This window comes from Pipra filicauda, unplaced genomic scaffold (genome assembly GCF_003945595.2).
Source record: "Pipra filicauda isolate LSUMZ 115617 unplaced genomic scaffold, ASM394559v2 scaffold124_size2119055_pilon, whole genome shotgun sequence".
NCBI classification, from domain to species: Eukaryota; Metazoa; Chordata; class Aves; order Passeriformes; family Pipridae; genus Pipra; species Pipra filicauda.
Window position 1 is genome coordinate 1,812,521 of NW_024103707.1, and position 144,179 is coordinate 1,956,699.

General features: G+C 37.9%; 1 protein-coding gene and 1 long non-coding RNA gene across 2 annotated transcripts; one reads left to right on the forward strand and one right to left on the reverse strand.

Moving 5' to 3' along the window:
• Nucleotides 1-12,627: 12,627 nt before the first annotated feature.
• UFM1 (ubiquitin fold modifier 1) lies at nucleotides 12,628-20,325 on the reverse strand. Its single transcript, XM_027729238.2, has 6 exons — nucleotides 20,185-20,325; nucleotides 20,044-20,100; nucleotides 19,261-19,318; nucleotides 16,615-16,654; nucleotides 16,179-16,211; nucleotides 12,628-13,991 (listed from the first exon to the last, which is right to left on the reverse strand). Coding segments are annotated over exons 1-6 (258 nt in total). The 5' UTR covers nucleotides 20,187-20,325; the 3' UTR covers nucleotides 12,628-13,923.
• Nucleotides 20,326-20,328: 3 nt separating this feature from the next.
• LOC120324825 lies at nucleotides 20,329-88,070 on the forward strand. Its single transcript, XR_005566474.1, has 3 exons — nucleotides 20,329-20,452; nucleotides 40,950-41,027; nucleotides 81,837-88,070. It is a non-coding gene; the product is annotated as an uncharacterized LOC120324825 (long non-coding RNA).
• Nucleotides 88,071-144,179: the final 56,109 nt, after the last annotated feature.

Consider the following 144,179-nt stretch of genomic DNA (forward strand, 5'->3'; position numbering starts at 1 on the left):
TTACTGTAGTTATGTATTAGAAATTAGGAAGGGGTATTAATTTAAATCCCTTACTCTTAATACCTTAAATTACAAATCAGCGGCCAGACCTAAGACTTAGGTCAAGTCAACAGGACTTTATAGCAGGGTAGACTAATTTAAGTAAGATTTTTTTTTCAATAATATTTTACAGAAGTGTCAGTCACTTTCAATGTGGAGTACATTCAATCCCATGCAGGTTTTGTCAACCTTAAATCACAAATAAAATTCCATTCTGTGAAGGAACTGGTTGTCAGAGTAAGGCATAAAAGTCTATGGGGCAGGAACCATACTTTAAGAAAAACAGTCCACAAAAACTAGCTCCCAAGAGACATGCAAGGTACATCCTTCCACACATGTCACAGGGACTGAACAACCCCTTCTTTAATGATGGACAGGAGCAGACGTGCATCAGACTGCACAGAAACACAGGACAGACAAAGCTGTACTGGTGAAAACTGAGCCTCAAGCAAACTTTTGTGAAACTTTAAGGACCAGAAGAAGGTTTTAAGGCTTCATCTTGAAGAGTTTATCTTCAAAAAATACTTTCTGTCTGGAAGATCAAAGCATCCTATCACCTCCACTGCCTACACACACGACATTTCATCTGCATGAAGTTAGTCAAAATATATATATAGTTATATATATATAGTTGAGATTAACATAGTAAAATCGAAGTAGGGAATGTCAGAAGTAACACTGCCTATGCAACTGTTTTCTGCTCACAGTCATGAAATAGTCCATACAGGAAGGGAAGTCATCTCCCTCACATATCTCTGTTTCATTTCATGCATGGGCAAGGGATTCAGATTACTGAAAGTCATCCTTAAATTGAATGGGTGTTCAGACAGAAACATACTCTATCCCAGTTACAGGAGAGCACTTAATTAACAAGCAAAACATTTATAACAGTTGCTTATAATGGTCAGGACTGATTACAGATGTCAATAGGTACCTTCTGCACCTTCAGCATTTATTCAGGAACATGGGAAAGAATCTGCTTCCCTTCTTACTGCCACATTCAGAACTGCAGCGGACAGAGATCTCCAGCATCAGCATGCCCACTTTTCTGCTTTCCCAGACAGCCATGTTTAAATTTTTCACATCATAAATGCTCAGACTCTAAATTACAAAGGTACTTTATTTTAACTTTTTTCAGAGGTATAGTTATCGCAGTTATGTCTTTCCAGAGGAATGTTATGTTCCTTTAAACACTGTCTGAAAACCTAGAAGGGAAAGCTTGCACCTTCCCAGGAGACATACTGCTTGGGTCAGAGGAGGTGTTCCAGCATGGGAGAAGCAAGAGTTGGGAAATTACAATGAGGAAGATAGCAGGTCTATCCCAGAAAGAAATAAAAAGCTTCCCTGAAACTAGAGGGATGGAGCAGACAATTGTCCAACTCAGAATACCATTGAGCCGTCTCGAAAGGAAGACCTGCTCCACTATAGTACAGCAGACAAACAAGAATCATTCCTATTCCTTACTCCTGTTCTTCATCCTAAACATTTGCCCTCCTGGATGACATCCCATCACAAACGGAAGACATGTTCTTTTCCTCGCTTTCTCTATTTTTGTCTCCCCACCATTCATCTAGGAGAGATCGATTTGACTAAGGCAGTTCCTCAGAAGGGAAGGGTAGCAGGGAGGGTCTCATGGCCTGCATGAATGTATCACGTAACCTAGCAAACGTAAGACAAGTTTGCTTATCTCACAAAGCAGGCACAGAAAATGAGGCCTTTGGCAAACAATGATGCCACCCTGTTGCCATGGGTGCTGGCAGAGTTCCCTCCATAGTTTTAGGAAAATTCTTTTCAATGTTTAATGTTTCTGCCACCAAGAGCCTGTTGCGATCCCTGTGTTTTTAAGACCTTGAAGAATTAATTTCTCTAAACAGGAATTTATTCTGAATTTTTAGATCAAAATCAAATTTCCCAGGCAGCTCTAACCAATAATACTGTATCAGAAAGTTTTGCCTGGTCCTTAAATATACACATTTTGTTTTTCTTGCTATGGCTGTCTTGCTTAGAGCTGTCATTTTACATAGTGCCAAAATGTACAATTTATGCTTTTTAAGAGACAAAAAAAGCAGCAGAGGTATACTGAGTTTGTAGTCATTTAAGACACTTTCCTTCACAGAAAGCTACACCATGGAGCATTAATTTAAACTCTCACCTGCCCTCTGCTACATGAAAAGCTGTATTCAGAAAGCAGCCTTAATAAAGCAACAAAGTTTGATTAATTAAATTCTTCTGCCTTGCTTTTTCTTAGGAACATAGCAAATACACTTTTATCTCCTTCTGAAGTCACAGATCTGTATAAATAAATCCTAATTTTTTCAGAGAAATAAAATAAGGTTTTTCATCTTTCAATAACATATCATGCCTTCCACACACAGGAGTGCAGACACACCAGTTTTTGTCATTTGAATCTTTTCATTCTGTGGGGCAATTTTATTCCCATCCCCTCCCCCTCTCCCCATCCCTGAGATTTTAAGAAAAAAGTCTTTCCATTTCATCAACTTTGTGCTTTTTCTGATGAAAAAACCAAGTCTGCTCACAAATCTTACACTAAAAACATATGACCCAACAAGAAGTGCTCATGGAGGAATTAGAAACTCATTATTATTGCAGTCTTGTTGACTGATGTACATAGTACACCAGAAAGGCAATTTACATTGGGTTCATTCATATACTGTTCTGCTTGTTTTCTCACCTGTATATGAAATACATCTATGGTTCCAGCATTGCAGGGTCTCCTACTGCATATCATTATCTATTTTCTGCAATTATAACTCCCAATATAAAACTTCCTGAGGTTTCCACTGCTGGCAATAGCCATTTTGCCAAAGTAATCTAGGATTACTTTAAAATAATTTCTAGAACAAAAGTACCTGGCTGTAGCTCAGTTCAGCCCTTGAAGAAAACAGGACAAGAAAGAAAAACAAAACTCTTATCTTTGGAGTCAGAGAGTCCTTATATTACATTTATACCCTTTTCTGGGGGAGCACATATTCTCTTATGGGTGGAGTTCTACAGTTTACAGTCCTTCCTCTGTGATGCGCAGAAGGGACCTGCATTGGGAATGTTAGAGATGAAAGAGTTGGAAAAGGACCAGCTCTAATATCTTCCTTCTCTCTCTTATTCCACCTCATTCACGTTGGTTTATGCAAGAGACAAGGGCAGGTATTCCAAGTGCTGTGGATGGAAAGCAACCGTAACTAAAGAGGAGACTTTGTATCAATTTACTTGCCTGTAAATTAGAGTTAAATGTTAAGTTAGCATTTCTTAGTGGCAGACAGTTTAATTGCTATAGAGTTTTCTGCAACAAATCAGTCACTCCGAGCTAGTCAGCCACAAAGTTGAAAGTTAACACTGTCAGAGGTTGCTTTCCACAATTCACTAATAACAGGAATGCTGCTATTCAACACACCACAGAGCTTTGCAAAGTGCTTTGTTTAAGAAGTAAGTGTGCTGCAAAGCGGCAAGATCAAGCATAGTAAGAATCCAGCAATTTGTGCACCCCTGCAAGGCACATACTGGATGAAATGCATGGGCTGTACCCTCCAACAATACAAACCCTGTATTAGCTTCCTCAGTTCTGAGAGGAAGGCAGATTTGCACTATATTTGAGGTGGGGTGGTACCAATCTGCCAGATTCTGCTTCCCTTATTTGAGATCAGCAGACCTTCGCTCAGCAGTGAGTAGATGGAGATGCTAGTTAGCAGGAGGAAAGGCAGTGTATGGGGATGGGGACACAGTACCAAGAATGTCAGGACTTGCTGCGCACATGTTCAGAGACACCAGTATCCTATTTCAAGATATGCACACATTTGGATGATGACCTCCATTGTGTTTTCCCCTCCTTCTTTTTCCTAGGTCAGTTCATTTTACCCAGCCCATGTCTCATTTACAATTGAAAACATTTATGTGAGGTTCCTTCCCTCCTTGGAAGAGGATAGTTCTGCGCAGCTCCTTCAGTGCTTGAGCAGGGCTTTTTTTTTCATAGCCTCCATTAACATAAAAATCCTATGTTACTTAATTGAGTAAAACACAATTTTTATAGTCTCTTGCTGCAGCTAGGATTATTTTAAAATGCCCAAATCAGTTTTTCATGCTCTGTTTATTGTGTTTTTCATCACTCTGTGTGAGTGCTAGCCTTATTGATGATCAGCTACTGTAGTTAGGAGGGAAATAATAGTGTATGGTGGATTTGTAGGATAATGGGATTAAACTATGCTTTAGAACCATTCAAGAAGAGAAAAAAGTGAGAGAGAATAAAGGGAAGATTACCAGACCAAAAACTTAAAACCAAAGAATAAAAAGAAAATAACAGAGGAAAAATAAGTGTAGTGGTTTGGACCTTGTTTTCCCCAGAGGCTAAGAGAAGTGGTAGACCCCAAGGGGTGGGAACCCCTGGAAGTTTTGAAATTCTGCCCAATGGACGCTCCTGCAGAAATGTAAACATACCACAACCAGACCGGAAAAGGAGAGTTGTAGTTTGGTTGTTGTAGGAGAGGTGGCCATGTTGTAGAGCCACGAGGTAGGGGCTCTGAGCCCCTTGGGGCCTCTGGCCCCCTCCCAGCCCCTGGCTGGGGGGCTGCAGGGACCTGGAACAGCATAAAGCTGGGCTAGGTGCCTGTAGTTATGCCGGGAGATGTTTTCTCCATGGGCACAGAGCAGCAGCCGACACTGACCAGAGAAACGGTGGCAGAGAGCCAGAGATAAGGACCTGAACTGGAGGAGCAGCAGAAGCAACATGCAGCACTACAGAGGAGACTCCTGAAAGGAGAGCCGAGGAAAGAAGAGCCAAGAGACAGAGTTCTTGGGGGTAAGACTGTACCACACTCCCCCAAAACTCCCTTGAGACCCCTCTTGGAGAAGAGGGACATGGACTCCTATTTTGGAGAGCAGTTTTAGACATGCAGCACCGAAGAGAGAGGAGCTGAGAAGCTCAGAGCGTCCTGGAGCTGGACCGGGACGGCCAGATGGAATGCGGGGGGAGTTGACCTTGGCTCCCCCCTCGCACTGCTGCCACGGTGGCAGCCTGAGAGACAGGGCACAGAGGCCCTGCAAGAGATACCAGACCGTCACGAAGACCCCCCTGTGTCTTCGTGATATGACGTGGTGATACGACCTTGTCTGGGGTTACGAAGGCCACGGAAGACCCCTCGGTTGTGAGGCGATGGGGCCGAGAGAGAGGCTTGGATACCTCCCTCGTGAGTGCTGGCAGAAATCCAGCTATCAGCTGCTGCATGCATGAGATGAGAAGAAACCTGCTGCCTCAGAAGATGCTGCTGCTTAAGGACTGGAAGGGATCTGTCCTTTCCCTCCTGGACTTTTATTTGGAGGGGAGAAGAGATCTGATCCATTGTAAATACTATATGTCATGGTAGAGATAGTTATGATCATGTGTATAATGTGATATGGTATTTATTTGTACAGTCATTGTAATATATTTCCCTTTCCCCCACTTTGAGTCTGGTGTGTTTTGTCTGGAAAAACCCATCTCACATTCGGTTGAGATGTGGGAGGGGGAATGGAGCTAGGGAATTGGATTTTGGGACTATCTCAAACCATGACAATAAGGCACAAAAGCAGTTCACAGCTTGCTCAAAGTAGTTAAAAAGCAGATAGAAGGAATAAAAAATTCTTGAATGACCTGAGTGTTGGTGCTCTGGCCAAAAGAGTTTTCTCTCTGTCAACTATCTGCTGCACTCTTGCCTATACCGTATAAATGCCTGATTCAAAGCTCATCCAGCTCAGCAATAGAGTTTGTCCTTGGACTTTCATAAGCAGTAAACAGATGTAGCTGAAAATATATCTATCTTTCAGAAAAATGAAGTATAGTGCATTAAAGATGTGAAAAAAACTAGCGTTTAGAAGAATACACATTTCCCAAACCTCTGGTGTAAGATGAGCAGCAGGTAATCAATGACCTGAAACAACAGTATGCTCAAGAAAACAAGCACTAAACCATCCTGCAATGGGATAGAAAGCTCACTTTGGGTTAAGCTGTTCGCTCGGTACTTGAGGGGAAGCTCTTCCACCTCCAACTACTTTCCTACCCCACACAACTGCCTTTTAGCTCTCAATCTTTTGAATAACACAAAGTTAGTTCTACTGAAGCAATGTGGAGAATATGAAAAAAAAGCAGCAAGCATTAAAGGAAAAGGACAAAACTAATTTCATGTTTGAGTTGTCTAGAGTCATATATTATGTTTCCAGAACACTGGCATCTGTGTTCTGCATGCCAGATTTATTTATTTATTATTTTTTTTTTGGTGAACCTATATTGGGTGTAGAGGAGACTTTTTCAGCTATATACACTAATATTCTAGCACCTCCTCACACACCAAATTAACCCTGGAGCCAGGAAGAAAAAGAAAATATATAGCCAGGGTATCAGCTAGAGTGGGGATTAAGAAAGCAGAACAGGCAGGAGGGTTGTTCAGGAATTCAGAACAAGACAGCAACGTGGACTACTTTAATTGTTCTACATTAAGTAACAGAAATTGAGGCTGTGGAAAGGTCTCAGGAAAAGAAGGGAAAAGTGGAATTCGAAGAGCTGTGATGGAACAAGGCTCAACCTAATGACAGACAATCTGAATTGGATTAAAACAAAGGAAGACGAAAATTATAAAAGAGTAGATAGGAAGAGAACTCTAATTTAAAAAAAAACATTTGGCACTCAAACAGGCTTTCCAGGGAAGTGGTCATAGAACTAAGCCTGATAGAGTTCAAGAAGTGTTTGGGCAATGTTCTCAGGCACGTGGTGTGGTTCTTTGGTCTGTCCAGTGCAGGGCCAGGAGCTGGACTTGGTGATCCTTGTGGGTCCCTTCCAACTCAGAATATTCTGTGATTCTGTGATAAAAGTGTGAAAATAGCAGCATTACCTAAGAGAAAAAAATCACCTTAGGGAAAAAAGATTAACATCTTTAAATGTATGATGCAAGAAACTAATTGAATTGACAGAGCTGTTTAGAAGACTTTAAATTCATTTATTGCCTGAATACCTCTGACAGGAGTTTAATTAAAGGAAAACCTACAGGGGTTTTTTTAGCTTAGTTTCAAACAGATTCTTAAGCTCCTGTGTTTATGACCAGTAATACTGTGGGAAGCTAGGAAGCTAATAAAACCCATGATCTGCAGGGAACATGAAGCATCATCTTCCCCATCTGTGCTGATTCGTGCTTGTTTTCTGTAAAAGCCTTCCTGACTGGAATTCGTCTCACCTGTGCTAGCAGTTCACTTAGCCTAAACTTGCTGATGAGGCTTCTCCTATACTCTGTAGAAATAGGCACCTGCAGGAATTGGTCCCATCAGTTGTCCCAGATATACACAGGGAAAGGAAGAAGAAGCAGTCTTAATTTTCACAAATTAAAATGGAATTTGGGGAAAACTGTAAATATAAGTGTAGTAAAACACTTGACTAGAAAACTTCCTGAGACTGAGAGTACTTTTTAAAGAATCACATCAGTAGAAATACTTTCTAGGACAGACAGACTTATTCTTGCCTTATTCTTTAACTATTGCAGGACCAATCAACTTCAGATCCCTACCAATTTTCCAGAATACTTGAAGATCCCTTTAGAAATTCTACATATACAGAATGCATATAATTCATGCAAGCCAACAATAGAAATAGTTGAAAAATTATTGTATTAGAGAAATCATAATTCTTTGTACTTAGTCTTCTGCATTAAATCAAATGGGATGGTGCTGAAATTTTTCTTGGCACCCAAAAAGAAGCAGAAACAGTGCATTTCAGTTGCAAATCTTCCTCATCCTTATAACAGTATTTAATTTTTTCATACTAAAAGTTCCCATGAACTTAAGTAGATGATCATACATATTATTAATATCATAACTACTTATTTGCCACCTCACAGTTCATTGTTCTTTCTCTTTTTTTTGAACAAAATTGATGCTTCAGTCCACCATCACTAGATAATGGAAATAATTATTCGTCTTCCTTTAGCTTTTACACTGAAGCATGAATTGCAGTATGATGCTGAAGATAAGACTTATACCAGGGAAGCATTACTAAAGCTAATATTTGACCAGTAATAAGAGGGAATATGTTTTGCATTATACGTCATCAAATGTCAAATCTTCAGACAAAAGCTGCAAGAGTTTCATTAAAATAATTTCCACTAACCAGACAAACCCTGAGTTAAAACATCTTTCCAAACATCTTAATTTTGTGATGAACACTAGATGCTGTTACAGCCTTTCCTTGCCATTCTCATTTGAGGTCATTAATTAATGCAATCATATCACAGCAGCAATTTAATTGACTTCATTTTCCAGGTGATCTCACTGTTCAAACCGAAAATAAAATTTGCATTTAAGGTACAATATGAAAAGAGAACACATACTTTGATAGCTGCCACTTTCAGTTACAGGTTTGCTTTTAATTTTATTTCAGAGAGCTAAAAACACCTGATAACTTTACCTTTTTTTAGAGTAAGGGATACTTTATGTATTTGCTATGTTTCCTTAGGTGTGAGGACTTTCCCAGTGTAAACTGCATTACTTTAATCATTTAGAGATAAAATAGCCTACACTACTCTGATGCCAAAAGACATGAGGTCTCTAACAGAAGTATAATGGATATCAGATGGCTGTCCTGAATCGTCAGAACTGAAAGTAGTAGAATGTTTCTTGAGATATGCCCAGAGATGAGTTGCCTCCTCAGTTTGTAACTGGAAGTGTTTGGAATCGGGGCAATAGAATTACCACAGGGCAGTGGTCACCAATGAAAATTTTGAAAGAACAAAACAGGATGTCAGGTTTCATCAGCCCCTGCAGTACCCAACTACTCTCATTTTTAAGATCCTCTAGATTTCTTTTTTTACCCCCCCTTAACATCTTCTGTGGCTGCAAAATTTTCCGACGTTATTAAGTTCCTCTGGCAAGTCAGTAGGACAGAAGAAATTTAGAAGTCACAGGCTAATTCACAAAAGCACATGGTTAAAATTGCTTTCCTGTCATTTGCAGATGTTTAGATATGGCGCTTAAATTTTCAGCAATCCCTGACCCTAAAGGCTGAAAATCAATGGAAGATCTCCACCTTAAATTTCCACGGCCACAGGATGACAAATATAAATGAGATGTGTAAACTTCAGACCAACTTTTAAATGACAGATTCCTGGATGTGAGGCCATAATGAACTGACTGTCCTGCAACCCCACTTCGGAACACATCCATCTTGGAGAGAGTTGGAGCTGTCCAAAACAGTCATGAAATAAGAACGATCCCTACCTGAGCTCACTCCGGACACACATACTTTGTGCTACACACGTATTCGTCTGGAACAGCATTTAGTCAAGAAGTGGGAATTAAATGAACCTGACATAAATAATAGGACCGTTTGAATTCCGTTGTCATTAATAATGGATCACATTGACTAGTGTACTGTTGGCAAGATGTGTCGTGCCCTTGTCCCTGTACTAATAAGCTGCTCTGCAAGGGTGGTGCTTACTGACACCAAGTGCTTGCACAAACTTTCACTATTCGTGCTGGTGGTAAAGATGCCTGGCTACTGTTACTGTTAGCCAGTATTATTTGCACACTATTCAAGAGCCCACAGCAATAGAACAGAACCCTGCCACAAATTAATGGGTCTCTACTGCTAAATCTCTACTGCTGACAGGAAACGTCAATGTAAAAATGAATTTAAAGATGGTCATTTTTCAAGCAACATGAATCTTCTGAAGGAACTTTATTACAGTAGCAATGTTATTTATTCCCTCCACTGCCCATGCAAAGAGAATGTGGTTTACAAAGCTACTGCAATAAACATTAGCTGATTAGCTACATCCAACATTGTCTTTTTGTTTTCAAGGTAAACATAAAAAATGTAACTTACAAAATGGCTGAGAGCAGCCTGGCTAGTGGAAGGTGTTCCTGCCCATGGCAGGAGAGTTGGAACTAAATGATCTTTAAGGTCCCTTCCAACCCAAACCAAAAGTTTTTCATCAGAGAGCAATGAATTTTTGTCACAGCCAAGTCTTCTGAAGATAAAGATGCTGCATTTCACTTTAGAGACGGAACTGCACAGGGACAAACCCAGAATCTTTTTTTAATGGCCAGACTGTTCCAGACTTACTTCTTGTCAAATCTCATGAGCATTGAAAGAGATTGTGGACAGTGATCTCACTTTCATCAAATACTTTCAAGGTCTGTAAACAGAACCTGATTGTAGGACAAACTTATCTATTGTTCAAAGCACGATTTTCTCCATTAAAATGACAAAAAGCCCCTAAGGTTGTTGGTATAGTTCTTACACACCACATCTGATATTTCTCAGCAGTGAAAGACACTGACAGCTCCCACTGACAGCCTCAGGATTTTCTTCACAGTAGTAAACAGGAACACCTGCACCTGGTCCTTCTATTAATGGCTATTTGTATGCATTCCAAACTCTTTAAAATCTGCTTTCCAGGAACATTTAACCACTTCAGAGAGATAAAGGAGACCAAATCTATACTCTGAAAAGATGAAGTAGCAGAATCTTCTGTTTTCTTCTTCAGTACACACATTCTCTTCTTTGTTTGTAAACAGAACTAATTTTAACCTGGCAAAGCTTTCTGTAAAGAACTACGAGTCTTCTTCACATTACCACCAAGGGTGCTGAACCTACTGTAAAAGGAAAAAAAATTGCATGCAACTAATTATATTACATCAAAAAGCAGTTTTGTTTTCATGCAAAAAAGTTCTTGTAATTTTGAACAAGTCCCTGGGAACTTTGTATCATGTGTTAAACATCAAGCTAAAACAATGGCAAGTAAGGTACATAACATAATATTGAAGGAAGGGGGAAGTACCTGTTGGGGAAGGTATTCACAAGGCTTAACATTAGCCCCTGCAGACTAACTCCTCAGTGGCTCTCTAGTCAATAGAGATAAAGGCTTCGCCAGAAAGCGATTCAGAACAGAAGATTCATTTAGCTCCTCTGAATCTCTCTGGAGGACTGTCACTTCTGTTAACTTCAGGAACAGCCTGCAGAGCTTAGCCTCAAAAAGATCACTCTTGCCTTTGTGAATACTCCCCAGTATTTGCCTTCCATCAGTGGATGAAACTCACTACTGAGATGTGCCATTGAGTATACTGTATTCAACTCCGAACACTGTGTATTGCACGGGCTGAATTTTACCCCGCTGGAGCTTTGCACTCCTGCTAGAATCACTGAAATGGTACCCCTACAGCTAGGATGACTGCAGGATTTCGTCTTTTCCACTGCCCCATTAAAATGCTCTGTTTGAAGGCCACCCGCACGCTGCCATACAAAGGACTGCTGTGCCCCAGCACTCTCAGAATTCACTCAAATCGTGCAGTCCCACTGGCACAGCTCCTTCTCTTGCTCTGACTGCTCCTTGTATCACTGGAGCAGCAGCAGCAGGAGCTGGGTTTTCACCATCAAACTAAACATGAAGAATAAAAATCCTCAACTTTTGAGACCTGCTGTCAACAATTTTTATGATTATTATTAAGTAGCAATAAGAAAGGAAAATGGCCTTTTCATCTCAAACACGGAATAAAGGTGGATTTTGTGACAAGAACACAAGGAAGAAAGCATTTTACTGACAGAACTATTATCAGGGCCATTTCCTAACTTCTCCAGTGCTTCTATACTTCATCAGATCATTGTGCTTCCCTTCCTGAAAAATTTCCATATCTTCAAATTCTATCAAAATAAAACTTCTATGTTTTAGTCCTGCATTTAACACCAGTCAAGTTATAACCAGAGCCAGACAATACAAACTCCAGGTAGAGCTGATTTCCAAAGTTTGCCATAAAGTATGGTAAGACAAACCAGTACAAGTCTGAAAGCATAGCATTTTACACAATCTTCTAACAACTCCCAAGCCCTACAAAGTCTGGTTCTTAACCTAAAGTTCCCTATACAACCATGTCAGACATGACTTAACAAAGTGAACTTGCACAGGTTAAATCAACTTGCAGATATCTGCTGTATATGTTTTAGCACTGGAATCAAGTCTCTTTACCAAACAGAGAAGCCACATTCAGAGTTAAGAAACCATATTATGACAAAAGTGTTGTGAACAGAGTACTAAAGAGACCAGTTATTTTTCCAAATGAACAAATCCTTAGCATGTTATATAAGCAGACTTGCAATGCAGCATGTCAAATACTTTATGCTGTGTTATGAGCTAAGTAACAGTGGTAAGAAATGTTAGCCAGCAACTGAAATAATTTTCATATAACCCTCAATTATATAAACATCAGAACATCTTATGTTCAAAATGCATTTAACCATGATGATCTTTGAAAAACTACATTGCATCTTTAGACAGAAAAAAAAGATTCCTGTTTGTTATATTCCAGTACCAGGTGCTTTTCAGGCATTCAGTCGAGATATTTGTAGCCAAAAATTACAAGCAATTAATTTGGCTCATCCTAATTACATTGTGGCATTAAATTAACATAAAGTATGTATTCTGCCTTTCAGGGGTGGCATTCTGTAGAATTCTGCATAATAGTCTTTTGGCTTGAAATGAATCTCACAGCACGTTGATCAGAATGTTAAAGGGAAGAGTTTTTAATTATTGTCAAAATCTAATTAAGAATATGAGAGAAGCAATGTTTGCATTTGTTTCATATAATTGTTTATTAAAATAAAAATACAGAATTTTACAATTTCTCTTGATTTGGAAGAAGTTTATAGTCAAATATTTATTTCTGAAGAGTTTTTCTCTATATACTCAGTTTACACCCACTCAGAAGGTCATTTTGTACTTCTGGTTTTTTTGACACATTGTCTGAACATCTTTCCAGAGCACGATTATTGAACAGGACAGTTGTATTTGTGACAGTACTCATTTAAGCAAGCACTACATTGCCCATTGCAATTTCTGTTCCACTCAGTAGAGAAACAAAAATGCAATATGGTAAGATTTTGCCAAATACATTAAAACATAGGGTAGATAACTAGTTTGAGAAAAGCAGCAATTTCTCTACTTAAAATATATAACTGATAGTTTACACCTGACGATTTATAATCCGAACACAAACATTTCAGTGAATTCTATGCTGTTTCCCATGTAACAGCCAGTAACAAAACGAGACTTGTGGAAACAATCAGTATTAGTTTACTGAAAAAGGAATGTGATGACATATTTGACCAGCACAAATGCCCAAATTACACTGCAATCCTTCTCAGCTGATGGCACTTCATGTGAGGAGACCAGGTCTCATAAATTCTCTGAAACTGTGTTTAATTTTACTTCACAGTACATCAAATGACATCAAATGTTTTAAGACACAGAAACATCTGTTTTCTCCTTTATCCAAAATACTTTTAGCAATTAAATCTTAAAATTACTTTGGAACATTTGGCAGCTATTTACTTATTTGAGTAATAAACTCCTGAAATTTCCCTTCTACTGGAGCTTAATACTTGAACCAGGTGAAAGCTGTTCCTCTAAACATGGAAGTAAATTTAGAAAAAAAATACAGGAAAAAAAAACTTTTAGCACTCAGTAGGAATAATTTCTTTGTAGCAAAATCATTTCCCCCTTCACAGAGTAGGCTCAACAATATCCAGTATTTTAGATATCAATTGATGGTGGCTGTGATTTACCCTTGTGGTGTCAGTAACACCTACAGTCAAGTCCATCTTTCTTACAGCAACAAAACATGAAATCAGCCCATTCTTCTACTAGTCAGGGAAGAATCAGCACATAAGTTAATAAAATTTAATAAGAAAATGAAACTTTATATCTGTTTCAAAAAAAACCCAAACAAAACCAAACCAAGTCCTAGGAAGTCATTTTTGCTAGCTTTAGAAAAGTTCAATTCACTAGTTGCATTTTGGAGTTCCAAAATAAATAGACCTCTGCCACACAGAAATGTCACTTATTGCACAGCTTTCAGGAGATGTTATGAACTCCCAACTCGATCCCTGGGAATAAGCCGTAGATCTGACCCATGCTTTAGAAATACATTTCCTAAACAAACACAGAAAACAGAACTTGTTACTAACCTAGAAAACACAACCTTACCTCAAAAAGCATACACATTTAAAGGATAACAATGTTAGGTCAGTGTTTAACATCTTCAAAGTAATTCCTCTAATATAGCAAAAATAAATTTCTCATATTTCCATAGAATTTTGTCTTGTGCTTCTTACTCCAAAGAACTTCTTACTTTTAAGTAAAAATGCCAGACCTTGCAAGGTGCAGCCTTTCAAACTTTGCACATCCACACCTGAATGTCTGTTTTCACTTATATGCCATAATAATTTCAAGACCAGAAAATGAAGTTGTACTCCTCCATTATTTTTTCATCTTGAAGTCAGTCATGCATTCATTCATTTTTACTTCTGTCCTTGGTTCAGTCCGTAATGGATTTTAGCTTCAGAACTTCAACCATACTTTACTTTTAGGAAGGCTCTCCAAATATCCAAGCATAAGTCAGTCTCATTTTAGCACTAACACCCCTTGAATTTCATATTTATTATGGCATTTTCTTAATCATATTAGTCTTATCAAGAAGACATAATATGAAAATTAGAAGTGTTTAATACTTAGATGCCTAGAATATTTTCTGCACGTATTCAGGACTCTAATTCAGGTTGCTGTTTTCTTCTATTAAATGTAACACTTGAAAATGAAGTCACATTGCTAAAAGCGATGCATTATTTAATTACTATATGGAACATTTTTTTTACTTCATACTGCTACTGCAAAAAATAGACTATATGTCATTCTACAATATCAGGTTTTAACAATATCTACCTATTCTTGTTCAACTTTGGATTAACTTGTAAAAACAGAATAATTTTATTTCTCTCCTAAGCACCCCACTCCAGGGATGTAGAGTGCTCTCGTAAATAAGACTAAGACATTTGACACCTGTTCAAGTTGTTTGTATATTAAAACAAAGCTACCCTTTTTCAACCTCAGGACCATGACCATTCTTTATATTCAACATAACGAGAATTTGAAAATCATTTCAAAAGAACGTGTTATCAGAAGACAATCTGTTTTTAGAGATCTGCCAAGACCATTTCTATAAATCTGCCAAGACCAAGATCTATGAAACCCACTGAATACAAACCTGTCCCACCAGCAAACCAGAGAACTGCTTAATAATCTTCATACTGTAGATGAAAAGCATCTGTATTACAATGGCCATCATAAAACTCTCAGCACTTTACAACAGGCTGCAGCTGCATCTCCTGAAGACAGTTCACCCACCTCTCAGTCTGTTTTCATTATTAATATCATGGTGGTTTTATTAATTAAAGTTATGGCATACTATTCCCTGAACTATCAAGGATTTAAAATTGAAATCAATACAGGAATTAAGCGCTAAGCCCAGCCTTTTCAGCTTTCATTTCCTCTGCTCCATGAAATCATGTAGGAAGAATGAAAGTCATAGTTGAGCACTTTATTCAAAAACGCGGGGAGACAGTGGAACAGTACAAAACTTCTGAAAGTAATCCCCAAGGATTACTATAATTTTATTCCTGCATACCTTATTTTGGGAAGTTTCTGAAGACTAAAGTAACTGTTTAATATACAAGAACTTTAAAAGATGAAAAAAATAAAAGAAGGAAAACAAAGGTATGTTTTATTCTGAGATGCCAATTAATATGGCTGAACATAAGATTCTATGTAAATTATATATGTTTATTTGTAAACTGAGTAGGAATTGGGTCTTGGATTTAGTGTAGGCTGTTTTTTGGTTGGTTTGTTTGGGGGGTTTTTTTGCCTTGATTTTGTTGTGGGATGTTTCTTTTTTTTCCAGTTAAAGGCAATATCACACAGCATTGTCAGGGCAATAGCATTGTCTATGTTAAAAAAAAATAATCCATGTGCCTAATTTTAGATTTGCAAATTAAGACTGTGATGACAACATTTTGCTTCTAGATGCTTTAGATTTACCTGCTCCTTGGTTATGAGATGCTGTCTTATACTACTACTGAATAATTCCTCAGCATTTTTAGAGCTTAGGAGAGGTAAAGCAAATCAACTGGAGATGTGAATTAAATATGCACAGCTGTAAGAATGATGAATTACCATATAGATGCTTTCATTCAGGAGTCCAGTAATCCTAAATACATTTACTTTGCAGGATTAAGCTACAACTAATTTGAACTACATAATACTGAGATTCATACACAGTATTACCTGCTGTCTGTGCAGGGTTTATTCCTATACCATCTAGAAAAAAAAAAAAAGAAAAAAAAGGAGAAGATGAAACAGATAAACATATTACAATTTACTACATTAAACTTGTAGCTCAAAAAATACACCAACAAGATATAACTATTACATTAAGTCTTCATGCAGCTATTTCCTACAATCAAAACCAGTCTTTTCATGGGAGCTAACAAAAAACCTTCAGCACAGAAAAATCCAAACTATATATTTGGACAAAACTGAATTAGTGGTTTAGTATCTTCATCCCATGCATAAGAAATTTAAATAATGCTAAAATATTATTATATTCAATTTGCAGTCTGTAGAGGTTGTGAAATATGAGACACTATTGCTTTTATCAATATCTTTTCACTGAAATTTCAATACAAATACCATTAAAAAAATATATAAACTATATTCTTACCGTTTGTTATAATGGCACTTGTCGCTGCAGGAACTTTGAACTAAAGGAAATAAGAGTAGGACAAAATAGCATAAGAGACATAGCTAAGGCAGAAAGTATATAGGGAATATCAAACTATAATTTTAGCTGGTTCAGGTACAAAAAATGAGAAAAGAGTTCCTTCAGATTTATAGATACAGCTAACTTTGTTTAATGGAAATGGATGACTATTTTAGTAATAATTCCACAAACGTAATGGAGTTTTTTTAATAAGTGTTGTGCAAATGTACACGTGAGACATGTACCAAGTAGCCTTAACAAATGAAGGAAAAAAACCCCAATAGAGACCTCACATTGTAAATGAGAACATTAACACTGTCACAATAAACTGTGATAACCCTGTAAAGGACTATACATAAATAAAGACTTAAAACAACGTTTCTAATATTCTACATTTCAATTTATGTTTTTTATATATAGTCTGTAGGACAAACAGAAAATAAAAACTAAGGAAAAAGTTCAATTTGCATTATCCAATTTCTCACTGCCAAATGTATATTGTGGGAATGGCTAGTCTGGTACAAATGACTGTGTGTCCCCATTTAATGATCCATTTTTCTTTCACTTTTAGCTCTGCCAATCCTGAATGGTGTACCATGAACTTCCACATGTTATATAATGTACTAGAAATGACATAAAAAACCCCTGTTCTGTGATTCAGTTATTTCCAAGAAACAAAAAGTGAAGGAACATGTTTTGTACAATGAAAGTAATTCAGAAATTTTTACTTGGAAAAACTAACCTTTGACAAAGCACTGTGACTGACACTTGATATATAAGATGATCCTTCTACATCACAGCTACAGTTCTACTGTTCCAGGGATATTCTGGTTTTGATCTGGCCAAACTTTAGCACTATGAAAGATGTCTCAGCAGAAACTTGGAAGGCTTATTAGCCAGAATGTAAATCCTTCTCTGCCCTAAGAGCTTTAGTCACTGAGAGGATAACGCACTTCCCCTGGAGATCAACAATTTTGCTCACATTTTGATCTTTTCCACATATGTTTCATACAAGGTACTGTGAAACTGGTACCTGAGTCACAACAACCTGCATAAGTTTTTGAATTGTTTACACAATTCAAGGCAAAAAAACCCCATTCATATAACACGAAAATGATCTCATTTTTTTCAATGCTGATTCACAAAGGAACTTCATTCCTGGGGAAGGGCCTAGACAGTCTTTTTTACTCTCTGTTTAAAAAGCACTTTGTTTTGCCTGGCCTCATAGAGATGCAAAAAGCTTCAGTGCCAATCCAGAGTGGCCTGAGGTCAAACAGCAAAACTCCCATGAATACTCAGAATACTCACAACAATTAAAATAATGGTTTGCTAAATGTGAATATTTAACTAAATAATCCTTCTCTAAATCCATTTCTCAGATAACCCTAGGACCAACTAACATTGTGGTTCCACAAGTAGGTAATGCTAACAGGTTCAATGGCATCTTTCCCACCAAAAGTGGACTCTCCCTCTCAGTATGTCTGACTACTCAGTTCCAATCCCAATTGTTCCAGGTCCCTCATACTCGTTTATTAGACTTTTCAGTCTAGGTCTCTGTGTATGGATTGTGCAGGCACAGTTGTATTAGTTCAGAATAAAAATAACTGGGGAAAAGAAAGCAAGTTAAATGATCAAATATCTTTAACAGCATGTAATATTCTGTATAACGTTCTCTTCAAGTAAATTCACAACAAAAACAATCCACAACCTACCCTCACAAGCTGTCGTATAGCAGTATAACAGTAACAGCATAAGGAGACTCACGACATGGAGTCCATTACCCTTCCTAACTATTTTATTACAATTCCAGTGCTTAAACAGATGAAGTTTTCAATAACCCAAGATTTCTCAGGTTTTCTTAAAAAGACAGAAGGGGAATTCCAAGAACAGACTCTCAGCTGAATCTTTTGCTGATTAGATGAAGAGAACCCATCATGCTTTTGAGCACTCGATTTTACTGTTTACACCCAGTGAATGTCTCCTAATCTTCACATGCTGAATCTGAAACAACATGATGCATCTCTTCAAATATGTTACATGGGCAATTTACACACCTAATGGTTTAGGATTCCATGTGAAAGATCTAACACCCAGAAGCCAAAGAACATGTTATTCCCTTAGGTGAGTTTTTTGAATCTAGCCCATATCTAATCTCAATATTTTCTACAATCAAGCACCGTATGTCATCCAAAGTCAGAGGTTACTGGAACTGAATGTGAAAAGAGTGTAAGAATTTCCTGAATAATTCCAAAGAATTTCATGGATATTCTACATAAGCAATTTTTAGTATTAAGTATTCAATAGCAGTATTTTTTAATTCTCTTCACTGTCCTGAATTTTTACATCACTGATATAAAACAGTTTAATTTAATTGCAAAGAAGAACAGGAAGCGTGTCAATGTCTGCTGCTGAAGTGTAAATTGCGAAGAATCACTGAGCTTAGGATTCTGAAAACTTTGGCAAGCCCCCAGAGGCCAGGAAAGCTTGTGCCCATCCATAACCAACTGCAGTGTTTTTTGTGCTGAATTAACCATTGTATTTTGCCACTAAAAAGGCTTGTTTCAAGAATTTTCAAAATGTTAAAAAACATCATTGCTCTCTACTTACTTCTTCTGCAGCGAACTTCAGGACGGCAGTGAAAGGCGTGCTTTCAGGCACACTTAACCTGAAATTGCAATGCAAGTAAATACATGACTGCCCAGACAAAACAAAAGGCAATTTTATCTGCTATTAAACTGCTAATTGCAACTTCACTTTTACCAGTGGCTGTGCTCTTGCCAAAGCTGTGCAAGCACTATTTAAGTGGAGAAGAGGACCCTGGTGGGTGTGAGATGCTTCAAAAGAAGCATTTTTAGCAGAAAGTGGGAAAACGTAGGAGTTTCAGCAGCTGTGGGAGCTCTCAGGAGGTGCAGCATTAAGCTCCGTAGCAATGTCCTCTCCAGGACGAGAAGACATGGCCTCAAGGTCTGCCAGGGGAGGTTCAGGTTGGACATCGAGAAGAATTTCTTCACGCAAAGAGCTGTCAGGCATTGGAACAGGCTGCCCAGGGAGGTGGTGGAGTCACCGTCCCTGAAGATGTTTAAGGAGAGTTTGGACGTCTTAGTGCAATGGTCTAGTTGACATGATGGTGATCGGTCATAGGTTGGACACGATGATCTCAGAGGTCTTTTCCAACCTCAATGATTCTGTGACTGAGACAAAGCGGGACAGCCCTGAAAGGCGAGTTAACCACGGGACAGCACCCGTCCTTCCATACGGAGGGAGACAAACGCCGTTCCCGCCGGCGGAATGCCCTGCCGGGATGGTCATTAGAAGCCGTCTACGTTCGCGCTGCCCCCCGTTTTCACCTCCCCCTCGCCCGCAGCGGCACCGGCCCGGCCCAGCACTCACACTTTGTAGGGTAGCCGGGGGTCCGAGGTGAGCGTCACTTTAAAGGTAACCTTCGACCTGTGAAGAAAGCAGGGTTTAGGGATGTGTGAGGGGGCTCGGGACCCGCGCTGGCTCCCCCCTGTTCCCCCGTCCCTCACTCACATGGCGCTCCCGGCACCGCCGCCGCTCCACCGACACGTCAGCGCCGCTCCGGGGCCTACGCTCACCCTGGGCTGCCCGCAGCACGCCTGATCATAAAAGGAAGGCAAACATGCCCCGCCGACCCTCTACGGCGCAGGAGGCGGAGGTGTTCTGCCTCGCCGCCTCACTGGAAACGGGAGAGGGAGAGGCTGAGGGGCGGGCGAGGAGCGCCGGTGAGAGGCGGGGAAGATTTCTAATGAGGCATTGGCTCCGGCTGTCCGCGGCCGAGGTAGGACCCAGGCGCCGGTTCCCGGGCGTTTCCGTGGGTGTGTGCAGGGACGGCCGGGGGCAGAGGGGGCGGGAGAGAGAGGGACGGGGCGGGTGGGAGTGGGGGCAATTACGGGCTTGGCGGCTCTGGCTGCACGTGTCTGTATGTAATGGGGGTGAGGGGAATGGTTCTCCGTCGGGTTTGGTTACCAGAGGCCACATCTGGGGGGTTGTGTCCAGATCCAGACTCCTCAGTACACGAGAGACACGGAGCTCTTGGAGAGGGTCCCGCGGAGGATAACAAAAATGATGAGGGGTTTGAAGCATCTCCCATATGAGGAGAAACTGCGGAGCTGGGCCTGTGTAGTCTAGAGATGACTGAGAGGGGATCTCATTAACGCATATAAGTTATGGTGGCTGCCAAGAGAATGGTTCCACACTCTTCACTGATACCCAGCGACAGGACGAGGAGCAATGGCCATGAACTAAAACACAAAAAGTTCCACCTCAACATGAGGAAGAACTCCTTTACATTGAGGGTAGCAAAGCACTGGAACAGGCTGCACAGGGAGGTCACAGATTCGCCCTCTCTGGAGACATTCAAAACCCACCTGGATGTGTTCCTGTGTCACCTGCTCTAGGTGACTCTGCCCCTTGGTAGAGGGGTTGGACTGGATGATCTCCAGGGATCCCTTCCAACCATAATGATTCTGTATTGCTCTCAAACCAAAATGTTCTGTGGGTGCTCGTTGAAGTTATGCAAGGCAAGATGGATGCAAACACTAATTCTCACCCCATTAATGTTTAACACCGTTTGTATCTTCCGCAGAAAACCAGCCCATTCCTGTTTTGTTTGTCCCTGACTTTTGACAAGCCAATTTCTCTTAAACTCTAATAAAAAAGTGGCATGGAACTGCAAAGTAATTTTTGTCTTTAAAGCTTTTTCATCCCTTAAGACAGATGATGACCAAGTTTCCAGCTATGGGTATGTCAGTATTAGCACTGTAGAAAATACTTTGCCAGACTGCTTTCATATCTTCTCCAGTCTCTCCTGTCCACAGGAAGGACAGCTTTCACTACAGACTGAGGTGCTTATTATCACATACTGCTTGACAGACTGGTCATGGCAAAGCGTTTTGAATGTTTGCTTTGTAATTTTTTACCTAAGGACTGGCTTGGTGCCCAGGCATGAAATCCAGCTTTTCACCCTTGTGCTGTTCTTATCTGACCATAGACAAAACTGAAAAAATATCAAAAAAGAACAAGGAGAAGAAATTCACTAGCAGCTTGTACAATGGCATTAATATTTCCCTATATCTCCTACATTTATGTTACTGTGTCTGCCTTTCATAATTGTATCAAATTGGTGGCTCATGCACATTTTGTAATCCGTTAGTGATCTCACAGCTTTTTCATCCTCCAGCCTCTAAGAGATCACACATGTAATTAGGACTAATTAATAGATGTCTCTAGCATTTAACTTTGCATTTTGTGTAGCTAAGTGCCATCCCATACTTGTTCTTGCCCTTTTCAAAATCAGTTGGCTTTGTATGTAGGTACCATGTTTATGTCTTTGATTTATATAGCTCGTCATCTGCAGCTTTCATTAATGCATTGCTGTTTTCTGTTCCAAGGTCGTGAATGCAGATGTGAAATAAAAGACTAATCCTTTTAGAACTTAATTTCTTGCCTCTCACTCTTAGGTACTTCCCCTCTGAGGAAATAAGCAGACACAAATCTTCATGTTGTTGAAGCTGGACTGCATTTAGTACCCAGATTTACTTTGTTAAATCCAGATTAAACATATGTGTACTATAATGCTGACAATAGTCTAAATCCAGGCCTGAGTAGTTGTGCGTTCTGGCCACATGGTCTTGTCCTCTGTCAAGCAGAGGAACCAACATTTGTGATGTGGTAACAAATCAGTTCAGGAAATTCATTTGGCAAAAAAAACCCCAAATTTTCCTTTTAAATGGTTTTTATCTGGTTATCTTCTGAAACCAGCAACAAAAAAGGACATTAGAGAGAACGTCTGATTGTTGGTGAGACTGCACTGCATCTTAGGTCAGCTTAAGGTGCTGTGGAGCTGTATCTTAAGCAGGCATCAAGAATTTGATGGTACTGTCAGGGGCTGACCCTGGCTGGGCAACAAACGCCCACCAAATCTGCACTATCATTCTCCCTCTCAGCTGGGCAGGGGAAAAAAACATAATGAAAGGCTGGTGGGCCGAGATAAGGACAGGAAGAGATCACTCACCAATTACTATCACAGGCAAGACAGACTTGACTTGGGGAAATTAGTTTATTATCAAATCAGAGTATGGTAATGAGAAATAAACCCAAATCTTAAAAATACACCCCCCCCCCTCCATTCCCTTCCCTTTGGGACTGAAATTCACTACCTCTTCCTTACACAAGGAAAGGACTGCTTACACTCTTCCCCTGCTCAAGCATGGGTCCCTCACACAGGGTTACAAGTCCTGCCAACAAACCTGCTTTGATGCCTGGATCGCCTTCTCTCCCTCCTTCTCCACTGACCTTGGTGTCTGCAGAGTGTATATTCTCAGTCCTCTCTGCTGTTCTTCTGTAGGTTTGGGGGTTTTTTTACCCCTTCTTACATCTGTTATCCTAGAGGTGCTACCACTGTCACTGCTGGGCTCAGCCTTGGCCAGCAGCAGGTTCGTCTTGAAGCTGGCTGGCATTGGCTCTGTTGGACATGGGGGAAGCTTTTGGCAGCTTCTCACAGAAACCACCCCTGTAGTCCCCTCCCACCACTACCAAAACCTTGCCAAGCAAACCCAATACACAGGATCAGGATCTTCTGATGTAAATTCAGGAATCTAAGTGATTTCATAGCTCTCCAGTGCTGCAAATTTAGAATTTTACTATGCTGTCTAAACCTGTTTAGAAGGCTAGCAGGGTTGATTTTTTTTCACTGAGAATTTACAATGAATAAAGGAACAAGAATGTGCATGATTTTTCTTTCGACTGAGAACTTGACGTCCTGCCTTGCAAACAAGCCAGGGATGGTGTAGAGGACTGTATTTCAGTGATGAGTTTATACACAACAACATTCTCCTCAACTCCAGAAAAACTAATTTATTTCCAAAAGAAGTCTGCTATCCTTTCCCTGTGAGTAAAACCAGAGAAAAAAAATAGAATTCTTTATACAATTTGTTTTCCCTACAGCTCTTAATTACCCAGACTTAAATATCTTGTGTGATAGCAATGAGACCTAAGTTTGACTTTTCTAGCTCTGTAGATGACAGAAGGAATGACAGTTTCAACAACTGAGATATCTGGCAATGTATTGCATTTGTGCAACGGAAAGCTTTTAAGGAAAATGTAAAAAAAAAAAATTCAAATGAGAAAATAACAAAAAAACGTCCCCCTGGATCCTGTGGATGTGACTGAGGTGAACTAAAATACCTCTTACAACTCTTTGGAGAAGTCCTTCTAGTTAATATCATAGCAAGAGAGAAAACAACTGCAGTACATAGGAGCTATGCATCCCACATGTCTGTATTCCACCTGTCTGGACCTAGTTTGAGTTGAGAGAGAAAATAAAAAACAAATAAACAAAAAGTGAAATTTAAAAAGTACCAAAAAAATTACCTTGTCAAGATCTACTGATTGGTATTTAGCTGCCTGAGCAAGATGGTCACTTTTCAAAGAGTAAAATTGTTCTAGAAGGTGCATCTGTTTCTTGAAATTACATGGAACATGTAAAATTACATTAGGGGAGTAGAGGGAGCTGTTTGTTTCTTGAGTAGCTGCATTACTGATGGAGGCATGTTCTTACTAGACACTTTAGCCCGAATACAATTTCCCAACATTTTCTGAGTTGCCATGATAAATTACCAAGATTATTTTGCTTATATGCATCACAGGGAAAAAAAGTTCCTTGACAGCGTTTTTGAACCACAACATAGAGTACAAAGTGCTGGAGAACTGTGTTTAAAGGAATGTTATTTAGCCTGCTTTAATTCCTCCTGCTCTGTTTCCTATTCTCCCCTCCTGTAGTCCATGTGAGATACAATATATTGCAGAGTATTCAATTAGAGCTGCCCTGTGATACAAAACAGGGACTTATAATTTTCCACTTATCCAACAACAGGTAAACATGACCACAGTTTGGAGTCTGGCCATAAAATTACGTTTAAGTGTTTGTATCTTTGGAAGATTTCTCCTCTGCTTCTGAAGCACACAGTGTCACTTAAAATCTTTTAACTATCATTATATTTCTACATTCATGAGTACATGTGCCGTTTGAAGAACACCAATTTTTATGCTCCCAAACAAGTGCCCGTGTGGATGAAGAGGTTATTATACAAGCATCTGTGGAAGTATCAAATCTGAAATGTTAAGAAAGGCAGTAAAATGTCTCCCACCTGCAAAACATGCTTTTAGCCTTGGCAGTTTTGGACTCAATGAGGAATGTTTGACTTCCAGGAATTTTTGCTGAAAAAGCACTGAATTAAGCCTTTTAGCAGCTACCCAGAAAATTAAATCTTGGCACCAGCATGCTTTTCTTCTATGCTCACAAACAATGAATTAAACAAATGAGCATTGCCAAGCAATGTGTTACAGGAGGAAGAGGGAGGCAGAAGGCTCAGTGTTTCTCCAACCAACCACTTCCATACTGAGCACATAGATAACAGTGTGATCCTTTCTGCTCTTAGTGAGGCTGTGATTTCACCAGGTGTATCTAGCAGTGCTTACTCCCATGAATAAGGAGAGGTCCTGTTTTTCAGCCCCACTTCTGCCTCACTATCTGGCCTTCTGCCTGCTGGCTGCTCCTTGCCCTGTGATCTGTGCTTAGTGAACCTACAGTGAGTCAAATCAGGAGAGGCATAGATGTTTCTCTGCTGGTTCAGAGCCTTGAGTCAGGGAAAGGGCTGAGCAGACACAGCAGAGTAAGCAAAATCTTCCTCTTTTGTTAGTAGGGAATCACAGAATCATAGAATTCTTTAGGTTGGAAAAGACCTTTAATATCATTGAGTCAATCATTAACATGTTTTGACTTGCTGATCTTAAAGATCTTAGGGATAAGGTTTCTTCTCGATACCATTTCCTATAGTCAGAGGGCTGGGATCCTTCTTTGATCCCCCTTAGCTCTCCTTTGGCTCAGCATGGTGGCATGTGTTTTGGCTCCCCTGATTTCTCTCAAGCTCATCAGTGATAACCCTGTGACCCATCCCAGTGGGTAGAGACATCTCCTTGACTGCAGAATCTTGCTATGTAAGCAAGAGTCAGCTGTCTTTCTCAAATAGAGTCTGATTAGACCTTTCTGTAGGAAATTCAGCCCTCCAGAAAGGAAGGAATAGCACTGCATGATCTCTAAGTTGTTTTTGTTGCAGATTGTTATTCTGCAACGATTACAGATTCTATGTTTTCTCTTCTTTTTTTTTTTTTAAGAATTATAGTGTAACGTAAATTTAACCTGCTTAAACTAGCCTGTTGTTATCCACCAGTGAGAAAACTTTAACCTCCTTTAAACAGGAAGTTTCCACTTTCTTGAGCCTACAGCCCAAATGAGACAGGAGCAGTTTTCTATTCCAGACTGTATCACTGCATTTCTGTGTAAAATATTGACATACACAGGGTTTTTAAAAAGCATTGTTTAGCCAAAGGTAGAGGAAGATTATAAGACTTTAGAAATGCCATGCAAAGTTAATAATCAGAAAATTTGACACACCTTCATAATCTTCCTTTAACAAAATAATAATTAAAACCTATTACAGTTCTCTTATGTCACAAACATTTTACAAAAATAATTTGTCATAACGAGATGATTGCATAGAAATGTCATATTAGTCATATGGAAATCATAGTGCTAGGTCTCTATGCTACAGAAGGTTTATTTTATGTGTGTGTGTGTAGTTAAATAGTACAGATAACCACATATCAAACCAAGGATTAGTCTTCTGAAGTATCAGCACTGGATTTTTTTTTCTCAATTGCTTTGAAAAAGTGATTGTTAAGAAATCTTTAAAACAAAATGAAAATCCAAGCATCAAGCAATAGGACAATAGGAAATACTCCTAAGTTGCACCAGGGGAGGTTTATATTGGATATTAGGAAAAATTTCTTCACTCAAAAGGTTGTCAAGCATTAGAACAGGCAGCTCAGGGAAGTGGTTTAGTCACCACCCCTGGAGATATTTAAAAGAGGTGTAGATGTGGCGGTTCGGGACATGGTTCAGTGGTGGACTTGGCAGGGTTAGGTTAATGATTGGACTTGATGATCTTAAAGGTCTTTTCCAACATAAATGATTTGGTGATTCTATGGTAATAAGCATTTATCAGAAAAAAGTGTCTGGAAGAACAAAAATTAAATATTCTTTCTTCTATCTGACATTATTTTGTCAGGGAATTTGATTTATGTAATAGGGGGATGACACCATTCCACATGTGTACTGTGTCCTGTTTTGTAGAATTTATTTGAAATCACCTTAAATAGTTTTCCAGATGAATAATTTTTTGGGTGTCCTATTAATCTTAAAAGTAGTTTGATTTATCTCTTTTGTCATGATGATAATGATGAAATTTTTTTTGAGGGATAGCAATGCTTTTGGGATACTTCATTTTTATATGTATGAAGTACTTCTAAAATATTTTCCATAAAATTCATATCCATGTTTTAATTGGGCACTGAGAAATAGAATTCCATCTTTTGATTTGAGACTGCCTAATAAACTGTAGTTGTACAAATCTAGAGGGAGGTTGCCCATCCTTCTGGTGAGGAAAGGAAGGCATTTTGGGGAAGATATGGATATAAAGAAAGCATGTCCAAATCTACAGATTTAATCTTTTTGCTACAATTGTTAACTGTATCAAAATGCTTTTTTCTTGGTTATAAAGTGAGCACAGGTTTTATAGAAGATTTTATTAACTCTGTGTTGGAGAATTGTGAGAAGATAATATTTTGTCAGCTAGTCACCAGTCTCAGAAAATACATGTACGTGTATTACCTGCCTGCTGCAAGCAGCAAATTCTGTGATCTGAGCATGCTGCTCTGAAATGGCCTAGTATGTATTTCACCTAGTTGTGCAGATTCTTTTCTCCAGTAAGCTTTCCTCTGTGTTGATTTTCTTTTGTCCATTATCAGACTGGGCAGTTCTGTAATTTATTTTTACTTCCACTTTGTACTGCAGTGGGTTGGCTTGCTACTGGAGATAAAACCACCTTATTTATGAGATGATTGAGCGAAACGGACAATATATGCAAACGTATTGCAGACTCTGATAGTGAGTTACGCATAAGAGTGTACTGAGGCATCAATTCAGGCTAAGAATGTTTTTATTGTAGTATCCTTTTCTTCTGTAGAGAATAAATACCAATCAAACCAAGGTGCTTTTGCAAAACTACTGGGGTAGTTTTCTTATGTGCTGTTTCATTTAGTAAGCAAGTTAGAATTTACGTGCAGATTTAAATTGTTTCTAAGTCCGTGAAAATTCACTGAGAGACCAAAACTTCATCCTTTATGTGCAGCCATGATAAAAGAAAAAAACAGCAAGAATTCTGATTCAGCTCCTACTGCAATTTAATTATTCATGAAGTGCCTAGCCTATCAGATTTTTTTAATGAAGGATACTTTTTCTTAAACTGTAAATAAGTCAGGTTGTTCTAGTCTCTTCACAGTTAACATTTAACTGAAAAGAACTCCACAGATCCTTCCTGAAGTGAAGCAATAAATTAGGCCAAATTGTCTTTCCCTTTTTGAAAGTAAAGACTGGCAAAGAGAAGGGGACTAAAGAAGAAATTAATTTGAGGTCCAGGAAGTTGTGATTCCGACAGACTTAGTACAAGATTTCAACTGTGATATCCCTCACAGTTCTCTAAACAAGGTCATCTTGTATGTATTCTCTTTATTCAGTCATTTGTTATGAAGATACCTCTCGTATTTTTCTTTTCCTTTTTGTTCTCTTTGGTGGCATGCCCAGAAGAGAGTTTATAAAATCTGCAAGTATTACTGCAAGAGGACAGTTCTCTCTGACATGGAGCTGAGCTTACACAGATCACTATTTTAGCATTTGAAGGGATTAGAAGAGAGATTTACTGAGATGGCAGAAGGTGGTGCATCTCTGTGGAAATGAAAGAGGGGTGAGAAACCTGTGTTACGTCTGCAAAGTCTGGACTTTTAAATTGCTAAATCTTCTTTTGGCAAAAAGATAAACATGACCTTTAATTTTCTTCATCTAGAACAGGCCTTTCTAACCTGCTGTGGTTCAGGACAGCAGCCTTCAAATCATGACTGTTAATCAGGCTTTGCATTCTAATTTCTTTGAGTACAAAGCCAAGTATTTCTTTGCATGTCGCCTTCCTGTGGGCTTCTTAATTGGTCAGAGGTTTAACTGGAATGTTCCGACCTGGGAAATATGCCTCCTCGTGTGGTGCTTGCTGTAGCACAATGCTGGAGATTTGTCGGAACATTTAAGATGCTTTTGTGTTAGACATGGTAAGAAATTTCTTGTTTCTGGATCATTACCCATAAAACAAAATTAATTCTAGGAAGTGCAAAATTATATTGGCATAAGGGATTTTTAAGCTTTGAAGTGTAACACTGTTTAGAAATAATGGAGAAACAAGCAGAGAATAGAAAATGCCCCTTTACTAGCAAATGAAGACAAGTCACAATTTCTCGTGCCAAATGAGTTTCTGAGGAATGTGTAATTCCTTTCAATAACTTTATGTTTGCTTTCCGTTGCAGGTTTTTTTCATATAGCGTATTATCATGTTAGTGTATCTTTATGCTGTCTCCTAAACTCTACTGCTTAACAAGGCTTAAGAAAACATATTAATACCTTTAAATCTTCTGATTGCAATAAATTTTAACTATGGATCCAACACTACCAACAGAAGTGGTAGGGGTCAGCTGACCAAGTGCTGGTGCCAACTTTGTAAATATCTATACTTAAGGTAGTTCCCTTCTGTTCCCTTTATATTCAAAGCAAAGAAGGTACTTCTAGTGCACAGTTTGTATAATTCTGAAGTAGTCATCCAAAAAAATGAGCTATTTTCTCAAAGTGCCAATTTCTTCCCCGGCAACACGGAAAGGCTAGGCTGAGTAGGTCTCACGTTGACATCTACTTTAGATAAACGACAGGATTTGGTGAGGTGAATCCCACACCGTGTTCATCCTAGGTTGTTCTGGAGCTTCATTATTCAGAACCCTGCTCCACTGTTCCTCTTGTGTAACTTCAGGCACCTGGTTGAACTCATCTTGATTTTTTATGGTTCTCTCAATTAGAATATGAGGAGATAAAGCATAAGAGATTATATCAATCTTTAAAAAAAACCAACAAATCTCAGTTAACAATGACTTACATGAAAGTATAATCACATTAAGATTAGAAGAAGAAGAAAGTTCAAATAGGATTTCAATGGATAAATACAGTAATGGTTACCATTCTCATGCAAGAGCAAAAGAATAACCACATTTCACATTTCAGGAGCAACTTCAGTTGAGGCTAATGTGATGCCTTCACAGAAGAGGGCATCTTTCATCTGCAGAATTAAGGTTTTCCTCCTATGAAAAGAGAAAAAAAAGTGTTTTAATGATGATTTAAATGTTCCCTTATCCTTCATGCCCTCTATCCTGCAAACTTCACTTGTACTGAGATCAGTTTTCCCGCCCCATGGAGTCAGTTTAGGCTATTATATTTCTAACTTTAGCAGAGAATTCTCTTTTTCTGAAAGCTCCATTGAACCTTTTCCCTTCAGCAATTGCTTTGGTAACACTCCCAAAGGTAAATCAGGACTGTTGTTTTTAGAAGGGCAGAGTAGTATACAGAGAATATAAAACAAAGTAATAAGTTGTGGCATAGAACGGAATAAAAGAAATTAAATGGAAAAAAATGGAAAAGGAAGAGTGAATAAACTCATTGGAAAGCAGATGTCACAGAATCTCAGAATAGCTGAGGTGGGAAGGGACTTCTGGAAGTCATTTGGTCCAATCACCCTGCTCAAGCAGGGCTACCTGGAGTAGGTGGCTGAGGACCATGTGCAGATGGCTCCCGACTATCTTCAAGGATGAAGACTCCATTGTTTCCCTGGACAACTGTGCCAGTGTTCTGTTACGTTCACTATGAAAAAGTGTTTCTTGATGTTCAGAAAGAACTTCCTGTGTTTCAGTTTGAGCCCATTGCCTCTAGTCCTAGTTCAATACACGAATTCAAAGGAAATGAGCTATACAGAAAGGTGTTGGCAGAAGAAAGAAATACAAATTAGATTGGAAAAGAATGGAGAAAATTAGTGGGTATTACCTGTCTACTGCCCAGAAGGGTGGAACCAAAATGGTAAAACCACAAGGATTATTATTGAAGTAATAAGGTCATTGAAACTACATACAATGGGAAAATTAAATGGGCAAGTATGGGATGACATCAAACACATAGTTAACTTGTAAAATCTATCCAAAACTCAAATGATAGAGGAAAAAATTCTCTGAATTTGCATGTTTTTCATAGTTTCATTATTGATTACATCTGTACGGTCTCCATTTGGACACTTTTTTTGTTTAGTCTGCAAAAAACAGATGGCAACATACTATTGTGCATGTTTCTTCCTCTTTTATATCAAATTAATTTTTTTATCCTGCATAATTCTAACATTATTTACTTTTTCTCTTTGTTTTCTGCTTTCTTTTGTTGATCCCTACTTTATTTATATTTTTTCCCTTGTCTCTCTGTCTTCCCCATGCTGTACTCTCTGTACTCAATTGTATTTGTATTGCAAAAATTACCAGTTCTTCAGGAGTTCTCACCTTCCATCTGTTTTTCCTTAATATGTAAGCAAAGAGATGGCTGCTGCAAGGCTTTTATTTAAGCTTAAATTCATAGTATTATCTATTACATTAAAATGTGCTGTCTGATGTAGATAATAAGCTCCTGGATCTGGTTTGTTTTTCCATACAGAGTAATCAGTGATACAGATTCAAACAGTGTATTCCAAATGAATAACCTATTTGAAGGAGAAAATGTAAATGTTGCCTAAAAAGAGAATTAATGTCTTTCCTCTCTATTACATCATATTCCACCTACTGTAAAAACAGCAGATTTCCAAACACAGGAGACCTATTCTATAAATTAAAAAATACTGCATGAAAAAGCTATACATTGCATAATAAAATGTATCATTAACATATATAATGAAATAAACATGTATCATATTAGCAATTTTCCTTATTTCTGTATGATTCACAATTAAGCATGTTGTTTTTGAAGGAACTTCAGGAACTAAAATGCAACATTCATTTTGACATAATGACCAATCTTGATACACAAGTTGTAACAGAATTGAGAGTTCCATAGTTTGTAGGTTCCAAAATCGTAGTAAGTAAATTCACAACTAAAGACAAAGACCCTCAGAAATAATTTAAACTACTTTCTTAGACTTACTACTTTTACTAGATCTGTACTATGGCTTTTAATCCATATTCTTTCTATCTGTATCACAAATAAGCTGCTCATCTTCAATAAAACTATTGTGGAAAAGCTTCTGTAAAGGAAAAAGTGTTGTTATTTCAAGGAAATCCTCTCTACTCAAAAGTTCCTGCAACTTGTAATTTTTCTAGGAAATTATTGTTTAGGTGGTTTAGGGGATGTGGGAAGTTTATATTTTATTTTATTTTGTTTTTTAATTATAGGTATTTACTTTGAAAGGGAGAACGTCAGAGACGTATTAGCTAAGTTTAGATTTTTGAGAATTATTTGTAGGTGCTAAGTGAAGTCCGTGCACTATTCTACAAATTCAGATTAGCCAAAACCCCCAAGATCATATCAGAGTGCATTTTCTCTGCTTTGCCTGTTATTTTCTTGTACAGTCTATGCTGAAATAATGCATGAAGTAGAACATGTCTATTTTAGGTAAAGCTCCTATTGACTCCCTAGATAGGCAAACAAGTGTGGAAACTAATGGTCTTCTGAAGTAGAATGATTGAGTTTGTTCAGTGACTTGGTGCCACATACAAAATGATCTTGGTTGCTATTGATATTTTGTCAGACTGAGAAAAAAGTAGTCTTTTTCGCTTCAAAGAGATTCTTATTAACTCTGTTTCAAAGCCCATGAAGGCATGTTTTATCAAAGGCTTTATCAGCACTGTGGAAGTTGATTTTCTAAGAAACACTATTGACTTCTTTAGTCAATTATTCTTTTAAAGCTGCTTGTATGATTTTCAGAACATGGATGTTATAGGAAAGAGGTAATCTTGCTATTTTCTGGCATGCTGAAGGTTTTTACGTTGTTGCCTACATTATTCTTTACAGACTTGTGGAATATTTGAGGCTGTAAGGCACTGCTGAAGATGGTCTACTTTACCTCTCCTCCTCAAAGCGGTGTCACCTAAAGCTGATTGCCCACCTCCTTTTCTAGTTGGGTTTTGAATATCTCCAAGGATGAAGACTCCACAGACTTTCTGGGCAACCTACACCAGTGTTTGACTACCCTTACAGTAAAAGGATCACCTTCTTTGACTTGATGCTCTGATGCTCTGAATGCAGCCCAGGAGGCAATTGGTCTTCTGTGCCTCTAGGCACATTGATGGCTTGTGGTCAGCTTGCTGTCCACCAGGTCCCTGAGTCTTTTTTTGCAAAACTGCATTCCATCCAGCCAGTCCAGTGCAGGAATGAGCAGGATCAGTGTTTATATCCTGAAATGATGTGAAGAAAAATGGATTAAACATTTAATTGTCTGACAGATGTTACATCTAGAGGAACAAAATACTCTGAGAGTGTTTTGCTGGCTGAAGGCAGCAGTAAAATCCATTACCTTAGTCTTCTCTGCTTATGTCTGAATAAACCCATGTTTGAATAAACCAGGCCTTTCCTTGTTCCCTTGTATGTTGTGTGCCTGAAGTTGACTTGTTCAATTTATCAAAATCTTCCTTGTATTAGGGATCCCAAAACTGCCCGTCCGCTTTGGCTCTGCTTCAGTGCTGAGCCTTCCCTCCCTTCTCTAGTTGTTAGAGGGAAACAGCCCCCTCCACAGTCTGGCTGCAAAGGGAGGGGGGAAGAAGAGGGTCTGGCCGCAAGGCCTGCCTCTCTCTCTCTCCCACTTACCAGTTGTTTTGTGAGTCGTGTCCCTCACAAACACATGTTTTCTAAATATGTACTTCACTAGTCACATTTACTGATCTGTAAGACATGCTTCTACAAACCCTTAGAAAAGGAAAGGATTAGTTTTAATCCACATGAAATAGTGCATTAAGCTGAAAAGACAGATATGATTATGCTAGAGCAACTAGGCTCTTAATACAGTCTATTTAATAGAAACTGAAAATGAACACATCCTACTTTTAATATTTGCAGATTTCTTAGTTGCAGAGAGTTATTTTTGCTGTTGGCAACAGTTTAGGTAGGATCTGGGTTTTTTTTAAATTTTAGTGCTGCAAAATGTATTTAGAACTGATGTGTTAAAATTTGCTTTGCTTATTCAAATAATGCTTGTTTTACACTGTATGAAGTCGTCTGAACAACCTAGAGAATTTTTTCACACTGTGCCCCAATATAACAAAAACTCATAACAATTGTGTGACTTTTTTATCAACATTTCTTTAGGAAGCAATAGCTCCTACCTTGTTACCTGGCTTGGAGTAACTAGGCAAGGAGAGTGAGACAAAGAACTTTTTATCGTGCAGTCATATGGCATGTTCCATTTTCATGCCATCTCATGTCACATGGACTTCCTTCTTGTGGATCTTGAGTATGTCCAATCAGTCAGTCTAAAACTCATGCTGAAGATCCTGCTTGGAAAGCCAAATTCCTTAGCAATGGTGTGTCTTATGGAAGTGGCTCCAGACCTTTTCCAGAATATCAAAGAATTCCTCAGAATAGTCCAGCACACACACTTCTTTCCCACTGTAAAAAAGGCTGTGAAAATCACTGAAACATCTGATTTTTGCTACTCTCTCATTTGCTCATGTAATTAGATTATTGTGGGCCACTGGGTAGGGCAGGATTCAGTTTTGTAGAAGTATTTTTCCTAGTGCCATTTGAAACACTCTTTTTTGATCTAAGCTCACTACATGGGGCTGGCAAAGATGCCAATTCAGAGACATTCTTACTTCTCAATGTGATATCCAAGATAGCCAGTGGGAGGGACAATGTCCCTAGCTGCCATCATTGCACATCTAAATCCTGTATCGAGTGGTTGGACATCTGTACTGCTCTGTAGTCTCTGATATAGTGTCTGCATGTCTAGAGAGTACAATAGTTTAACCACCTAGAATTTGGTGGTTGTTACCTCTGACTGGATCTCACTCTGGTTGCCTTGACTCCCGTTAAAGGCAACTCTTCTAAAGCAAGATTCATCTGCACTATTTGATATGTTTGTCTGGTGGGTTGACCTTGGCTGGATGCCAGGTGCCCACCCAGCTGCTCTGTCACTCCCCTTCCCAGCCCGACAGGGAAGGTGGAAAAACAACTCCTGTACTGGGATAAGACAGTTTATTTAAAGCAAAAGCAAGAGTTTGTGCTTGCAAAAGCGAAGCAAAGTGAAAGATAGCAGGGTTTATTCTCTCCTTCCCATGAGCAGCAATGGTTGGCCACTTCCAAGAAACAGGGCTTCAGCACATGTGATGATTCCTTAGCAGGCAGCCACTGGAGACAAAGAACGCCTGCCTTCCTGCTCCTTGCCTTAGCTTTTATATCTGAGCTGTCATATGGTCTGGAATATCCCTTTGGTCACTTCGTGTCAGCTGGCCTACTTGGGTCCCCTCCCAGGATCTTGCCCTTGACTGGGGAAGGAATGTTACAGTTCTGATGCTGTGCTCAGCTGTAGCCAAAATACCGGTGTGTTATCAACACCCTTCTAGCTACCGATGCAAAGCACAGCACTGTGAGGGCTACTATGGGGAAATGAACTCCAGCTCAGCCAGACCCAATACAGTTTATTTTCAGATAATTTTCATCCTTAAAATGTCTGTTTCTTGTTAGTCATTATTGAGGGGATGCCAGATGCATGTCTCTGATTTTTGTGTATTCCAGCCCATTTGTGTTTGGTGGCTCAGCAGTGCAGCTTAACAATGCAGATTGGTTTGACACAGAATGTATTGAATCTTGTTGTCAACAAGATGCATGATAAATCCAAATAATGAGCAAAAGAGAGTCTGTCATAACCTACCTGCATTTTTTGTAGATTAAAAAGCCTTCCAATTATTTTTGGTAACAATTTGCTATTATTACTTATCATACCTTAATTATGGCTACTTGTATTGCTTTTTCTGTCTCTTCAGTCATTTACCATGTATTATTCTTCCCTAGGTATTATTGATACTGTACAGCCTAATGATTAAGTAAATATGGATGTTTCAGTAAATTAGCCCTTCCCTCTAGCTACAGACAACTGAAAAAGAAGTAAAGAAGAATAGAAATTAAAAAGTTATTGCTCAAACACCAAACATTAGGAACCTGTTAAATTTCTGGCTCAAGAGAACTGGATGTAATATACCTGCTTTCAGAAACTAAAACCACCTTAATAATTAGAGGAGTGCGAGGAGTAAATTTCCCAACTTCTCTTATTCTTTATAATATATATATATTAAATATCTAGATGTACTACGTACACCAGTTTTATTTGGGATTTGTATGTTTCCTAATGTGCAAAAGGTTTCTGAGATATATACATATATATAGCTGCTGTAGTTTTTGTTCAGTGTAGTAATCCTACTCTGATCTAAAAGCTTTTTCTTTTATTAATACGGACTTACATTCTCCGTGTGGAAAACCTGAGAAAGATATTGCTTGTCATTAACTTGATTTTATATTAAACCAAGTTATATTAATCACCTTACAGATATTCTCAGGATGTGGAAAAGTAACTAAAATAAGTAGATACCTTGTGATGTGAAGTTTATGCACAGATTTTGATTTAGCAGCTTTACCAGTAGTCAAAAGAACAGAACAGCAGTACAAAGCTGAAGAAGAAAACACTGTATGAAGAAACACACCCTACTCTATTAGAAATGGAAAACAAGTAAGAATGAAGACAGAAAACACAGATTTGCATTTAGGCCTACCTAATTTCCCTAGCCCATTTCCAAAACCAGTCTCTCACCACTTATCAGTGCTAAGGATTCTTTAACCAATGCGTGTTTAAACACTCAGACCACTGAAATCAGTTAGCATAGCAAGTTTTTGGCATAATCCTGTTTGAACACTGTATATTCTTTTTTCCTTAAAATTTCTAATGCATAGCACTACTTTATCTAAATAAAATTAGAACAAAACAGGCTCTATATCTGCTTTGAAAATGGAAGAGTCTCATCCACAATTTTGTGTAGGAGTGGAAAGTGATACAGTGCGATTATTCTTTAAGAAAATAAGCAAAACCCCACAACAAGCATTTTAAAAGTGTGATCAGGCTTTTTGTTGTAAGCTACAGTGGGGAACATGTAACAAAGGAGCTCTGCTGCTACCTTCTTATTCTTTAGTTGGAATTGTGAAAGTCTCTCCCTCTCTCAAGGCCCTGTTTCACTGGCTGCTTTCCCAAGGACTCACTGACCTTGGCGAGAATGAGACGCAGTATTTCTGTAACTGCAAAGGAATGGGACATCAGTTTGTCGGAGCCACACACACATGGTTTATTTTACTGTTGACATCTAAAGTAACTAAGAGTCTAAAGATCAAACCTAAAATTCTGATTTACAACGAAAGATTGAAAAGCATACATATAAAATGGTTTCATGTTTTCCGTCTGAAAATCAGCAGCCTGAGTTGGTTCTGTTGGGAGTGACAAAGTGCTCTTCATGGAGAAACTGGATGCTCTAATTGTAACACAACTGGAAGCATCAGAGATGCAAATTCCATTTTGTTGCGCCCTCAAAGGCAAGCTGAACACAGATGGGAAAAACGTGTTCTCTGGCTCTGACTTTTGTTTGATCATGCTACCAGCAAAGAAACCCAAGTGAATGTTTGGACCATAGATAGGTAACAGCCTTCACTTCTATGTGTTTCTTCAAATTGTCAGATAACTCTATCTTGTACATACTGTAGATAATAAGCAGTTGGTTTTACCTGTATCACAAGTTTTTGGAAATCTCTGTGTGGACGACCCAGGTAAGAAGAGAGAAAGCATGAAATCTTATTTGTTATAGTTGTATGACCAGACTTGCCTTCTCTTTTACTACATCTTGAATTGTAAGAGAGAAAAATATTTTGAGTATCCATAGACGCCCTTAGAAGATAAGAACATTTTCCTCAACATTGAGGTTTTTTATTTCATTTACAAAGGTACAGTAACTCTGCCTTGGCTGTCCCATTTGCTCTCACTAAGGCTCCCCACCATTATGGGCTGCTTACTTTGTGTCCCACCTGTTGGCCTTTGAGAAATCCAGTACCAGCTCATATTCTTTCCTTGCACACAGAAAGTTAAATAGCTGTCTTTTTTGCCTTAACAACTTATTGATCAAGAAAATGTCAAAACAGAGAGCAGGATATGACATTTTAGTACAACACAATTCAATAATCCTTTTTTGTGATATTTCCCCGAGCTGGAGAATACTAAAACAGAATGGAGGTGGAGGACAGAAACTGACATGTATGAGTGGAGTTAACTGATCCACAGGAAGGGCTCAATTTTACTTAAATTCATTTATTATTTTATATCTGCAGTCATTCTAAGCAACGTCACCTAAGGAATAAAATTGACGCAAACACAATAGATGCTCATTATGAATCAGAAAGTTATTCTGAGCCAAGACAGATTTGTTTCAGAAGTCCGAGACTGGCAATCCTGAAAGTAGTAGTTCTGTATAGTCTTTTAAGAAAACATTTCTTTTGTAATGGCAGACAAAGGTGAAACACCTTTGAATTCAACTTTTTGTCCAGTTTGAGTAGAAATCAACTCCCCTGCCCTTGGCTGGGAATCTGTGACAGGAAGACAAAAGGAGAACTACTAATACTAAGAAATACTAATGGGTTCAAAGATAAGACCTTCCCAACATATGTCCTATTGCCCTATCTTAACCTAGATGCTTTAAGCACAGATAGTTTGTTAGGAACACTCTGGCTGAATGGTACATTATTCTCTGCTGAGCTTGTTGTTTCCTGTGGTAGAGTGTAGGAGAGATGGCCCCAGATTTCGCAGAAGAGCATGGCTGCAGGACAGAAGAAAATAGCCACAAGTTGCAACAAGGGAAATTCTGACCAGATAGTAGAAAAAAAAATTCTGTGAGGGTGATTGGACACTGGCACAGATTATCCAGAGGCTGAGAAATCTTCATTGTTGAAGATGCTCAGACCTGAAGATGCAAGGCCCTGTGCATGCTGAGCTAGTTGACCCTGCTCTGAGTAGGCTTTGTATCAGATGACCTGCAGGATCCTGTCCAGCCTCTGTTGTTCTGCAATTCTGTGGATCCAAGGCTAAGATAAAGCTATAAGCTTTTCCTTACCTGATTTTCTGCCCTATCTTTTTATCCTGTTCTCTTTGCTTTTACAGTCTAGTCAAAAGAAGATACCTGAAAGTTATACATAACTCTTGGGCTTTTTTTCCAGCCTTAAATTCAATCTTCTTGTCTCCATTGTTAAACATCTCCAAAGTATTATCCTGTTTATATCATCATCTCTGTCAAGAATTAATGTGTTCCAGTTCTCTCTGACCTGATCCACTAGGTTTATCCCACATAAAGTACAACTGAAAAAATTAAAATCTCTCTGTTCAAAGAAACGAAGGGCTGTTTCTTTTATTTCAGAGAAAGCCTTTGATCTAATGAACTGAACTCTTTGAAAAAGTTTGCATAGGGTCAAAACTTCCAAGCAGGAGTGAAATGGTTTTGTTTTATTGTAACTGAACAAGTCATCATAAAGAAATGGCAATAGAGAGATCCACAATGGGTGATTTTGCCACTCGTAATAACAACAAAAGGAACTAACTATGGCAGTAATAGAATAGGAGCATTTTCTCTATGACCATAGACAACCTTTTCTAAAAATTAAGTAAATCTAGCAGATCTTTGTAAAATGTGAGATTCATTGTCATAAATTAACAATGCTGCATATTGAATCAAAATACCATAGAACATAATATGCAGACTGGAAGTACAGCTGAGTGGCAAAAGGGAATAAAATACTTGGGAACTAGAGTGAATAAGGAAGAAAATAAAAGTGCCTGTGCAGCAAAATAGGTTCTTTAGATTCTTTCTGGCTTCCTGGAAACTACTGCAGTAAGGGAGAGCAGCTTGAGTGTGTGTTCAGACAGACATATCTTAGCAACCATGATTTTTAGGGAAGAAACGTTAAACTGGATCAAAGGTACAGTGAGTTTTCAATACTTCAAAGACTATTTTTCATGACACAAGCTTTAAATCACTTGTTTCGAAAAGCAGACCATAGTGAGACAGTTTGTGAATGACTCCATCAATAAAAAGAAGAGTGTTTTGTTAAAATGCCATCGTCCTAAACAAGCTGCTGCAAGTAGGGTGGGCAAACCTATTAACGACTGAGGGAACACATCAAAAGTCATATTTCAAGGGACAGTAAATTTCCTCACTTGCCTGTTATTCTTGCTGTGTGCTGCTAACACCTGGGAAGGCACTTAGTCCCTTTGAATATATTTTATGCTTAAGTAACAGACATTAGAGTTGTTTATCCCAGTAAAACTGAAAATATGTGAGGTAGCCAGGTTTAAGAATAAGAAAAACAACACCCAGAATGATTATTATAAAATTTCTGTTTATTGTGCAATAAAGATTGCATATAAAGGTAATCATTTTGTATAAGGAAAATGGTTTTGTTTTCTGGAAGATCATTACATTAGAGGTGTTTTATGTGAAAAAAAAACAACAGGAGAATAATCAGTAGTAGTTAGTGGGGGGAAAGTAGCTCTAATATTCAAATGCTATCTGGAATTTCAGCAGACCTCTCTTTAACAGCTCAGCATATTGAAAAATCCTGGTAGGTTCCATAGTACTAGAAATCATAACGAGAAAGGTCACCTAAATACACATATAGGTTATCCTAGCACACTAAGCTAAGTTAAGAATTTCCTTAGAGAGTACAAAACTCTTCCTGCGTTCAAGCCTTGAAAATAATTTTTTCCCCCATTTTCATCACTCTCCATTTTTACAGTCCTGTATGGAGTCACTGACAGTGTCTTTACTTAAGTGATTTAGTGTCCAGCTTTCCTGCTGCTGTTAAATATGATAGTGAAATTTCAAATAGCAATTAATTAGTCAGCGTCTAATTCAAGTGCAAGTGGAGTGTGATTTATTAAGCTATTTTTAGTGGTCAGTTCAATATCTACCCTATATACAGATACCCATGTTCAAAACTTTCCAACTGCATTTTATTCCTTTGCAAGAGATTGTGTGGAGAAGAAGAGAGGGGAACTATATAAGACATTATCTACAATTTCATATCTGTTCAGGATTTTCTTTCTAGAACCTCATAAAGATACTGCTTCCAGTCTTTTGAAAATTCCCACCTCCCAGATTCGAAGATTGTCAGGGTGTTTACTGAAACCATTCTGACATGCTGTTGTTCACAAACTTTTCATAATTAAATGTATCTTTTTTCACTACAGTGTGAAAACTTCCAACTCTGTGATTTTGCAAGAGCAGAATACTTCGGGGCAAATAAACTGGCAAAACTCAGGAAGGAGGTGAGTATGTGGTAAGCATTATATTTGAGATGCTCTTCTGTTGAAATAATTTTGCCCATTTTCAGATCTGATCAGAAGTTCCCAGTACATAATGGCCCTCTGAAAAAGCTTGCATTTATAAAGGAGTTTGTCCAGGACACTGTCAGGCTGTTTCATCATTGGGTGGTTGTCTGAGAAGGATAAGTTACTGAAGAAGGCAACAATTCACTGAGAAGCATTTTAGTGATGATCGGTTTTAACTATGTTTTGAAAGACAAATATGGTGTTTGTCAATCTGTTCAAAGTGCTTCCCAGGGAGAAGTTTAATGTGTTTGTGGGAATTGAGTTTCTGTTTTCGTAAGTAAACACTGTAAATCATGGACACAAAGCCACAGAAAATGAGAAACAAATAGGTACATTATACTTCAAGGTATGGGGTTGAAGTTTCCACATCACTTAGAAAATAATAATTTTATTTAATGGGCATATTACTGAAGATACATAAAGATTGTTTTATTGTAGAGTTGCTTCTTCTGTCATTGGTATGTATGAACACTGAAAGTGTCTTTCAAATGTTAATCTTTCTGCTTTCCTTCAGACAAATTCTACTGGCCATTTCAAGGTGTAGTAAGGGTAAACTATTGAATCTTAAATTTCCTAGACAGTCTTTTAAAATTATATATTCTCTGTAGTTTATATCTTCAGCTACCTCCTCAAAAAAGACTCCTCAGTAGCATTGGGTCTCAACCTACATAGGACAACTTGCACAATATTGTGTAGCTGCTTTGGAAGAAATTATTTCACTTGACAATAGGTCCAGCAACAGGATCTGGGGAGGCTGTATGCATTGCGACTGGTGTGCTAGTCTTCCAGAGAAGGATTTCTGTGTCTTTCTCTGTAATTTCCTAGTTTTTAAATACTGCCTATTCCCTCCTGGGTTTCCTCAGAAATCATTCTGGCTTCTTTGGCTTTTTCCTGCATCTCTGCTAAGAAATGTGAGCAAACCAGAGAGAGGAAGATTTGTTCCTCTGTGTTTTCAGTAGAGGGGAAGCTGTAGATTATTATTTATCTCCCTATCCAGAGAGACCAAAAAAAGGGGGCCCAAACTCTTTCATACTTCTGTGTTTAGCCAGCTCGGTGATACAGGCTCTTTGGGAAGGAAAGAGGGTTAGGTGTAGGAGGTAGGAGAAGGGCAAACGTGCTGTTGAGTAGGTTGGGCTGTTTCACAGCTAGAGCCACAGCTTTTTTCAACAGGAGAGAGCTCAAAATGCATTAGTGAGCCATTTGGTTCAGAGAAAATAAAAAATGTGAGGAAATAAAAGAGAAAAAGCACCCCCCTTCTTTCACATTTGAACACTGGATTTTCATTATAATCCATTAACCTACACATAGCCTTTCATTAGAGCCCTTGGGAGACTGGAATATTTTTAGCAATGTACTGTTATGATAAATACAAGTTAAAAACCCACATAACTGCTCCCTTCCAAGAAACTGAAGGGGTCATAGAGAAATTTAAATCTTTTTTTCTGAGCCCACCAAGAATTGTGTGAAATTGCATGAACATCAGATATGTTTCACTCCATATTTGCATGATTTTTGTGAAGAATAACTCCACTCCCCCATAACTTACAATTATTTGTCTCCTTGGTATTCAGTACATAAGGCACACATAAAGTCTTTTAAATACGTGCAATTAAGAAAAAAATACTTACAGGTTGGGAGAAATAATGCAGTTTTAGTTTAGAAGGCAAAAAATAGGCAGAACTAAAAACTGTTTGAACTAGTAAATTTTTCTGGTTATCACAGAATTATTTCCCTTAGTTGCATTGAAGGCACCTGTAGTATAAAGCGAGAGCTTGCTGGTCTTTCTTGTTTATGTGGTAGCACATTATTTTCCACGTTCAGACTGAGTCACTGCTATGATGCTTTATATAATTTACCTTAGTGTCTTTTAAAGGACCTTCAAGGTGCCCGTTTAATTACCTTAGCTACTATCTTCTTAACTACTGTCTGGGATGACACCAAAGGTGACTGTGATTAACTGTGGGACAAACAGTACAATCCATATTAGTTAAAAAACTAAGTAGTTTTTTGAACAGGTTTTGAAATACAAAGTTCTAGAGTCTCAGATCAAAACCTCTTTAAAAAGTAGGTAGTAATTTTCCCTGCATTTTTGCCAGACTTCTCAAAATGTCATCATTATCCCATAGACCTTTTAAGAAATTATATTCCAATTTCTGTGCATTACTCTAAGCAAAGACATTTTTTTAAATAAAATTCTCCCTTCCAGAAACCTGTTTGAAGGCCATACAATTGACTTGGAGAAGGTGCTGCAAATTTGTGGAGAAATTAAATCTGGAAACACTTTCAATTTTATATGTAATAGGTGAGATTTTACCTCTGCTGAAATAGTTGTGATCTCTTTTGCAGAAACTGGATTTTCTAAACGTAATACTGAGAGCTTGAATTGTTTAACATATGTAAACCAGGGATGTTAAGTGTTTTTTTCCCTGTAAATTATGTTTACAGCAGGAGAGCTGTAAAATATTAATAACAGATATCTGAATGACATTAGAACACTGGTACCATAATTATGTTTTTAAAGTATGGTATTCAAAGCTTTCCTTTTGCTTGAAAGCCACCTCTTATTAACTAAATTAACAAATTGTACTCTGTAGTCATTGGGTAAAACTCTTTCAGCCCTGAAAAGTTTTGGTCACATTCAGAGAAATCCGTAGTGAAAATATGCTGGTAGGAAGCCTCGGGCAGAAATATGTCATATGTTTTCCATTCAGTTATTTGTTGTAGGTGAGAGATGATATACAAATGAATTACCAGAACCTATATCTTGTTGCAGCAATATTTTATTCTTCTTTATAATATTTATTTTTATAGCTATAAAACTTCCAACAGTTCTTTGTGAGTTCAGAATTTTGATTATCAGCTGGTCGATAAGAAAATTTCATTGATTTTCCACAAGGTGGCATGTAAAAAACAGTCTGACTGTAGCTTAATTAATATAATGCAGTTAATATACACTTTTTAAATGTCAAAAGCATATGCATACCCAATGAGGAGGGAATACATTCACAGTGCAGAGTGTACTGTAAATGGCTATTTAAATACAGCATAGAAAGTATTACTGATCTATCAGTAGCTGAATTCTAGAGTTGATTACTATTGTATAATTTACAGAATAACTTATCAAAATAAAATCTAACCTAGGCACATAACAGGTATTTGTATCATGAAATTAGATTAAAATCTGACCGACAGAATGAGATTCTGTGGAATTGTCCAGTTAACTTAGGAGAGATTATTTATTCATGATTCAATATTATTTATTAATGCTTACATTTTATGAAAGACAAACATTAATATCAATATGTTCCTGTAATGTAGATGAATAATTTTTAAAGGGAGCATTTAGGTATTATTAAAAACAGTGATTTAATTTGTGAGTTAATGTGCAGTTTCTGTGCTAGAGAACTTCCTACTCAAACCAAGAAATAGTTCCCACCTAAGTTGCCATCTAAGCAGAATCTAGTCATGATTTTGCGTATCTAACGGTGTAAAGCCAATGAGTTGCTTCTGCCAGTGCTGGAGATCTCCACATTCCCTAAATTTCCTAGTATTGCAGTAAAAGAAATAAAATGTTTTGATCTACCACCGAAAAGTTGCTACTATAGTAGTTTTCCCATCTGATTTAGAAGCTGAGTGGACAATAAATCTGAGAAACACTGTACTTATAATGAATTTTGAGGAAAAGAGACTTTTGGCATCCAAAAAACAGACATTGATCTATGCAGTGAATAGTAAACTGTAGGCCCAGATGAATCCTACAATGAAAGAAAATTGCGTTTTAACCAGACTGCAAACCAAACACCTTACAAAAGACATCTAATTTTGCAATCACTCTGCAGCAGATCTCTGTCTCTTTCTACAAATGTGAAATAGAATCTAGCAGTACATAGCAGTGTTGTCAAGTCCATATCAAAGACATCTTATTGCCATCTGCTATGAAAAGTTCCCCAAAAAATATGTTGCCTTTTTAATTTTATTACTCAGAAAGATTATTTTCCCATGGGTGGTGGAAGAGCAACGTGATTTTAAGTGGACAGGGGACATCTATATCATATCTATGCCAAATGTGGCTTAGAGAAATATTTACAAGGGATGAGAAGGAAGGAAAAAACCACGAACCAACATGTGTTTGACAACCAAATTCTAAATTCAGAGACATTATCATAAGTAACAGAGTAAATTAGCAATGTGTCTGAAACACCTAATGTTCTTAACCCAGGAAAATTTCAATAATGAATTCATGAACTTGATCCTTGATCTGAGATTGATCATCTCTGGAACTGATCATCACTGATCACTAAAATTCTCAGAAGGCCACAGAGGTGTCTCTGTACTTCAGGCCCTGAAGGCAAGGACTTTCCAAGTTTGCTGTTGGCATTTTCACAACATTTCTATACAGAAAAAAAATAACACTGGAAGTTCCCTCGTGCTATCATTTTAGGAAAAATACTTTTCAGGCAATGTACAGGAGAAGACAGAAGATGATAAGCAAATAACTAAGAACTGTAATGAGCTCAGGCATCATGCACAGAGTTCTACATCCACATAGAGCGACGGTTGATAGTCTTGTGCATAGTGCACCTGCTGATCTGCTGGCATTAGTGATCTAAAGACACTTGACTCCTTACCCAAGCACATCATATTGACAGCTGAAGGACAGTTAGAAGTATTGGTGGCAGAAGAATTTATAATTTTATGCCTGCGATGACTGATGCTTGCCATTTTCCACTAAAATTGCTCCCTTAAGCTGTGATACAGAATTTGAACATTGGTTAATTTTTTTCTTCTCAAAGAACTTCTGCCCCAACCACTGCCAGGTGCCTACTTGCACTTCTGGAGGTTAAGGGTTACTGGATTTGTTTCTGTTGACAGAAAACTCCATTTGATTTCTGTTTTGAGGAACCAGCTCATTCACAAGCTTTCTCAAGATGCTTGCAACTTAAAAAAAGCGAAGGGGTATCAGGGGGTTGTGGTTTTAACCTCTTCTTTCCTCACTTTCCCTGTGCGCAACAACCTGAAGCTGGAACAGCAGAGTTGTGAAATACCGCAGAGCATGAACTGGCTGTTTTTAAAGCTCTTTCTCCAGAGGTTGCATGTGCCTCCTTAGAATGTTTTTACTGCAATGTCTTTGACCTTCCTTGAATCACAGGAAGAGTTACTTTCCTGTTACTATTGCTAAAACACTTGCAAACAACTGCAGCCCCAAAAGGATTGGCTAGTGTGCAAAGCAGCTGGCTAGCTTTCTGAGAAATTGCAATTATAAGTAATTAAGTAAATAAGACAACCATATGACGTTCTTACACCTCCTGAGTTGCTCCATGATAGGTTTTGTAACTTTATCAACACTGCTTTTCAATCTATGAAGGATTTCCATTCACTTAATGTTTATTACAAAGTAATTTCACCTAGAATTATACTACCAAATAGAGAAGTCTAGCTACTGTAATTCCTTGAAAATCTTATAACATTCTTATGGTAGTATCAAAATATTTTAAATAATATTATCCATTTTTATGCTGAAAAAGAAACCCAGGATTGCAGTTTAACTGACTATTTGTAATTAAATAGAAGTAAAATGTGCTGAATAAAATTTAGGTGACAAATATTTAGGTGACTAAAATGTTTTTGAATTTTCTGTCTCTGTGGAAAAAGGAAAATTTTTTATTCTTAATAAGAGTTGTCATTCAGAGAATATATAGTAAGAATGTAAAAAGCTGACTACTTTGTACTTTATTATTGCTGCAAATGTGGCCCCAAAGCAAAACAAATGTTGTTGACAAACTCCCCTGAGCTTATTCATTAAACAAGCTGACTTGTTTTTTCTGCTTTGAAGAGACAGATATCAACAGACAAACATCAGGCCCTCAAACATAGTGCATATAGACAATATTGGTGATGTCAAAGTGTTATGTTACTGCTAACCCATCAAAACATAAGTAGAACAGTGAGATTTCAGTAAAATCAATTTTGTTTCTGCCTTTTCAGTAGCGATAGTCCTATTTGTACCTTTATAATTTATTTTAAAGGTCATGAAGCCCATACCTCTACGGAAATGCCTCCCAAATCAGATTTACCTTTCTTGATGTGAAAAAGGCAAAGTTAGAATGTTTATTCTTAATAAGACAGTTTTCTGTTGACATACAGACTGGTTTTAAAGAAGCTGTAAATTTCTGTCTTCACACTGCTAGTGGCTTTCCTCTGTGGTCTATCTCAAAATGTCTTCACCTTTCTTAACATTTCATCGACCTTCAGCAAGTAGCTGGAATAAGAATTCTGTGAATCTTCCTTTTACTGCATTTGCTACATCTGTATTTGATCTTTATTTGCCTCTCTAATGCCAAGATACCAGAATGGAGGCCACTTTGTGAGGTCCATCTTCTCTCATTCTCACAGTGTCACCCTGGAAACAATTGCTTAGGTCTAAGTAAGTCTAAAACTAAAATAAGATTTTAGTAAAATTGTATTAGGTTAAACCACATTTTTGAATTTAAGAATTCATGTTCCTGATCACTTAGACAAGGAAATTAAATTAAAGTAATATAATGCCTCCCTTGGTATCAGGAATCTAAAGCTGGTTGTTCTCTATTGATTAAATAGTTTCTAGGAGTTCCAGGTTATGCATTTACTGAATACATTTATTGAGTTTTTAATAAAGTTCAGTGTGTTCCTAATGGCAGAGGCAGTACGGCCAGTCTTCACGAGCGAAGATTTGGGAAAGGTCATTAACCAACCCTTCGAGCCTGCGCAGTGGATTTTTTTAGGTGAGACAGAGTGTGCGCTGAACTGAGCCCACCCTTTAATCCTGAGGTTCAACTGCTGGGGCTGAGCAAGCTTGGACAGTGGCAGTGAGGTCCTCTGGACATAGGTTTGCTTAGAGTGACCTTCTCTTAGATGGATGGCCTTACAGGGCTGACGAGCTCCATCTGCCCGGGGGAGTTTTTCCCTGGTCGGAATCAAACCCGGGTTGCAGTGGTGGGAGTGCTGCAACCTAACCACTAGGCCACCAGGGCTCCCCAATGGCAGAGGCAGTAAAACTCATATATTGAGCCAAACCTTATTTTCGTGGACTGTCTATAGAGATTACTAGAAGTACAGCTATCTTTTTTTTCCAGCCAGTACTACAAAATCAACAACATAGAAATTCTCCACATCAGTGACTGCACATTTCTGCTTAGTGTTAGTAGACTCAGTTTTATTTTTCCTGGCTTTGTACACATTTGCATGATGGTCAGTGGAAGTAACCTGTCACATCAACCTTTAGATTTTAACTAGAAGAAAATGTGTATATTAGAAAAAGAAGATTCTCAGAATAAAGGGTTCTCACTGCAGGTTTTTTTTTCAAATTCTCTCTTTATCGTATTTGTGTCTGAGTCCATATAAACCCTCAAATGCTGAGCTCTCTCCTCCTTTGGCTTCAGTGATTCTTTTCACTCAGACTTGGGACAGCATTTATCTCAGCCAGTCAAGTCTACAGACAACGTCTGAGCTACTATCTCAGATTCCAAGCATTGTCAAAGGAGAATAATAACAACTTTCTAAGCCAAATCTGACCTGTTTCAGAAGGTCATATTAGTAAGAAATAAAGTATGCCATTAAAAAGCTTATGTCTCTCCCTTGTCTATAAGAGGGAGTATTATTATTGTTATCTGTTAGTATATTAGTATTATATTATCTATAAGAGGGGTATCATTATTAATGATGCTTCAGATGATGGAAGTCTACTGGATAGTCTCATTCTTTGTGTAAATAGCCTACAGCTATACCTTTACTGTTTAAAGAAAGAGAATTGGACAAAGTTTTTGAGAATTGTAGACCACTGACTTACCTGACAGTTATACTTGATGAGTTCATCATTTATATATGGGCCAAGATCAAATCCCTCAACACTGCACTGCAAAGGCTGATAGCAGATGCTCCATCCGAGGTGCTGCAGCTTGCTGGCCTAGACTGTCTCTTTGGGAGAGCTCTCATGTATATCAGTGCTCTAAGGCTGAACAGCTTCAGTGGGTTTTGTCTTGCCTAAATGTGGATGCTATGTCTGAACCAGGTATCCTTATTATCACAGGAGAAAAAACAGGCATTGTCAGGACAGGATTCATCAGATCTAGTTATGTTTCTACCTTAGGACGAGACAAATTCCTCAGAGATGTCTGTGTCTCTCCACATATAAAAGATATCTCAATAAGTAGTTCAGCTGTGAAGACCTACATTCCAGGTGTCTGTAGGCAGGTGAGATGAATTCTTCTTATGCAATCCATGGAATATAGGGAGACAGATCTATAGATTCTTTTACTACATTTTTGCTTTGCCTTATATATACCCTATGAGTCTTGACTCCCTGACATTACTTTCTCCAAGAATTCCTAAATTCATACAGGCCATAAAAATGTACTTACTCCATTAACGAGCTGCTGTCTCTGACAATGTAATCTTTTGAAATGACTCTACAATCCCCTTACTGGACAGACCAAGTCAGATTCTTACCAGCCTTGGTTGCTGGTAAGAAAGGAACACAAAAGGTGACTTCTCATGAAAATGTTAAGCAAGGACAAAAAAAATCATCTGAACTGTTACAGGTGTTTTACTTTAGTGCATAATCTTTTAATCAATGTACATCATGAACAATCAGTTATAAGTTCCATATTGTTTAAGGAATGAAACTTACTACTAATTTTAGAAGAATTTCGAATTGGCAATATATTTGGATTTAATAGTACCCATATCTCAGTGGAGTACATGTGGGGACACATCTCTCATGAGTAAGTTGAATCTTTTTTAAGGTAGAAGCAGCCAACTGATAATACACATTTGCACTGAGTCTCTAAGTACTGCATCAAAGAATGTCTAGGCCAGATACTCTTGATCATTTCTAAGCTCACATGTTGTTCCTCACCAATCCCGTTCTTTAGCTGAAAGCTTTGAAAATAAATCAATCATAAGAGCATAGGTATGGTTTATTTCTCAGGGATGGTTACTCTATATACGCAAGTAAGATATTTATTTTTGAGCTTACCAGTAACATCAGTTATGGCAAATATTCATTAGAGCTGAATATACCAATGTTGTAATATTTTTCTTCGATTTAATGTGTTAAAACTAAGGCATTAATATCTGTGCAATCCATTTTGAATGATGATGACTCTTTCTATAAAGACAAATAGCCTTGAAAAACATGTTTTAGAAATTCCATCATGACAAGAAAGATCTGTATTGATACTGGGGTAATTACATTTCTTAATGCTTTTCCATTCCAGTATCAATTAGGAATATTGTGGCTTTCTTTCACTATCTCATAACACTTACCCAGTAGATGGTTTGTCTTTTTAATGCTTTCTGCTGTGGAGTTGTGCATTTGTGATTACAAACCTGAGTGATTAAGTTGTGAGAATTATCTGGACTCCCTTGACTACTTGAAAACAAACATAGTAATATGCTGAACTGTAGAGACTGTGATCCATTGTAGCTTCCATCTTACCATTTGTAATTTTCAAGGGTTAAACTTGTAGTATGTGAACTTTGCAAAATTCATTTTTTCTAAACAAAAATATGACTGCATTTGCAGAATTAGCTTCTCTTGTTAACAGAGAAAACTGAATTGCCTACCATACAAATTGTCATAGAAAGGAAGTCTTTCATAGTGTAGGAAACACAAACACGTATGCAAGCACTTCTATGGGTCATAAACCCTGAATCCTTATGGTGAAGTTCTGTGGTAAACTTTATCCTTAGATTATACAGAATTGGAATAATGTCTGATTACCACCAAAAGTCATCAGATCTGCATTCATGATGGAGAACCCCAAAGCAGGCCCAGATACACTGTTATGTTGCATAGAATATGTATGTATACCTTTTGTTAAGCCCATGAACCGGCAATAGTAGTATTTTGATTTTCAAAGGTATTATTTATGCTTTTGCAAGGACAGATGTTGCCTCTGTGACCCATATACTACCAGATAGCTCTGTTCTTGGTTGATTTATAGTAGTAGCCTCTAGGAGTAGTTCAAAATAAGAGCCTGGACGAGCTACCATCAGCATCAAGAGTAGAGCGATGGGTGTACGACCTTGCTATAGCAGTAACACCTCTGATTTTCAAAACCAAAGAGACACCCATGCACTTTAGTATCAATGTTGGTTTCTAGATGAATTGTGAATTTTGACAAGGCTGTTACAGCATTGCAGGAGATAAAGGTATCTAGAGCAGGTGCCCCTACCCAGCAGGTCAAATGTCACTGAGGCAGCTGTAAACACTTGGGGTGGGATCACTAAGTTAAGCAACAACCAGGGATTTAAGGAGGTATGAAGTGTGGCAAAGGGACACCATTCCTGATTTTTAACAGCAATCCTTCCAAACTCTGAAAAAGACGTAAGGAGGACAAACTATAAGAATATATTGAGAATTAAGACATTAATAGAAAACGTATGGAGGCCTCTTGCAACAGATCAAAAGGTCAGACAGATGGAGAAATGCTGATGTGAGGCAGGAAATCCTCATTTTCCATAATGTGAAGAAATAAGCTTAGCAAAAAAGGCTATTAGAACACCATACTTTAAATTAGCAGAGATTCATCAGAGCAGGAGCATGGTTTCACATGTGTGTTGTCTTTTTGTAGCCAAATATTATTTCTTGATTAGTTTTCACCCATATATTTAAGTAGGTCACTAGTCATTATCTATTTATGTTATGCCAGTTCAGAATAAATCACTACTACATTTCCCTGATAGAACTGTAAGCTTCAAATACTCCAGAGTTAGATACATGAAAGTACTTATTTATTTAGGGAAGTAAATGTCTAATTGAAATGTCAAATGTAAAATAGATCACAATTCTGACTGATCTAATTTCTTTAAATACCCTTCTGTTCTTAAAGGTGTAAATCCTATCTTTTTTACTGTCTGTATGTGTACACTTAAGCTTTTCTGGGAGGCAAGTCTAGTGTTTGGTGGCTCGATGTTGATCAGAAGCCTAGTCTGGAGCCTTCACGTGCTTGCAAACCCAGGTTCAAATGCCCCCTCAGTCAGAGTTTAAAACTTGTAATCCCTACTGTGAGGTGAGCTTGGTAGCTGAGTCTACCTACGTTTGACATGTAAAGCAAGCGCCAATGAGGTAACCAAAGGCTACTTTATATCAGATGCCCATGTTCTGGGACCCTTAGGGCTTCTTTGGCTGTGAATTTTCTCAGCTCTTCTGCTTACATATGTAAAGGCGATACCTGTTTCTCAGCCTCCTCTCACTCACCTACCACCTCACAAGCTGTCAAATGCTAAAATACGAATACAAATTTGACATAATTAAGTTAAACTTAGAGCAATTGTTTTTCTCTTATTTTTGTCTTGGAATTTGCTTCTTGTGCATGAAGCCTGATGACAGTTCTTGCTTATCTGAAAGCTAATCTGTTTATCTCCTGATATAACTCAGTGTAATAAAAGACAATATTTTTTCCTACAACACATACACTGCTTAAGAGCAATTGCAGAGAGTTTTATTTAAAGTGTTAGCAGGTACCTGAATGTTAGTGATCACACGGTTATCTGCAGCTGTGAAACAGATGATGAAAGTTAGTATTTACCTGACTATTCTCACAGACTATTTAGGAGGTTTGCTAGCTGCCCATAATTTTACTGCTTTTGGTGGGATTGTCTGCATGCTCTCTCTAGACTGAGAGAGCTGTCTGCTTGCATAGCAGATAGCTGAAGGGCACAGATAGGCAACAAAAATGAACAGCACCTTAAGAGCTTTCTTTAAATATATACATTTGTAATATTTAAAATTAAGTGAGTTGAATAGCACCCAGATAAAGTGCGATTATGTCACTTTTTGACTTTCTTTCATGAAAACCTAAAAAGGGACAAAGTGTCCCTGCAGGACACTAGGCTAGTTTGTGTGAGGTATTCTCTACAGTTATGGCAATCAACAAGAGCATTAAGAAGTTCAAGTACTTATAACAAAACCACAAGAGGCATGTAGTAAGCTTCATTTCTCATCCCTTTAAAAGTTTAGTCATTCAGTTATACAAAAATTCCTGAAGTCATATCTGACGTTGATGCCTTAAGGTCCATCTAGTTTTTTGATTTTTCTAATTTTTATAAGCTTTATAAGTAGTTATATAGCAGCAGTAGGTTTAGAAGCAGCAGCCCTTATTCCCTTACCCTTAGCACAGAAACAACATAGATTTTCAGCGTTATTACCCCGTTCCATGCTCCCCATATCAATTCTACCCCCTGAATTCTAGTAGAAATGTTTAGTCTCTGTTTAAGATAGGCCTGTTCTGTTTGGAGAATGCTTGTACCTTGGCCTAAACTGCAAAAGTACAGTCAAGAACTGGGTGAATATATGCCCCCTGTACCCCAAAGGAGATGAAGATTGATGAAAAAAGGGTCTCGAAAAGCCCTCAGCCCCAATTCCCCAGGGGCGGAATGGGGGTGGATCAGGGCAAAAGCCACAGGGTGGGAAAACCTCATATTGGACAAGCAGTATTATAAATTGTAACATCTGAGACATGGGGGTGCGTGCGTCTTGTAACCTTATGCCTAGGCACAAATTAAAACCCTTTCCTTATCTCACCTTCGAAACTAAATTGTCTCGGAGTTTTTTTCTCCCTGAATTTTCTTTTAGGCATCACCTGAACAGATTTATTTTGTGTCAGAAATGTTGGACACTCTGCTGCTGGTTTTGCTGTTCATAATATTGCATCTATAGAGCAATATTTTGTGTTCTTCAGCTTTTAAAAGCAGGCAATTGCAAGATGCATTACCTTAGAGTAAGTAGCAGATCTGGATTTCTTCGTATTTAAACATTATGAGCTCTTTTTATACCCATGTGAAAAAATGTAATTTCATGGATGTTTCGAGAATGCCCATCAGTTTATGTCAGAAGGCTGAGGAAGCTTCTGATCTTTCCTGAAAATTAATGAACTATTGAACAGAAAAAGAAGCGAGAAAAAAAAGTCACCCTCATTTTTCCTCTGCAAATAGAATTATTTCCCAGGAAGAAAAATAAGTTTATGTGGTGAATTGATACAGCAGATTTATATCCTTACCAGAAAATTCAAAGCTGATAAACATGGTGTAAAACACAACAAATGGAGACCAGGTGAACTCAGAGGAAGGGGAGCTGGGACCAGCTTTGCCACATCAAATGTTATAATGCTGTTACACATTTCCTTAGCAATACCATAGTCAACTTTTTCAATTTTTTTTCTCAGATTAACACTAAACAAGATCTCTGCCTTACCTTGAAGCAAAAACATGTCAAGGGTGTAACTTCTTGCTCTTTTTCTGAATACATTATAGAGGATTCCTTTTCTTCCATAAGATTTTGGGTGAAGATAAATGTATATATATAGTGTGTTTCATGTTTTCGAAACCAAAACTGACTTTTTAGAAAACTTCAGAAAAACCCAGGTCAGGCCTTGGTTCATTTTCTAATGAAATATTGTAAGTTAGCTCATGAAATTACTGAGCTAGAACTAGTCTGACTATTTTCTTCACCAAAGGCATACAAAGCAGGGCAGGACTGTTTTCAGACCTAACAGCCTTCCTCTCCTCCATTACAGTGAATCGGGTCAGCTGGAGAAGTATTTATTTGGGACTTAATTGGGCTAGTCATGGACTTTCAGTTTTAAATGTGAAGCAGCCTATTGAGCTGGAACCATTTTGCTCCTCACTGAAGTAATCAGTTTAGCACTTATATAGTCATTGAGCATTCAACTCTAATTTTTAGTTAGGCTTTGCCCAATAGTGTTCTTCCTCTGTCTTTCACATTGGAGAAAAGCTGACATGGATTTTGGAAATCTTTAAGCCTACTTGCTCCCAGGCCTTCTCCTGGGAGAGGACACTAGGAAAGGCACTCAGTCTGCCTAGTCTTTAAGTGCCTTCCTCACTGTCCTAATTAGAATAGCTGGGACCAGTTCATCACTGTGTGGCTGTAACCCAAACTGTGTATTCTATACCCCCTATGTAATTTCCCGGGAACTGTTAACAATAGACCATTTGCAGCAGCTGCCCAGAGCACACCTGGCCCCCGCAGGCTATACGCTGGGTGTTAAGAGGCCAGTGAGATAGGAGGATGCTCCTGTCCTCACACCCACGACTCACAATCACCCATTGTGGAACTCCCCGCCCTGGTGGAGGTACTGGGCATTCCTGCCTGAACCTGAATGTATATAATCTTGGGGTCTTGGGACTTTTGGTACCACTCGTGGGATCCAGAGCAGGATCAGAACCTCAACTGGACTGCAACCACCACTTCCAACCGGACTGTGACCACCACTCTCGACTGGACTGCAGACATCACTCACACCAACAGGTTTTTCCTCTCCTTTTACTTTTGGACTCAGGGGACCACGTGGGGCTCAGCACGGGGGCCAACGAACCCTGGTCATGCCCCAGGGTGCTGAGTTATACACCTGGGTTTTGTAGGTTAAAACCAATTGTTTGTCTATATAATTGTATTTATTGTATTATTTTTATTAAATTGTAGTTCTGATTTATAATCTCTTTCAAGTTGAGTTCATTTCTCCTGCCAGTTTACCTTTAAACCAGCACACTCACCCTGCCCTCTGAAGGGGGTAAATAATGTGTCTTTTACTTTTACCTGCTGTTTACAGGTAAGCTTGGAGGCCAGAAAGTCACTGTGATATATCCAGGGGCCTATGCTCGGCATTGCAGAGCAGACACCAGTGTTAAATGACAGAGAATAAGTCCAGAGGGATGATGCCCAGGTACAATGTTGCTTCTAGGTAATACTAGAGTTTGAGCTGTTCAACATCAATCCAAATCTTGTATTTTAACTGAAGTGCTGATATAGTTAGATTTTTTTACTCTGGTGGCATAGTCCCAGTAGTCAAAGAATATAAGGCAGATGCCACTTTTTAGATGATCATAATAGCAGACTAGAAAAAGTTAAGAAGAGCTCCATATAAAATGTTTCTGTGTCCAAACCCTACCTGTTTTCACCCAGCCTTTCTCATTATCATCTCAATATTAAAACATATTCGTCACTCTGCAACTTTTAAGTAATATATATGTTTGATGCCTTGTCAGTTAAATCAGTGGAACATTGAAAAGAACATTGAAATTATTTTTTTTCTTTTGCAAAACCCAAAACTCTTTAAAAAATCTTGGGGTAAATAAAATGATTGACAGTTATAAGATACTTTTTGAGTTGAACACATGAGAATCTCTGAAGCTCAAGCGAAAGAAAAGCAGAAGACAAGAAGATCAAACAATGGTTGTGTTCAAGAAGAAGTGATAACTTTGGGATAGGTAGCTCAGCCTTAATTTTGCAAGAGATTTTTTCCCCTTTAAGTTGTACACAGAACAGTTTCTAGAACTCCTCTTTTTTTCTGTGCAGCATTAGTTATCTCTATATATGTACAGTAAGAATACTGAGCCCTACAAGAGAGGCTCAGGTCAAAAAAAGGACAGGCTTAAGCATTTACCTCCTGTCAAACCCACTTATATTTATGACAAATATGAGAATTTTCCATATGTAGTACAGCCCTGGGATACTAAGTGCTTAATGCATTGCCTTCATACACTAGTCTTGGGTGTATTGGCTTTATTTAATTGCAGCCTAAGGCTTGGGAAGAAAAAAAAGCCTTTTAAAATACATTAAAAATGACACACGTACCATCTGTGAGATATCAGGCATGTTAGGGGCATCTGGATCTACTATAAGAAAGGAAATAAATCTGCTTTGATAATTTTCAGCATTGTTCAACACTGGATCCTTCAGGGGAACAACACTCAACTGCTAATAGCAATTGTACTAAGTAGGTCAGATAAGCAGACTCTAGGTCTCACAGCAGCATCAGTTTCTACTCTGAAGTACTTAAAAGATTTTAAAAGGCACATGGTAGAAGAAACAAGAAGATGAAAAAGTTATAACAAGAAATCCAGAGGCAGTGTGATTAGGCCATGCCACTTGAAAGGATTGATTTAATTGGCTGGTTAAATGGTCAAACCAAAAACTGTGGAAGATGAGATGGAATTATCATTAATTCAGGGAAGGTACTTGTTCAGCTGGACTTCCTTTCTTTATTGAGGGCATAACCTTTGAGGATTTGTAGTCTGCTCTGGTCTGTGGGATGGTGGAATCGTAGGCCAGCAGTAACACTGGATCCTCACTAACAATCATTTCTCATTTTGGAAACCTATGACAGCCTTCTAACAAAGTGTTAGCACTTAGATTAGAATACAGCAATAATGGGGAAGAAAATTTAACAATAAACAATCTTCCAGTCTTTGGACATGTTGCCTTGGAAAAAAATTACTGAGCAAATAGTGCTAATCCACATCATTATTGGGAGGACCGAATTAGACCCCAGAGTCACTCTGAGTTCATGTGGAGACTGCCTGGAAGGCCAGGAATTTGCGGACTTCAAGAGAAGTATTTATTTTCATATGTAATTCTTCATGGAACCATTTCTGATGGACCTTTCTCTTTTAGAAGGTATTGGATAATCTCTAGCTAGAGATGGATGTCTTGTGGGAGATTCCTTAAAACTTATATACTGTGGGGACCTTTATCTCCTTGATTCTGCAACCCATCACACTTCAGACACAGTCCTTGTAGTTCAGAGAGAAGTATGACCTAAAAATATGCAACAATTATAAAGACATGGGCTGTTATTTTACAGCATTATTTTTATAAAGTTTCTCCACTGTTTTGAGATCTTTTCAAGACGGATTAGATTAAACCACCACTGAGGTGACTTAAACCATAACTAAACTTTAACACTTACCCATCATACTCCACTAGAGGAAAAAAGTGCACCCCAGTAGTAACCAGTCCAGCTGTGTAGATGATGCATAAAACTGTAGCTCTTTAGTGTATGACACTTTTTGTAGAGTCACATTTCAAAGGAGATAAATGAATTCCACCTAGTTTACTTCAAATCACAGAATGCCATTAGCTATCATTATCAGACATTGTTTCAACCCTTACTTAAATAAAAATCCAGGTTGGCAGCCATTCAGTTTTCTCGCATGCTGGCAATGATTCTGAAAGTATCTGGTCTGGATTCTTTTAGACTGTGCTCTACAGACCTGGACTGTTTCAGCATGGGAACAGAATTGGTCATTCAGAAGTGATACTGTGCAGCTTACAGTTTCAACACAGCTAAACTAAGTTCTAAAAAAGCAGACAAACACTTCTTAGTTCATGGACCTCAAGGGTTTTGTTTTCTTTTATAAAATATGCATATTGTTTTCCAGTAGTGTGTTGTGTAAAGGAGATACTTTATGTTCACAAAATGTATTTTGAGAGGTAGTCATCTCTTTTTCCATTAACGTCATAGGGAACCATTCCTCTCTCCCTGTGCAAGATTTGAAAATAAATAGAGAGATAGCAATAAATAGAGATAAATAGACATAAAAAGAGAGAATGTCTGGGATGTCTGGTCTCAAACTCTACACAACTTTCTAAACATAAAGGAAAAAAAATATGGAACCCTAAATTAAATATCAAACCTTAGGGAATTATTTGGTGAATATGTTCACCTTTTAACTAAAAATCTAAGGTGTCGTATTAATAACTTTTTTTAAGTAGTATTTCCTCAAACAATTTTCCCTGAAGGTATTAAGGCAGAAAAGAAGCAAGTGGAGAAAAGGTTAATGCAAAGTATACGAACAGCTTCTGCAACTTTTAGTGTTCTGAAAGAGATACCTCTGCTAGGGTTTAAATCATTTAGATTTCAGTAATATTGAGTTTTCAATAGGTGAATGCCAGTTGCAGTTCATAGGTTAAACAAAAGTCTCAAGAGGCCTGATGTCCAGCAGTGCCCACCTGCATTCCAGATCAAGTTTAGAAGCTGAACATAATCCCTGGTCTGCAGCAACAGTTCTCTGGCACTGGGGAAGGAAACATTCCATTCCAAAATATGGTGATGATGATGATGATGATGATGACGACAACAGTGATGACGACGACAATAATGACTAGGGTAACACTTGTAGGGTGACATGAAGAAAACATTTTGGTGGAGTCTTGACCTGTGAGTGAGGGAACTATCTACACTTACTTTTTCTCAACAAAAATGTCTGGAAATCACAGCTTCATGCAATATTTATGAGCAAACAGAACTGTGCCAACCTATCAGCAGATATTCCTACAAACACAAGCTGCAAGACTCAACACTTTGACTATCTGCTAGGTGACAAGGGTGTAATAACATAAAGAAAAATAAGGAAGAATTCTGATGTATTATCAACCCACCTAATTCCTAATTTAAATGATTGGAGTAGGAGTAGATTCACACTTGGCTCCAATATTAGTCAAAAGTGTGATAGTCAAAGTGTATTCTGGAGATACCTCCAGAACAAGACTTATATCAGCAGTTAGAAATGTCTGTATAGAGAATCTAGAGCAAATGGGGGGAATCCAGAGAACATTCAATTGTTTCTGGAGTACAGAAATAAATGGGAATAATCTAGACCTTAGTTTTTTTAAGTCATAAACTCCATTCACTGTCCAAGGGAAATAATAAATGGCATTCTTTTTTCATAAACAGATCAGCTTCTTTGTCTGGGATGATCATTTCAAATTGGACAGAACTTAATATTTCAGGGTTATCTTGTCTAAATTTTTCAAACACATTTGTCTATGGTTCTTCTGTGCTCTGATAATTCAAGATTTCCTGAGGAAACCACTGGTCTTGATCACTTGCCCCAGCACATTATGAGATCAATTTTAGATCTTGATCGCTTTGGTGAATGTAATCAAAAAGAAAACACAAAAGTATTTTCTAACAGGTCCAATAACTTTGCTAGGGAAAATAAGAGCACAGGGAATTCAAAATCAGTATTTTACTTAGGAGTAATTGTTCATATAACTCCATTTATCCATAAAGGAAAAGAAAACAACATAAAATTACTTCATAATTTGTCATCAATGAGCAATCTCTGTGTATATTGGATTTTGAAGAGTTATTCTGGCTAATGTATTAGCAAATGTTGGGAAAAAATCCTTTCCAAATGTAAGTTTTCAATCATAGGCAGAAAGGGACCTGGGGGTACTAATTGACAGGAAGCTCAACATGAGCCAACAGTGTGCCCAGGTGGCCAAGAAGGCCAATGGGATCTTGTCCTGTAACAAAAATAGCGTGGCCAGCAGGAGCAGGGAAGTGATCCTTCCCCTGTACTCTGCGTTGGTGAGGCCACACCTTGAGTATTGTGTTCAGTTCTGGGCCCCTCAGTTCAGGAAGGATAGTGAGGTGCTGGAGCGGGTCCAGAGAAGAGCAACAAGGCTGGTGAAGGGACTGGAGCATAAGTCCTATGGGGAGAGGCTGAGGGAGCTGGGGTTGTTTAGCCTGGAGAAGAGGAGGCTCAGAGGTGACCTCATCACCGTCTATAACTACCTGAAGGGAAGTTCTAGCCAGGTGGGGGTTGGTCTCTTCTCTCAGCCACTCAGCAATAGGACAAGGGGGCACGGGCTTAAGCTCCGCCAGGGGAAATTTAAGTTGGATATCAGGAGAAAATTCTTTACAGAGAGAGTAATCAGGCATTGGAATGGGCTGCCCAGAGAGGTGGTGGATTCACCATCCCTGGACATTTTTAAACGCAGATTGGACGTGGCACTGAGTGCCATGATCTAGTAAATGGACTGGATTTGGACCAAGGGTTGGACTCGATGATCTCGGAGGTCTTTTCCAACCCAATCGATTCTATGATTCTATGATTCTATATAATTGCATATTATTCTGATAATATAGTTTCCCCCTTTTTGTGTTTTCTTGTTCAAAAATGTTAAGGTGGTATTTCGAGTTCTATGGCTGTCTTAGTGACATCATTAAGAACAGATTTCAAAGATTTTTCTTTCTCTGTTTTTGAAGTATATTGTCCTCTGCATAAGAAACCAACTGGAGGCAAATAGTCCTGTTGGATACATTTTGTAATGACAAAATTAATTTTAAAAAAACTCATCCAAAACTGCAATGTCTGGTTTGGGGATTGTATTTCATCTAATACTGTGGCGTTGCTGGAAGTTCTGTGAAAGGATGTTGAAGTCCCTTGGCCATTTCATGTCCTCTGGATCCTGACTCTCTTGAATCCTCTCTCTCAGAATACCTTGATTGCAAAGGGGAAACTTTATGCTAGAGAGAGCTGTAGCAGCTGGGCTCACTTGGAAGGCCCCTGAAGGAAATTTTTGAGAAAGGCTTTTAGGGAGAGTGGGAGTTTGCAACAAAAGAGACAAGAGAGCTTAAAGTCTTTCTTGCTCAAGGAATTTCTTAACTAGAGCACTATGTCTTACTCTTGGCTGAAATTTATCAAAACCTCTTTCCCAACTAAGGTTTCTCAGTATAAGGTTACCAATGGGCAGACTGTCTGAATCTATATCCTCCTATGAAAGTTTTACTTTCAACTGTTATTATTGTAGGTCATCTGCTCCTAAAGTGCATCTCAGTTCATGTTTTCCAGTAATACTTGCCATCATACGGTATTTTTTGTCCTCTCAATTATTTTCATAAAACAACTTTAGTGTCATATAAACCTGTTCCTTTAAGATTTGCCAGGGGTAACTTGAACTTGTCTTGAATTAGCATCAAAGCAAAGTTTCAAAACCAAAAAATGAAGCTTAGCAATTGATTAGCAAACTGTACTTGTCATCTCCTTAAGGTGGAAAGTGCTACAGAAAGGAGTGCTTTTTTTCTCCCTAAAGCTTTGTTTTTCCAGGTCAGCTATAAATAAAGCTTTAGCATCAATATTGAAAGGTTGTTCTTGTGCTGTGTTTTAAAGTCTTAGTTGTGCTTTGAAACATATACCTGCAAAAATGGTGAAGCAGCAGAAAATATCCATTTTTGTCCCTGCCTAAATATATAGAGCTGAATGGGAACAAGCAGTTATTTCATTATAATTTTTACTTTACTGAAAGGAACGTGATCTGGTTTTTTTTTTGTTGCACCAAAATCTCTTCCCTGTTCATTGCTCTATTCTTTATTTCTACCATTTTTTCCAGTGTTATCTCCCATTTCTATCTGTGTGTCCCTTACTTCCCATTCGTATTTCCACAGTGCCGTATAAATATTTAGTTTGATGAAAACAGTTTGGCACAGAGCATCATAATGTTGGATTAATTAGGCAGTTAAATTTAGCTAGAGGAGTCCTTCTCTTACAAGTCCTTAGAAACACCACCCATTGATTACCTACAAACATGGAAATATAAATTAGAAAGTTTGACCCATCTGATGCCAGAAAAGCAGATGAAAGTTTGAAGTTGGAATTATAAAGAGAATTTTGCAGTCTGATATAACTAACGGTATTTTTATTTGCACAGAAAAAGATATTTCAAGAATGAAATGGAGTTGCATAAGAATAAAAGGACCTGCTAAGTTAGGGGAACATAAATACATTTGAATAACTTATTAGCAAAGACTTTGACCTTGCTTAAAATGAAGCTCATTTGTTTCACTTAATACTTAGTCTAGGATCTGTTTGTTTTTTAAAAAAAATTTATCCCTGAAATATAAATTCCAGAAGCCCAGTCTTGCGCTTTAACAAATCCTCATATTTGTATCCTGCAAAACTTGGGAGTTCTGCAACAAAGGTGAGGGAAGATTTGTTTCTGTGTTCTTGTTACAAACTTCAGTAACCATAACAAGAAGGGTAACTTCAGTGTCTTCTCTCCAGAGCCCCTGACGATTCCTTGCAGAGCTCTATGAATGTTGGCCCCTCCTTTTACAACCAGGTAACCTGCCTAGTGGATGAGGGGGAAGTTGTGGATTTAGTGTACCTGGACTTCACCAAAGCCTTTGACACCATCTGCCACAGCATTCTCCTTGAAAAGCTGGCAGCCCAGGCCTTGGACAGGGGCACTTTCTGCTGTGTTAAGAACTGGCTGGAGGACCAGGCCCAGAGAGTGGAGGTGAATGATGTTGCATCCAGTTGGCATCTGGTCACAAATGGTCTTCCCCAGGGATTAGGGCTGTGCTCAGTCCTGTTTAATATCTTTATTGATGATCTGGATGAGGGGATGAAGTCTACCATTAGAAAATTTTCAGATGACATGAAGTTGGGCAGGAGTGTCTAATCTGCTGGAGGGTAGGAGAGCTCTGCAGAGGGACCTGGACAGACTGGATCAATGGACTGAGACCAATGGCATGATGTTCAACAAGACCAAGTGGTGGGTCCTGCACTTGGGTGACAACAACCCCATGCAGTGCCACAGGCTGGAGGCAGAGTGCCTGGAAAGTGGCCAAGCAGAAAAGAATCTGGGAGTGCTGGTTGACAATGGCTGAATATGAGCCAGCAGTGTGCCTAGATGGCCAAGAAGGCCAATGGCATCCTGGCCTATATCAGGAATAGTGTGGCCAACAGGACCAGGGAAGTGACTTTTCGCCTGAATTTGGCCTCGGTGAGGCCGCACATCTCAAGCACTTTGTCCAGGTCTAGGCACCTCAATTCAGGAAGGACACTGAGGTGCTGGAACATCTCTCTTACCCTATACATCTTCCACTGTATGCCCCCTATTTCTCCACTTTTGCTGTAACATCTTCCCTTTTCTTGACTGGTCTATTGGAGATCCATATGTATTGATTAGCTGTCTGGGTGGTCAGAAAACAGTGTATGCTGCTCTCCTCCAGCCAGATCACCACATGAAATTGTTCCATCACTCAGACATAGGGTAGTAATTTAAAGATAACTGCTAGATATAATTTTCTAGTTGGTTGTACATGAATCTCTCCCCCCATGTTACATACCACTCTCTTGCCAAAGAAAGCAGTTTATAGTGGGTTTCTGTGGCTGGGTTTTGGTAGCAGGGGGGCTACAGGGGTGGCTTCTGTTAGAAGCTGCTAGAAGCTTCCCCTGTCCTGTGGAGCCAATGCCAGCCGGCTCCAGGATGGACTTCCTGCTGCTGGCCAAGGCCAAGCCAATCAGGAGTGATAGTAACTCCTCTGGGATAACATATTTAAGAACAAATGATTGTTGAGCAGAAGAAAATTCCAGTCAGGGAAGAGCAGAGTGAGAACATGGGAATAACAATGTAGACACCAAGGTCAGTGCAGAAGGAAGGGCAGGAGACGCTCCAGGTGCCAGAGCTGAGGCTCCTGAGCCTGTGGTGCAGACCATGGTGGAGCAGCTGTGCCCCTGCAGCCCATGGAGGATCATTGGGGTGCAGAGACCCACCTGCAGCCCATGGAGGAGCCCACGCTGGAGCAGGTGGATGCATGAAGGAGGCTGTGACCCTGTGGGAGGCTCAGGATGGAGCACGGTCCTGCCAGAGATCTCCAGCCTGTGGAGAGGGAAGCCCACACTGGAGCAGGTTTTTCCAGGGTAGGACTTGTGGCCCCTGTGGGGGACCCACACTGCTGCAGCTTGTTTGTGAAGGACTGCACCCCATGGAGGAGTGACACATGGCACAGCAGTTTGGGAAGAACTGCTGCCTGATGGATGGACTCACGTTGGAGAGGTCCATCAAGGACTGTCTCCCATGGGAGGGACCCCATGGGAGCAGGGGAAGGACTCCTCTCCCTGAGCAGTGGCAGAAACAACAACTGACCGTAACCCCCATTCCCTGTCTCCCTGTACCGCTGAGGGGGAGGAGGGAGAACAGGGAAGGAAGGAGGGGTGGGGGGAAGGTGTTTTTAAGACTGTTTTATTTCTCACTCTTTGTCTCTTATCCTGTTAGTAATAAATTTAAGTACTATCCCCACTTTGAGTCTGTTTTGCCAATGAAGGTAATCAGTCACTGACCTCTCCCAGCTCTTATCTCTACTCATGAATTCTTAGCTGTTTTTTTTTCCCCTCTCTCCTCTGTCCAGTTGCAGAGGGAGGGTGAGAGAGCAGTTTTAGTGGGTATCTGGTATCTGGCCAGGGTCAAACCACTACACAGTTCCCATTTCTGTAGTTATGCTAACAGTGTGTTCCTAAACATCCCATCAGCCTCACACTTTGCTTGTCTTTGTGTTTCTCTTGCTTGAGTATTTTCACTCCTTGCATGTTTTTGTCTGCTGTTGTAGGAACAATGGAATACCCCAAGAATTCATTCTTCTCTTTTAAAGGCTGGAGACGTACTTGTAATTCGTTTTATCTAGAGGAACTTCAGAGGGAAATAAAGGGAACGTTCATTTCTGTCTATGGAGACCAGAGAAGAAGACTAGAAAACTTACAGTAATAATACATCATCTGTAATGCTCAAATTAATCTCATAACTTCAGTGTCAAATCTCACAGGTAATCTTGGATGCTATATAAATTTTCTCTATTTTATACTTTCCTTTATGCATCTTTAGTCACCCTTGGATAAAGATTTAGAAAAGCAGACCTTTGTGTGATCCAATTTATTAATTCTTAAGTTCTTTTAGACTCTAAAAATGGCACAGAAGTTCCACATGTAGATCTTTGTCAGAATCCCATAGATATTATATAAGAAAATAGGACTAGATGGGAGAAGGCAGACTGTACAAACCTACAACTGCAAAAAACTGTTGTATAGATGTTGATCTGGGATTATCTATGATATGCTTTCCAAAAGAAAACACACTGCAGCATGATTCCTAGCTCCTATAGCAATTGCAACCAAAAGTTATTATACATTGCAGGAACAGTGGACAAGCACCACCAATATCTCAGAGTACTCTATAGGTCAAATTAGTTGAATGTGCAGAAGTAGATAAAAAAACCTGAATACGTTTCTGACAATCTGAATTTTAATTAAAAACAATTTTATGCAGTTCGGTAAGCAACCCTGAAGTTAGTCTCTTTGCAATTAAGTCTTTAATGCTGCAAATGGTGAATTTAATTTAAAAATATTAAGCTCCGTTTAATCCTTTCTAATTACTGTTCTTTAAATATCTACTATGGCAACTGTAGAATAAATGTAAAAAATGAAAATTTTTTTCTTTTGTTGATGTAAATAGTGTGGTGATAAATTTCCCATCGTCATTGCCCTATTTCTCTTCTGCATTGCAGCATTGTCAGCTTGATAGTACTTTCAGAGATCACAGTTATGCCTTTAAACTTGACCCTTATTCATGGGCCATCTTCCCTGAAGATGGCTGATCACTGCTTTGTACCTTATCCTTCATTTTTTAATAACAAATGTTCCTGTCAGTAATCACCAAAGATAAATTAGTTGATAAGAATCCATACGTGCTGCTTGAAATATTTTTTACCAGAGATTTGATTGGATATAGTCCCCAAAGTGCTCAGTTCCTCTCTTTAAGTTAGCTAAGGTAGATTTCTATATTAATAAAGGGTGACATCATCTCTCTGTGGGAAATGCGGAAGAAAACAGGAAACCATATTACATATATTTAGAGTCACTTGTTACTTTAGGATATTTTTCACAAAATATGTTTTACCTGAATGGATTTGGACATTAAAATGTATACGATAGCTTATACTGTTGGAAGAGTTGTTGTGTACTAAAAGGACCCTGAGAAAGACCTTAGGCTTACAGATGTGTCTAGGAAGCAGAATGGATCAACTAAAATTGACCTATAAAATTGTATAGCTGATTCTGAGGATCTGACATCCACACTATATATATTTAGATTTTTCTCTTTTGGTTTGAGGTTTTTTCCCCCGCCATCAAGGGCTGTGTCCATTTGTCCCTGAAGTGCAGTATATGTACTCCTAGAATAGCTTCCAGTTTCTTCCAAATCCTTCCATCTTCCAGTCTTGTTTCATGCAAAAGGAACTGCAGTTAGGCACTTCATGACCATCTACAATGCAAATTGAAGTGTAGGCCATGGGGTAAAAATGGGAGATTCACTTCCAAGGTACACTCCTGATCTGAATTAGTACACTAATGTAGAAAAAAAATAATTAATATATACTTGTAAAAGAGCAATGAGTAGGTGAGAGGAAGTGTTCACTGTATTTGTAAGGGTAATACTGGAACACTGTACTTAGTTCTGTTATACACATGCTTACAAGAATATTCATAAAACAGAATTTACCCAAGAAAATGAATCAGTGAAAGCAAATAAGCTCTTATCAGAGCTTAATCTGTTTAAGTTATTAAAGAAAACAAATAAAATTAACTAAATGCAAGTATAAGTAGTTTCTTGGAGAAAAACACTAGCCATTAACTAATATGTTACTAAAGTGAGAGGATAATCCTGCAGCCAAGGCCTAGATAGAAGTTGAATGTAAATGAATTTGAACTATAAATACAGGAATAAATCCATAACAATGCTTAAGCATTAAAAAAAAATCTATATTAAAGTGATGAACTCTGTATGTTTTAATACCTTCCAAAACCCACTATTTGGTATTTGTAAGTAAAGATTCTGTGAGGGCTTCAACAATTGAAATTTTCTTTCTACAGTGTCAAGGAAAATCTGGACCAAATGAATAAAAATGAAACTTAGGAATGAAAAATTAAGAAATTAAATTAAAAATGCTATTTGGTGCATTACTGCTTATTTTCTCTTTCATAATTCATTAGGAAGTGAATTAAGACATGTAATTTGGTACTTTAGAACTTATTTCCTCTTCACAAATGCTCCTCAGAGAAGACTTGTATGGTTGGCTTTCTATTGTTCTAATCAGATGGATGAAAAAAAATTAAAAAAAATCAATAAGTATTAATTTTTCCATATTTTGGTAACCTGATACCAAATGAATTACAAGTATCTCTTCATGCTTTAAAAATGGAGAATGAATTCTTGGGAAATACTGTTGTCCCTACAACAACACAGCTAAAACAATATTTGCCTTCAGCTGTTTTGTTGTTTTTTTATATTCATTTATATTAAACCTCTCTGTAGTAAAGTAACAGCTATTACATGGTTTTCTTTTCACAAGTCTGGGCTTATTCGCTAATAACTATTTATTTTTTGATTCATATTCTGGTCCAACTTTGCATCACCTAGGAGAAACTTTCCTGAAAGATGGCCTCCCTCCCAAATCCTGTAGTTCTACGGATTTTCTAAGCAGAACCAGAATAGGATCAAAAGAACACAATTATCTATGTTGACAGAGAAGAAGAGGATGCATCTGTGGCTTTGATAATTTCTGCTGTTACATGATACTACTAGGTGTTTCCTTCTGCTTAGGACTCACAACTCATAGAATCATAGAATAGTTTGGGTTGGAAAGGACCTTAAGGATCAACTTGTTCCATCCCCTCTGCCACAGGCAGGGACAGCTTCCACTAGACCAGATTGCTCAAAACCCCACCCAACCTGTCCTTGAACACTTCCACAGGTGGGGCACCTACAGCTTCTCTGGGCAAACCTGTGCCAGTACCTCACCAGAATTTCTTCCTGATATCTAGTTTAAGCCAATCCTCTTTCAGTTTAAAGCCATTCCCCCTTGTCCTATCACCACAGGCCTTTGTAAAAAGTCCCTCTCTAGATCTCTTGTAGCCCCTTTTAGGTACTGAAAAGCTGCTCTAGGATCTCCTTGGAGCCTTTTCTTCTCCATGCTGAACAACCCCAATTTTCTCAGGCTGCCTTCATGGGAGGAGTATTTCAGCACTCTGCTTATCATTGTGGCCTTCCTCTGGACTCTCAGCAGCATGCCCTTACCACCATATTCATCCCATGAGAAATCCCATAATCATTCATCCCTTTAGGTAGCATCCCAAGCTTCCCCCTCCCCCTCAGTTTTGATCAGAATCAGTGAATGGTAAGAGGTTTCAGTCTTTAAAATGCAAGTGGAGATAAGCAATACCTTCCTTGTCTACAAAAGCTCCTTTGTTAGAGAAATCACTGGATGTCCTAGAGACCTGAGTTATCTTCTTTACTTAGAGGTTTCAGAGTCTAATCATCCATAAGAGTGCATTAAATGTCAGTGAAAGTGAACAGGAGCACAGAAGTGCTAAAGGCACTTACCACTGCACTACACTTTTTTGCTCCTAAGCTGTTTTCTGCTTTTGCCTCCTCCAATGTCTCTTGGTTGTACAGAAAGAACTGAGACCTCTCATACTCTGGTCACCTAACAGAGCCACAGACATGCTGTCCTACAAAAAATATTTGCTTTAATATTTTTTCTGTTATTTATTTTATTCTGTTATTTATATAAGTTCAATTAGGCTGTTATCCTTAGCAAATTAGAGGGATAAAAGAGGTGTTTGTCAAAAGTAACCTTTGCAGGAATAGAGTGTGTTTTCACATGAATTGAGGTTACTTCAACTTCAGGTGCTATAGACAATACTGCACCTGATTCCGTAGTTTTTAAAGATCCTGAGACTGAATAATCAGCATGGTTTTTAAATATTACCATAATGAATTATTTTATTCAGAATATAGCAATTAATTATTTTAAGGGACTCCTTTCTGTGCAATCATCTCTTTGTTTAAAGTGGACTTTTTAGGATACTGAAGTAGGGACCAAATCTGTGGGAAAACTGTGGGGCATATTCAATGTATCTGACTGTATTTTCACATGTGCTTGAGTTCCCTTGCTGTATTGGGTCCTAATTTCTTTATTGGGAACTAAATTCTGTAGCTAGATCCTTGTTGCGTTGATGTATTCTAAATTTATCAACAGCTTTTTGTTGATTTTGATTTCCTTATCACTGAAAACTGTTACCCATTTGTTGGGTTGATTGTTCTGTTTTAACCTATAGGGAGAAGTTAACAGAATAAAATAAAAGAAATAAATTACTTTCTACATTACATTTCTGAACCATTTGTTTTAATATGATAAATATAACATGACATTTAAATATTGACCATCATTACTCACCAGAAAGAACAGTTTGCCCACTCAGGTAGGAGAAATAACAATTTGTTGATAGTTTACATGAAGAGTTTAGCGTTTACTTACTTCTTGGAGGGTATTTCTCTGAAGTTATGAGCTACATAATTTTTTTACTATTCAACTTTTATGTTGCATTTCCTCTTTATTAATCTGAGACAAGATATGTGCAATAAACCTTCAGCAGTTCCTCCACCCAGTGTACAGCTATCTCTGAGAAAGAATGGGTTTTAAGAAGCATCTCTGAGATTCATTCAAGCATGTAAATCATATTAAAAAGAAAAGAACTTTTTGTCGCCAATAAAGTATTACAACCACAAATACTGTTACAGAAGGTAGATCCATTAAATATGAGACAGACCTTGGGTCCTACTTTAACGGGAACTACTTGGTTCCTGGTTCCAGAAATGTGTCACTTGTACATAGAATATCAGACATTTCAGCGCAGTGCAAACCAGACAACTCCAAACACTGAAGAGTAAAGTCAATTCTTGGATCAAGGGACCAAAATCTCTTTGGAAAATCTGATCTTATATAAAACTAATTTCTGAAAAATAGTTAGAAATTAAAAAAAATGTATCTGAGAATACGCCTGTTTAATGGAGGAAGTGAATTTTTTCTAGGAGCTTGAAAGCATTTCTATTCAAATCAATGCTTTTTGATATTGTTAGAAATCTAGAGGAAAACTTACTAGGCATTTAATAGAAAATCAGATAATTTAATATGGCTTTCAGTGCTTCTAATAGGTAGTAATGTGAAATCTACACACTTTTCATAGTCTATTTAGCTTTTTGTAAACTGGTTAAACATTAATTTGATTGTGGTCAAGAAGTTTTCTACAGTCCAGCAATCTTTGTGCAATCTCACATAAAGTATTTGATGTCCAGTGGCTGGAAACATACTAGAAAATCTATAAGTAAAATGTTTTAGAAAGGCGTGGTTGGCTGTTAATAACATGGCTGCAGCTGAATGAAATTATCCTCTCTTTTTATTATCCAGAAGAATAAACTAGAAACAAAAAAAATAATGACTCATGTCCATTGAGAAATCTTTCAAGACCATCCTTACTTTTGAGAAGTGGCACTGAGAATGTAATGGGCAGGGGAATATGGGGAGACAGCAAACATCAGACATATAAGGAGAGCCTAAGGCAGCTTAGGAATCCCCCCGATTTAGGCTTGTGTCTTATTTAAGCTATGCATTGATTCCTTAGTCCACTTGTTCAGTTGGAAAAGTTCAAAACAAAAGTGTTATGGTTCATGCTCTCCTTGGCTGAGTCAAAAGAGTACAGTATGAGACTTATGTAAACCCTCAGATTGTGTCCATATATAGTTTAGACTAAGAGGTGCTTGCTTGCCCATGGGTACCATCCTGTGAAAGCAATGTGCTACGGGCAGCATCCCTCTTATTCCCTCTCAGCAGCCAGCAGCCACTTCTCATGTTTTTTGGAGGGCTTAGTTGGCAGCAAGGTAATCCTTGAGCCGTGCACTGAAAAATGGTGTAAATATCTATGCAAGAATGGTTGCGTCAAATGTTTTGATTTGGCCTTTGCCACAAGTCAGATGAGGTAATCAAAATAGTCCTTCCTACAGTGGTATGTATTCAGCCTGTTAGCTGTCTTTAAAAAGAAAAATGTCAGGCATTTATTTTCCATCAGATTTACAGGATGAAAAAGAAAGCAGTTTGCTGACATTTCAGAGCACTTGCAAATAGGTAATGTGCTATAAAAATTGATGAGGCAATTATTCAACATATTAAAGGATTCAGACAAATGGTCAAGGATTAAAGATTGGAGAAGACGAGCAGAGTTAAGAAACTCCCTTTAAGAGAACTGACAAATACAGAACAGTAAAGAATGATGAAGTATTTTGATTTAATCCTTTAAAAACATATTGAATTATGTATTAAAACAACAGCAGCAACAACCACAACAAAAGTGAAAGCAAAAGCAAAGGCAAGCCAAAACAAGTACAGAGTCTCCAAAAGTAACTCTAGATTTTTTTATCTGATTTTATACAATATAGCATCCTGCCTTGTCAGATTCACCAAGGAAAGTTGTAGAAGGACAATGGGAAGGAAGTTAGGTGACAGCCTGGCCTTTTACTCTCATGCTTTAATGCATTTCATGAGGAGCAGTTGTGGTACCTAACTTATTCCTCCCCATCACATTGCAGTTGAGTTCAGGGTAAATTTGTCCAGGATTGATATTCTACATAAAGACAGATAAAATGTAGTAGGTCTTACTGGAAACTATATGCCTGTCTTTTGGTATTTTGGATGTTTTGTGTGCCTTTGATGCTTCTTAGAACCAGAGATATCTGACAGACACCTTGAAACTGACCAAAGAATGGATAGTTCTAGAAACTTTTGAAATTACTTTTCCTCCTACACCCATCCTTTTTCGTGATTTAGAACCAGACTATTCTTATGCCAATATATCACCAGATGTCAGTTAAACAAATCAACATCATAACTACTGGCAAGATTCTCTATCAGTCTACTTCTAACAGGCTCAGATAGAGACTTGTTCTGTCCAGGCAGAACTAATCTGTGCCTGGAAAGATAACCTGTGATTATTAGATCCTCTAGATTTCAAAATAAATAGAAACCTGGTATTGTGGAATTCAGTGCAAATGATTTAGTGTATCATGTTTTCATTTCTTCTCCTCCTTTTCGTTTTGTTAGAGTACTAATATGAAACAATATATCTGTAAACACAGGTCAGACAAATAAATAATGTAGATCTCCAGCCATTGTTTTCCTTCCAGAATCTTTATGTTTGCCAGCAAGGAGTTTTCTTACAGTATATTTTAAAAAAATCTTTCTCTCTGTAGTAATATAACCATCCATTGATGGCAATTAATATGGTAAATTGTAATTGCAATTCTGGAGAGTGTCTGCTATAAGATACAGTGATTCAGTAGCAGAATTACAGACTCTCATTTTAAAGGTCATTCATGTTTCCCAGTTTATTTGCAGCAACATAAAAAAATAACTTACCCTCAAGGTAAAGCAATATGAAATGAACCTTAATAGATTTTCTTCAATAGAAACAATTAAGAAAGATTTCTAAAAAGGACTGTTTTATAGACAATAAACTACTTTGAAAGGCAAGAGCTAGAAGTCAAAAATGTTCTGGTATGTATAAAGCTGATAATTTCAAAGTTCCAAGCATATTCAGTAAATAAAACCAGATTATTGCTGGAAAATGTGGTTGCTCTTTTGACACTGATAGAATCATAGAGGTGAATTTAGTTCAGATGTATTAATCAGAAATTCCAAGGCTACCTTGGAGCTATTAAATGCTCAGGTGTTTTTCAAGGGAAAACCAATGGAAATAGATGTTTAAAGTACTTGATTAAAAGCGGTGATTAAGTCAGACAGTGCATATGTAGAAAAATGACAAAGCACTGCATTTAAAAGAGAGTAATTTATCCCTAGCATTTACCTATATATTGTTTCTGACACTTCTGCAGTTTTCTCAAATGAATAGCGATTATGAACAGTGAAAAAAGCCCATTTTAGAGGGGCATGGTCTCTGCGATGTGGGCAAGAGCCACTCCACACCACCTGAGCTGCTCTCCAGGATTGCTTCCTGGTGTAGATGATGTCAGCCGTATTGTCATCTACTCGTTACCATGGCGCACTGGCTAAGAATGCAGTTTGCAGGTGGCATAATTTTTCTCTACCTTAGTGTCTGCATTCCTCCTACAGCCCAAAATCCACTTGGACCACATTAGATAAGCACTCCTCCATCTTAATCCCTTTAATCCCCTACAATTTAATCCCTCCCTTAGTGCAACAGCCAGCACCTGACGGTTGCTTCCATTCTGCAAGCACTGGTGGATGTATGCTGTGGAATGCATTAGACATTGACACAAGTCAAGGGGTAATACAAATGCTGCTCCTACTTTTGCTCCAGCTGAGGCAGTGGGGATGGCAGATAGAGATTTCTGCTATCAGAGTGAGAGCAAGTGTTAGCACAGCTCTGCAAGTCAGACAGTAGGGTGCCTGCCTGGGAATTGAGATGCTCTGGGATGTTTAATGTGGGAACCATGAAGAGTCTGGAGAGCAAGACTCCCCTTTTACAGGCTGCATTTGTGCTCATTTGTGTAGACTTTTACACATGTCCGTAGGCTCTACTGTGCCACAACTGTCAGCAGAGGGAACATCTTCAACTTGCATCATGTAAGGTGGCTTCTCATGCAGGGTTATGGGTCTTCTGAGACTCAGTTTGTGCACAGTATGGCTGTGTTCTCCTATTTTACAGAAAGTTGCTCTCTGCCAGAAGACAGCTATATTAAGAGAGAAAGGAAAAAATGGGGCAAACAAGTCTGCTTAAAAACTTTCTATCTACTTTATCCACCATAACACTTGGTTCATGCGACACATGTTTCTGTGTTATTTCACAGTGCACATGGCCCATCTCTTGTCTATTACATCCAGCACAGGCACAAGCATCACTAGTGGTTGAGTTTTCTGTGATTAAAGGATAATTTAGATACTAAATTCAGGTAAGTGCATGTGGCTGTGAAACCAAATCTTTTATACCAAAGACTACAGAAATCCGTTTGGTCACAAGAAAGCTCGGATTTCATCTGTACTCCTTCTCTTTGGTGTTTAATGATGGCAAGTTCAAGTGCTTGGCATGTCACCTGCCATGACTCTCTCCTGTTAGATAAGCGAAAGTTTCCAGGCAAAATGCTGCCTTTGTGTGAAGTGAGAGTAGGGTCATTGCCTGCATAGCTTCTCATGAGAAATTTAGGCTGTTTGGGACTATGTCTGTTTCAAGTCTGGCATAAAAGTATATAAAAATCCCATTACTGCCAGAACAAACACACGTTCTACACTCCTGTTTTTACCTCTGCTGAGGTAGCAACATCACAGGCTGACCACAGTAATAATTAAGGGTGTTTCAAAATTTATTTCCTCTGCTGTGGCAAAGGCCACATGCCTCATTAAGCATAAAATGCATCTCCCTGTGCAGTTTTATCATAAGGAACCAGTATATGCATGTGAGATAAATTCATGAAGAGTTTGAACAGTATTCCTGAAAGTGCTCAGGCACACAGCTTTAGTGTGCTTGTTTCACTCAATGGAATGCATTGTCCTTGCTGTCCATTCTTCCCTCTTTCCTTAACTTCAAAGTAAATTATGTCAGCACTAAAGCCCAGTAACAGATACTTCATCCACAAAATGTTATTCTTTAAAGAAAAATATATAATAGCTAGAAGTGGAGGATTTATATCTGGAGACCTCCTGGCTTGTAACTGCAGTATGTCAGTATGGTACTCACCGAAGACTAGAGCAGCAGGACAGAAGTCCACGAGGGGCTGCAGAATGCCAAGCCTGACATCCTTTCATTAAGGAAAGGTTAACTGACTCTGGCCTCTCACATTTACGGAGGATTATCTGCTGCAAGTCTTCATCTGTATGTCAGTGTAGTTTAAGATGACTTACAAATTTGGTATGGGTAAAGAAGAAGACATGATCCATCAGGTGATCCACGTGTTTGTGGTTACACGTTTGTATGTGATGGACTTGCTGAATGTTGTGTGTGCGCATGGGAGACAGACACATGCATTTCCAAGGATACTTTGTGTAGGCGTGTTTTTGGGTGCAAGGTCCTGCACCTACCTTCCTCCAAATCAAGCTGGAGAAATTCTCTCCCTTTAGTTCCCTGCTGGGGAAATTCTCTTCTTTTACATCACTCAGACCGAAAACAGTGAGCTGACAGCAGCAAGGGCAGAGGAAGAGCTCCAGGGAGCCTTTACCTGTCTACACTGGGAAACAAAAGACCTGTGTAGGAGCAGTGGGCAGGGCTATCTGTCCTTATTCTCAGAGCTGTGCTTTGTGTCTGGTGTTAATGATGCTGAGTTGTCCCAGGCTTCCCTGCAGCCGCTTTGGATGGACACTTGTGTGGGGACCAGAGCAGGGTGGGAAACTTGAATTATACAGTGGTGGGTCACTTCCTGGGGATGGCTCCATACACTAAAGCTATGTGTGGGTGGGCTATTCCCTCCACACTTTGGTCACCTCTGAACACAGCAGCAGCTGCAAAGCGCATATGGTAAAGCACAGATTCTCCGTGGCCATAGGACCATAGGGCATGAAAGATACTTACTTCATTTGTCTTTCAAGGAAATCCTTGATTTAATCCTTGATTAAATCTCCTGGACTCTATTAGTAATAAGACAAGGTGACAGATTTCTTTATATTATAAATGAGTATGACTTAGAGGAATTTGGCTAAATTACTCTATAAGTGGGATTGACTCACAGTTAGCAGAGGCTGTTTAAAAATGTGGGATGAGGTTATGTCTGAATGCCATGAGAAGATAGGAAAAAGACGTTATGCTGTTCCAGACTGTGCCAGCACTGCAGATAGCCATGACTATGCATACGTTGGCCTGAAGTATACCTGCTGCCTTTTGAGATTTGAAGAATAAATGTTTGTAATAATTACTTTCATTTTCTTTTTCATTATTGAGGCATACCATTGTTCAAACTGATAGGATTCAGAGCCTTTTTAATGATGTACAAAAAGTGTAATTAACATGTAAAATAATATCTCAATCTTTAAATTTTCTGGGTTTGCTCTGGGAAAATGTTTTAGTAATTATGCTGTGGATGCCAAATGGTTGGAAGAAAACTCATTCCTAAGATATTTGACATATGTCTCATTTTGTCCAATTTAGTTTTCCGTATGTTGATGAGAAATAACAGCTTTTTCTTTTACTCTTTATTTTTTTCAGTGATGGGATTTAGCTTTTGGTTGCTTATGCATGAGCTGCTTGCTTCTCTTCAGTATAATTTCTTTATCAGGCAAACAAGATAATAAGAGTAATTTGAGTAATAGCCTGCTACTTTATGGAACCTGGAGTGAAATTTGTATTAGGAAAATGTTATGTTTTAAGGTGCACCAAAATGAAATTGTATTACATTTATAATTAGGTAGTTTAGGAAACATTATTTTGAAAGACAGTTTCATTAAAGCCATTAAATTAGAAAAAATTACCTGCACTGTAACTTGGAGAGTAGGTCCTAAGGAAGCTGTGAGGAAGCAGACCAATGATTGGAAATAATTTTAATATGATTGTCTAAAATGCAGGGATCAAAATAAATGTTTTATTTTGGGAGGAAGTGTGACAACTATATGGATGCAGAAACAGTCTGCAGTTATGACAGGAATTTTTGTTTGCTTTTATAGGCTTAATCCTTCAAAACTGATGGAGCAGTCTTCTTAGTAATTTGAGTTCTTGAAGTAAAGACATTAAAGATGCCACATCAAAAACTAATTATGAAAAACAAGAGAAAAAACCCTTTGTAAGTTCTATGATGTCTCGTTCTCATTTGTAGGTTTATTAGCGTATAGGCTAAAATTTTTCAAAAATATATGGTCACAAGCCTTAGCATATTGCTGTCTCTTTTTTTATCCCTTCCTCTCCATAATGACATGTATTAAGTTTATTATAGTTCTCTTTCTGATGTGTCTTATCTTTCTAAAATGTGATAAAGCTTAAGACATGGTTCAGGCCATTCATTCAAACTTAGTTATGAAACCACCGTTATGAGAAAAAGGTTCTTGTCTCTTCTCTGACACTTTCAGCATCCTAATAATTGTATCCGAAGATGTTTGGAAATAATCTTAAAAATGAAGAGAGATGGTGAGATTAAAATGCATTGTGACAGCAATAATTCTTGATAAATTTTCCTGATATGCCCAAAGAACATGGGAGGACAGATGGGATTTGTTGGTAATCTCACAACAGCCCAGAAAGTGTTGCCATTTTGTGTATATTAACAGCCACAAATAGCTTTTTAAACACTTGCTTTATTCTAAGACATATCTTGATGAATGTGAAGGATAAAATTCATAGAAAGCCAAGCTGTAGAGGGGAGAGGCCTTAGAAATATTATACTCCAAAGGAATCTGTTCACACTCAATGTGCTGATATGTTTGGAAATTTCTAGGTCCTATTTCATTGTACTTGGTAGTAGTATTAGTAGCATTGTAGTATAATCCATGCTAACATAGTATAATCCCAGTTTGATTATAGATCCAGCATTCATAAACTGATACCTCAAACAACATACACACTCTCCTTGAAAGAAATTTCAGGCCTGAGGAAGTTCAGTAGTGGAATTCCTTAATGTGTGGTCTTACAACAGATTAATAAAAAAGGATAAATACATATTAATGAAGCAGGGGCACAAGGCAAAAAGCATCATTAAAAGCAATTGGTTTAGGTTGCATCATTCTTTTAAAAATACATAGTCCTTAAGAGTTTGATAAAACTTCCCAGGGGACACAAGCTATGACATATATACAAACACACATGAATGCACAGGGGCCTAAACATATATATATATCTATATCTATATATATATATATATATATGTATAAACCTGATGTTACAGCAGATCAAAAGATAAGGAGAGGAAAACCTCAAACCACTAATACTCCTAGTCTCCACTACAGAGTAGGAAACATAAATATATTTCAATAGTACATGATGAATGGTTTGAACAGTTACCAGTTCTGAGTCATGACAAAATTATCTCAATCTGATATGAAGATTTCCATATTATAGCAATGATTTCAATGACACTGTGTGTGAATCAGTTTGGTTTGGAAGAATGGCTCCAAAAGTCTTGTTTGCCTGAAGATGCTCAGTTCCAAGACAGAGATATCAGTGAACATTGCCCTCTCTGAGTGGTAAGTATAAATTACATAAATGCTCAGGGTAATACTGTAGACCAGTTTACCAAAAGGGAATGTGCATATATAGAGTAAAGATAATCACTGATACTTTCACTCATTTGGTCCATTTTTTTGAGATAATCCCTGAAACTGAGCAGATTCTGGACATCTTCAAGTAAATGCCAAAAGTGCATACTTTCTTTTCTACCCTGTAAGTCCCTCATTCGTTTTCAAAACACATGAGTGTAGATCACTTCATTTACTAAACCGAGTGGAGGACATGGCTTTGGAGATCTAACCATTGCAGCTTTGTAGGGCAGAAGACTGGAAAAATATGCTGGAAAATGCTCAGCGTCTGGTGAATAGGTTTTACCAGTGATGATCATTGCACTCCCCTTGCCTCTTCCTCCATTAGATGAATGTGCAGCCTTTATTGTCAGTGTCTTGTGTCACTTAATTGTAGAGCAAGCTCACAAGAAGGACAATTCTTCATGTGTCTGCTTCGTGATTCAGCTCTATGCAAAGACATCAATGATACCTTTGAGCAGCCTAGTTCAGAAGTTATGAGCCAGGTACTCTAATTGTAACACATTTCCATGACAGCCTGATCACAGGCTGAGCACACTGTCATGTGGCTGTAGTCACTGGCTATGTCTCAAATGCATGCAAGAGCTACACTCATATTCTTGTGTAAACTGGCCATGCAGTAAGTTATGGCAGAGAATTGATCCAGACCAAAAATAAAACCTGTAGAAAACATAATGAAAGGAAAAAAAGTAACTTGTTTTCATCTAGAGCTGCTCACTTACAGTTTACTGCAGAGGGGTGAAGCAGTGCCTGATGAAGGGGAGAGTCAGGAACAGATGGGAGGGAGATTTGGGAAGGCTGGCAGGACAGGATTATATTTGTATGCTGTCATGAGACTGCAAGCTGATCCCTGCAGGAAGACAAACAGATTAGCTTGAGCTCAGCATCAGCGTGATATGAGTTCACTGTTCTGAGACCTGACCTACAACCAGTGATGGATGCTGCACTCAGACACACAGAGTTGCCTGAGTGTTTGGGATTCTCAGGTGTTTCTGTATTGAGTTCTGTGTGTAGCCACGCTACTCCACACAGTATGATGCTTTTAGGATGCAGGTCAGTAACATCTGGCACACACATTTAAAATCACATCCAGCCAGAGTTTGACAGGGAGGAGAACATGTGAAAGCAGTACCTTAGCATCTTCCAGATCATAAAAGGGTTCAATCACTTCTGCATCACACTTGCTAAGGTCTGAATCTGGAGTAAAAGCTGCAGCATCTCACATGGTTCAGATAAGGTAAATTGCAGTGACATATCTCTTTGAGCCACCTCCTTCTCACCATCCATTGCATTTCCATTGTTACACTGAATCTCAATACATTGTGGGAAAACTCTCCAGAAAAAGGCAGGATTTAACAAGAATTGTTTCAAAGCAAATAAGTCAGTCAGAAAATGATCAGTCTCCTAATGGTGTAACACTCATTCTTCCACTAATACAAACTGTACTGGGATCAAAATACAGAACATTCAGATAAGTACAGGGTGCCTAATTATAGTTATTAGGAATAGGGCTTGTCTACTAGTTTCTTGCTTATTTCATTCCTGGTAATTTGCCTACAAATATGTTTTACTGTCCTTATATTCAGCTAGACATTATAAAGTCCAAATTAATGGAATGACTCAACTTGTAAGCTGATGATTCATATACCTCAGTGATGGTAGTTCAGGAGACATTTTCAGTAAATAAGTAACAAGACAGAAAAAAACCTGTATCTGAAAATGCAAAGTGAAAACTCTAGGTTTAAATGTTCATTTTGGTTTAGTACATATTCTATCTGGGCCTTGATTTGCTCTTTTCTGAAAGGTGTAAATGTGTTAACTAGGTTTTTTTGTACTGTGCCCTTGAACTCAAATGCAATTATATTCAGCAATACTACATAGAATCTACAGGCTTGAAAAATGCTGCTGTTAGTCAGTCATACTCTAGACTATTATTATGCCTCATTTTAACTAGCTAAATGCAAAAGAATTAAACAATGTATATTGACTACTGCACAAAGGTATTCCACAGTCTAACTGAACTCAAATATACTGGGGAAAAAAGTGTGAGACTGAGTCTGAATTTTCCCTGGAAAATTCCAGAAGTACTGTGTCGTAACTCCATGATTTAATACTCTGATTGATGTAAAATGTTTTCCTTCAGTAAAGTTGATTATAACAATGTGAATTATTAGAAGTCACAATAATAAAAGTTTGCCCACAATTTGGGCAGTCTGCAGGATTTCACTAGGTATTTTGGTTTTATTTTTGTAGGTGTAGTAGTGCCTTTAGTCAGTATAAAAAGGACTTTTTATTCCCTTTAAAAGGCAAAACTATTTGGTAGTTGCAGCAAAAAAACCCAAATTGTACAGGTTACCACTTATGCTCCATTATGCTACCACATAGCTATATTATTGCCACATTCATCTTTCTTCCCCCCTTTCCCTCAAGGTATTTGTCATTTCACATGTATTCAGAAGAGCTGATTTGTAATTAGCATTCTCTGAAGGAGATTATTTTTTCAGAAACATATCTGTACTGCAGTACCTCTTGGGAGCCCTAGGCAGAGGTAAAAGTTCCGCTGTACTACATACACTGAATAAACACATAATAAACTCCAGCCTTTTCCAAAGAGCTTCCAGTGTAAGAGGAGAAAGGGAGTAAATATATACAAAGCAATTGAGTTGTGTCTTCTCATTTAATAAGGCAGAAATCATGACAAAATCTCTAATCTCATTTTGGCCCTCCTCATAGCGAAAAGGAATTATGGGCCCCTTCAGAATCGCTCAAAGAGAGATATCCAAGGGTGAACCCCACTTGGAAGTCACTATTTTTTTCAAGGACTTCTAAAGGAGACTGGGCTGACTGGCTCTGATTAGACAGCTGGTTTCTAGTGACTAAAATTCAGCGTCTTGAATTTGTTACAATTGTTGCTAGTTTCACTGCTGCCTTTAATTGTTCATGAACAGTCTTAATTTCAGCACATTCCCTCACTATGACCTTTTGTCCTAATACATTTGTAAAAGAAAAGTCTTTCTCTTCCTTATTACTTTATTGGTTAGCATTAAGTGATTTTTGTTTATCTAGCTGGTGTATTGTGAGAAATAATTAATTGAAAGTGAGCATCATTGGATCAAATTCTTGTTTGAGAAAGACGCATTTTGATGTCCTTATCTATGTTGTTCAGGCTTTAATTGACTCTGTATTCATCTTCCTCACACTCTTACAGTTACAAGTTCAATTATTTTTTAACCTTTGATCTTTGAGTGATTTCTCTAAAAACTCAAAATAGTCAAACTTGATCTGCTCCATTAATCTCTTTCAGATGTCTGAGAGCCCAGAGAGAAGGAGGAGATGAAGACAATTTTTCACGTTAAAGAGATGGTATGATGGACATGAATACTAGTGAAATGGAGTGAGAAAAAATGTTTTGAAGGTTCGTAAGGATGGGAAAGCAGGATTATCGCTAAAGAAAGGAGGAGAGAAATCTCAGTTGTCCTTGTCCCCGTGTTTTTGTTTCCTACTATGAGAAGGTCTTCACTGGGATGGGATTCCTGTCTCAGCTGGTGATAGGAAACTCTTTTAGTTTTTGAAGGAGTTTTTGATGATACGTTTCCTGTTTGCTTCAGAGGGATGAGGGGAAATGCAGGTAGAACAATCGATCAAATGATGGATTTACAACCTGAAGGAAAAGAAAAACGTAATGACCAGCTCTCATTGGACTTGGATTCACCTTATTTCTCTGTAGAGGAGAACCTTTGACACTTGAAAATTATGAAAACAAACTGGGCAAAACCACAGAGAAACATATGGTAGGCTAGAAATATTACAAAAAAATCTGATTTACAAGGTGTCCCAAAAATACTTGTATTTCTAATTCCAGAACCTTGAGATTTTGTGCCTGTACAAATAGTTAACTTTCTTTTACATCTTTCCGAAAATGCATGGCAATCTAAACATACAAATGCTAACTCTATATCTGACAGTGATCTAATTACCTGAATTTGAGGCACTGACTAGCTGTTTTTCAAATGCCTGACCCTGTAAAAGCTGGAAAACCTATAAATATTGAGTCACGCTAAAACATATTAACATTTTGGAAACTCACACACATAAACAAAAAAATCGAAATAAAGTACATAGAAGTGAAGAAAGAAGAGATCCAGTCCTTATAAGTTCAGAAAGAATTTCTCTGAAAAATTATAAGAAATACATCCACATTTGAAGACCTTTTCTTTGGACTGTGTCTGTTTTTCATACTACAATTTCCAAAATTCAATGACTGCTTTCGAATGGATGGACTTTGAATATTTGACCCTATGAGCTTCATTTTATTGTGAAAATGAAATGTCTCTTTTTAGTACCAAAAGTTCAGTTTGGCTAGAAGCAGCTTTTTATGATTGCATTTTTGACAGAATATTGCAAGCAGTGCCATGAGATTTAGCTGACCATCTATACAGCTTGTATATTGAATAGTGATTGTCACAAAGTTAGTAAAACATTTATGATAGGTTGCTTCCAAGGTATTGATAAGCCAAAACTCCATTCTCTCTAGGTCATTCCTATCTTAAAAAATTTTCAGTACCAAAAAAATTGGTAAAACTCACAACCTGTATGAGGACAAATAAACCAGCAAAACTAGTGGATTAGATGGCAGATTAGATTTTATTCCCCTTTTCTTTTATAATCCAGAATAGCCTGTTCTAAAACAGTTTTCCCTTTTGAAGTAAATCTGGATATGTAATCAGCAAAAAGATGGATAAATTTAAAAATTCTGTTCTTTTTGCATTATTATTTTCAGACAGAGCTTCTAAATTAGAGAACAAATCCCAGTAGATTAGGATTTATGTGGAGAACAGCAGAGACATGATTATTTTTACCTTCTATTAATTATCAAATGGGAAAAAAAAAAGGAAATGAAAATTGTTTGCCAATGATTTTGCTGGGTTTGCCTTTCCTAAACAGCGACTTCTTAGATTGAATCACTGATAATGCCATCTAGACAAACAAAAAGATAGAAAAGTGGATGGAGACAATTTCAATTAATTTACACAAAACCCTTCTTGTACTTACCTATATGACCTTATGTACCTGTCTTAGCGCTCACTGCATCCCAGGCATGCACACATTTATCCTGGTCTCTTGTATAGGATGGTCATTCTTTGCTTCAGCTGACTGTGCTTCTGTATTTTGTTGGTTTTATCCATATTTTCAGACCTTACCTTATTACTACGAAAATGCATCAAAAAAAAATTAAAAAAGGTTGCAGGGTTTTTTCTGTTTCAGGAAATATACTTCAACATAATAGAGTAAGAGTTGGTATAACCATTTTATCTTACAACTGTTATCAGAGATACAGCATGAAACATCATACTAACTCTTTGCCTCTGTTCCTTCCTGCCACTCCAATATTTCCCTTGTTCCACTGGTTCAGATCAATAAACTTTTTTTATTTTCCTTCAAGTTTTGGTAACTGTGATCTGGATAAAACTGTTGGAACTATACCAAGCCATCATGAAGTTTATGGGATTGATGTGGGAAGCAAAGGTGTTAGATGCTACAGACAGAACCTTTCTGGGCAGAAGGGAAAAGGGGAAAGAATATGTCAGGACTCACCTGCTAGTGAATAAACATGACAGCGCTCACACTACCAAAGAGCTGGTTTTTTTGGAGAACTACATAAGGTTCACAAGTACTACATAAGTCCACGTGTACTTAAAAAGAGATATTGTATTCAGATTAAACATATATATATATTATACAATGAATGTAATTCATAATGTATATCATATTTATGTTCCATCTTGATGGTAAAGAAATGATATTTTGTCCCAGGATGTATCCTGGAGCAGTAGATGTGAGAAGGCTGTTGGAAGCACAAAACTTAATGTCTCCTGGGATGTAGCAGCGTTGTCTAGAGGTTCAGCACAGGTTGTCTGTGCTTGGTGTTCACTTCTACTCGTGGCTGTGGGCCCTGAGATGCAGCTGGAGAGCACCCACGGTGCCTTGGCCATGCTGCATTCCCCGCACACCTGTCAAAATAGGTAGTATGATGCACTTTGAGGGCTGCCCTGAGTGATCTGCTACCCAGTCTGTCTGGGAGGACCAGGGTGCAGTTTAGCATGCGATTGTTCTCTGTTTTCTGAAAAGCATCAACCTTTACTCTATAGACACAGTTCAACCGCGGCTTTAAATATTAGGGCAGAACCAGCAAGTAGCATTAAATCATTTCCTGAGCTAGAAATTATAGCCAAAAACCTAATCGGAAGGAACTGCAGCCAAATATCATCAAGTTGTAATTAGCAGAGGACTACGTGTTACTTTTTGAAACCCACTCACTATGAGGATTTAAAAATTACTTACTAAATGGAATGCAAAAAGTTTAATTCAAAAATTAAAAAAAAAAAATCACAAAATTACTTACCAACTGGAACTCAAACTGCACTTCAATGTGTCCCTCCTTTATGTTTTCAATATGTTCTGTGACCTATACTCTTACCTAAGCTGTCTAGAAGCATTTAATCTGCTTTTTCTTTTTTCCAAAATCAGCCAGACATTCTTGCTGCAGAGAAAGGACTTGGGATTTCTATAATATTTGAAGTCCTTAAAAGGCATTGACAAACCCAACAGCCTGAGGAAACCTTTTGAAAGATATTCGGCTGCTATTCAAGAACTCATGTGGATAGTGGATTTATCATTTAAAATGACTGTTTGCTTGTAGCCCCTAATCAAGTACAGGGCCAGTTCATCAGTATCTGTAGATCAGCTATATCTACCTTGGCAAATAATTCAGCATCATGGGGGCAGGTTGGTAGATCAGAGAAGACACTACATCTACGCTTCAGGTGTCTCAATGTGTTTACATCTGAACAGATGCAGTTTGATTCCCTAAAACAAACATCCCTGGCTGCATGCAGTTTGAAGATCCTTTAAGGCACAGTCACTGATCATTCATCCTATGTGCATTTTCGGTCTGAGAGATGTGATGGAGAGTTCTTTCTTAGTTGCTTATGAAATGAATGGCGTTCACCTGTGCACAAGCTACTTCTTACTCAGTGCCCATGCATGGGGACTGCAGATTGTTCAGGACTTTGCTGTAAAATGGCTTGATTATTCTAGATCAAAACAGTGTACAGGGCGCTAACTTCAACACTTGTTCATTGCAAATGTATTTTTGGCCAGTTCTGTTTATCTCCAAATACTGCAGGAAATTTTGTAGAACAAACCTGACAAGAAGTGTATCACATGAAGGTATAATATGCAGAGCAGCTAAAAGAAATATAGGAGTTTGAGAACCTTTTCATAAGATCTTTTAACAACAAAAAAGTGCCAGTTCAAGTCAAAATATTATTAATATTTGCCTTGCAGAAGGACTGGATTTCAAGAGAAAGAAAAGTCTAATTATATTCTAAAATGAGTTATGAGGAACTAAAATTATCCTTGGCTTGGCTACTTTGGAGTCCAAACATGTTCCAGAAAGTTGCATTTTTCCTACGGTAAGCCAAAGGACAGAAGGAACAAATGGGAAAATGCAGGTTTTTTGAGAGAAGGATTCCTTTTATCTATTGTGGGTTTTTTAGAACTTCTGAAAAATTACTCTCGTTTGTTGGGAATTTACAATTCTACCAAGTCTGATAGAAAATTTTGTCTGAACTGCCAGTGTATTCAGCTGCAAAAAAAGGCAATCATAGTGACTATGAAATATAATTTGTTAATATAATTTGTTAGTATATTAGTGTTTTTATTAATATTAGGAAGTATTAGAGACTTGAATGAGCAGGAGAAAATTATGAGATACAAGGGAGGAGAAAGCATCATACAGAACTGTGACAGAATAAGCAGTTGATATAATTAGACTACAAAACAAATTTAGTGTCTGAAAGACAAGAAAAGAACATATAATCTTGGATCAACTCAGCTCCAAAGGTTATTGAGATAGACCTGGACTTTTCATTGTAAAGGAATCTTAATTTGATCAGATTTTTCTACTAACTTTGACATTTCATTTATTTGGTTGTCGTGGTACACCCTTCATTCAATGGGCTTTAACACTTATATAATTATATAATTTTTTTTCCCTTTAATTTTAAAGTCCCTCAATATTTGGAGGGAGTTTGGCTCTGGGATTTGCATTCAAACTTATCACAGTTTGTAAAACGTCTGTCATGCTGAGGTACTCATATCACACAAAGGCTTACCCCAGGATTTCCACATAATAAATAGTTCATCTAAATGTTTAAAGTAATTTGCAAGTACAGTAATCTGGAAGAACATTTCGGCTTCTTCACACCCAGCTACTATGTAAATATAAGTATATGTGTTTATTACAGTATATGTCTTCACTAGTATTTGGTTTAGTATTTGAAAATGTCTTGTTTCCATAATTAAATATTTCAACTGAGAGCCCTGGTCTGTGATCTATGTAATAGCTGTATTAAGATGTTTGCTGGTGAGCTAATATTTATTTCATGATTAGGAGGATGAAAGTTATTAAATCACATAATTTCTGAGAACATTCACCCTTGTATGAAAGAGTCTGAAATGTGATTACTTGAACCCTCAAAAATGGGCAATTATGGGACACAATTTCTGATGCCTCATTAAGGAAGTTGCTCAGATTTCACAAATGATAGCTTTTACAAAACAGATAAACTGCCAAAAATATTATCTCCACTAGAGATATATCTATTGCATGTGTCTGCTTGATACCATAATTTAACTCTGTTGCCTTTGTTGCCTGATGATTGAAGGCAAAACAATAGCCATGTAACTGTACAAGTAGTTGAAAAATTATTCAAAAATCTTTTTGAATTAGAAATATCTTTTTAAATTTATTTTTAGTAGAAAAAATACAGATTTATACAAAATAGGGAAGGCAATGGGTTCTTCAAATTTCTAGGAAATTTTATAGAATGGTTTTCTGCCTAAAGAGATTTATCTACGGTCAGAGACATTTCATGCTGAAATTTCAAAGGTCTTTTGTTCTTCTATTATCTCCTCATTGTGGCATCAATGCAACAGAAAAACCTTATGTTGCTGTGGTTTCTTGGGTGCTATTAAGAACAGGAAACTACATAGAGATTTCTTTGTTTGTGTAAATAACTGCTACATTTCAGATGCTTACATGTGTATATAAATAAACACAAAATAAATGTAAATATTTAGAGAAATAAAGCAGAAGCAGGTCAAATCATCCAAGTATTAGTTATCATAGAATCAACAGTGAAAAGAGACACAAGAAAAAGAAATAATAACTATCTCTGAAATTATTTTCTTTGGGATCTTAATTTCACTGCTGTTCATACAGTTTTGATACACTTTGAACTCTAACAGAGACCTGATTTTGTGCAGCCATCAAGAACACTGACTTGATTCTGAACATGTAAAAATTCTTATGGTCATTTGGAAGGTATCTGATGTTTGTACATATTTTCAAATTATTCTGTTTCTCCAAAAAGCAGCTCGATAGTTGCTCTACTAGATTCACCTTTCCTATAGTTTTCTGGACTGATAAATTGTTTGATACTTTCTTTGATGTTATCAAGGTAAAAGGCTTAAATAAAAGCAGTTATTTTAAAAGGTTAAATTTTTTTTTTTTTTTTTTTTTTTTTTTAAGACTTGTACTTTTGATATCTCTTTCTACTGAGAATTCTGTTAATTCCAACATATTTTCTAACTTCTGTCAATGCCAGGATGTTCTTTATATGCCTGCTTTTCTAGACCAGGCAAAAATTATTTCTTCATGCTAATTGAAATCTGCTGGTGAAGCATTTCTTAATGTCCAAAAAGGTAGACAGGACAAGCCAGCAAGACCTAAATGTTTCAAAAGTCATCAGGAGTGCACCTGTGCTGGGAAACTAAATTGGACCAGAGCTCAGTCTCACACACCATCCCTTGGTCACTGACAAGGTTTAGTTACTAGCATACTCCCTCCTGCAGTTATACAGTAAATGAGCCCTCTCCCAGACAAATCTCAGATTTCAGTTCCATGTTTCCCCGGAGTTCTTGAGACAGCATGGACCACAGACTCTTCTTGATAGGCAAGATAGATGCGAGCATCATATTTTGAGGTGGATAAGATAGTTTAGCTATATGGACATGAGACCACTTTTCCTGAGGGTAGAGAATGGGCACTAGTCCAAGAGAGACATTTGTTTATTATGTGCATACAACCTTGCTCCTCAGAATACCAAGTCAGTAAGAAGGTGGATCTCAAGATTAGCAGAAATAATTTGGAAAAAAACAGCCTTCCAAAATAAAATCCCATATGCTTGCAAGAGAGCTGTGTCCAATTCATTGCCAAGCAATCCTTGTGGGTCATGGTTATATATAGCTTGTATATGCAGTCCACAGGAAACATGCAACAAGTCTCTTGCTGGGCTAAAGCCTGCTTCCTGCACTGAAACATGCGGACATATAGTAACATTTTCAGAGACTGTATTGATTTAACTTGCTGTGTTAGACAGCAATAACACCCATACCAAGGTTATCTGCTTTCTACTTATGACTTCTTTTCTGAACCATCAGTATTTTTTTATATATTCTATTTATCTAATATTTTACCTCTTTTCTGTTTCTAAACAGTATTTAGATTAACTCGAAGAGATAATTTGTCTCTAAATGATTTCAGCTTCCTATCAAGAATTCCTCAAATGTGATGAAGGTTACATGTTGTTCTATGTGAATGTGTATGTGGTATATGCAATAACAGCAACAATAATATATATTGTATACGTAATTTTGTGGTCTTCCCCAGTAAATTGCATTAATGGAAACCAACTATCTGCATATGTGGTTTCTTTGCTCACTATTCTTTCTCATGATACCGTCAAATAATAGATTTACTATGTGTAATTGCTGGAAACCATTTGAAACATAGTTGGGTATCATTATTTGAATTTTGGACTTCACTTTCTTCTCACTTTTACCAGTTTAAATATTGATATCATTTCAGTTTGGTTATTTCTGTTTTGCACTAGTGATACTGCAAGGCAAGCAGTCCCATAGCCTTTCAGTGGCTGACACACATGACTCTGTACCAACACATTACATGTGTATCCCAGGCACACACAACCAGTTCGTAGAGCTCCTCTTGTGGATTTTCCTAGTCTCCAAAACAGAGTGACCACATGCAAAATACTCTCTGGGAAAGTGCCCTGTAGCACCCCCTACTTGGATATCATGTCTTGAAATTATTAGGAAGAGTGTTGTTAGACGGTATGTGCCAAAATCACACCAGGGAATATTTCGGGCACTAGGCAGTATGTCTGAACATGTACCTGGTGTCTGGGAATATTCCTGGGCATCATTTAATATATTAATACAGACAAAATCGTTATGGTCTGTGGTTCTAATGGCAAATAGGAAATGTATCTGAATGCCTTTTCTGAACAATGTTAAAAGGTTTTAAAATTTTGTCTGTATTGTCTCATCTTGACTGTACTAGACTCACTAACATTTTTCCACATTTCCTACCTCCTAATGAGAAAGGAAATTTAGTCTTAGAGACATTCTTATAGAAGGTCTGCAAATCCCTTAATAGAAAATCCATCTATTAGCTCCTGTCACTTTCCTGACTTGAAGAACAGTAAGAATATTTTTCTAGTACACACTGGCTGCATTCAAAATAATTTTCAAGTCATTTCTTAATATGTTTGCAGTCTGATGTCATCAGCCTTTTTAGGACATAGGCATGTCTTTTTGTTAGGTCAGCAATTGAATTTACTGTTGTTGCTGTGAATCTTGGTTACATTATGTTCTCTTCCCTTGATGCTGACCTCTGAAAATGCATAATACTTTATAAAATATTTCAGAGGTTTCTTCTTGTATTGTGGCTTTTTTAAATTCACTTTCCTATAATTTTCCAACTCTATTTAATATTGAAAATCCATTAGGTGACATGAAACATAAGATATAGAAGTCTTGTTATTGTATCTTTTTCAAGAGTCCTTGAGGACTTTGGCCAGGATTTCACAGCTCTAACAAACCTTGCCAACTGTGTCCACAAAAAAAATTCCTTTTTATGCTTTCTTACCTCGAATGACATCAGTCACACTTGAGTGTTGTGAATCATACCAAATAAACTCTACTGTGTGATGGCACAAAAGCACCTCAAAGACTTATGTCAGACCAGCCACAACTTCTTTACTAATCTCATTTACTGTAGGCATTTTTTCCTTCTCTGGGTATAGCTCATAGTCTGCTTATCTACTAAAACCATAGCAACAGCAGGAGTGAGTCACAGAGTGGCCAGAAATATAAACAGGGTCACTAATGCCTGATAACATGCGACCCCTGAGAAATCACTGTAGAATATCATATTGCCAAGGACCAGGAGAAAACACAAATTCTCTGAGTTTCCTGAAGGGCATGTATGTAATGCACATCATCATTCATTATATGTGTTATACTGAGAGCTGTCTCCCGCTGTCTTATGGTAGTTTAGGCTCTTCTTCATTTAACAGTGAAGCAATGAACAAGTATAAAATCTGGATGGAAAAAGGCTCTGGAAACTAAGTGCATATTGACTATATTAACTTCTTATGGCTTAATTCCAGTGAAGCAATCTTTAATGGGAAGAGAGAAGAAGAGAGAAACAGTGCACTGAGATGTCTTATGAATTATTGAAACAATATTAACAGAATTCACTTGATTTCTATTTAACTCTGGAATATGAATGATTGCAACTTTTTTTTAAAATATCACCTAGTGAGCTGATACACAAATACTACTTAACATTAAGCAACTTCTTAGGGGGAAGAAAAAGATTTAGTATTCCCTTTTCAAAGGAATTTAAATTATTCATTTTTAAAGGAATAATTTTAAAGAAAGTATGTTAAACTTATTTAAAGGATATATATGAAGTACAAATTATTTTGTAAGTTATAACATTTAAATATAAATTATAAATTATTTTAAAGCAACATTTCCTTTAAAGGAATGATTTTTAGGGACATCACAACAGATACCAGCCTCCAAAAAAAGGAGAAAGTTTTCCTCTATATATGTTATAAATAAGCTAAAGGATAGCTGATTCCCACTACTTAGAAAGTGGCATTTAGGAAAAAAAATAGTCTACTTCTTTAATAAGTCTACTTGAATATATGCAGAAATGGTGGGCAACTCAATTAGAAGATGGAATTACACAGGTTAAGGACAAAGTGTGACATTATTGGGTTCAGGTTATGTATTTTGAAGCTAGTTACTAATCTACTGAGTCAACAAAAACATTTCATTTAAATTATGTGGGTAAACTCTTTTTTAAAAATTGTTATTTATATTGTTTATATAATTATGCTTACTATAGCAAATTACTACTGTTTTCTGCTAACAGCTGAAAACATTCCATTTAAAAAAAAGGTTTTAATTTTCAAGGTCAATACTTTGTTTTTTCTGTACCTCGTTTAGATTAAATAGTTCTGAATTCATATTTATTACTGGGTTACCTACTTCATGTCAGAATTTAAAACTGTGCCAAGACTTGTTTTTTGGTGAAGGTTGTACAGGTCTTGGGTCTGAAATCTCTTGGCTGTCCAAGCTGTCACTTCTTCAAAATGACTTTGGTTCTTTCTTGGGGCTCATACCTGGTCTTCCTACCCGGTCAAATAAACCAGAGAAGATGGTAGATAGTGCAGAGCTGAGCCCTACACCTTGAGGGATGTTAACACTTGTAGGGCTAATATCTCAGCAAGAGAAGCTGGAGTACCTTGCAATAAGGCACTTAAATATACTCACTTCAATGACAGCTCATTATGTATTCAATATTTTTTAACTGATGACAACTTGTATGCCTTCAGCTTTGTCAAGAACCCTTTACTAAACTCTCCTTCAAATAAGAAGCATATTCACGGATTGTTGTTTAAATCTAATGTGCAACCTCTACTTTGAAATTAAAAGGCAGATGCACTTTTTATGAATAGAAGTCATTGAGTAAAATCTAGATGCTCTGTCTCTACTTAGTATCAAGAAACCTTCAGTTCCATAATCATTCTATAAGTGACATGTTAAAAAGAATTTAAAAAATCTAAATTATTAGAAGATATATTTTAAAAAGAATTTAAAAAAGACAGGCTAATTTATCATGTAAAGTCATAGTACATTGCCGTTAAAATGTGTAAATTGATTGTGACACATTATTTCTTGCTGGGGGGACCACCTAGAAATGCAAAAATTTTCTCAGTACAGAATGTTATCAGTACATCTCAGATGCCTCATCTATATGAGTTCATTGTTACCAGACCTGTCCCCTCTTCTGTAATTAAATCTTTACTCCAGGGGAGGAATGGGGCTGAGTAGAAATGGAAATGCATACTATGTAATGAAGTGTATAAAAGATAATGTAGTGAAGTCATACAAAGTACCAAGCTGTTACCCTGGCAAGTTTTGTTTGTTGCTCATGTTTGCACTAGTTTTGACTTTTGTCTGACAGCTGTTGGGAGCTATTTTTATTTTTGTCACTGTTTCACATAAAATCCATCTCCCTAATCAGAATACTAAATGAAGAATCTACCTTTTGAAAAAGCTTTTTCTATATATAATAATTTTCTTCATTAATTATGCCCTATTCATCAGAAGTGCACTGCAGCACTCATAGACTGTATTTTTTGCATTTTTTTCAGAGTAGAAAAATTGAAGGCTCCCGTGGCCCATGGAGTGTCGACCCACCTGTCAAAGGGAATGTATCTACCTTCAATCTTGAAATGTAAGGGCTGTACTAATGTTAAAAAATTTATCCTACATATTCAGTATTGGTAATAAACTCTGAAACATGGTGATTTTTCCAAGGTTAAGAAAACTGACTAAAGCAAATATTGATATGTTTTTCTCTAAATATTCAAAATATTATAATGGAAATATTTTTGAAAATTTATAAGCTTATTTTATGGATGAAGAGAAGAGCAATAATTCAGAACTTCATCAGACTATCTTTTTGTTTCAGTGACAGGGTTGAAGGTGATTAAAGAAAAGGAAATATCATTTGTTGGCATGTGCACCTCAGTGAGTTTGCCAAAACCACAGATATAAGCCAGTGAATTTGTTTCCTTTTGAACAAATAGCAAAAAAAGATTAAATTCATAAGAAAGAAGAAGTCATTAATCACATATTTTGACTTATTCCTGCAGCAACCACCAATGTTTTAGCAGAAAAAAGCCTGCAGTGACAGTATTGCAGAGTGGATTTTGCACCATCTATGAGTAGGTGAATTAATAGGTTAACTTGGGAGATATTTGCTTTAAGAAATAAAAAGTTTTGCTCAATTTAATGTGCAAGTTTCAGCTAGGTTTTATATTCAATTTTTTTTACTTGAAAATGTCCTCACAGGATGGTTCTCATTAGGATTTGAAATATTTTGATTTCTTCTTTACACTCTCAGTAAAATTGCTCTGGCTTATATCCCTCCAGTTGCTGGTGTCTACTGACGTGTTAGAAGAGCAAACTAGGATGGCTATAGCCTTAACTCTGACACTGCTTCTATACAGTGATAACAAACAAGGCGTTGGCATTGTTTCCTGCCGCTGAAGCTGGACAGGATGGATTAGTGTCCCTCGTTAAACCTGACAGGTAAAGGTAGGAAGAAGGGAGTGAAAACAAGCATGGCCTCGGGGAAACTGCTTATTCAAACTTCTAGACTTGGGAGCAAGGAACCATCCTCTGAAATGTACCAAAGTGAGATCCAGAGGAGCAAGCCGAGTAAGAGTTAGAATGTGGATTATCAGAAACATGGGGTTTGAGACTTTTCCTGTCTCTTTTTCATTTGGGGAGGTGGTGTACCTTAGGAAACACCACCGTTGTCTGCCTCAGATTGCTGTGCTATTCATCCTTTCCTAAGAAAGCAGAAGAATTACAAAGGATGCAGAAGTAATCCAAATTTAAAAAAAAAATAAATAAATAAAAAGAAGAAGAGAAATGTCATGAGAGTTTTCAACATGATCTGGGAAACTGAGTCACATCATTTAGGAAAAGAAAGAAAAGCATTACTGCATGGTCCTATGCAAGGATGGCATGTTCGCTGAACCCTGAAACTGGCTGAAATTAGAATGAAGGAGTTTCCAAAAAATAAATATGTAAAACCAACCAAACAAAAAAACTTAGCATATCAAGAGTCTTAATTGCAAACTGATTAGATCTGTAGCAGGTGAAGACACTTGGTTTTTTTTCAGATAGCAGGGTTTCATATTTCCAATCGTGCGTTAGTGAAATATGATCATTAGCAAAAGATAAATGAAGAACGTTGCCTTTTATTTAGTCCACTGCACAAAATACCCTCATCTACAAAAATATCAATTCATTTAACAAATATTTTTGTTATTTGTTTCTAAATTTAGTGGTGAAAACAAGCTCTTTTGATAAATTGGCAATGTCTTGCTGGTTGAAGAGATTGTTTCATTACTGAGCATCATGTCTTCCTAAACAAAAAGATGTCTCAATGCTAAACATTTATTTTTTATGTTTATACAAAAATTATATAAATTTGTTTAACTATTCTAAATAAATAATTAATTTTAAACAACGAATAAATATTAAAATATTAAGTACTAAAATTACTGAAGTAGTTGTTTGTCTACATTTGATAGACTCAAATATTATACCGTCATCTAAGAATTCTGGACTGTACTAGTCACAGAAATCCTGCTTTTGACCTTTTCAGTGAGGTGAGTAGCATATTGGTTTATAAACTTTCTGGAGTGAATGCAGCCTGAGTCGGGCGCAATAGGAAAAACAAGCCTGGAAGCAATATGGATAAGCAACCACACAACAAACTTCAGGGAGGCAATTGCAGGGCAATGGCATATTTCCAAGCCACAGGACTCAGCTGTTCTGCTGGCTGGGAACAAGGAAATCAAAAAGATACATTGCAGCTGAAAAGCTCTTCCTAGAAGAGGAGTCAGCCAGTGAACGGCCAACGTGCAAGGGAAGGGAAGCTGACAAAGCTGAGCATCCCCACCAAATAAAGCTACTCTGGTGGACCTTCTGGAAGATTTTAAAATACACTTTTTTGCTGAAGTAATTTGTTACTCTGTAAGAAGTACCTTCTCTAAACAGAGAATTAATTTATGATGGTGGACCATTATCAAAGGAGAGCAGAGAGACAGAAAGAGCTGTCATTCAGCAATGGTCTGGACTTCCCACCTCCCCCACAGGAATTATGGTCACTTATGGTACCCCTGCAAGAAAAAGTGTGGGTGGTTCCAGGTTATATGCAGGGTGTGAAGGTGGTGGCAGAGGGCAGACTGTTGGGAAATTCCACTTTGACCAGCTATCTCCCTTTTAATACAAATAAAATAGTAAATGGGAATGTATGTACCCAAGCAAATTATAACTTAGTCCTGATTACCAACACCAAAAAATACTATTTCAAATAGAAAATATGAAATGAAATACTGAAAACTCAAAGGCCTCAAGAATTGTAAAGATGAAAACCACAAAATCAATAGACAAATGCATTCTTCATGCCTTACTTCTTTTAAGTATGGTGAGAACCAGCGTAAATCAAAACATAAGAGCACGTTACAGAACTACAAGACGGCCATCTGAAATTGGATGTTTAATTTTTTCTCAAAATAGTCTTAAAATACTCTTTAAAATAATTAATAAAACTGTCTTTTGACAGAAAGTATGCCCCGAAAACAATTTCTAAAATAATTCAACTAGAAGAGTGAGTCCCAAACAGGATAAAGAAATTTTTCTTTTATTTAATGAGCACATTTTATTTCTTTTTCTGGTTACAAACACACATTAATTCAGGATGAACAATAAACATAGCAAAATATAAATGTTGAGGAATCAGGATGCAATTAGCAAAATTTCAAGGGACTATGCCCCTGCTCTTACTGCCTTTCACTGGTAGCAGAGTATATTATCCTCTTTGCTGAGACAGGAGACCTGTTTCCAAGTGTTGGTGCTCCTGTGAGGAAGTTTTAAAGTATTTTATGATGTCAGCTCTCTGTGAGTGCAATTCTTTATTAAAGAAGTCTAAAAAGACTAAAACACAGACCATGCATAAAGGTTTATTTGATCTTAAGTGTTTTATTTGTTTGCTTTGTTTCCAGACTTGTTTGATGCTAACTTGATTTTTTTTTCATTCTTCCAACCACTGAAATAAAGATATATAGATATATATAAATGTATAATGATCGGAAATGGTTTATTTGTCAGAGTCTTTCCATTGTTACCAGCAGCAGTTGGCTTGACAGCAGCTTGGTCTTTTGGTTTGAAGCCTTGAAAAGGAGATTTCTACAGCTAACAGAAGCGATTTTTTTTTAATTATTCCTAATATTTCATTGTGAACTGTAGAAGCTAGTAAGAACAATATCACAGGGGAATATTAGTGATACCTCATAACAAGTTATAGGGAAATATATGGTTTGATCATTTTATATGAACTTATTAATCATGTTGGAATGTGCATCTGGCCCAACATATAAGTCTGAGAAAACAGGGTGTGCGATATTGCTGCCACTAAAACTCCATTCATATAGAGACAAAACTTATACTTACATATATTAATGTGTTTCCTGATCAAGCAACTGAACTATATCGCTCACTGATTTTTCTCTGTAGAGGTGTTCTCAGTGAGTATGGCATGTTTTGGAGAGATATCACTGACTGACGGCTTGCTGGTTCATTTCCAATGTTAATTACATGAGCACTGTAGCTGTCTTCATGATGGATAGCAAGTTGTTGACAGGAAGCTCTTTTCCAGAGATGGAACACCAGTTCCCCACAGAACTGCTTTTTCCTTCTGTGATGCATTCACTTAATTGAACGCATCTAATGGCTCTTGATAATTGCACTAAAAAGGTTTCAAAGCAAAATGAAAAGAAAAAGGCAAAAATCCAACAGGACTTTATACGCTCTTTGTTATTATTTTTTAGTTTTTATGGTTTGTCTTGGAATCATAAAAATAACTTAGACATAAAAGTTCAGTGAAGATGACAACAACAAGAAAAGAGAAACAAAATGCTCTCAGGCTAACAATTTTTCTCACCAGGATCAGGTTTTAAGTTTGTGACAATACAACAGAACAAAGACTTTATCAGTGTGATCAACAATGTTTTAACAGATGTCCAAAATGTTTTAATTGCATTTAACTGGGTTGTGAGGAAGAGTCAGTCTAGGCAATACCTCCAAGATCCCATTCCAGTCTTATTTTCTGTGACCTCTAGAAACTGAAAACAAGCAAATATTTAACAAAGTTCTACATGTTCTGGGCCAAAATAATTTTATTTTAGCATGTTCTCTAGATGTTTCAGATAGTGTGTGGTGATGAAAAAAACCACTGTGACATCTGCACCATCCCACATTTTTCTCATGAACAAAATATCTCAGGAGAGTCAGAAATCTTTTCCTCACCCACCTGAGGCTTAATCCTGTTTCTCCCTTTCCTGTTCACTTTTTAGAGAGATGTTTCCTGTATTGATGGGGTATCAAAGTACTTCCACTGTCAATATCCATTGGTTGAGTAGAGGCATAGAGCAGGGTTCACCTTAGCTAAGGACATATTCTGTGCATCAGAACTTTTAGCAAAGGGAACAGCCATGATAACCTACAACTGGGATTCTGGGAGTAGATAGGTAGGGTGATGCTTTACAAAAAGTTAGATAGATGGCTTTTTTTTTAATTCCAGTCATGACCTTGGCATCATTGCTCACTCAAATTAGCAAAGGATCAATCCTTGGTTTTGATGTTTCACATAAGCAATGCTGAAAGGCTGCAATTTGTTCAGTAAACAAAACCATTAAGCCATAGAGATCAGAGCACATTGATGAGCATCTCGTAGGCAAATTGGCAAAGAGGTAGACAGCTTTGTCCCTTCCAAGGTGGGAAGCCAAAACTTTTCAAATTTTAAATTAAGAAGTTGTGTTCTGCTTCAGTGATGATCTTTCAATGAGCTCTCTATACATAATCGGTTCTAGAACTGTGATGTCGGAGTACCCCTGCAAGAGTAAATTTGCAAGTGAAAACTTTTCGTGTGGTCAAACACAGCGTTCAAACCTTGGGGAACCTAAAGGAGCAAAAATTCTCTTTCAGTGTCACCTGACAGTTCTTATTTTTCACTGGCTGGATTCCTGTTAGAGCATAATCCTTGTCTTTTCCCAATATGCTGCTGGGCACTCAAATCATTTTTCAAAACTTGGTAGTTAGAAATATGTGTTTTTCACATATTAGGATTACAGAAGTGCCTGCCATGTATGTGCCTGCATCCAACAGGTTTACAAGGTAAGTGAATGGAGTAAACAGCATGGTATTTATTCAGTTACTCTGTATGAAGAGTTAATTCTATAAGAAAGGCAAGTTGGAGAATGTCCCTGTAATATTGTCAAAGACAGATATAATTGTAAGAAAACTCATTTTGTAAAGCAAGGTAAATCAAATGCAAAAAGTCACTGCCTCTGCTACAAATGCTGGTTTCACAATGTTGCAGTAGTGTATTTTAATTCAATTAAGCCAACAAATATAATTTCACACACACACTTCATCTAGAATCTTTGGCAGCCTTTGCAATGTCAAAGTTAAGCGTGTCACCTATGCCTGTGTACATATTCTTGCACACTGTCACATATATACACATTACACCTGCATAGTAGATATGTGTTCAAGGGCTGGTGAAAGACAGAAGTTCCAATCCCACATATTTTTTCACCTCTTGATGTTACTTTTTTTAATCGCCTAAGAGTTCCTGCTGCTTCTTTTACTGCACATTTTCCCAGAGATTCAGAGACAGTTTGCTTCAAATACAGGAGCTTTATTTCTCCTGTGGGTACTTAACAGCTATTTGAGAACATTTATGTCTAGTGGTATTACGACATTAACAGCAAACTGATTCATACAGTAGGTTTATTAACTTTGTGCACTCTCTTCTGTCTTAAAACTGCTCCAGTTTCTGATCTATTCACAATCAAAAAGGGCAGTTTATCACAGTTTTTCAAATGAATATCAGTGAAATGTTGCTTTTAGTCCTCAAAATGAGAATAAATCAGTAAAAAATACTAACAAAAATGATGGTTCTACTGTACAGTTCAATATAATAGCACAGAAAAGCTAGAAACTGAAAGAGGAGCTATGTCTTTACAGAAAAGGTTAGAGGGGAAAATTTTTTGTTCTTTCAGATTGTCTGATATTGAAAAAATTCAGCAGAACCTGGTTTTATGAGTGAATGGTCTGTTACCACAGAGATGATCAGCTAAAGAAACAGAATTTACAGACAGTCTTTTCAACAAAAGAAATCAATGGATTGAGGCTAATTATACTATGATTTTTATATGTCCCACATCCGAATGAACTTTTCATTATCTCTTTTGTCTCTGAAAAAAAGTTGCAAATGCCTCGGTAGTGGATAGTGTATTCCCTAGCTTTATTTGTCTCAGTAGAGATTCCTCCATGTTTCCTGAAATAATACCTTGTGACTCCTTGGTAAGCTGCAGCAGACACATTTTCAGACCTTTTAACAAATAGAGGGATCATGAGATCTTTATTTCTACCCAACAAATAACAGTGGGTATGCAACACAACTAACACAACAGTTGATCATGTCTACATAACAGTAATATTAGCTCTACCTGGATTAAAATTGTTCATCATGTGAAAAAGAGAGTATTTGCTAACCATTCAATTATACTGCTTGGGATTTTTCAAAATTTCAGCTTCCAAGGTGAGATCCAGAGTTTGCCAAAATCAATGACAGATTTCTTCTTATGCTCAGGAGGATACTTTGTGTAGGTGTCACAACCAAAAAAACCAAAAAGTGAGGCATACTTATCTGTATAATTTTATGCTATAGCTCAAAATGAACAGTTGATGGCTCTCACGATGAACCTAGTGATTGCTATGATTGATCTTGAAATTAAAACTTTGATAGATGTGACTCATAGAGATCAATTGGATTTGATAACAATCCTTCACAAAAACAGTAAACTAATGAATTTGTCTTGAATGCTTTCAGTTGTGGTTTTCATATCAAGGGACCAGCCTCCCACAGTCTTGGCGCAATTGCTGCCTCTAGTTGCTAAACTCTTATTATCAAAGAATCTTATTATCAAAGAAGTATTTTCCAGCTAACCTGCCTTTAGGATCCCCAGTTGGAGCATTGCTGCCTTTAGCTGTTCATCAGTTTAATGAAGTGAAGAAGTTAACTACAGACACTTTTGCCACCCATGAAGCTCAGTCATGACTCAGTTATGAAGGTCTAAGTCGGGTGAATCCAGATATTACTTCATGCCCTAACTAGAACTTTGTAGTAGGAAGCCTTGATCTTAAAATTTTTCATATTAACAGTGTTAGGATTTCTGTGGTTCACCATCCCAGCTATTCTTCCTGAACTTTGTATGCAAGTGTGTTTGCACTGTGAGGCTGCATAAATAACTGAATCTTTCAATTCCCCGTGCTATCATCTAGCTTTCCCTTTTCTATGAGAAATATAAATGTCAGTGTTGAACCTCATGGAAGTCCTATTAAACCCTAATTTCTTATGTGAAGGAAAACAATGTTCCATTATTTCCTAATAATATGAATATTAATATGAAATCAATCAATGTGAAGTCAGCATTTATTCCTTAACATAATCGAGATTAATCTTGTAGCAATTCTGATTCCCATATAGGTTTCTACTTGTTCCAGACATTGAAATTATGCCTATTGAAACTTTCTGCAGGAAACATGGTTTCCTATAGAAAGAAATGCTTGAAAAATGGTGATAAAACACTTACAATGTTGTTAGCCTTCCTTAAGTTGAATCTTGTTCCTGTTTTGCCGATAATTTTACCATTCTCTTCATTTTTCTGATAGAATAAAATAGCCTCTCTGAAAAATCTAAGACTAAAATGTATAGTAATAAAGTGATAGCTTTTTTTAATTGTCAAGGAACTAAAATGTTCCAACGTTTTGTTTTTTATTCTTCTTTTTTACTATCAGGTTGGTTGGCTACTGTGTTTGTACAGTCTTCTTCATTCTCCTTGGTCCAAGGATGTATTTCAGAAGGGTCATAGAGGAACAGAGATTACAGCTTTGCTACTTATAAAACCTGTGGCACAAAAATGCCCCTACGTATGTAGGGTCTTGTCTACCTACGGAGCCCCAAGAATCAGACAGAGAGTATCTGATTAATCCTCAGTAGCAATTTATGTTTAGGGCATTAATAATTCAGTTTAGCCTATCTCTGTGTTCGTTCCTTTTTTATATTGTCCTTCTTTAATTATTATTTTGCTGGCAGTAAAAAAAATGAGTATGCTCATGCTGTAGTAAGTACAGCAGTCTGGCTACAGAAGTTCTGTCAGTCCACGCTGGACTGAGAAAAAAGGAGGTATGGTGTGCATTTAATTAGGTTGAAAATAAGTTAACAGCTTGCTCAGAATCCAAGTGCTGCGAATTTTTCTTTCTGAGCACAGAATAGAACATGTCACTTGTAACGGCAAATAATTTTGTGTACTAACTTTATCCTTTATAATTTTAATGTGCACCAGAGCTTTTAGACACCTTTAGAACATGTATTCATCTGAGTTACTTTTGACTGAATGTTCAATCAAATCACCAGTGACGTGCACAGTGCAACGCAACCACTTCCCAGGTGCTCAGTCTTTTCTTTGACACTATTTCTGGTTGAGAGAAAATAGGGTTTTGAATGAGATTGGCTTGCCACTCTTTCTCTGGATTATGTTTAGTTATTTCTCTCACTGCCTAGCTTTGTTGTACACGTTTCTGTACTGAAGGCTTTTAAATTATAGATAGTGCTCTGAATGCAACTGAAGTTCATCTGTGGCTGGGAAGACAGTGTCTTTCCCCATAAACTGACTTATACAATGCTGATTTAACTAGAAATCAGTATTGTGGCATTTTAGGCATAGACCTATTTGCACTGCATAGGCCAGTGCCAGCTCTAATGCTGTGAGCAAAGAACTGGAAAGTGCTGTATCAGTATGTGTCAGAAAAAGTTGTTCTCAGGTAGAAATATTTGAAATTATACACCTTAATAGAACATCCATTTTTGGGGCTCAAATATAAGAAAGACCCAAACTCAAGGGAGCTCAACAAGAGCCACCAGGATGGTTGAGGGGTGAAGCATTCGTCCTACAAGGAGATGATGGTCTCAAGATTTAAGCCTCAAAAAGAGATTATTTGGGTGGATTTATCAGCCCTCTCATGCCTTACTGAGATGATGTGAAGTGTTCTGCAGTGGAGCAAGGAAAGACAAGAGGGAGTAGGCACAAGATGAAGGATTGATGTTGAGAATACACTAAATTAAGCTGAGAAGCTTTTTTTACCTCATGAAGATGGTCGACCAGAGAGGTTGCACAGTCTTCAACTTCAGAGATACCCAAAACTCAGCTAGATAAAAACACTGAGCAGTTTGGACTGATCACAACTGAAGATTGTATTAAGAGATCTCCCTTCCAGCCCAAGTTATCCCATAACAGTTCTCTTTATTAAGTGAACAGATTTCATGTGCACTGAAAAACATGCCACATACTTGGGTATGTAAACACAGTTTTCAAAAAGGTTTGTAATAGTAGGTCCTTCTGAAAATTTTCTATGTGTGTCTTTATGTGTCTCACTTTCCTTAAAAAAGCCCCAAAATTAGACCTCAAAGTCTAAAAGTCACATGTTGCTTAAGAAGTTAATTCCCACATGATTTGATTTTTCTGTTTTTCACTGATGCTGGAGTGCTAGCTAGTATAAAAGAATGATCTGAATGTGATAAGGGACTGCTGTCATTACTATAAGATATTTCCTTTTACTGTTTCATGTTCTAAAAACAAAACAAAGCATCTCTTGTGATAAAGATATCCTTTGTTTCATTGATCTTGTTTCTTCCCAAAGCCTTCTCCAAAGTAGATGTAATGGACTTTACCTGTTCATCAGGATCTTATCCTCCATTAGTTGCAGGCAGTTTGTGTTGATACCTTTGAATTCACAAAGCTGGTCATAGGCCTAATTTCCATCTCCAAATTCTTTACCCTCTCAAGAATTCTGAATACTGCTCTTATTGTTCTTACTAACTGAGTGGCAGGCCAGCCTTGTAGTTCTTGCCTTGCTCTCAGTCTAACTAGGTCACTGGTTACACACACCCGCTTAGTTAATTATGCAGTTATACTTTATATATGCAGAAATGTAAAACCATATATATCATACAAATGAATATAATTATATGCAGACAATTATTTAGAAGTATGTATGCATGTGCACACATGCATACACAGTTATATAAGTAAACTGGGTATGACATGGATAACATTTATCAATTCTGAGATGTATTTATCAAACATAGAAATAAACTTTTAAAAAGCAATTTTTTTCTGAAATTAAAATGAAAATTAGGAGAGATAGCGATTTAGACATATCAATTTTGCAAATTAGAGCAGTGTTTCAAGCAGGTTTGTTCAGGGTTTTCAACAGATACCTCTTTCCCAAAACATGATCGCACACGCTGCCAATGGCAAGCTGTGCAAGTGATGTTTTGTGAAATCATATTTCAGAACTTATCATGTGTGTTTCACTCACTTCCCTTCCAAAGAAACTGAAAAAAGAAAATTGGTACTGGAATGGTACTTTGTTTCCAAAAATAAGATACACAAAGACATGTTTAAACAAACCAAGGCCTGAGTTATGACTTCATTATGACCATTATGATTTCCCAAAATCAACTATAAAGTCCATTACAGTAATTTATTAGACTTTTGTTTATAATATAGCTCTGAATCTTTTCAGAAGAAAGCTAAACTAACTGTGTTTCTTTGGTTTTAGGCAAACAGAGTCCATTATTGCTGCAGTGTTGCATTTACTTATTACTGATTTTGCACAGTGAGGCAAAAGAATAGCATTAGCCAGAAAGAAAAAATGTTACCTGTAGCAGCATTTCCATTTTCTCCAGAGATGTGTATATGCTTTGGAAAAACTACTTTTTGAAATTCTTGATACTCTGACACAATATACAGCAAACAAGAACAAGAGGGTACTGGGACTAATAGCTGAACATATTCACAACATGGGATAAAAAATGGAAATTGTAGATAATTCCTGTATTGACACAGTACAGGTAATTTTAATAACTTTTTCATTCTTTATAGAGCAGTGTTGTTTTTTTCTGTCATATAGTAGTAACCGGAAAATACTTATGTTTAACTATTCCTTATATAATTGCTTTCATAATTTTTATTGCTTTTATCATAGAAACTTCTATTAGAGTAAAACCAACCATGAGATGCGACATGTTGCAAATATTATATTCTTATCTTGCTATACTATTTATGGTAACTTATTTCTTCTGTTTGGTATAGAGATCTGCTTGCTGAAATCTCTAGTGAAGTGAAATGGATGACTGCCTGAAAAGCACATAAGAAACAGGACATTTTGCACCGTACTAAAAGTGTGTTTATCAGCTGTTCACTGTCAGACAAAAAGGACATTTCCAGCAAGTACCAGGGAGGTCTGTCTTGGTGTGGTATTATTGAATAGTTTTGTTAATGACTTTGACCTCTCATTAGAAGTGATTTGTAAAATTTGTGGATGTCTTGCTGCCTCACAAGAACTGAGAGATAGGATGAAAATTCAAAATGTCTGTACTGAATTAGACAGATGGTTTGATATCAACAAGAACAAAGTAGTGCGGACAAAAGCAAATTCTTCACTTAAAAACAGAGAAATAGGATGCATAAAGGCAAAATGGGGACTCATTGTCTCGGCAGCATGACTACAGTAAAGGATATGGGAATAATAATTGCCTAAATTGAGTAAGAGTCAGAAATACAGTGCTGCTGTAAAAAGTAAAAACAAAAGCCACAAAAAAAGTCATATGTCAGTCCAGGATATATTAACAGCTACATAAACTGTGTGCAGGTCTTATTTCCATTCACATGTACCTAGTAGCAGAGAGGCTTTATGTAGAGTAAGGTATGCACCTTTTGGCACTGTACTTTGGCACACAGGTTCACATGTAGGAGAAGGGCAACAACAAAAGGGAAATCAGGTTAGACAGACATCTGAAGAGTGGAATCTAGAAAAAATAAAAAAAGGAGTTTGAGTAGTTTTGAAAAAATAAAGGTAATGGAGTATATAACAACTTCAAAATATGATTTAAAGAGAAGGTGTTGCATTGTTCTCAATGAATATGCCGATTAGATATGTAGAAAATCTTAACGGGGAGATGATTTAGACATTACTACAGGCAAGCAATGGGTATAAGAATAAGGAAGATTTTTAAAAACATAGATTTGTGTCGTATGATGCAGGCTCAAGTGATCCCTTTGTCCAGACTCAAAGTAAGTGATTTCATGAGGTCACCTCTGATTGTGCCTTTTCTCTCTGAAAGAAATTCAGGGCCATCAGAGTGAGGAAGTAATTTTGACCTCATGATGTTACTGAAAAAAAAAAGCACCTAAACAAAAAAATTGACTTTTGGGTTTCTTGAGTGTTTAGATAAGGCGATTGCAAGTAGGAATCCAGTAAGAAGAATAAAGTTGCCTCCTTTTACAACTGTGATGAGTTCTCATACAAATGAAATAATGAGGTAATTCAATGAGTATATATTTCCTGTACCAACTAAATTAAAAATTTCAATGAAAAGCCAAAAAAATAGTTCCTGAATTGGAGAGAGAGAGAGAAGTTGTGCTTAAGTAGTTCAACCCATTTGTCTCATTATAAAGGGAACTTAAAGACAACCTGATTACACAGTACATGTACCTCCATGGAAAAATATATGGGAGTGATATTTGCACAGGTTAATTCTCAGCCCAAGACCTTGCTTCTAAAGGCTTTTTCTCCCATCTGTGTAAAAAGATAGTATGCTCATGGGATCAATCAGAGCAGAAGGCAAGCTTCTGGTGCTCTAAACGGCTCCCATGAGGGTGCTCTCTCCTCCTTGAGACAGGACCTAGGAAGACTACATCTCTGGGGTACACTGACTACCATCCTGAATGCCTCCGTAATTTAGCAGCTGACAGCTGAAAGCAAAAGACAGCATTTCAAACAATGACAGTGATTAAGCTTTGGGAGTTGCTGTAAGGGAAGTGGCATATCTCCTGCTATTTTTAAATCAAAGCTAGATGTCTCTTTGAAAGTTTTGCATCAGTTAAATAGAAGGCATGATTCAATTAAAAGAAAGTTACTGGTCTCACTAAAGGTATGAGTGTCTGAAATGGAAAGGGCTATGATTTAAGAGGGTGATTTAATGGTTTAACTAGGAGCTAGACATCGTTTTATATGAGCAGTAAGAAACATGTAATAGAGTGTCTAGTACTCAAAAATAAGGTAATTTCACACTACCGCTTGATTTACCTTTTTGTTTCTTTCTAGGCCTAAAGGAGGAAAAATACATAGTTGTTGACAAGCTAAATTATTTGTGGCTAAAAAGAGAATGATACTGCTATCAAAAGTATCTGATGGGACCTGATGAGAACAGTCTGTGACATTTTATCTCTGTCTTACTTTATCGAACTGTCTTGATTTGCATTTTCCTTATTTCTATTCTTACACCAACTAAAGAATTAAAACTTAGTAAGAGATTCAGTATTGTAACAGTATGTACCATGACAGCCCAAAATTAGATTTTTCAAACTCTCAGGTAAAAAAAAAAGAGAGCACAGTAATCTCTAAGTTATGCCCTACTTCCCTTTCCCCCTTTTCTGTTATAAACCTTCTACCCTGCCTTGGGAGTTTTAAGGATAATACTGCAGAACATGCTTTTCAACATGGACATTTTTTAGAAGCTTGTTTGCATGTTCTTCCTTATTAAGTAAACTTTCACATAAAGTCACACAAAGACAGGGTGTACATGCAAATATATCTATGGCAGAGAGAAAACTCATCTTGGATCATAATATTAAGATGTTGATACTGGTTGCAGTCTTGCACCTAAACGCTTGCTCTCTGCTACAAGATGAAACAGTTGCAATTAGAGGGTGGGTTTAGATTGGGTATTAGAAAGAAATTCATAACTGTGAAGGTCGTGGGTACTGACAAGTTGCCCAGAGATGTTGCAGATGACCTATCCCTGAAAGTGTTCAAGGCCAGATTGGATGAGGCTTTGAAAAACTTGGTCTAGTGGAAGGTGTCCTTGCCCATGGCAGAGGGTTGGAACTAGATGATCTTTAAGGTCCCTTCCAACCTGAATAATTCTGTGAGTTTATGAATCCCCACAGTGTGTTTTGTGCTGTAAGAGAGCTTTGTATTATTCTAGGCAATGGAGTTGAAAAGAACCTTCCTTTCTTAAATCAAACTGACAGTACTTGTGAGAGGAATATGTTGGAGACAGTGCTAGAAATATTCATGTTGTGAAAAGATAAGGAAATGGGGGAAAACTGAATAATCAGTTGTCAGCAAAATTTATGTTCTGTAAAAGAAAATTCAGTGTCCAGAATTTCTTCCTTGGTTGGAACTTCATGTAAGGGAAAAAGTAATCTTAATACACTGAAATATAATAAAATGTACAAAAATTTTAAATTCCAATTTTATTGCAGTGGATTTTTGTGAAAATATATATACTTCTGAATTACAAGAGATATGCTTTCTTAAGTAACATTATAATGTTCCATGTGATAATTAAAATAAAAAAGTTACTCAAACTATATCCAGCTTCTTCCAATCTGCATAAAGATATACACAGAAACACAAGGTCTAGAAGAAAAAAGTGGGTAGACTGATGAACACAGTGAGCAGTCACAGCTCTTACTTAAACCTGTAAAAGCTGGATGAATTAACCGATTCTCAAAATTAAGATATGTATGGAGATGCCTGACTTGAGTCCATAAGTTTGAAAACGTTGATGTGAATTTCCAATTCAAGTTTTCCCTATATCCTAAGCAAGGATTGCTCTTATATGACAGCTATTATCTTATGTAAAAACTTGTGTCCTTTTCTTGCTAACACTTTCTGAAATTTTCCATTATTCCTACCATCTAACGAAAATGTTACTTTAATAATGAAGTGATTATTCTGTGAACAGTGACTGGGACAGCCAGTTTCTGTATTATGGATAATGTTCTTAAAAAGAGGCCATAATATGTTTTGGTTATTTTAATAAATGCAAGTGTCTTTGTAATTAGACCATTTTGTATACGTAAATCTTAGTAGAGTGAGAAAGTAACTGCTGCACATTCCAGAGTGACAGGGTGTACGGGGATCCAGTAAACTTACTGAACAGGAATGTGGCAAAGGAAAGAGATTCATCCCACATCATCTTAGTAAGCTACATGGAGATGTCATCATTTAGGCACCCATGGATGCTTTTTTAGTCATCATCCAGAGATATGCAAGTTCATGTGACCTTTTCGAGGTCTGTTTCAGATTGTGATGAATAATAGTGCAAAAAAAGTAAGATTAAAAGTAGCTTCAAAGAAAGGTGAGTCTGAAGGAACAGTAAGCAGACCCCCATTTTGGTTTTGTGTTTGAGGACAATTAAGAGTTTGTGGTTAAGTTTCCACTGAATGGGCTTTCTATTTATGTCCTCAGTATCATTTCTCTGAGGAACTGGCAGTTCTTCCTTAAGCCCTTTGCCCCTTGTTTCCTGTAACTTTATGTACCACTTCTCAGTTTATTGAAGTAAACTATTCTGATATCCCTTGGTCAGCTCTGATTGCAGAATCCCCTTTGTTTTGTCTGCTCAGGAATAATTCCAACAGCATCATTATCGTCAACATGAATAAATAGTCTTTCATGATTTGGCAAATGGGCCTTGGCAGTGACATTTCCTATGGTGGTGACAGATCTGGCTGGCAAACAGCTTCTTCCACTCCTTTTGGAAGGGAGTCACTTTGTTTCCTACTAAGGGCTGTGACTCTGATCTCATAATCTTTAGGGCACATGGCTTTTCCTGCTTTGCCACAGGTATCAGTTATCCCTTGTACCTTTACCTGTCTGTGGTTGCTGCTGTAAGCCTCCCTTCCCCAGGGTTATGCTGCCGTGCACCAAACTAACAAGGTCCAGCTGTGATATGGTACACCTGCAAAAGTTTGAGCCCTACGGCTCCAAAAGGGCAGTGACAGTCTCTGGGAGGAAGAAAGGAAGAATTACAGACAGATAAGGATTCAAGAAGGAAAACATCAGCATGGGAAAATGCAAAACCTTAAAGAAGAAATCTGCAAGGCTGGTTAGACCAGGAATGTATGCAGCAAGTTGCTGGTGTCAAATCCTCTTTAATTTAGGCAGAGCTTTGTTTCCCACGTGGATATGAATGCCATGGTTGATGGCCAAGGCAAATATGGTAGAAAAGATTTCTAGCAGAGGGGTTTTTATGCTATTGACTTTTAAAATTCTTCATAAAATCCATTCCACAAATCCCTTTGGAGAAATTCAAAGTTTCTGTCCATCCTGTTTACTGGTTAGTTTACGGTAACCCTTTAAAGGTTTAAAGTCTTTGCCAAGCAGTTCACTTTTTAGGTTATGGTAACTAATGAAAAGAAGACAACCTATTCCAAAGAAATGAATATTTGACACCACTGTCAGTAGTCAATTTACATAATTTTGTTGTTGTTGCAATTATGATTAATGATCCTACTATTGTTCTTGTTATATTACCCTGTTTCCAACATATCATTAAATGGAAAGAAAAAATAAAAACGCAGAAAAAGGGGGTGATGGAAATGTCAAGTTCCGTTCCAATGACAGAGAATGAAAAGCGAAGAGTTTTTTAGGGGTTAGAATAAGTTGTGTATTCTGAAGGAATATCATGACATTTGCAGTTTTCAAAGTTTTTACCATCATTCATTCAAGTTAGAAGAACTTCAAATCCCAGTTTGGGTTTAGCTTATGCCACCACAAATTGAGAACAACTCCATCAAAGTTAATGAAAATGCACAGCTATAAAATGCACTGTTTGAGATGTTTCAGTCGGAATCTAAACATCAAATCATCTCTATTTCAACAGAGATAAGATTAGAGAAGAAAATTATCAAATTGTATCATCAGTACTTTCTTCTGTTGCAGCTGAAGCCTGTGATTAAACAAGCACCAGTCAAACAGAAATTTTATACTCTGGAATTACTACTTTATCCTGCCAAAGGTATTTTATTCATAGATTTTGTATTCTTTGCTGTCAAATATATTCATTCTCATAGACTATCATCTTGAGAATTATGAATTCATTGCAGCCTTATTTTATAATATTAAACTTAAAGTTCACCTTATATCTTACTGAAGAATATTCCATCAAGAATATGTATTCACTTGTTGTTTTCTCCATTTGAGAAACAAGAATATCTTTTTATTTCCTCTGGTGAGAGGTCAGTGTACGTGTGTCTAGTGTGGAGGTGGAAGGACATTTCTCAGTATCCTGTGTCAATTCATCTGCTCTTCATGGGAGATGAATTAGACACTACTGGCAAAAGAAAGGAGCGTGATCAGCTGTGGACTAGCTCTTGGTGAGGCTGACTTCCACCAAGTTCAGAGGAAAGTCTGCTTGAGAGTGGCTGCTGCTTATTTGGCCAGATGTTTATGCTTCTGATACAGTTCCTAGAGCATAAAATGGCTAAAAATGAGTGCAACTGTGACAACTTATAGGGGCCTTTCACTTAAACAGAACTGGCACAATTTATGCAGGTGAGATCCAGTTTTTTGAGGGTCCATTTGCCTTCAGTATTCATAGGAAATCAGGTTTTTGTGTTTTTAACATCTAGTAATTTTGATGTTCTTATCCTCTCTACTGAGTTATAGAAGTCCTTTTGCTAATATTATTGAATAAATAAATATGCTCCTCGCTGTTAAAATAAACTAAGGTGATGAGAATTATGTGCAAGTCATACACAAAAACCTATATTGAAAAAAAGGAACAAAAATTGAGTTTTCCAAAGTAAGTATGAGCTTGTAATGGGTAGAGTCTTAACATAATATCCATGGTTGCTACTTGAAAACAGGAAAAAAGCTTTGACTGAGGAACTGTGCCCTTCATATGCATGCAAGTCTAATGAATTAACTATGTACATTTATTATACTTTTAGTATGCAGTAAAGTCATCTGCTTGAATATTTATCTTCTGTTTTTTATCAAGGCTGAAGCCAATTTAAAGGCTAATGCTGACAAGACCTCAGACAGGATAATGAGAACAGCAGTCAGTACTTGAAAATGTCACCCCAAACTAGTTTAATATAAAGATTATCAAGAAATACCATATCTTCAAAATCAGTAACACCAAAGAGGCTTTGATGCAGTGCATGTAGGATAACAGATTTTTTTCTTTTAAAGGAGTAAATATTTCTGCTAAATGAATAAAGGGCTACTGAAAATTTATAAAGTGATTGTGCAAGATAAATACACAGGTCTGAATGAGAAAAACAACAGGTTGGTTAAAAAGAAAGAAAAAAAATTCCCTATGACAAATATAGGAAAATACAACTGCGCTGAGAAACAGTTTGAATCACCCCTTTCTTTTTGTAATTGATGAGGAAAAGTTTTTAAACCATTTGTTATAATAATTTAGAAGCAGTCTGATATGGAAAAAAAAGGATGACTCTAAAATGTAAAAATCTTATTAATGTTATAATTGGCATAGGAGCAAAACAAAGGAGTCAGGAGAGAATTTTAGGTTAAATATTCTCAGAAAGGTAATAATATTGTGTTTCAGTTTTGTGTTTCTAGGGATTTCTATATTTAAATATTTAACTAGTTAAAATGGGCAAATTGTAAGCTGCATTGTAGGATTTACACTGCCTAATAAAACAGCTGGTTCCTTAGATAAGTTTTAGCAAAAAACTACATTTTATATTACCTCTACTGTAACAAAAATGAAAAATACATCCAATGCCACATCTCTATAATATAATGGTGTTTCAAAGCAGAGCAAAGTTGAAGAAGAACAAACACAAAAGAAATAATAAGAATTGTGCATTGTGTATAAATAGTCTGAAAAATTAGATTAATATGATAACACATCGATGTTCTGAGGGAATAAATTTAAGGAAGTTGTCTTTGATGATGTTTGCTGAAGAAGTTTTCAACTGCAAAACTGTTAGGAAAAACTTACTGAAAGCTCAGAGTCTTGATCATGAAGATCACAACAAAGTCTAGGCCCAGTGGCTGGAAATAGAACTGCGGTAGGTTCAAACTGGAAATAACAGCTCCATGCATAATTAGCAAATGGAAACATTGAGAGATGTGGTACATTAGCAGAAGAAATCATTAGATTAACATGGTCTAGGCTTTTAAAAAGAAGAGTTTTCATTCAATTAAAGCTCCCTGTATTCACTGAAAGTTTTTATTTTATGATTTTATGACAGAAAATCAGTTTGGACTATTTTATTGGGCCTTCTGGCTCAAAATCTTTGATCCAGAGGAAAACCTATTACAGAAAGACACCTCGTATGAAATGAATGGATTTTAAAATTATTCATAATTTGGACCCGATATTTTAAGACAGGTATTTTCATGCATTTTTATTGACAGAGACTACTCATGCAGTACATTTAATAAATTTCACCTTTTTGTAATAAGAAGTTGGAAACAACAAGGAAATTACCAACATTTTATCAGCTCATCCCACACTGCTGACTTTTGGGTATCGCCGTGTAAGATTACAGAATAAACAGAAGGATTTTTCTTGCAATTAACTACACCATGAATTTGTCATACATGAGTGTTCATGAAGGTTTTCACAATTATTTTTGTGAAAATCTTGTGTTGCTAGGAATTAATGGGCATGCAAATTTTATATCAATTTTGTTCAGGTAGTTGGTTTTTTATAGTAATACATTTAAAATGGCACAGTCCTGGACACACAAACATGTCTCATGTATGTAAATACTATTTATAGTTGACTGTACAGTTGAGTACTGGCTGACTTCAGTGGTGCTTGTCTTAGCTTGCTCAGGGGATCCCTTCACTGTTGTCTGTTGCAAGCTTTGAGAACTGAATCCACAAAACCCCTGTTCAACATACAGGCCACCACCCCCAGGAGGATGTGTCACTGTGATAGATTAGCTTAAAAACTGGCATTTTCAAGGATATGGGTCCCTAACTGTGAGCTGCAGGTAGTGACTTTCTTGGAGTGCAAAATCTGTGTTTTTTCTGCTGGAATTATAGAATCAGAGAATGATTTAGACTGGAAGGGACCTTCAAGATCACCTAGTTCCAACCCCTCTGCTACTGTTAGGGACACCTTCCACTACACTAGGTTGCTCAAAGCCCCACGCAGCTGGGCCTCGAACACTTCCAGGGACGCGGCATCCACAACTTCTCTGGACAGCCACTACCAGTGTCTCACCAACCTCACAGTAAAAGATTTCTTCTTACTATGTAATGTAAACCCATCCTCTTTCAGTTTAAAGCCATTACTTCATGTTTTATCACTACATGCACTTGTCAGAAGTCCCTGTCCATCTCTCTTTGAGCCTCTTTAGGTACTGGAAGGATGTTGTAAGGTCTCCCTGGAGCCTTCTCTACTGCAGGATGAACCATCCTAACTCTCTCAGCCTATTTTATTGGAACATACGTTCCAGCTACTGGTCATTTTCATGGCCCTCCTCCATATCTACTCCAGCAAGTCTGTGTCCTTCTTATGTTGTGGGCCCCCAGAGCTGGACACAGTACTCCAGAGTGGAGTAGAGGTGCAGAATCACCTCCCTTGACCTGCTGGTCATGGTTTTTTTGATGTAGACAAGGCCTTTTATTTCAAATTTTAAGTAGAAAAGGAAAAAATAATATCCAGTGTCTGCTCATAAGAGTAATGGTCTTCCATAAAAGGTGGGTTCAAACCCTTCCCAAGAGAGGATCAGTCTGATTCTTGGCCTACCACATCCCAGGCACTAATGTGTTGGATATCACTCTGCTGAGCTGAGAGAAAACACCATTATTTGGATGGTGGAAACAGCAATAGTATGAGAAATTACGTCAAAATAGACAGTGGAGGGAAATTTGGGCTCATGTTATTATGGGTTTGTGGCATTTCTGACTGTCATTATTTGTCCATGTATGGAGATGGGAAAAGATTATGTGGACTGAATTCATCAACAACTGGATTGAAAAAAAAGATTGAAAATATTTCATGCTTTTAAGCCTAGTGAGATATAAAGATTTATTACCTTCCTATGACTGTCATCTATATAACTTGTCAGTACCCTAGTGATCTAACCTGCATTTTGGATAAGATTATCACTTACCCAGAAATAAGCTGGTCATGCGTATAAGCAGGTAATGTGTAGGTTCCTCTGTATTTGTAAATATACTGTAACTTATGCATTTGGACTTACCCTCTTTGGTGGAGTCCTGCAATTGATTGAATTATATAATTTGTAGCTGGGGTTATTGAAAAATAAAATAATTGTTTTTCTTGTAGAGAAGAAAGAACTAGAAATGTTGTGAGCAAAACATTCCTTAATATAAATATTAAATTTTATTCTTGTTTCTAAGGTAGAAAAACATGAAAGTACTTAATCATACCCCGATAATGAGCATATGGGGGTTTTGCATTATTAAACAGATTAAACTCTCTAAAGTATCAAAATTATATATTTTGTTAACGGGTTTACATGGTGATTTATTTCAATGTTGAAATTAGTCACGGACAAAGATTTCCTTAGAAAGGATAAATTTCTATACCTTTTTGTGTGTGTCTCTCTCTTTTGGAATGTGTGTGCTTGGTTTTAATTGATTTTTATTACCAAAGATTTGCATTATATATTATTGACTAACCTTGATTTGACAGATAAGAAGATGACAGAAGATGCCTGCTTACTTCAGCACATCCTTTCTGTTCCTGGTTTTGAATATTATGACATGAGGTGTCTATATGTCTACAATAGGTACTGCCAGTAAGGTCAAATTTTGTGGCCTGTTTTGTGGTCCGTTCTTCAGAAGACTAAAAAATCCTAGCTATGCTATACATCTGTATTTAGTGTTTCATAGGAGATGCAAGATAAATAGAAGGATGAAATACTCAACTCGAGGAAGTCCTTTTCAAGGAACACAATCTGGACATGATCTCAGAAATTGAAATTTTGCAAAATGTTTCTCGTGGAATAATGTTGCCAATCTATCTGATGTCACCAAAATTATTGTCTGTTTAACCTGAGTATGTTAAAAAGACAGTCCAGAACTTCACTGAGCATATATGTTCATGGTGAAGGCATTAAACGGGAACATGCTAATTATTGGCAAAGGGAAGCATCTATGGTATCAGTAGCTCATTGCTTTTATTAAATTTTCTTTATTTAGGAAATCCAAGGAAAAAGTAGCTTGTCATTGTAGACATACCTCACAGATCAGAGATTTCATTGAAATTGCCAAAATTCAATGAAATTTAAGGTTTTAAGAACAAATTGAAAGTATCTGATACAATGGTGCATTCTTAACTGGTTTAAATCTGGACAATCCTACTCAGTTAGTTTCCTGGATCTGGGTTTCCCTTTCCCCATCCTCGACGTGGGGGAGCCCAGCTCTAGTTCCTTCTCCGCCTGAAGAACCATTTCCGACGTCTTGTGGGACGGGGAAAGGGGACTCCAGACACAGGGTTTTTCAGGCCCCGAGCCTGGAGGGGAGAGGTGCCCTCCCCTCCCCCCAGCACCCACGTGGCTCCATGGCAGGCACAGAGACAGCACACCGGGCGTGGAGAGGAGGCAAGAGCAAGTTTATTGTTGGGAAGGGGTTTATAAAGCTTTTAGGAGGGTCAAAGGGGAACCAATCACAAGTTCAGGGTCACACAGAGAAAACCATCAGGTAAAGGGTCAACAGCCAATAGGAAGGGGTTAAACAAAGGACCAATGGGACACCTCAGGACACCTTTCCCAGGACACTCCTGCATGGGAGATAACAGTTGCTGTGGGGGGTATTGGGAAGAAGAAACACGTGTTTGCAAAGGGACCACAAAGAGCCATTTTAAGACATGTTTAAACAAGTTTCTCATCAGATATAGTGCTACACCCGGATGATATCATCCCAGAGAAATTTCTGATATTGGATCTTCATTTATTTTTTTTTTGGATGGGCTGGAGTCAAAGTGCTGAGCTGAAAAACTTGAAAACATTAATGAATAATACAGAAGATGGCTGTGCAGAAAGTAAGACTCAGCACTTGTCATCCCTCAGTGAAGACAAGTCATTTGGTTACGCTTTTTGTCCTGAAGATCATGACTGTGATGAACATAGAAACATGTTTTCCATCGTTCAAGCTCTGTTCTTTTGTTTCAGATGCACTGTGATTATAAAAACTGATTAGTCTACTAGAAATATTGATTATAGGAACTGGACACTTCTGCAGAGAGAAAAACTGCAAGTCTTTTTAACAATTACTCTCATTTGCAGGTTGGAAAGAAAGCAGTGTTTCCAAAACTGGCTCTTGTAAGTGCACAGTCCTGTGTGTTTCTGTCTCTCACATGTCTTTCTGTATCCCTGCTAGGACATGGTGTTTTGAGAAAATTAACAATTTATTAGGCATGTGCAGTCAGTCCTGATTTGATTGTGCAGTACATACAGCATGCCCATATTTGTGTCTAGTAAATCTGACCTACAGCTCACATTTACCCTGGTTTGCCTTACCTCTTCCCTGAATGCATGACAATTGCCTTTACATGTTAGTGGCTTGAGAAAGGCTTATGCTCCTTAAATTGTAGGAGCTCCTAAAGCTTCAAGATTTTGAGCATGTTAGTATGGTCTGCTTTCTGAGTATGAATTGTGTGCCAAGAAGAAAGCAGGGAGAGGAAAAGAAAGAAACCATATATATTCAGCAATCCTGGGTCTCAGCAGTGCTTGATGGGAGAGGGAAGAGGCTTATTAGCTAATCTAGCAATCAGGCAAGAGGCACCCCACAGTAAACAGTTGTTCTCTATGTTGGATGTAGTCCTCTGCCCAGACTTGCCAGTTCTGGCAAAGAGCAGACTTTTCATCAGGGAGAGACTGTGTTTAGTTGACCTCTGTGATTGTAAAATGCCTATAAAAGGAAAAAACATTTCATATTTCTCTGAGTCTTTTTGTGTAGAATAATTTTCTGTCTGTGGTAAAGGAAACAGGCACAGCATTCTAGAGGGGATGAAAAGGAGGGGTGAAATGAGTTGTTTTCTTACTGCTGTCATCTGAGGCAAGATATTTCACTCGTAGAAACTCCATCTTAATATCAGTTACAGTAATTCATCTCATTTTGCAGGGCCTCCTCCATCCAGGCTGCTGGAGACCACAGCAGCAGACAGAGAAACTGCTAATTTCAGAAAAGGACTGATAATTTTTTCATTCATCTGATGTTAGAAATGCATAATGATATCTATATTTGTATTCTAAACAGAGTAGAGAAATATTTTAAGGTCTGTGTCATGAAATGCCATGACATAAGTGCAGGAAACACACATTTAAGTCAGTCATCCTTATGCTTGTGTTTCCTAATGCCTAGTGAGGGATGTTGACAGAAACAAAAATGATTACCTCCAAAGAGCCATTGGGATCATAAGAGACCCAAAGAGCCCAGTCCTTCAGAGCACTAAGGGATAACATTTCAAAAGAAATAAACCAAAGTGAGATGGAATTTAATCATTATATCTCCACAAAAAAGGTGTTTTTCTATCCAGTTCCTGTCATGTCCTGTCCAGATTTTAGCTTCAATGATTGCTTTGAGATATGCGGTTTGCAGAGAAAGCACTCTAGAAATACGTGCTGATTCCAGTGGACAGGATTTCACAGGCACTGATCTTGCCTTATGAGGTGCTCAGCTGGCAGCAGCTTGGCTTGTCAGAGTGGGAGCAGCTTGATGTGACTGCCCACTTGCTCTCAGAGGAGGTTTTTCCCTTCCAGGAGAATGGCAGTGGCTGACGAATGTTTAACTGAGCATCAGTCGCTCTGTGAAGGAATCTCTAAGGCTGTGCACTAAAAAAGAGTAGAAGCCTGCAAAACCACACTTCCACAAAGCAAAAACAGCCAGCAGAAGTGCTGTCTCCAATGCATAGCATTCCAAATCATTCCTTTCTAAGGATAACTATGTTTATTTGTGAAGATATCTCTACTGTTGCCCAGAAATAGCCCATATATGTGGAACTCCAGGACTTGCTATGACAAAACAAACCACTTTTAGTGAGACTTACGAGGAAAATTAAGGGCATGTGTTTTTTCTCAGTTGAAACGTCATTAGTGTACATTCTTGCTTCTGCAGAAGTTAGTTGAACAAAATCATCTGTTTTATGCGTTGTCCCACAGAGTGGGGCAATCCCCTCCCTTGACCGCCTGGCAATGCTTTGCCTGATGCCCCCCCGGACACAGTTGGCCCTCCTGGCTGCCAGGGTACTGCTGACTCATATTCAACTTGCCATCAACCAGGACCCTCTGGTCCCTTTCTGTGGCACTGCTTTCTAGCATCTATACAACCCTGGCTGTACAAACATCCAGGGTTGCCCCATCCCAGGTGCAGAGTCCAGCACTTTCCCTTCTTGAATGTCACATGGTTGGTGATTGTCCAGTCCTCTGATTTGTTGAGGTCTCCCTACAGGGCCTCCCTGCCTTCAAGGGAGTCAACAGCTCCTCCCGGTTCTGTATCATCTGCAAACTTGCTTAGTATCCCTTCCATTCCTGTGTCCAAGTCATTTATGAAAATTTAATTAAGTGTAATTATTTTTGGGGGCCATCGTCTTCCATTAGTGTTCCAGATCACTATTCCCATACAGGACACTGCTGGTCATTAGGAGAACACAGAAAGGCAGGTGAATGTATTATCTAGACAGCTGACTCAATTCAGTGCCCTGTATAAAAGAAGAAGAGATTTGAAGAAACAGTCTTAATGCTGATTATTTTCTGTATTTAAATATTAAGTTGTGTTCAGTGAATTCAGTGGTTTTAATTTTTATTAATCATTTATGATGTTGATGCTTTGTCCAGAACTATCTCTCTTTTTCTCTGCCATTGTTGTTGTGTTGGTTTGGTTTGGGTCTTTTTGGTAGAAGGGCTCAATTACTAGCACTATACTAATACAGTATGCTAGGCTTCCCTGAGTATCTTAGTCATTAAACAAATCACGTGTCAAAAGACTACATCTGACAGCCTGTCAGGGAGTTAAGTGGCCAGTAATCAATTGATAACTAGCAAGCAGCAATACTACTAATGGGCAATGATTTAAAAGGTTTTCAATACAATGACTGTTTATAGACTGGTTTTTCTTGTAACAGTTGTTGATCCTCATCTACTGGAAGGGTTTTTTTTATTATTTGGCTGGTTTTTAACCACAAAATGAAGAGCACCCTAAGCAGAAAGTGTCTGACTTTTCTTATTTCCAAACAAGAAGATCTGACATTTCTCAAATTTAAAAATGAAAAATTTAAAAAGCCAGTGTTGTGGTTTAGGAATGGTATTCCTAATTGTATTCCCACTGAAACACTCCAAACCATGTGATGCTCGACCACTCCCTCTCCCCCTCTCCCTTGTTCTGCAGCGGGCTGGAGAGAATTGGAGGCAGGAAAGGTAAAGATCATGGACTGAAATAAGGACAATTTACTGAAAACAGCAACGAAATAAGACAATGAACAGTAACAGTGACAATGCTAATGACAGAGTGTACAAGGAAAGAGGAGAATGATTCCTACCTGATTGCTCACCCCCTCACGGAAGACCCTGACAATACTGGACCAGTCTGTCTGCCAGGGTACCTGACCTGGAAGGGAGCCCTTCTCCCATCCCCAGAAAACAGTGTGAGTTGGTATAGAATAACCTCCAAATCCTAGCCATACTTTCTCCTGGCTACTGCAAAAATTAACCCTGACCTGGCCTGAACCAGGACAGCCAGTAACTTATATTATCCATGTATAGCTTGGGGTCAGTAGAGGTAGGGGAGTAATTTTTTTTTGTAAGGCATGAATTTAAATAAAAACTGTTTTCCTCTTCTCATTGTTTTTTAGGATTACAGTGATCAGTAACCCTGGGATTTTGCACGTAACTTTTCCAAAATCCTCCACCCACTAACACATCTCAAGAGGGCTTGTCTATTTTAGGCAAAAGAGTAAAGGTTGATCAGGCTTTGGGACAAGCTCCCCAAGGAAATGGTGGAATCACCATCCCTGAATGTGTTCAAAAAACGTGTAGATGTTGCACTTGGAGACATGGTTTAGTTGTGAGCATGGCAGTGTTGGATTAACAGCTTGATTCAATGACCTTTGAGGTCTTTTACAACCCAAACAATTCTATGATTCTGTGATTTTTTTTATTGCAGGAAAGGTCGGACAAAGTTTATTTTCCTCTTTAATCTCTATTACATGATTTCTTATGCCCCTGGTGTAAGCAGAAGAAAAATTATACTGCATATGGTGAAATTGCAGTCTTAGCATGTCAAATGGCAGGACTAGTGTTTATTTTATTTTATGGTTACCAGGATTTTAATTATTATATTTTTTTAATTTAAAAAATCATCCCAGTCCCTTGTCAGCAGAAGGATTTGTAGCTGAGGATGTCCTGCAAATATCTGTAATGTTTCCTCCTACACATAGTGAAAGCAGAGGCTATGTTTCTTTATGCAATTGTGCATACATACTCCCTCTTAGAATATGGAAGAGTTAAGGACAAGAGCAGAAAAAAGAGCTACAGTTTTTTATAGTGTTGTGATGATCATTGTCTCTGCTTCCCACCTTCTCTTCCCAGTGGCACCTACTGCTGTTAGAGAAGGATGTTTCACACTGTGTTCCATTGTTAGCTAGCCAAAAAGAAAGGGGATTTATGTCTCCAGGTAGTCATTGTCAGGACCCAGAGTGCATCCTTCTCCTAGAAGTATCTCTGGCAGCATTAGGGAGTTGAGCAGAGTTGAGTACACCTCCTCCCAGACATAAACCATCGTGGGGCAGGGTAGAAATGGTGGTACAATGTTCCTCTCCTGTGGGAAGTCCTTTTAAGCTGCATGAGCAGGATCCAGCTGTGCAGCAGCTGTGCCTGCATCCAGCTTCCTGCATCCTTGATGCTGACCCTGACCTGCTGGCTTGGCTCTCCAAGGCCTGCCTCAATACTGCAGACTGAATGGGACATCACCAATCAGCATGTAACCTCAATTGCTGTCTGTAGGCCTGATCTTGACCCAGACTTCTTGTCTCCCATCCAGCTCATTGTTGGTGAGGTTGCCTGAGTGCCAACAAGGCTGTCTCAGCTGTGCTACATGGTTGCAGTCCCCCAAAAACCTCAGAAAATAAAAGTCAGGGTCCTAGAAGCCACTGTAGTCAATAGAGGGAGGGACCCCATCTGGGGCCAGCTAAAGAGTTGGGATATTGCCACTGCTGAATGGATGATGTTTGTCAGGTAGGCACCATCAAGGTGGTAAACAAAACCAAACCCAGCCCCTCCTACCTCTCCTTCAGTGTCAGGGGCCAGCTGGGTGGCACAGAGCACATTAAAAGAGCTGACAGCTGCTCCTACGTACATTCTGAACTTTAGTCATTCTTTACTGGCAGGGTGATGAAGCATCTCTCAAAATGTCACATTTGTTTTTGAAGGCTTGCAGAGCAGCTAACCTAGATCAGCAGAGTGCTAGATTCACATGCTTGAGATATGTTACAAATGGAGTGCAGTGTTCACAGTTGGCTTGAGACTGCTTTTCTTTTGGATAGTCAGCTAACCTCTGTGGTAAATGAAGCTGATAGTCATGTTGAACTGAACATGAGCAGATGGCTCAGGGTACAATCCATTACAGCTGTTTTAGGATAAATTATCCTTGTTCATGGCTCAGAGACTGGATCTAGGGATCTCTCTTCAGAGCTCCATATATGGCCTCAAAACTGCTCATATCAGTATTATTCCAGTTTGGTGGAAGGGCTAGAGGGGAAAGGAATTTTAATAATACATACTGTGGGAGCTGGATTTTTAATTTTTTTGGTATAACCTGTGCTGTTTGCTTACATTCTAGAATTATCCTGTTGAAACAGGATCTTTCCATTAGTCTTTTCTGTTCATAGTTGGCAGCTATTGGATCAAACATGCTAAAGTTAGTAGTAGACAGAGAGGGGACTGGCTTTTGCCTCAGTCCACACAGAATACTCCTCTCCGCTGTTATAGTTTGATTTTCTGGCATAATAAGGTCTATCATGTTAATTCTCATTTTGCTATCAAATACTCAGTTTAGGAAGCTACAGAATCACAGAATATGCTGAGCTGGAAGGGACTCGCAAGGATCATTGAGTTCAACACTTAGCCCTGCACAGGACCATCCCCAAGAGTTACACCATGTGCCTGAGAGTATCATCCAAATGCTTCCTGAACTCTTGTCAGCTTGGTGCTGTGACCACTTCTCTGGGGAGCCTGTTCCAGTGCCCAGTCACTCACTGGGTGAAGAACCTTTTTCTAATTCTAACCGAAACCTGCCCTGACACAACTTCATGCCATTTCCTCAGGTCCTATTGCTGGTCACCACAGAGAAGAGATCAGTGCCTGACCCTCCTCTTTCCCTCAAAGGGAAGTTGTAGACAGCAATGAGGTCTCCCCTCAGTCTCCTCTTCTCCAGGACCGAGTGACCTCAGCCACTCCTCATAATGCTTCCCCTCCAGACCCTTCACCATCTTTGTTGCCCTCCTTTGGACACTCTCTAAGAGCTTAATACCTTTCTTATATTGTAGTGCCCAAAACTGCACACAATATTCAAGGTGAGGCTACACCAGTGCAGAGCAGAGGGGACAATCCCCTCCCTTGACTGGCTGGCGATGCTGTGCCTGATGCCCCCCAAGACACGGTTGGCCCTCCTGGCTGCCAGGGCACTGCTGACTCATATTCAACTTACTGTCAGTCAGGATCCCCAGGTCCTTTTCCGTGGCACAGCTTTCCAACCTCTCATTCCCCAATCCGTACCAACATCCAGGACTGCCCCATCCCAGGTGCAGAATCCGACACTTTCCCTTGTTGAACGTCATATGGTTGGTGATTGCCCAGTCCTCTAATCTTTGTTGAGGTCTCTCTGCAGGGCCTCCCTGCCTTCAAGGGAGTCAACAGCTCCTCCCAGTTTTGTGTCATCTTCAAACTTGCTTAGTATCCCTTTCAGTGCTCTGTCCAAGTCATTTATGAAGATGTTGGAGAGCACTGGGCCTGAGATGGAGCCCTTTGGAACCCCACTAGTGACAGGACACCAGTCTAATGTTACCCCACTCACTATTACCCTCTGTGCTTGACCTGTAAGCCAATTGCTCACCCACCACGTGATGTGTTTATCCAGTTGTGTGCTGGACATTTTGTCGAGAAGGATCCTGTGAGAAACAGTATCGAAAGCTTTACTGAAATCCAAAAAGATTACATCAGCTGGCTTCCCTTGATCAACTAGCTGGGTTACCTTGTCATAAAAGGAAATCGGTTTTGATAAGCAGGACTTTCCTCTTATGAAGCTGTGCTGGTTCTGATTGTCAGCATTGTCTTTCAGGTGTTTTTCAGTACTTCCCAGAATAATCTTCTTTATAACTTTACCAGGCACTGAAGTTTTGAAATATTTATGTCAGATGTCCGTCTTTTACAGCCAGTTGCTTTGTAAGCAAAAATATTTTTTTCTTCTCCAATGAAAAGTTACATTCATTATTCCTGCTTTCTTCCTTTAAAAAAATAATTTTCATCCCATTTCCAAACTCTTACATGCAATTTAGAAAAACAAACTGACTGTTTAGACTATAAAATTTTCAGGACTTATGTTCTAGCATCTACTGTGGGAAACAATGATCAAAATAAAGTAGCCTGCTATCAGAAAAGTTTAGCCCTGTTTGACATTCAGACCAGTCGACGGCTTTTGGAATAGGAGTGCATGGGATTTCATCTGACACTTGCTCAGAATGCAAATTGATCCACATAAAACAAGACTGAAAAACACTGACAATATTTTTTGTCTCATCAAAGTATTTTGACAGAGGAGTTCATGACAAATTAATAAAATCCTTGAAAAAAAGACCACATATAACAATAGCATTTATTGACCTGACAGCAGTCAGGTACTCTGAGTTGTGAAAGATCTGTGCATTAGCAACTCATTTTTATAGAGCAATAATATTTGGGGTATAGCAAAGTTGTTAAAGATAACTGTCTTGTTGAAACCACACCTCAAAATAAAATCTAGTAAGACTACATTTAAATCTTGTAGAACAACTTTTCAAGAACAAGGTGTGAGATATAAGCATTGTGATGGTCACACAGGATTGTTTTCTACTTTTCTTGCAGTTTAAGGCCAAATTATGTTACATGGAAATAGAGGTATTTCAAGATTCTTGAACACTGGCTTTTCACATGCCAGGAAGGTAGATGTGGCTTTCAAGATAGAGCTTCTCATTAAAATGCCCTCATTAAAATTCACTCACCTGTCTTTCTGCTCCAACTAAGTAGGAAAAGAACAGATAGTGCAATCTGTATTCCGTCCTACCTAATATATATATATCTATCTAATATATATATCTATCATATATATATACATACATATATATATGTATGCCTCTGTGCTACATCTGAATTGACGAACACTATACTTGGCTCAATATTTCTCTTCCTTTTCCTGCTCTATGCTTAATTCCTTTCCTTAACAGAGATTTTGCTGCTGTCACTTGTTTTGTTGCCTCTACAGTCAATCAAAATAACCTAATCAGATCACAGTTCTGACCTGCAAAACTCCCTCATCTCTTTCACACATTCTTCCTTTAAACTCATTTCTTCCCAGTATTAGCCTCAGCAATAGCTTATACACAGAATATCCTAGCTGGTATTCCACTTTTTTGCTACATTATAAGTATGCATCTCTGATAGGTCATAGTACTTTGGAAAGCACTGTATGGTCTTAAAATACTGTATGAATGTTAGTGTTAACATGAAATCCTATCTTGCTGTGTAAGAAGTACTGACTGTGTGATTCCTTTTTTCTCTTGCTCTCACAGGCTACCCGACTGCCACCACAGTATTCATAATTCTTCCTGTAGCACATCCAGAAATGACAGACCAGAGGAAGATCCCAGGCATATACTCTTGCTACTTTAGCTTGTGCATTATGTCTCTTTGTTCTGTCTTCATTACTACTACATAAAAAACATCCATGCTGACTCTGACTTTTTGTCCTAATTAACTCCTGCATGATAGTATAACCATCTTCAACCACTGTTCCCTTGTCTTTTTCTGTTTCCTCATGGCAGAACTCCACTGATGTTCTGCAAAATGGCAGTTCTTGTCCATGTTCTGCACACACCTTGAACATTTTGTATTTCCTCAAAGGTTTTCAGAGTCTGGCTGTTCTCTAACTGTCACCCTTGTCCTACCAAGCATTTGAATCTTCTCTTGCAATTCTCTACCCATACATGCCAGAGATATAATGACAATTTTACCATTCCAAGGCAGCTTCTCACTTCTGTCACCACGAGTACAGATTTTGACTTGGTTTGAAGGGGATAACTCAGACACATGCCATTATCTGTAAGTGTCTATAGTGGAGATGACCACAGGTGAACTAAGTGCCTCAGCTCCCACAGTAGATGGTGGACATTTGGAAACTGGTCCACTGAGTTGAAAAAAGTTTTTTGTCTGGAATACACATTTGTATGACTTCCTAGGCTTTATTGATGGAGAAGAAGTAGGAATGAATAGTCTTGCGGTCTGAATAGGCAACTAAATGGGTTTCAACAAGAGTGGAAAAATCACAAATAGCTTACTATATGCAGATTTGAGAAGTCCACAGGCAGTATTGAAGCTTATTTTATTTCACCTTCTAGGTCCTAGGCTAATTGTGGATTAGCTGGCAGCATGTGCAACTGCTGTTGTGATATCCTGAACTAGGCCAACTGCTTTGAGCTCCAACATTTTAGGTACTGATACTGATTTGATTTGTGAGGTCTTGAAGTTCTGGCACAGGCATTAAAGGAGGTGATTTGGGCTTTGCTGAAGACCTGAACTACAACTTGAATTGTTTATAGCTCTCTGACAGCTCTGAGAGGGGATTCTGTTGATTTTCACCATCTGAGAAACTTGTGTTACATTTCTCATAAAGACTGTCTTTCCAAACAGACAGTCCTGACAGACATTGTTGATGTAAGGTTACAATTGTCTGGCTGACTCATAGTTAACAGATCTGCCAAACAGCATATTTTTAGTGCAAAAAGCTTATATCCTCTAATCTAGAAAGAGATTTTATTGTCACTCGAGTTATTAATATCTCAAAAGAAGCGCAACCACTGGGAGATATCTACCTCTCTATACTACTTGCCTCCGTTTGGCAGAAAATCACAACTCTTAGAACTGCTATAAAACTGAACGTGTTTTTCTGGCCTCTATATAGGACAGAATATAATATATTTAGGTGTTGTCAGGACTAGGAAAATAAGATATACTTCGAAGGTATTAACTGATGTTTGTTACTGCTCTTGTTTCTTTAAATACTTTTAGAGCCAATGTTTCCCAAGGAGTATACTAATATTATTTAGGTAGTATTTAATTTCCTTTGTTTGGACAGGGCTTTAGAAAAAAAGAATATTAACAACCTTTTACGTGAGTGGTAGAATATCTGAAGTGTGTTTGCTATAATTCATGTGCACTAGTTGGCTTTGTGGTTATCTGATACTATCACCACTCAGAATTAACCTGTTTGGAGGGCTTGGAATCCTTGTAACCAACGTAAGACATGGAGAGATCTCCTATAGCTGGACCTCTTTCTCTGCCAAGAAACACATAGTGCTTTTCTATGGAGTTGTCTATACTCATGAAACTTGAAGCTTTCCCACAGTGTCAGATTTGGTTGAAGGTGGACAGAAATAGACAGTGTAGGTACGCACACATATTGAAAAAGAATGATGGTCTAAACCTTGTTTCTTCTGTAAAGCAGCCTAAAAAGAAACAGAGAATTATGGAGTTGTTTAGATTGGAAAAGTTCTCTAAGATCATAGAGTCCAACTGCTAACCCAGCACTGCCAAGTCCAACACTAAACCATATCCCTTGGTGCCACATATTAACCGGAAACCACCTCTCCCACAAGCAGGCACCCCAAATACTACTTTTGTAATCAATAGTTCAACACATTCACTAAAACTACTGCTTAGAAGTGGCTGACAGGATTTTCTCCTTATGACTCAGTCTTTTACCTTCCCCAGTTTTGCTATAACATATAACAAGAAACAGAAAGGGGATGTAATATACAGAACTATCCCCTGATGAATGTCAGTCATACTTCAGCCTATGAAGCAAGGGAACCTAAAGAAAAATGAGCCCTTTTACGTGTCCAGAAGAATGGGTGAGTGAGTAAGCAGCAGCAAACAGAGCAGTTAAATTATATAGTCCAAACATTTGCTGTATGTGTTGCAGAGATGCATCTGCATGTGCTTTTTTGATGAGGTGTTTCAGGTTTTGTTCACGTTTCCATCTGCTTTACCCCCAAGGGACAAAAGAGTTCTGAGGTCAAACAAACTAACAGATGGTTGGCATAACTATTCTTTTCCAAAATGAGCACAAATGTCTTCCAAGAAATCACTCTATGCTCTGCTCCTATACAGCATGAGTGGAACTGCAGGATATGAAAGGCTTTGAATCTCATGAGGAGAAATGCTGTACATCTAACAATTCCATGAAAGCAGTAGTCTTGCTTATAGCTAGGAAAAGACAAATGAATCTTATCCTGATTTTGATAACATGGAATACACAAAACTGATCAGCTAGGGGATGGCAGGGATGACGGGGATGACATCAATACTTCCTCTCTCTGTTCCCATAGTGTCCCGCTCACCTTCCCAGAAAACCAAAATCCCACTCACTCAACAAATCTTTACTTTTGATACTCACTGGGTAGGATATTCAGTAGAAAAGGGAAAGAAGCCTCCACATCAGAACACAGTCACCTTTCTGGTACTTTCAGTTTCTAGGAGGTGGGAAAGAAGAGCAATGAAGTCCAAAGAAGGACAACAAAGCTGGTTAAGTGTCTGCAGCATAAATCTTACGAGGAGCAGCTAGGGGAGCTGGAGTGGTGTAGCCTGGAGAAAAGGGGGCTCAGGGGAGACCTTACTGCTCTCTACAACAAAAGGAGGATGTAGTGAGGGGGGCTCAGTCTCATGTCACAAGTAAGAAGTGATAGAACAAGAGGAAATGGTCTCAGGTTACTCCAGAGAAGGTTTAAATTGGATATTAAGAGCAGTTGATTCACCAAAAGGGTAGTTAGATGTTGGAATCAGCTGCCCAGTAGAGTCACCATCCCTGGAAGTATTTAAATGATGTGTAGATGTGGCAATGAGGACATAGTTTATTGATGGATTTGGTAGTGTTTGGTTTATGGTTGTACTTGAGGATCATAATGTTTTTTCCCAATCTAAATAATTTTATGATTCTATGAACTCTACCTGGTGCTTCCACAAGCAGAGGAGGTTATTGCATCTGAGCCTTCTGGTGTCTGGAGACAGTTACTCTAACAACTAGGAAATTATACAGGAGCAGCACATGACTGTTTTATACACTAAAGTGTTTTTGCAGATTAGTTGTTTGTAAAAATGTGGGGGTAAATTCTAATTTTCCTTATTGGTTTGCACCTTTCAAGGGATATAATGAATGAGGTCCTAAACACTACACATAGTGAAGGATTGAGTATGGCACAATTGCTGAACTGACTGGGGGAGTTTTTGGGGAAGAAATTTAAAGAATTTTACTGGATAAAAAGTAGTATCTGTGGTATTAGAGAATCTATTGCTTGGATTAACACTTCTTAATTCCAGTTCAGCCCCACTTAAGACAACGTTGTAAATAAAATATCTTCTGTTTGTGTTTTTTTTTTTATTTATCCAAAATAGTTCTCTATGCAGCTACCTTACAAATGTCTATCTAACTTGGGAATTCCAACCATATTGCTGAGCAAGAAGAAAATGATATTTCTAACAACTTATATATCCTGTCATCAACATAGTGACACTCTAAAGAGATAACAGAAGGCAGTTTTTTATGAAGATAACATTGTGCTTTGCAGAATCTACACCTTCTTGTACCCCATTAAAGTCCCTCAAAAATTGTAAAATAATAAATGTTGCACCCCTTCAGTTCTGGGTGAATGGTTTAGGCTGGAGTTCAAAGTAGCCACTATATAGTTTTCTAAAAATTGTTTTATGAATTTGTTCATTCTGAGCTCAGTATCCATAATGTTCTATGCCAAGCATAGATTTTGTCTCTAGAGCTGAAGGAGTATCCTTAAATTTTATAAATTCAATTAGGATCATAATCCAGACAGAACTGGCTTTGGCAAAGCTTCCTCTGCTTTTTGTTCCTTATTTAGTAAATAGAACATGCAGAGTGTGGGGCCATTGCTATCGCCTCTGAAATCTTTGGCTTTGGTGCACTGAGCTGGATATGAGATATAAAGATCAAACAAACGCCGGGAAAGAAAAAAGAACAAGAGAGATTTGCTGCTTTTGGAAACCAGCAAATAATTTCTTCAAGCCAAGAAACTCTGCCTGTTAATAGTAGCATTAAATATCTGTTGGAGCTTTGTGAAAAGCTTTACAAGCTATTTTGTTTAAAAAAAAAATAAAAATCCTCAGCTTACATTATTTGTCTTCCTAGAAAAGGTAAGACTGAACAAACAGAGAGGTAATGTGTCACACTCATAGGAGATCTTGCTGTTAACTGAGGTGTCTTTTACATCAGACAGGTGGTATACAGACTTTAGTTGTGTCTGTAGTGCATGGCACGGTGCAGCACAGTTCAGGAATAAGAACTCCTTCAGTTCTAGCCCTTAGTTCTGCATAGGGTAAATTGCACTGCCAGATAAGTATTTATACCTGCACAGAGGTGCATGACTTATTTGCACAGTCCTTGTATATGTCCTTTCATGGACATATGGTCCTAGCCACTGGTCCTTGGTGGCCTCCTCAGTTGCCACATGTTTACATACCATTAAAAGTAGTGATACACAGCTCTGTATATATTTGTATCATGTGGAATTAGGAATTAGATTGGGTTTTAACTGTATTATATTTATAGACCTCTACAGTTTCCTTCTTTATCTTGTTTAGGTAAACATACTGACACTGAGCTTCCTTCTTGGTGGCCTTTTAGAAGTAGTCTGCAATATCTGGAGATCCTCAAATGCAGGTTGATGGTATAAAGCACAGAGGAAATAAGGCTAGTTTCCATAGTAATAACCCTGTGAATAAAATGCACTACAATAATTTCAAGTGTCCTGATGTTTGATGGAATGTCAGAAAGACTTTTTCTAAATTCAAAAGGACGAAAAAGCAATGAAAGGGGAAGCCACAAATGTAGGATGGTCTTTCAAATCATACATTTGCATATCCACTCTACAGAACATCTGCAAGTGCCCAGCATAAATATAGAAGGAATATTTCATTTAACTAAGGCTTGTATAATATTACTGTGTATAGCTGTTCTAAAAATACATGTCTGTAGGCAATTCCATCCTGCATGGGAAATTTTTCCTGAAAATTGAAGAAAAAGGGATTTGAAAGGATCGTGTAACTTTACATGTAATCATGCTGGGAGCAAACACACGTTAAAGGAATAGCTCAATGCTACAGGCTTCTGATGGCAAAAAATTCAGAAATTCCTGGAACATGAGATGCAGTATTAGCCCCTTAGTAATGTTCTATTTTTGTTTCTTAACAGTTATGTATGTCTATACGGATCTGACCTAAAAATTTTGTTTTAAAATCATACAAACCAGAACTAAGCAGGTGGTAATTCAAAGGTCTTTTGAGTAATTTATAGATTAGATTGTCCAGCAGTTACAGCTGTAAGGCAAAACTGTTTCTAGTCATTTAGTAAGGTTTTTATCATAAAATAAAAGTTATCATAAAATCATAGAATCATAGAGTAGTTTGGGTTGGAAGGTCATCTAGTTCCAATCTTTCTGCCATGGGCAGGGACACCTTCCACTAGACTGGGTTGCTCAAGGACCCATCCAGCCTGGCCTGGAACACTCCCAGGGATGGGGCATCCATAAACTCTCTGGGCAACCTGTTTCGGTGCCTCATCATCCTCACAATTTCTTACTAATATCTAACCTAAATCTACCCTCTTTCAGCTTAAAGCCATTATCTTTACGCCTTATTCTCTTATTACATGCCCTTGCAAAAAGTTTCTTTTCTTTCCAGCCTTCCTGTAGGATTCCTCTATGTCCTTAAATCAACCTTTTTAAACTAGAAGCCTAAAAGACACAAAAATCAACTTTAAGAAACTTAAGTCCTGATTCCCTGCTTATGAATCAGTCTAGTACCAAAGAATACTATTTAACAGGGAATGACTCATGATAAAATCTCTAAGGATTGCCTTCACACACTTAGAAATATGGATATAAGCAAGAGCTAAAAAGCCCACGGACTGTCTGCATGCTTTAAAAATTGAGTCAGCAGTGTCTGATAAGATGATTGTATGTCATGAAATTTCAGGCTTTCATACATAGCCTTGTGAATGTATTTCCTTCTCTCCACTCCCTGAATATTAACTCCAAGACACAAGATAAATATACGTAGTTTGTGCCAGTGGAAAGTTGAGTGAAGGGTAGAGGGAAAGAAGGATGCATTAAGTTTTAGGATTTCTAGTGCAGTTCTTGGTTTGCCTAATCTTATTGCAACTCACTCCTTTTAAGGAACCAGATTCATGGAGGTGTTGTCTTCATTGTACCCGACTGAAATTTCTCCCATAGGTGGGAAATCACATTAAAGGAAAAAGTTCTGCCTTGAATTAAACTCTTTCTAAATATTATGAAATTCTCACAGCAGCATCTTGAACATAAGCCCCACTTTGAAAGAGTAAATATTTTTCTCTTATAAAGCACAAGATTGTACCAGTCTTAGAGGTGTGAAGGCTTTCAGGAAGCTGATCCTTACCAAAGTAGAATCAGCAGGATTTGCAGTCTTGCTTTCCTTTCAGGAAGTTTAACCTTTGTGGTACATGAATTTAATTTTAAATATTGCAAATGTAGTGAAACATGAGGACTAGAAGCAACAGAGTGTTTACAGTCCTAAATAATTTGAGATTTTCCATAAGGATGTATTTTAGCAATGCTAAGAGTAAAATGCTCTGTTGAATCTGTGCCTAAATATATTTTGTGTTGGTTAAAAAGAAGCATCTCATTTGTGTGAAGAAATACACTTGGAGATATTCAAGTCTTTCACTCTCCTGAAACTGAAATTCCAAAATATGAGTACCTCTGCTCAACTGATTGGAATAGGCTTTGGTTCAGGCTTTGTGAAAAAGCAATTTTTCTATGAAATGCCTCAAAAAAACAGTTGTAGAATGTTGAGTAGATATGTCTTCTGCTGCTCTGTGCTACTGTACTGACTTAAGTTCCTTTGAAAATGCCATGCTAGGGAACTTAGGTACCAATTTCTGATATTGGTAAGGTAGCAGTGGACATGCCTTGCTGTAATACTGCCATAAAAACTAGATATCTACAAGGAACCTTGAAGTTCATTTGAAAATATCAACCTCCATCAATCTCACTAGATTTTTACTTGTGTCTTTTTATAGAACAATAGACATGGTGGTTATTCCATCTGTCTTGAGCCTATATGTCTGTCCTAGCTCTTACAATACACACGCTTTTCTATTTTTGAAAATTTCATTTACTTTTGGTGTTCAATGTAATGTATCTGTAGGTAAAAGGTGCCAAACTTCATGTGATCCTGTGGATGGGATTCCTCTTGTTTGACTGTACACATGCACAGCTGAAAATTTAAATTACTTCATTTGGCCATTTTGCCTAGACTGCCTTTACTGACTATAGGAAGCGGAAGTATATTATTCTGTCTGCTTTCATTGTACAGTTTAGGAAGAAATGATTCACTCCTTTTACGGGCATCTTTCTTTCTGCTGTAGAAAACTACACTGCCAGCTTAATTTTAGCATCTATCCTATGTACTATATGCGTGGTTATTCTTCCCTGACTCTTGATACAGTATCCTGTTTCCTTTTAATTATGGATTTTCTTCTTCTTGTGTCTAGCAAGAAACTTTTTTTCTGTTTACAGAGCTTGCCAAACATATCTTAATGTAATCTATCTTGTAAAGCGAGGTTTTGTCAATATGAAAGCATTTTGCCTGGGATAGACTGTTGGAAACTGAACAAAACCGTGAGGTTCTTTCCAGCTGCCAACCACTTGAAAGTCCAGGTTCAAAAGCAACATTTTTCTATTTTTCAAGACAGGCAAGAAGGAGGACCCTGGAAACTACAGGCCTGTCAGTCTCACTTCAGCGCCTGCTAAAATCATGGAAAAATTGTTCTGGAAAGTATTGAAAAACACTGGGAGGACAATGCATTCATTGGTCACAGGCAGTGTAGTTTCACGAGTGGAAAGTCCTGCTTGTCAAACCTGATTTTCTTCTACAACAGCCCACCTAGCTGATATAGAAAATTCAGTAGACATAATCTTTTTGACCTTCCGCAAAGCCTTTGATACTGTCTCTCACAGTATCCTCCTAGACAAAACATCCAGTTTAAAGCTGGATAGCCATGTTTCATGATGGGTGAGCACCTGGCTCACAGATTGGGCACAAAAACTTACAGTGAATGAGGTAACATCAGGCTGGTGTCTGGTTACTGGTGGAGTTCCACAGGGTTCCATCCTCAGACCAGTTCTCTTTAATATCTTTGCAAAAGACTTAGACACAGGATTCAAAGGAATACTAAGTAAGTTTGCCAACAACACCAAACTGGGAGGAGCTGTTGACTCCCTCAAAGGCAAAGAGGCCCCTGCAGAGAGACTTTGACAAATTAGAGAGATGGATAATCACCAACCATATGACGTTCAACAAGGGCAAGTGCCGGATTTTTCACATGAGGTAGGGAAACCCTGGTTGTGTGTATTGACTAGGGAACAAAAGGCTGGAGAGCAGCACTGTGGAAAGGGACTTGAGAGGATCTTGGTCAATGGCAAGTTGAATATGAGTCAGTAGTGCCCTGGCAACCAGAAGGGTCAACTCAGTCCTGGGGGACATCAGGCACAGCATCGCCAGCCAGTCAAGGAAGGGGATTGTCCCGCTCTGCTCTGCACTGGTGCAGCCTCACCTTGAATATTGTGTGCAGTTTTGGGCACTACAATATAAGAAAGGTATTAAGCTATTAGAGAGCATCCAAAAGAGGGCAACAAAGATGGTGAAGGGCCTTGAGGGGAAGCTGTAAGCCTTATGAGAGTGGCTGAGGTCACTGGTTTTGTTCAGTCTGGAGAAGAGGAGACTGAGGGGAGACCTCATTGCAGTCTACAACTTCCTTGTGAGGGGGAGGCAGAGGAGCAGGTACCAATCTCTTCACTCCATGACCCATGAAAGGACTCAAGGAAATGGCATGAAGCTGAGTTGGGGAAGGTTTAGGCTGGATATCAGGAAAAGGCTTTCACCCAGAGGGTGGTTGAGCACTGGAACAGGCTCCCCAGGGAAGTGGTCACAGCACCAAGCCTGTCTGAGCTCAAGAAGCATTTCGACAATGTTTTCAGGCACATGGTGTGATTCTTGGGAAGTTCTGCACAGGGCCATGAGTTGAACTTGATGATACTGATGGGTCCCTTCAAACTCAGCATATTCTATGCTTTTATGATTCCCTGAGTCTATGATTCTGTGATTCTATAAATTATTCCAAGACATAAGAGATCACAAATCCACAAACAACAGAAACCTTTGTGTCTTGGCAGCAGGTTATTGATATTTGCTGTTCTAGCTGATGCTTTCTTTTTCATATGTAGAGGTTGTATTCAGATATTGTGTTAATGATTAAGAATCATTAAAAGTCAATGACCTGAGCCTAGATTCTAGGACTTGTTAAATATATGTTCCACTTTTTAAAGCTTACTGAAAATCACCTCCAAGACAGTATTCTTAGTCATAATTTCAAGGTGTCTGCTCCTTTTGTAGGTTCTACACCTCTTATAGGAAATCAAACAGTTCTGCACCTTGACTTTTCTGAAGTCTAATGCCAAGAACAGTTCTCCATAAACAGTAGGTAGCTGGATTAGCAAGCAACCAACCAATTAAGATTTAATAGTGCTTCCTAATGGTACTCTTGAACCCTAGGTTATAAATCAGAGCAATATTGATAGGAATACAAAAGGAATATATAGGAATACACGGGAATGTGTTTACTAATTACTATATTGTGGAGGGTGGTAGGATAGAACAATGAGAAGAATATTATGAATCACTCCTTTGTGCTGCTTTAGACCTTTGTTTCTCATGTAAATAATATGATTGATTTTTTCTACAGGAAAAGAAGAATTAGTATTACTGACAGTAGTTGAAAGCATAATAGTGTGATGACAGAAAAAGTGTTGTGATCATGAGGGAACTGTCGTTTTTCAGAATTTACTAGTTTGTTCATAAACTGACTTGGCCAGTCATTTCAGCCTCACTGCAGCTATAATGATTTGCTTACAGCCATGAGATGTATTTGTAGATAGGACTGAGTGGACTATGGAGCAGCTGATTTGCAGTACCATGAAGGAAGCCCATGAGTGGACAGGTGGCACAATTTTATCCTGGACTTTTTCCATTTCTTACTTATATCAGCACATGTGAGAGTGCTGGAAAACCAGTTATAAAGAGTTCCTATTATCAGTATTTTTTCCTAAGGTTCAAAAAAAAAATATTGGTCTTTGGTTGTGACTATCCATTTTGACTACATTTCTGATTCCTCCTCTACTTCTAGATCTAGAAAATTATTTTCAGAACCTGGCCTTGCCATGGAGTGCTTTTTGAGAAACATACATTGATTATAGTAATATCATAAATATCATAAAAGAGAATAATGAAAATCATAGCGAGCCCTTCCAGACCATCCATCATGTCAAAAGCTTAAAGCACTCCTGACTGATGAATGTTCAATTCATATTCAAATTTTCACTTGAATGCATAAAAATTGTGAAAGAAATGAGCAATTATGTACTTTTCAACAGAATATTTGCATGTGCACTCGCATTGAATATATATAAAATACCAGAATAGCAGCATAAATGTTCCTAATCACCTTAAATTATATAATTATTTACACATTGTACTTTTTCTATGTGAAGATGGATTTGAATTAATACTATATTTAATTTAAATAAAGACATTCTTTAACATGTTTCTTCCATCTCTAATTGCCATGAGTAAGAATTTTAGGTGGCCCAGATTTTGCTAATAATAAGTAGCAGCTAACTTATTTAGTTAAAACTGTGACTAATTAATTTTCAGCACTGGAAAGGGATATTATAAACTAAAGCACAACATTGTCTAAAGGTAGTATATATGTATGTGATTTTAATTTTGTTGCAGTCAAGGATAGATGGTCTTTTGGACTCTGCTTCTCACAAAATATACCACTCTATATAAACATAATGTACACAAAGACCTTCACAAGTCCCATCTTTATGTTAGTGATACATCTTTCATGTATAGACATACATGTTGGCTTCTTGATTTAAACATTCCATGGACATGATTTAGTTCCTAAAATCCATATTCTTGCCAAATAAGGCTTGCAAAAGGCTGTTAATTCAAGTTTGTTCAATGCATGTGATTTTTATATTTGCCTTTAAGAAATTTGCTGGTTTAGTGTTAACATTTAGTGAAGCAAAACAAAAAGCACACTCCAATCTTGCAATACTGGTGAACAGATGGTTGCCAGAGCAGGGTGTGAAGGCACCAGAAGGCACCAGAACTCTTTCACTCTTTCTAGAATCAGAATTATTTTGAATCCCATCACCAAACGCATGAGGCACAGAGCATGCAGAAGAGAATCCCCAGAAAACCATGGTCAAACACCTGTGTTTTGGAACAGGCTTTTGAAACAAACAATTAAATTTAGGGAAGAAAAAGATACTACACTTAGTGGATGTTGAAAAGATTGAAGATTGTTAAGGTAAGAACATTTCTGAACATTTTGAAAAAAGCTAGAATCTTTGATTAGTAAAATATTTACTCTGACTTAGGAGTTAGGTGTTTTAAATTTAAACTTTATCTCTGTGGTATGTTTAGTAACTATAACAAAGTGATTTCTTGGCACTAATTTGGCATTCAGTCTGATGTTTTGGCTAAGTAAGCTAATATACATATTTCTTCTTGGTACAAATCAACTTTTAGAAAGATATTTTTAGACTAGGTAATGATATGCTAGCCACAGAATTATACATGCAGCTGTTTGCTGTCTTAAATGTCAATAAACCTGTCAATATGGTACCTTTTTCCTCTGTCTCAATTTGTAGATGAGTTTTTCAAGGAGGGATGATCTATCATATTGATCTGTAGTGGAACCTGAAACTCATTGAATCAATGCTGTTACACACAGAAGACCTAAATACAAGTGAGACGTAAAAGAAAGCAATACCTGGAAATCAGAAACATGATTATTACTTTGCAGGTTAACTTAGATAGCAGAAAGGAATGAAGTGTGAAAGCAGGCCAAAACCAAGCAGACGAACACATTAGGCTTAAACATTTTGCTTAGTTGCTTAAAAGTCTGAAAGAAGAATCAGACTTAAGCAATGCTATCCCTTTACTCAGTGAAACAGCATAGTTTCAAATGTTGAACAATCAATGATACTGAGACATTTATGTGTGTTGGAGTTCGCACCAAGTTTTCTCAAGAAGGCTGCAACCCTACTAAGTGTTACAGAGGCAGAATTTAATTGTTGAAGTTGAGGAGGACAATCATTGAAGACCCTTGCTGAGTTGCTCAGGTATGCTACCATCTATGCTTGTAGGGCCAGCACTTTGTTAGCTATCACACTGAATGATTCCTCTGTTAGTAATGGAAGTTTCCTCACCCCTCCCTCTCCTGAGTGCAAACCATCATGGGTAGGGATGGCAATGCTTAGACTTTTCAAATCAAACATTAGTGGTTAGGATTATTAATGGGGATCTTAATAACCACTCTTCCATGGAATTTATTTGGTTCGGCTTCCATTTCTTTTGACAGCTATTATATCTTAAACATTTCCTTTTTTTTCCTTTTTTTTCTTTTTTTTTTTTTTTTTTTTAAGCTACTGCTTTTCCAGTCAGCAGAGTTGTGAAGCCTGGAACACAAAAAGGAAGAGTCTGAAACATTATGAACAGGTAAGAAAGAAATGTATGTTCTGTGTCATTCATTGCATCACTGTCAAATCAAATTCTCCCTAGACTATCCTTTCAAATCAAAGGAGAAGAAGGCTGGAGAGATGCAAAGGAAATGCCGTTCTCTTTGGCAGCCCTGGTGAAAAGATAGAGCTTTGTTCATATGTCTTGTTTAATACTGCTGATGTAACCAAATTTCAAAGAATAAAATCCTAAAGGAAGTCAGTAAATTAGAGTAAAAGCTGAATGTGTATTGATTTTGTATCTCCTGATGGACTAAATACTCACTGGTACGACCAGTAAGACTGGTAATGACATTTTTACACACCATCCAGGCTGCAAAGAAGGCTGTGTGAATAGTATGACTTCAAACATTGAAAACTAATAAAGACTTTTAATTGCTCTCCATATATCCTCACCTCTCTCCTACAAAGTTAGTAAGAGGGGAGAGCAGATAACAAGCAAACAGTCTTTGCAATACTAGGCAGCACAGAGATCTCCAGGCTAGAGCCTGTGTTTTGTTTCTTTGAAGGTCAAGTAGCTCAGGAATCTACATCACAACAAATCCCAGGTGGAATTATGCTTCTTCCACAAGTAAACATGAGATGAATTCATTTTGACATATCCGGTTTGGGCAATCTTCTGCATTTGAAGTAGATGGAGAATGTGAAGCAGAAGCAGAACTTCACAAAGCTAAATTAGGTGTCCAGTGAGCTGCCTGAGAAATTAAAGGACAATTAAATTAAGCTTAGCTCTGCTTCATACTATTTGCAAATAATTTGGATAAAGCAAATATGTACAAATGACTGATCCATTGCATGTTGCATTGAGATATTGTTTCTCAAAATTTCCCTTCATTGTGTTCTTGGTATGTTTCTGCTTGCATTAACAACAATATTGCATCATGCTCGGAATTAGAGAAATAGAAATTTTTTAACGCCATAGTAAATATTTGCATACAAGTGTTTATAAATGTTGTCTGAATGGTTCACAATGACCAAATATCTCTGGTAATAGCATGACGTGAATTTGAAGGAAGCCTATTTAAAGGACAATTGAAATGAAACTCATTATATCATACTACAAATGGTTTCATTGTGAATGATATTTTTGCTGTTCTATCTTTAATAACTGAAACATCCATAGAATCATGGAGTGGTTTGGCTTGGAAGGAACCTTAAAGATCATCTAGTTCCAACCCCTCTGCCTCCGGCAGGAACACCTCCCACTAGACCAGGTTGCTCAAAGCCCCATCCAACCTGGCCTTGAACACTTCCTTGAACAGCTTCTCTGGACAACCTGTGCCAGTATCTCACCACCCTCACAACAGAGAATTTCTTCCTAATATCTAATTTAAACATATTCTCTTTCAGTTTAAAGCAATTACACCTTGTCCTGTCACTATCTGCCCTTCTAAAAAGTCCCTGTACAGCTTTCTTTTAGGCCCGTATAGTAGGTTTCTGTGGCTGGGTTTTGGTAGCCGGGGGGGGGGGCGGGAGGGGTGGGGGGGTGGGCTGGGGGAAGGGGTGGGCCTACAGGGGTGGCTTCTGTTAGAAGCTGCTAGAATCTTCCCCTGTCCTGTGGAGCCAATGCAAGCTGGCTCCGGGATGGGCTTCCATCCATTGGCTGCTGGTCAACGCCGAGCCAATCAAGAGTGACAGTAACGCCTCTGGGATAACATATTTAAGAACAGAAAGGCAGAGTGAGAACATGGCAGCAACAAAGTAGACACCACGGTCAGTGCAGAAGGAGGGGCAGGAGGTGCTTCAGGCGCCGGAGCTGAGGCCCTGCAGCCTGTGGTGCAGACCATGGTGGAGCAGCTGTGCCCCTGCAGCCCATGGAGGACCATCGGGGTGCAGAGACCCACCTGCAGCCCATGGAGGAGCCCACGCTGGAGCAGGTGGATATCTGAAGGAGGCTGTGACCCTGTGGGAGGCCCAGGATGGAGCAGGGTCCTGCCAGGGACCTGGAGAGAGGAGTCCATGATGGAGAAGGGTTTTCCTGGGTGGCCCCTGTGGGGGACCCACACTGGTACAGCTCATTTGTGAAGGATTGCATCCCATGGAGGAGTGACCCATGGGACACCAGTTTCATGAAGAACTGTTTCCCAAGGGATGGACTCACACTGGAGAGGTCCATCAAGGACTGTCTCCTGTGGGAGGGACCCCATGGGAACAGGGGAAAGACTTGTCTCCCTGAGCAGAAGCAGAAACAACAACTGACTGTAACCTCCATTCCCTGTCCTCCTACACTACTGGGGGTGGAGGAGGGAGAAAATGGAAGGAAGGAGGATGAGGGGAAGGTGTTTTTAAGATTATTTTACTTCTCGTTCTTTTGCTCTGATCCTGTTAGTAACAAATTTAAGTAATATCCCCACTTTGAATCTGTTTTGCCTGTGAAGGTAATCAGCAAGTGACCTCTCCCAGCTCTTATCTCAACTCATGAATCCTTAGGTGGTTTTCTTTCTCTCCCCTGTCCAGCTGCAGAGGGGACTGAGAGAGTGGCTTTAGTGGATACCCGGCATCCAGTCAGGGTCAACTCCATGCAGCCCTCTCTAGGTACTAGAAGGCTGCTATAAGGTGTCCCTGAAGCCTTTTCTTCCAGTTGAAAAGCCCCAGCTTTCTCAGCATGTTTACATAGGAGAGATGTTCCAGCCCTTTGATCATCTTAATGGTCCTCATCTGGACTCCCTCCAACAATTCCATTCATAATTGGTTTTATGCTTAAATGAACTACCTCAAAATAAACATTATATTACATAACAAACAAAATCATGTCTCTTCTTCTTCAGGTTCCATTTATGCTTTAAAAAAAGTATGCCTCAGTACACACAAAGACACATGCTTTCCTATTAACAGCTTTAAGTTACATTTGCCTCTATTTGATGTACTGTTGAATGTGATTTAATGAATAGTGACTGAAAAGTAGACTTCCGGGGATATGTTACTGTCAACACATTTTGTCTCTCTGATGTGTTGTCATGGGTGATCATGCTTACCTTGAATGAATATGTCTTATGTTGCTTTCTGACGTGTAATTACTGATCTAAGATGCAAAGTTAACAGAAAAACTCAACACATAACAAGTAAAAAATGATACGACTTGTGCTAGTTCCTGCCATACCATGCCAGGCACTCCAGATTCTTTTCCTGACTACTCAGTTGTCAGCACTGCTGACTTCTTCTAAATTAAATTATGAGGTATTTGACATGTGAAACACGAGCCCACTGTCTGGAATTAACTGAAGTCCTTTATAAATTATAGATCTGATCTAAAGTAGGAAGACATCAAATAGCTAATGCATTTCTGTAGTTTATTAGATTGCTGGGTGTGTATTCACATGAGAATTGCTAGAGCTAGAAGGCATCTGTTGAAGTCAAAGGCAAATATCCTTTTTTTCAAGTGAAATCAACTTTAGGTCTAATAGGGAAATGGTTTCATATTCTAAGATATATCTATTACATTGTGCTGTCCTGTCACTAGGAAGCAAAGCCACCAACCACTAATCAGCTGGAGTATAGTCAGATTGAAGTCTGAAGGGAAAAAACCAAAACTGCACAGTTTCAGTGAGAATATTTGACTATAGAAATTTCAGATCTCCATGTTTTCGTTTATTCATTTGTGCATCTTTATGAAAAAAACAGCAGTTCTACAACAATGACCCCAACTCCAACAGGCCCAGAGCCCACAAGAATGGCACTCAGCGTTGTGTCATTAATTAAAAATTATGAATCCTTACTGTAGAACTCTGTTTTTCAAAAAGAAGAAATTATTTGAGAAAAAAATCACAACTCCGTAAATACGCCAGTGTAATCATTCTGATACCCACAATTAGTCTTTCCTTAGGACAGTCATATCTTTGACCAAAACCAAAATAAAATTATGTCATTATTTTTAAAGTATCAAAGCCATTTCACTCTGAAGAAAGAGAATCTATAAAACGTGCTTTTCTAGTCCAGTGAAAATCAGCAGTTCAAGTCCAGTGTTTTGATCAATCATCATTCCAGACAAGAATTTTCAATACTAAAAGGGAAAAATTGCATTTTCAAATCAATATTTAAGTGGAATATGAATTCTACTAACAGGAATAGAACTTTCACAAACGGTATCATAGATTCTCAGTAGCTGAGAAATTAATTGATTTGTCTGAAAAAGTTATTTGCAAAGAATTTATGGATGTGAGGTTTTTTTTAACACTTGCTGTTTACATGTGTTTTAAGAGCCCAGAATATAACATGGAAGAAAACAAACTGATCTTACACAGATTTCAGTGATACTGCTCCATCACCTGCAGTGAAATATCCCTTAATACAAGCCAAAGCAAGAAATGAAGCAGAGAGGATTTTTAGAGTCCTTCATTGCTCGTCGTTGGCCCCTCAGTGCTTCTGTTCCTACTTGTCTAGTCAAGCATCTGCTACCAGAATAAGCTCTAAAGCCTTGTATTTTTTGCATTATGCCCAAGATTTTCATCCTCAAGTTTTTGACTTGATCCTCTCTGTATGCCTGTTTTTATTTCACCTTATTTTTTAACACAATATTGATGCTTTTATCTGACAAAGACTGTGAGACATTGGTCAGAATGACGATGAAAATTAGAAAGAAGAAATTTAGGAAAAGTCAGAACAGCTATTAAGAAAAAAAAAAGGAGGCAATTAAAATAAAAAAAAAGTACAAAATCTTCTAAGATTTTGCTTTATTATACACTCAAGCCTAATCCAACGTTCTGGTCTTTAGTGCATATCCATACACCCAGGACAAGACACAATGCAGCCAGTTAATGAATGCTACTACCTTTTCTTTTCTTGTGTGATGCTCTGAAAGTCAAATGAAAGTGGTGGGCGGCTTTCGTTCTATGTGACCCTGGTAGTACGCATATGGCTGTCTGGGCATGGCCTGAGGATATAAGATCTAATGTGTACTCAGGCCCTTTCATTTCAGTGAGGAACATTAAAGATTTTGGGAGCAGAGCTAAGTATATTTTAATGATTCATAAAATCATCTCAAAAAAAGAAAATAAGATCAGAATATCTTAAAAATTTTTGCAATTCTTGGTTTAACTTCTCTAATTTTTTTTTTTTTAATAACATTTTCTTTTGAAGATTGGCCAAGCTTTTGTTCGACTTTATGTTTTGCTGTATTTTTTAAAATACTGGAGCCTAAAATATTTAGTAGTTCATGCAAACATGAAACACAGAAAATACCTAATGTAAACCCAAATATCTTATTTTATTCATTTTTTCCAGTTTATTTGGGAATATAGAAGAAAACCCTGTGATTCACAGTGGTAGATTCTGTTTACAAAGAGAGAGCAGGGGAGCAAGTGTTCTGCACAGCTGTGTGAGAAATAAGAATGACAGAACAAAGGCTTGAATTATGTGGAATGTGTCCTGGAATTCCTTTTTCATCAGCTGACCATCTGATCCATAAAATTTCACAGAACAAGATAAGCAAAGTGATTTTGCAATATTTTGATTCACTGAGAGAAGAATTGTATTTTTTTTCAAAATACTGAATTATTAACAAATCAGTAGATATTATGTCCAAAGTCTGATTAATATTACTAAATATATGTTGAATGCATATGAAGCCGGAAACTGTACCACTTGGCAATATCTAGTTTGAATCACAGTTCTGAATTTAGACACAACAGAAATCACAGAAATTAGGGACTACCACGAGTAAGTTGAGTATGGCGTTTTGATTCTTGAACTTATATCCCGTATAAATAGCACTGTGCTTGGGCTTCATTAATCTGACTAAACTGGAAATGAGTGTAATATGTAGTAAAGAATGTGCTATATAGTAAG

What these genes read in the sequence shown, in the direction of transcription:
- UFM1 (XM_027729238.2), bottom strand. An exon ending in CCCCGGCTACCCTACAAAGT is followed by an intron (nt 19,319 to 20,043) that starts GTGAGTGCTGGG and finishes TTGCAATTTCAG; the next exon opens with GTTAAGTGTGCCTGAAAGCA. An exon ending in TGAAGTTCGCTGCAGAAGAA is followed by an intron (nt 16,655 to 19,260) that starts GTAAGTAGAGAG and finishes TATTTCCTTTAG; the next exon opens with TTCAAAGTTCCTGCAGCGAC.